We start from the raw sequence: 113,358 nt of genomic DNA, 5'->3' as shown, positions 1-113,358 counted from the left end.
CCCACTCCTCCACATGAGTGGTGGACACTAATCTGGTGAACAGGATTTGTTTCCCCACTCCACCTGAAGCCAGCTGGGTGACCTTGGGCTAGTCACACTCTCTCAGCTCCACTTACTTCACAGGGTGTCTGTTGTAGGGAGGGGGAGGGAAGGTGATTATAAGCCGGTTTGATTCTTCCTTAAGTGGTAGAGATAGGCTGTTACCACACTAGGTATTCCCAGCAATGTATTAAGAGTTTGAAACTGTTATAAAAAAATACTGTTTGCACTTTTTGGCCCCTTTAGCTGTGAAGACGTCTTCCAACCATTTTTTAGCTGTAGTATCCAAAAACCCTTTTAAAGCGATGTTTTTTATAACATTTCCAAACTCTTGATACATCGCTGGGAATACCTAGTGCAGTAACAGCCATAGTCAGCATATAAAAAACAACTCTTCTTCATCTTCTCTTCTTTATGCTGAGTCGGACCATTGTTCCATCTAGCTCAGCATTGTCTACTGTGACTGGCAGCACCTCGCCACGATCTCAGGCAGAGAAAGGTCTTTTCTAATGCTTGCTTCTTGAGATCTTCTTTAACCAGGAATTGAATCTGGGACTTTCTATAGGCAACTGCTCTTCCACTCAGCCCAGGCCCTTTCTCTAGAACATATGCCTTCAGTCATGAGTCATGAGAGCAAGAGTGAAGTAGTGGTTAAGAGTGGCAGACTCTAAGCTGGTGAACCGGTTTCCCCCCCCCCCCCCACTCCTCCACATGAAGCCTGCTGGGTGATCTTGGGCCAGTCACAGTTCTCTCTGAACTCTCTCAGCCCCACCTACCTCACAGGGTGTCTGTTGTGGTGGGGAGAGGGGAAAGGAAGCTGATTGTAAGCCGCTTAAAGGTAGAGAAAAGCAGGGTATAAAAACCAACTATTCTTCTTCCTTCAAACCCAATTTTTCTCCTTCCTTCTGGGATCTTTTAAGCTCTGAGGAGGCTTTTCTCTTCACTGTTCAAAGACTCATAGGATAGATTTCTCTGCCTCTAAAGGAGTCCTCAGACATGCGAGAAGCATTCCTTCTGACAGTTTAAAGGACTACAACGCATTTCAGTTGCGTATCCAAATGCAAATATGGTCTGTCTAGTGCATACATTTCAGCGGGATTCACACTTTGTTACATATCCAAATTAGCATCTCCATCGACATCAGCATATTTTGATACACTGGGCTACAGGATTTTTTTTAATGAACACGGTTCTAGCACATGGTAACACATTCCGGTGCAGTAGCCATGTGAGTCTGCGGCTGCAGAACTAAAAAGGGAATCATGTGGCTCCTTCAAGATGAACGGGTTTATTGAAACATTGCTGAAGCGGCACCTCATGCAGTAAATTCTGCCCAAAAGCAAAAAAAAATGTTATAAACGGTGGTTTAAACGGACATGAATTGGTAGCATTTATGTGCAAAACCCAAAAGTATTCAAGACTAAAAGTAACTAATTACTTTAGCTGTAAATGATGATAACACATAGAACATAAGAAGAGCCATGCTGGATCAGACCAAGGTCCATCAAGTCCAGCAGTCTGTTCACACAGTGGCCAACCAGGTGCCTCTAGGAAGCCCCCAAACAAGACAACTGCAGCAGCATTACCCTGCCTGTGTTCCAAAGCACCTAATAGAATAGGCCTGCTCCTCTGATCCTGGAGAGAATAGGTATGCATCATGACTGGTATCCATTTTTACTAATAGCCATGAATACCTCTCTCCTCCACAAACATGTCCATTCCCCTCTTAAAGCCTTCTAAGTTGGCAGCCATTACCACATCCTGGGGCAGGGAGTTCCACAATGTAACTATGCATTGTGTGGAAAAAAACAACTTCCTTTTTTATTCTGTTTTGAATCTCTCACCTTCCAGCTTCAGCAGATGACCCCATGTTCTAGTATTATGAGAGAGGGAGAAAAGCTTCTCCCTGTCCACTCTTTCCATACCATGCATAATTTTATAGACCTCTGTCATGTCTCCCCTTAACCATCTTCTTTCCAAGCTAAAGAACCCTAAGCATTTCAACAGCTCCTCATAGGGCAGTTGATCCAGTCCCCTGATCATTTTGGTTGCACTCACAAACTACTTATCTGCAATTAATAACATATACAGAGGATATTAAAGGTGTCAGATCTGTTAATACAATTAACACTACTCAACAAGTCTAATTCAACCGTTTATCAGCAGAGTCTCCATTTGAATCTCTCTGTTGAAGAATGCAGACTTTCAGATCAATAGCAGAATAATCCTGGTAGATTAAAATGTTCTGCCACAGGTTTCTGAATCTTTCCACGTTTATGTCAAACTTGTATCCATATATGCTTTTTGTGTTGAGACTGTCCTGTTTGTCTTATACAGACAATGGAAGGGCATTGCTGACAGATTATTTCACATTGAAGAGTGAGTAGGTGAATGAGCATCTGATGCTATGGCTGACATTATTGGGTCCTGAATAGCCATGGGGGCAGAGTTGGCATCTGTGGTCCTCATGGTCTATGTTTAGCAGCCTTTTGTTGCAGGTGAGAAATTATTTTAGATTACAGGATTGTCTCCAAGTAAAGACCCCGGGAGTTATCCTCAGATGCAATAGGATTGCCAGCCCTCAGGTGGGGCTTGAAGTCTTCCCAGAATCACAACTTGTCTCCAGACTAGAGGGATCAGTTCCCCTGGAGAAAATGGCTGCTTTGGAGAGTAGACTTTATGACATTATACCCCCACTGAGGTCCCTCCCCAAACTCTGCTGTCCCCAGGCTCCAGCCCCAAATCTCCATGAATTTCCCAACCTGGTGTTGGCAGCCTTAGCAGTCATATCCTGTTCTTGCCAACTTCATCAATACTTCTAATATGAACATCAAAGTCATGGTCTGTAAGTTGCCTTCTTCATGCCATTATCTCCACTCAGCTCAGGTAAGGCAATAACCATTAAAGCAAACATGACTATTTTGGACATTCATACATTTTGTCATATCCATTACCTTTAAGGGAAAACAGATCTAAATAGTTCTGGGGTAGGAGAATGTATTAGTCTCTTGCAGCAGACAAGACTCCCTGCTGTCCATTTTGAAATACTGAGCTAGATGCATAGATAGTATAGGATAAGTTCACTGGAAATGGAAAACCAAACATGGAAGAATTGTATGGCAGTGGTACCCTTGGTCTCACCATCTGGGTTTCAGTATATGCTGTACTCTCAGATTGGGGCAGGTATGTTTCAGAGAGGGCTCGCTGGCAGCTGTGCAGCAGAATCAGCTTTATTTGCATGAAGCTTCCACATTACGTGAAAGTAAGGCTTGTTGAAATTAATGGATGGCCTGGATAGTGGTAGAGCATTCCAAGAAAACAAAGCTGCATGCACATAGAGGTAGGGTTGCCAGCTCCAGGCTGGGAAATACCTGGAGATTTTGGGGGGAGGAGCCTGAGAAGGGTGGGGTTTGGAGGGGGGAGGGACTTCAATGCCATAGAGTTCAATAGCCAAAGTGGTCATTTTCTCCAGGGAAACTGATCTTTGTCGCCTGGAGATCAGTTGTAATAGCAGGAAATCTCCAGCCACCACCTGGAGGTTGTAGTAGTGAAAATATAGTACTAGGCTCAAACCAATTAATTTAAATAATACACAAGCAAACTATGCAAACATATATTGTGAACAATGTGTAACATCTACAGACAAGTGAAAACAGCAGTGATAATATGTACAAGCAAATCTAAGATGGAAAGTCTTTTTCAAGGTAAGTAAGAGTCTTATCTCTAGGTTGTTTTCTTCAAAAAGCAACACGAGGAAGGCTGAAAAAGTCCACAGTAACGCGGTCCGGATGCACACTAGCGTTTTCACTGCAAAATTGCAGCTTCATCAGCTGGAATCTTCATAGATATTAATTGGTTTGTCTTTGTAGATGCAATAATAGAAATGTAATACAGAGAGAATAATTCAGTCTTGTTGCACCAAGTAGTACTTGTGCATATTTTTCTCAGACCACCTGGAGGTTGGCAACCTTAATAAGAGGTAAGGTGCAGGTAGGAATGAGGCTCTGGTTTCTAGTGGTCATTGGGAAAGAGATGTCAGCTAGAGGGAGAAAGGTCAGCCATAGGCTTCAAAAGCCCATTATTGGATATATTCAAGATTAAATGTAATACAACAGCAACATTGTATTTTAAAAGCATTTCTTATTATGGTAGTTCCCTTTTTAAACAATTCATAAGTAAATTATTGTAATACTATCAATACATTCAGTTTTTCAGTTTGTAACTAGCAAGTCGGCCAGAGATAAAGATGCTTTCAAGCCCAGTCTACATTCTACCCACTAGGCAACTCTAAATAAATAAAATTAATAAAATACATATACAGTTTAGGGTACTTCAACATTCTATTAAAATGTCATGTTTACAAATGGTACATCTATTTAGTCTTTTTTGTGGCAATGTGATATCACAGTTTTTACCCCATATTGGTACTGGGATTTTTAATAGTTTAATAGAACGTTAGGCACGGGGGCTGTTTAAGACCCACTAAATCATTTGGTCTGGCCCTTCGTGGGTCCTGGCAGATCTCTAGCTCAGAAGGATCTAAGACTGGCAATCTGCCCCCTCACGCGGACAGGAATAGCCTCTATTCAAGGCGGATGTGAGTTTGTTTTGCCGAGAAAAGGAACCTTCTTTCCCCCTTGCAGAAGTCGTTAGCTATGGAGCTGCTAGGACCGCCCAAGAAACTGTGCTAACCCTTTCCCACCTGGGCCATGGAGAAACATATTCCCTCTGTATTACAAGAGAGCTGGGGGCAGAAGTGGTGACAATGGAGGGGTTAAAGGGGGCAGGGCCAGAATGTGTGTGTGGAGGGAGTTCTTAGCCAGTGTGTCCTCATTTCATCCCTGCAGGCAGAGGTAGCAGGAGCCAGCTGTAGAATCTGGCCCCGACCATGCAGAGCAGGAGCAACTCTGGCGTGCGGCTGGAGGGCTACGCCTGGCTGGTGCAACAGACCATCCTGTGCCACCAGGTGGGCAAGTGCGCCACCAGTTGGATGCCTGCCTGCTTGCCCACGCAGGCGGGTCATCTGGGGCAGCTGCCTGCTTGGGGCTTGGTCAGCTAATTTTTAAGTTGATAATTTTATATGGCCGGCAAATGATGTTATAAATATCCAAATGGCCCTTGGCGGAAAAAAGGTTCTCCACCCCTGGTCTATAACATCATTCTAACAATAAATGCAACAGGAGTTAAAAAATCTCAAATGGTTTAGATTTATGTAAACCATATTGTCACATTTTTTTGCCATAGGTATTTCCAAAGGGAAAAAAGTTGTTTATTGTCTCTCCTACATTTTTACAAGAATTTCTTCCTTAATTTATCAAGAAATGTTGTGTAAGTAAGTGAAGAGATCTAACAGAATGACCAAAAGGTACAAAGCACTGCATATTTTCCCATCTCAACAGCTAAAACATCTCAGATAATCAACATAACATTTCAGAGAATTCTTAGATTCATCTCAATATAGTTGTAAAATTACTTTCACTCTGTACTTAGGAAAGCAGTAATAGACAATGTCTTTTATTGCTTGGAATAGACTGGTTCCTTCTTCAGTTATTCCATACACAGTTTCTAACCATGCAAAAGCCTGTGTATTAAGGCCAAATTACATGTTACATGCAACCGCATGTATCCCCTCCAATACTTTTAGAGGGAACGCTGAAACTCTCATTTCTGGCCATTTCCCTTATTCACCCACCCAGCAGCTTTTCATTCCACAAGAGGAAAGTACTTTTATCTTTTCATTGTGGTAGTGGCGGTGGTAGTGTGTGTGTGTGTGTGTCTGTTTGTGTGGACCACAGATGGGGAAGCAATTTTGAACAGAAAAATGGTTGAATGGGAATGGGTTAATCTTCCTCTCTATTCCTCTGCTAAAGCTCCCAGCTGATAAAGGATGTTCATGTGTGTGTGTGTGTGAGAGAGAGAAATGCAACATCTGAGTAAATATACACATGGCTATATTTAACAAGCCCTTGCATTCATCCGAAGACATCACATGATTATAATTAAAGATGTGTAACACACAAAAGTACAATTCAATCGCAGTCTCTTAAATCTACAATGGACACAATGATATTAATTTAATCACACAAACAGTCTCTCATAGGTGTTGTTACAGTGATGCATGGAACCATGTACACTGCAGGCATCCAGCTGGAAGCAAATGGAGTTAGTCTGTCCTCTGATAGATACTTCCTGTGCAACACCATTAAAAAGGCTTAACTCTGGATACTAGGCATGCAAAACCAGCTTAGGAGACACCAAAGCATATATAAAAACAATGGCATTGAAGTGAGAGGTCCCCACATCTGCCACCACCCCCACCTACATGCCCCTTTCTTTGCCCTGTTTTCTTTGGCTCTAATGACTCATGCATGCACACTGCAACATGTCTAGTGAAGACAGGCAGTAGTAGCATGATAAGTAATGCTGATGCCTTGTGTTACATTTCCAATTATTTCATAATGGCCAGTGTCATAAATTAAAGCACTGCATGGATGCAGATGTTGTAGTTCATTTTCTGGTTGGTGCAGTAGGTCAAACAGACTGCAAGAGCAATTTCACTTGAACCAACTACACTGAAGAGCAACTTGAGCCTCTCTAGAACCCAACACCTATGGTCTCAGTTTTAAAACTCTTGCTACTTACTGCAATGAGTTGTAAGAGGATGGCCAACCTATGTCTGTCTTGTATCAACAGGGCTGAATTTTATTGTAGTTTGACATGGAAGAGGCTTCTATTGACTCTTGCCAGAGAAGCTGGGGAGTTAATGAAGAACTTGCCATGTGTTATCTGTGTTGGGTTGTAGACTGCGTTGGGTTGTCTTAGTTTGAAAGAAAGCACTCTCCCCCAATACCTGAACAGGGGGTATATACTTTTAAAGAATGATCTCCACCATCCAAGACAATCAGAGAATTATCTGCAGTGTAACCTAATGCCAGGGGGTAGGAAAGACCCTGGGTAATGATGGGTTTACATACAGGGAATTCTTCAGGTTTGCCAAGGCCAAATACTGTTTGGTTATAGGCATCAGTTGCTATTACGTGTCCTTCCTTGTTGAAGGTGACAGCGCTGGGATAGAGTTTGGAAGGAAACACAAGATTCAGGCCAAAACTATCCACCTGACTAATGAGCTTCATATCTGCATTGAAAACTTTCACTCTTGTGCAGCCAAAGCTTGGACCTTTCGCCATTAGATGCTCTATTACCATAATAGCACCAGAAGTCTGAGAAACTGCCACTTTTCTTGGGTTACATAGATTACAATATATTTTTCTCACTTCCCTTAATTCCCCCTTTTTAAAGTCAGCAGTCAAGCGATACAAAATGCCTGCCTCTGAATCGGTCATGACAATATCATTTTGAGGCGTAGTATCAAGGCCCCACGGTAAAGAAAAGGACTCTGAGATTGCTAGCTTGCCTCTGCCGTTAAAATCAAACACTTTGACGGAACGATCTCCACTATCTGTGACGACGAGGTGACCATCCAATGTGACTGTGACATCAGTTGGGTACATGATGTCATTTTCTGCGTCTCCTCTTTCTCCAAACTGTTGTATGCAGCTCCCGTTGAAAGTAAACAGCTTAATCCTCTTCTTGCCATCGTGGGCCACCGCTATGCAGCCAGACTTCTGACAGACGGCCATACCAGTCGGATTGATGAGCGTTCCCCATCCTCCAAATGAAAGGCTGAATGTTAAGACATGAGATGCTGGTTCAGCCATAGCCTCACCTGTCCCAACCGTCCTTCCTGAAACTGGAGAATGAATAGCCGAAGGGCTCAAGATTTCCATCAAATGCAACAGCGGCAAACAGTCACTGGTCTCAGAAGATTTGCAGGCTCTTCTGCAGAAAGGGCACTCCAACTTTAAATTCCGTGGGTGGGCTAGAGAAGAGACACATTCCAGGCACATAACGTGTCCACACGGCAAGTTCCTTGGACGGCGTTTTTTCTGCTGGCTATATCTTTCAAAGCACACTTTGCATTCAAGCAGACTGGTCTCCGTCTGATCAACCAGCTTTGTCATTGTCTGGACCTTCTCAGAGGCCACGACAGACATTTCTACAACTCTAGGATTTCTGCTTACGCTCCGCCGGCGGTGCTGTATGCCATCTGGTCACATTGGATGATCACAAGATCCTCTTACATCAGAGGTCAATTGAATTCGAAGACTGGAGTCCATATTCAAGCTTTGGTTGTAGTTTGCTGCCCTCTTCAGGAAACCTGGTATAATACAACAGATTCAGAAGGCCACCTGCCAAGAAAGCTCTGGCAAACTATTTAATCTCCAACTTTTCCTTTTGTGTTTTATTTTTAACTTGAGTTAAACTGGATGTAAATATGAACCTGCCAACTGTCATGTATCCATATAATTGTATCCATGGCAATTCAGTCCAGCAAGATGGATATATAAATGCTACTGATAGGGGCCCTTTTACTTATAAAGGATCAATGCAAGGTTAAAGTCCAATAAACAAATAAAGGAAATGGGGAGAGAGATGATTTTCAAAAGTGACTACCTCTCTTAACACTAGCAATGTCTGCAATCTCACTAAAGGCCTTGCTCTCCAAAATTAACACTATTATCAGACTATATAAAGTTGTTTAGGAAGGTTAGACAACTATTGCATTTTGCAGATTTCACATGACTGCCTTTTATACTTTTTCTTACTACTTTATTCACCCGTGTCTTGGCTTTGTCCTTTGCTAACCATACTAAGTTTTTCTCCCCTTGTTTTGCCTGCGGTACTTCCTGCCACCCTACCCCCCCCCCCCATGCACAACTGCTCTTTTGTTTTTACTTAATTCTTCCCCCTTCCACATAGGAGGGCCAGAGTTCCTGTGCCTTTAATAAAGGCACAGTAGAGAGAATTAAGGCTGGGGAAAGGAGGAGCCCTGTGGTGCAGAGTGGTAAGCTGCAGTACTGCAGTCAAAAGCTCTGCTAACGACTGGAGTTCGATCCCAATGGAAGTCTGTTTCAGGTAGCTGGCTCAAGGTTGACTCAGCCTTCCAAGGTTGGTAAAATGAGTACCCAGCTTTCTGGGAGTAAAGGGAAGATGACTGGGAGAGGCAATGGCAAACCACCCCATAAACACAGTCTGCCTAGTATACGTCAGGATGTGGCGTCACCTCATGGGTCACCCAATGACCCGGTCCTTGAACAGGGGACTGACTACCTTTACCTTTTTAAAAGAGGGTGTCGCTTGTAAAGCAGGGGCAAGAAAAGCTTCCAAATTCCCTTTTCTAGAATACTATTAAAGATTCAGAAATCTATGCCTGTTTTTGGCCTCTGGCCACCCTATCTCATCTCTGCTAACTCCTTCTGCCCCCTCCCTTAACTTTCCTAACCTTTACCAACTACACTTTATAAAAAATAAATTGAATAGCCCTGATTTTACCTTGTCTAAATAAAATATTTAAAATGTACAATTAGCTCTCCTCCAACCCTTTAACCATTGGTTTTCTAATACAGTAAATTTGGCCGTCTGACTTCCAAAGCCAAACATATCAGCACTGAGTGTCCTAAATCTGATCACAAATGCTTTGCACATTCTTGCACTGCCCCCAGGAACTGTAGTTCAATCCAGTAATTTCTAAGCATGTGCCATGGCAATGAATGCTGTTGACTGATCTTACTGGTGCATGCCCTTCATGTGCAGGCATGAAAAGAGTACATAAATGCAAAATGGAGCTGATTTTTAATAGTGTAGGAATTGCCCATAATGACCCCAGGGAATATGATAAGCCCAGCAAACCAGTCAAATGTGAGCAGGTGCTATGCTGGATGCTGCCACTCCACAGGCAGAATGCTACTTGAAATACTGCTTGTTTTAAATTGCAAATAAGTCACCTGTGCAATATGAAGTGCTTGACTTGGGAGAAAATGAGCATAGCAAATAAGGAAATTTGATAAGGAAATTGCTGCCTCTTGCTGCCTCCAGAAATGATTATGTTTCAAAGCAACTTGCTTGAATGAGGCCCCCTTGAAAGCTGCCAGACAAAAAGCCTAATTCACCAAACAGCTCATGAAAGAAGAAGTAGAGTTGGTTTCTATATGCCGGCTTTCTCTGCCACTTAAGGGAGAATCAAACTGGCTTACAATCACCTTCCTTTCCCCTCCCCACAACAGATACCCTGTGAAGAAGGTGGGGCTGAGAAAGCTCTAAGGGAGCTATGACTAGCCCAAGGTCACCCAGCTGGCTTTGTGTGTAGGAGTGGGGAAACCAACCCAGTTCACCAGATTAGCGTCTACTGCTCATGTGGAGGAGTGGGGAATCAAACCGGGTTCTCCAGATTAGAGTCTACTGCTTCAAACCACCAGTACACCATGCACCTAAGGATCCTTCGTCATGTGGCCAAGCGACAGGTAGGAAAGCCACTTGACTCCAGCAGCGAGACTTAGTTTATATTGTCAAAGGCTTTCATGGTCAGAGTTCATTGGTTCTTGTAGGTTATCCGGGCTGCGTAACCGTGGTCTTAGTATTTTCTTTCCTGACGTTTCGTCAGCAGCTGTGGCAGGCATCTTCACTGAAGGACAGTGTCTCTGTGTCAAGTGTGTAGGAAGAGTAATATATAGTCAGAAGGGGGTTGGGTTTGAGCTGAGTCATTGTCCTGCAAGTATTAAAGGTAATGTGCAAATCATTGTCCTGTAAGAATCAAGATAATGTGATAAATAAGAAAACTAGGTAGCGGTTCAGAAGACCCTGCTAAATGCAGTACAACTCTTTTTGTTAAGGCAGGGAACACCTGCAAATTAGCGGAAAGGGGGGCACCCTTATTTCAGCCTAGACGTTTTCATCATGGATGTTTTTTACTGGTTGATTCAGGATTGCTCCTTATTGGTGGAACTGTGGCTGACATAAGCAGGTAGAACTATTTTGTTCTTTTGAGAGCCAGTGTGGTGTAGTGGTTAAGAGTGGCGGTCTCTAATCTGGAGAATCAGGTTTGATTCCCCACGCCTCCACATGAAGCCTACTGGGTAATCTTGGGCCAGTCACAGTTCTCTCAGCACTCTCTCAGCCCACCTAGAGGCAGGCAATGGCAAACCACCTCTGAACGTCCCTTGCCTTGAGAACCCTACGGGGCCGCTGTAAGTCAGCTATGACTTGACAGCACTTTACACACACACAACAGAAGGTGCTTCAAATCAGCTTTGCAACAGCCACACTACAGGAATCCTGGTGGGAACGCTGCCCTCATTTTTTCCAGGAGAAAAACTTCTGTAACAGCTGAATGCAAGTAGAAATTGAACAGGTGCAACCTTCTCAGCAGTGTGTGAGTGTTACTAACAGGAAAAGCTCTGCCTAGTCATGCCTGCCTGCCACTTAACTTCTAAATGCATAGACATCCTGCCAGGAAAAAAAACAATCATAGTGACTGCAGATCTTGTAACAGGGGAGTGGGGAAAATAAATAAACACTGTCTGCCTGTCTTCTTCCTCCTTTGTCACAGATAGGTACAAAATACAGCCTGAAAAATCCTACATTTTTTATTCAGTTGTCTTTATGTGACTTTATGATTCATACCTCATTCCACAAACTGAATCTAAATCTTCTCTACTTCGGTTTAAAAGATCTTGTTTTGTTACAGATACAGATTGCTTGACACAATCTAATCCCACTATTCATGACTAGCCAGAAACCAAGCTATTTTTTTTAAAGATCTACCCACTTCAGTTCCTCACAGCAAAATCTCAGATGGGTTTTTCGCTCCAGGCAGCTGCCGATCTCAAACCTGGTTGTCATTAATTTCAAGAAACAAGTGAAGACGGACCTTTGCATATGACAATTAAGAAATTATTCCTTCATAATCTTATCCCACTTTTTGCCAAAGCTTTAAACTTTGCTTTCCCAGAGTGGGGAAAAAAGAGGAAATGTTCTTTTTGCTGGAGGCAACACCAGCTGCTTCTCCTTGTTTCCTCTACATTTTCCCCAAATTTAAAAGAGCTTCTCTTCACACCAGCTGCTTTCTCAGCTGGAGGCCCTTCATCAAAAGTGCAACCAGTGCTCTTGCAGCAAGGACATAGATCAACAGCAGAGGGGACAGCCAGCGTCAGCAAAAGAAAGGCTTTCATTATCAAGACAACGGCTCAGGTAATGAATGCCACTAATGGTTTTGACAGAACAAGAAGAGGAGTCAGTTTTTATATGCTGACTTTCTCTACCACTTAAGGAAGAATCAAACCGGCTTACAATCTCCTTCCCTTCCCCTCCCCACAACAGACACCCTGTGAGGTAGGTGGGGCTGAGAGAGTGTGACTAGCCCAAGGTCACCCGGCTGGCTTCATGTGTTGGAGTGGGGAAACCAATCCACTTCACCAGATTAGCCTCCTCCGCTCATGTGGAGGGGTGGGGAATCAAACCCGGTTCTCCAGATCAGAGTCTACAACTCCAGACCACCGCTCTTAACCACTACACCACGCTGACAACTGATCCAAATGGCACACACGGGAATGGCTCTATACATCATACCTCATAGCTCGATCCACTAGTTATGGTTTCTGAGGTAAACTGCAATCCTAAAAAGAGTTACAACCTTCTGAGCCCATTTACTTCAGTGGACTTACAATGGTGTAACTCGGCTTAGGAGTGCAGTTACAGTGCAAATCAGAGTTGCTGCACACTTTTACATAGTAATCTTCTATGCTGTGGAAACATTCTTCTATTAATGATTGTTGCAACAGCAGTACAAAGATGATGGGTTGATGTTCATCCCTAAAAAACTGGATTCTAGAATGCACAAGGCTTTCAAGTGGTTTCCATGTGCTTTATTGTCATGTGATTCTTCTGTTCTAGCTTCATGGTCCACTGTAGTTGTTCACTGAAAACAGGAGCGGCTGCTGTAGTACAGAAACCCTACGTTTCACCCCTGTCCTTCATAATACTCAAATTCATTCTTCAACCATGTTTATAAAATAATTCAGGAGACAAAAGACAGAAATAAAATAATTTTTATGGAAATTCACAGGATTTAGACACAGTTATCATGAATCAAATCAAATATCTGGAAAATGGTTCATTTTGAATGTGCAAAAAACGGTGTTATGAAATCAAGGAATCCTCTGAGTGTAGTTAAAGAGTTTTGACTGTAGTCCTAAGAACACTTTTCTGGCCTAAGGCCATTTTGGGGACCTGAGTAGGATTCTGCGTAGACCCGCTTATGATTGCTCTCTTAGTGTTGTCTTGCTATTTTAACAAGAGAATGTACATTACCTCCCACAAATAATCTAGACCCCAAGTTCTGTGACGCTCTGTGAAGCCATCTATTTTTTCAAGCTGCTTAATATCACAGCGCTGGCCTGAAATGAAAGTGAGAATATCACATTATATTTCTAGAGAGAGGTAAAGATTGCTTTTTAGTCTGCTAGGGATTTTTGGCCTTTTACTGCATATGGATTACTTGAAGAAATCAAATAAGTAGATTTTAGCTGTAACACACAACTACCATTATTAATAAATCTGCTTAATACCTTGCAGATATGGAAGCAAACATTTTTCTAATACGAAAAATAAGTATAACAAATGGAGAAAAATAAGTATAACTAACGGAGAACTTGTGCGGAAATCTGTGTGGAAGCAGCCTAAGTTTGGGTCTCATATCCATTCTTCCAAGCCTTCTCTCTGCTATGTTTGGAACTTCCTGTTCTTGTGCTTATTTTACCTTCTGTGTATGCAGATAATAAAATGGCTAAGGAATGCAAATAAATATGGTGGTCCTGCTGACAGGCACTGCTGTATTTGCATATGTGATCATTTTAGAAGAAGACGAAGAGTTGGTTTTTTATATGCCGACTTTCTCTACCAGTTGAGGAAGAATCAAACCGGCTTACAATCACCTTCCCTTCCCCTCCCCACAACTGACACCCTGTGAGGTAGGTGAGGCTGAGAGAGTGTGACTATTCCAAGGTCACCCAGCTGTCTTTGTGTGTAGGAGTGGGGAAACAAATCCAGTTCACCAGATTAGTGTCCGCCGCTCATGTGGAGGAGTGGGGAATCAAACTCAGTTCTCCAGATCAGACTCCACCACTCTTAAGCCACTACACCACGCTGCCTCTCACCACGCTTTACCCTGTGTATGTAGTGGCATGAGAAAAGATGGAAATAAGTGGGCAAACACGTGAGTGCTGATATATGGGGTTACTAGTATTTTTCTTTTTTGTGACATGACGCTCCTGACTATGCTGATATAGTACATAAAGTGGACTGTGGTGACAATAAGTGAATGGGACTGTGCAGATTATACAGGCATTAGAAGGTTCTTGAAATAGCTTCAGCGTACGCAAGTCCCCAGACCAGAGATTGCCTGCAGTAACTGGGATGAGGTGAGGTGAAGGAGGCTGGACTTCTCTGAAAGTAGGAATTTTGAAACATTATGAGATAGTAAGAACTGATCCAAGAATCTAGGTTAAATTACTGGTGGCTCAGCACTGAAAATAACCTTGGGCTACATGGAGACTGTATCAGTTAGACCAGAGGTATAGGTTCAAGTTTCTTTCTTCCTAATACAACGCAATCAGCAGCTATACTCTTTAGGAAAAGCAGTGCTTTTTTTAGTGCACTGATACCCTCCTGGTGTCTGTTTTCAGACCATGCGTCCTCTAGATCCCACTTAGGAAGCAAATATTGGTATGAACTACCCCTGCCCATTGATAGCAGATAAAGTGACCACTTTGGGTTTGTCAAATTCTTTTTGGTAGAAATTAAAAACTTCATTTGAACTGACTCACCAAATAACCTTTTCACTTCTGAATCAGGAACATAGAATGGCGGACCTGTAAAAGAAACGGGCACATTTAATAAGAAGAAACAACCAAACTGGATATGCAGATTACTCTCTATTACTGAGCCAAAAAGTTGATCCACACAACTGCTTTTCCAATTGCATGGAAGAAATCACGTTTCATGCAGAATCATGAACAGCTGGATTATTTGATATTATTGTTAATTAGTGATATGACCTGTTTTTACACTGGTAGAGTATCCCTTATCCAAAAATCCAATATCTATAATGCTCCAAAATCTGTAACTTTTTGACCCGACAGAGCCGTGCATTACTTAATATGTTTTTGGCGGTAGCCGTGAGTCTTCCCACCCCTTAAAGGCACGGGCTAGAAGCTCCTTAAAGCAGGGGTGGGGAACGTCAGGCCCGGGGGCCGTATAAGGCCCGCGAAATCATTTGGTCTGGCCCTTCATGGGTCCTGGCTTATCTCCAGCTCAGAAGGATGCTGCCCTGCCTGAATCTCTTGGGCCCAGCTGGGGACGGCAGAGCTGAAAAGCAAGTCGCTCTACGTGGCAGACACTTCAAGCCATCTCTGGTGGTGCCTCTTGGCTAAATGTTTGACCAAATATAGCAGGCTAATTTTTAAGTTTATAATTTTGTATGGCCCGCAAATGATGTCATAAATATCCAAATGGCCCTTGGCAGAAAAAAGGTTCCCCACCCCTGCCTTAAAGGCATAGCACTTCGCTCTCTGCATCAAACTCTGCTCCTTCCAGGCCACAGCAGTCCTCTAAAAGACTTGCTTGTGAGGAAGCCCATTCAGGCTCACAGCCTCGGCAGGCCTGGCCTCCTCCCCTGCCCAATTTTGGAAGACCTTGTGCGTTGGAAGAGCCAGCTTTCCCCATGGTGCTCGTGGTCTGCCCACTGCCATGGCCCACTGAGGATTGCTGTGGCCCGCCTGGCGGGTGACCTGAGCAGGAACCAGATGATTAGGCTTGGGGGCTCACTGAGGTAGGGCATGCTGCCAATGGGGTGCCGGTGGGGCAAGAGGCATGGCATGCCACGAACTCTGCTGCTGCTCCCCCAGAGCGAGCGCCTTGAACATGCTGTACATCTAAAATCTGGAGGGAAAACCCCTTATCTGAAACACTTCTGGTCCCAAGCATTTCGGGTAAGGGATACTCAACCTGTATTATATTAACTGAACTTTTTAATGAGAACTGTTATAAACTGTCTTCTGGGCTCAGTTTAAGGGCCAAGAAATAATTAAATACAATACAGTAATGAGACATGGGACACACCACATGTCTGTTGGCATATATTTGGCAAACCTGATTTTGAGGGCTTCCTGAACCCATAATCCCATATTAAACTAATTTCTTGACTCAGTTTCATGTTAATCCCCACTTACAAACCACTTAGTCACAAACAGACACCTCATGATGGGAGATCGGGTTGTTTGAAGCGATTATTAAATCTAATGATTTTTAGCTGTAGATTGGACTATTGTATGTTACCTTTATATTTGTTTGGATCATATGACACAGTTACTAGAAGACAGCAACACCTCCAGTTCATTAGCGATAACATCAAATTGGCATAGCTAAAAAGAAAAGAGATCAAATCACCAATCATATTTGCATATATAAATCAAGCAGTGAATATGCACAACTAAACAAGACCCTTGCTTTAAAAGTTCCATAAAAATATGATATATAATAACTCTAGAGGGGACTTTATCAAGAGGCAAGATGAAGAGGCCATCTTAGGCTGTGGATTTTATGTACAATGAATCAATGAGCCCAACCCACCAGGAAATTCTTCTCTAGCAAGCCCCTCTGAAATGAACAATTGTGCTCTTGAGCAGTTAGTTACTGTTCAATTCAATGATGCTTTTGCAGGTGAGCTTTGGTGTGTGGGGGGAACTGTGTGCCACTCAGGGCTGCTTTACCCAATGGGCAAAAGGGGGCAGTTGATCCAAGCTGACTGCCAGGTCCTTAATAGCGCCCTCTCCCTCCCTCATCACTCTGCAACAGCAGCACAGTTTCCCATTATGGCTTACTTCCTTGCCAGCCCATTTACCTGTTAAACGCTGTGCAGTGTTGTCCAGTTAACAGGGTGGGCGGGGGGGGGGGAGAGAATACTGTCTGGATTTTCCAGCTCAGGCTGTGAGCCCCAAAATGCTTAAGGGGTCATGCAATCCAGGTTTCTAAGGCCCAGTTTCGATCTCGATAGAAATGCAGAGCCTCGCTTCATACCCATGTAATGCTAATCTTTTAAGTCATGAGCTCAGTTACTTCACTGCAATGCCAAACCAAATTACAGGCTTCCAGAAGTATTTTGTCTGTTCTAGGAGATCACCCTATTCAGTGGTTAAAAGTTAGGGTTGCCAGTCATTGGCTGCCAACTGGCTTGAGCTGGGGTGGGGTAGAACCATGAGGGGTGCTGCCAGGCACTGGCTTTATGTCACTTCTGGGAAACCCAGAAGAAGAAAACCGTGAAGTGACATCAGTCAGCTCTAGGAATCTCTGGAATCCTCATGGTTTTATCACAGTTTCCAGCAGTTCCTAGAGTAGACTGATGTAACTTCTGGGTTCCCCCCAAAAGTGATGTAATACTGTCAGCTGATGGTAAAAAAAATTTTTTAATTTTTTTTTTTGCTCCTCCTGGTTATCAGAAAGGTTATGAGAGCTGGGGCGAGGGATTCCCTGCCTTGGGGGTGGGGGGAGAGGAGCTTGACAGCCTTGAGAAACTGAGTGACTAGAGCATGTTGTTGAGCAACTAAAGCAAGAATGAAATGGCTCTTTCCTTAGATCCAGAGGCTCTAATAAACAGAGTAAAGATCAGTTAATGTAGAATAAAATGCAGTATAAATTACTGACCGTTCTCTGTCACAAGGGTTAATAGCTACGAGAGACCCCCTGTCCCAAATTGCATCAAATTTGCCAGCAACTGTGCTACAAGGAGATAAAAAAAGTTGTGTTTTACCAACTGTAAGTATCTTGTTTTTATTAGCTGAGGGACAGGAAAGCAGGTGTTCCACAAAAGAAGCATAGGGTTTTTAAGTTACCCCCGTGGTCCCATACTGCATGAAGAAAAACCACCCAAATTATGCAGTAGGAATATTTGTGAAGAACTGAAAGGACCTATGTATTACTCCTTTATGTAAAATATGGCCTTGGGTGGCCTTTCTTGTGTGCCACAAGTATACAGACCAGGTCGTTCAATGGAGGCTAGAGAAAGTCTAACAAACCCAGAGGCATCACATTGCCTTCTTGCTGATGGAAATGATGATATGGACAATCAAATTAATTACTCGTCCAAATTTTGAACTTTCTTACAGCCCAATTCTGTGCAACTTTGCTCAGAAGGAAGTTCCTCTGTGTTCATGGGGACTTGCTTCCAGATAAGTGTGGACTGACTTGCAGCCTGATTTAACCAACCCCCACTAAAATTCTAACTTCAATGTAGGTTTGAAATGTATAAGACAATGTATAGTGCAATCCTAAGCAGAGTTATTATACCTTTCTAAGTCAACAGAAGTCAATGGGCTTGGAGCCAAAATAGACGCTATGGCAGCCATGGGTTTAATCCGTAGCCATCCATGCCATTTTAAAGTAGAATTTGGCCAACTAAAAATGCCAAACTAAAAGAGCCTGATCAGAGTGTGGTGAGTGCAGATGCTCTGGGCATACACACACACTCACCCCCCCTTTTCAAGAGCCAAAAAGGTTTTGGCCCTTGAAAAGGTACTGGGAGACACAAAATCGCCTGGTCCTACCACAGTACAGGCCCAATCAGGATTGGGCCCTTGTGGCATTTTTAAGTGGCCAAATTATTCTTTAAAATGGCATCGGCAGCTGCAGGTTGGACCTGCGGCAGTCATAACAACTAGTTTGGCCCTCAGAAGGGTGTAATTCTGCTTAGGACTGCGCTGTTAGAATGAATGATACCAACTGAAGAAAAAGAGAATATAATAATTGTTAGTACAGACAAGATATGCCTTGGCCCAATTCAATTTTAGCCAGGCTATGGCTGTGATACTTATCTTTCATAATCTGACTTTGTTTCTGAGTTGACTTTCATTGGACAACACACTGAACTAGGGAACTGTTTTTAAAGGCTTCATTTTAAGTGGCCCTTAAACACTCTGAGTTCTTTATAAAAAATATGCCATCAGCTCAATGGTTGCAAAAGACAGGATTCAGCAGGGGATGAGTTAAGCAATTACACCTTTTAGAAATGACTCTGCTTGCTGTAATACCCGTTACTCAATAACTAATAAAAATTTCATTAACAGTCTCTTCTTTAAACAAAAGAAAATGACCTCATCTTATCCTATATGATCAAGACACACTCCGTTTAGGAACAAAAGTGATCACAGACCAGCTCAGCTAGAGCAAAATTGATGTCTCAGGGTAAGGGTACAGTTCTCATCCCATTTCCCCATTGATTTTACCTATTAAAAGTTGCATCCGGAGTTCCTAACCAAGCCTTGACATTAAGCCCCATTGCATGCACATAAACTACAAATGCAATGACACGTTTCAATGTCTACATGAGATCTTTAACCTTACGAACAGGAAGCATTTTTAGTGAATCATGAATCGCTGCACCCTACTTCTGGGAATGATACAGTATGTTAAGAAGATGAAACATGCCGTGATCAGCATCAGCTGTACTCTTTTGTTTATTTCTCAGACTCCTGGGAGTTCAGGCCAAAAAGATCATCACCAAACACATAAGATTCAAAAGCATCATTTTGTTCCTACCTGGTCAAGTCATAAATACTACAACAGTACAAAGAAATATTCCCAGATGTGTTCTAAAATGAAAAGTAGAGAATGAGTTTCCAATGAATATTTCAAAAAACGAAACAAGGCAGAAAGTACAATTAGTATCAAAATTTTTAAAACGTGAAGACCCTTGAAGCATTAACTGCTTTATTGTTGAAGGCTTTCACGGTCAGAGTTCATTGGTTCTTGTAGGTTATCCGGGCTGTGTAACCGTGGTCTTGGAATTTTCTTTCCTGACGTTTCGCCAGCAGCTGTGGCAGGCATCTTCAGAGTAGTAACACTGAAGGACAGTGTCTCTCAGTGTCAAGTGTGTAGGAAGAGTCAGAGAGGGGTTGGGTTTGAGCTGAGTACTGTCCTGCAGATATAATGTGCTAATCATTGTCCTGTAAGTATCAAGATAATGTACTAATGAGAGTGTGGTATGTTAATATGGAAGCATTGTATCCTGAAATGATCTGGTAATGTGTGAAATCTGCATGGCTATTGTTGACTGTAGAAAAGAAGAGAGTTTAAGAATGAATAAGGCTTGGCTTCCTGCCCTGAAAAACCTCCAGACTAACAAAGGCTACAGTCAACAATAGCCATGCAGATTTCACACATTACCAGATCATTTCGGGATACAATGCTTCCATATTAACATACCACACTCTCATTAGTACATTATCTTGATACTTACAGGACAATGATTAACACATTATGTCTGCAGGACAGTACTCAGCTCAAACCCAACCCCTCTCTGACTCTTCCTACACACTTGACACTGAGAGACACTGTCCTTCAGTGTTACTACTCTGAAGATGCCTGCCACAGCTGCTGGTGAAACGTCAGGAAAGAAAATTCCAAGACCACGGTTACACAGCCCGGATAACCTACAAGAACCAATTAACTGCTTTGTTGAACAGAGGTAAAAGATGCAAAAAATAAGGGAATTTAAATAAAGCCTCCTAACTTTGAACACATCAGATATCTAAGGGCTTCATGAAATGAATTTCCTACATAAATAGGATTTCGTTTTAGAAAATTCAATGCAAATGATATTAAAAGGACCGTTATTTCCCACTGTTTGTATAAGCAGCATAACAGATCCATGAGCTATAAAATCTATGCATGGTTTCCAAAGAAATTCCTTCATGGAGATATCATAATGCTCTATCTTCTAGTGGTTCCTCATAAGAACAGTAAGAAAGGCCCTGCTGGATCAGACCAAGGCCCATCAAGTCCAGACGTCTGTTTACACAGTGGCCAACCAGGTGCCTCCAGGAAGCCACAAACAAGACGACTGCAGCAGCACCATCCTGCCTGTGTTCCACCGCACCCAAAATAATAGGCATGCTCCTCTGATACTAGACAGAATAGGTATGCATCATGACTAGTATCCATTCTAACTAACAGCCATGAATACCCCTCTCCTCCATGAATATGCCCACTCCCCTCTTAAAGCCCTCCAAGCTGGCAGCCATCACCACATCCTGGGGCAGGGAGTTCCACAATTTAACTATACATTGTGTGAAAAAATACTTCCTTTTATCTGTTTTGAATCTCTTGCCCTCCAGCTTTAGCAGATGACCCCATGTTCTAGTATTATGGGAGAGGGATAAAAACTTCTCCCTGTCCACTCTCTCCAAACCATGCATAATTTTATAGACCTCTATCATTTCTCCCCTTAGCCGCCTTCTTTTCAAGCTAAACTGCCCTAAGCGTCCTAACCGCTCCCCATAGGACAGTTGCTCTAGTCCCCTAATCATTTTGGTTGCTCTTTTCTGCACCTTCTCAAGCTCTGTAAAATCCTTCCTTAGTTTAAGGAAGCCCAGTTAGTGGTGAATGGAGCCCATCTTCTTTCTATGGTAGTTCCCACCCTATGGAACAGATTCCCGCTGAGGAGATGAGAGGGGCGTCATCTTTAGATGTTTTTAGGAGGCACTGCAAGGCTATTTTAGGTGCTATAGCTTTCAGTTGTTACTTGGGGTGTTATTTACTTTGTATGCTTTTAAATTTGGAATTGTAAGCCCTGCTGAGTCACAAAGGAAAGGTGGGTCATAAATATCCAACTAAATAAATCAGAAATTGTGTTTGTTTTTGTTTGGTTATTGTCATCTTTTTCCTAACTTTGGAGTGGCTCATAGAATATAAAACTGTAAAATACAAAAAGACCAGTTGCAATTTCGGGAGATCTCCAGGCCCCACAAGGAGGTTGGTAACCCTACCCTTTATCTGGTATCTGCCAACCTAGCCATGCGGATCCTCACCACTTTCCATATGTTAACTGTGGTTTTGTATCACAGCTGATGCAAAACCAAGTTTCCTCATGACACAGTTTACAACCCTATTTCAAACCATGGTTTTAATTTCTGCGTTATGGGGGAAACATATGTACATTAACCATGGTTTTTATCAAGGTACACAAAACAAAACCATGCTTAACACTCAGAAAAGAAGGGAAATCCATCCAAACAGAAAGGAGAGGGAGAAAGACTCCAGGTAGGTAAAATATGGTTTGCATACAATTAAATATTACATCTGCTTCAGATCCTTGGCAATCTGCATTAATAAACACATTTTTAACAAAGATAGCTTGGTGGCGGTGGCATCAATACAAACCTTCAATAATTTAGCTCCAGGGATCTCTGGAACTGTTTCTTCAGAATAGGCTAAATTTTGTTCTGTGAAAAATTCCTTCAGAGCACTTTCGCTGATTTCTACGCCAACTATATGGTGCCCCAAGTCAGCTAACCTATGAGGAATGACAAAAGTAAGCACACTTTCTTATACTTTATTACTGTGATTTAAAATCATATATATATCTCTATCTCTATAGATCTATATCTATATCCACACGCACACCATTAACCCATGTCTGATGAAGTGAATGGTGAAGACCTGGAAATTTTTGTTGGTCTTTAAGGTTCTACTACAATTTCCTACAGACTAACTACTGCTACTACAGACTAACATAGCTACCCAACTGAAACTACAGTTAACCCTTGTGTGTGTAAAGTGCTGTCAAGTCGCAGCCGACTTATGGCAACCCCTTTTTTGAGGGGGTTTTCATGGCAAGAGGTGGTTTGCCATTGCCTTCCTCTGCACAGCAACACTGGTATTCCTTGGCGGTCTCCCATCCAAATACTAACCAGGGCTGACCCTGCTTAGCTTCTGAGATCTGACGAGATCAGGCTAGCCTGGGCCATCCAGGTCAGGGCACAGTTTACCCTTACTAGCCTGAAAATGTACTGCCAAAAATGAAGAGAAGATATGTAGAGACAAGATCTCACAGTTGCCTATCAGAAAGGAAAGCTCAATGTGCATAAGGATAAACATTCATGGTATGCAGGTACCGATCTGTTAAGCAGCAATATTAAATTCTGGCTTGATTGTTTTCTCTTAAATTTGAAAAACCATGTCCAGTTTTTCAATCATTCAGCTTTTGCTGGGTGTAAGACATGCATTGACTAAATCAGTGCTGCCACTGGATTCTTGATAAATATTGCTATTATTATAATCCTAATGAGACATCCAAGTATTCTCCTATGTCTTTCAAATATAAACATACAATGCCAGAACAACCAGTTTTTGTGCCTGTAACAAACAAAGCAGGTATGAAAGACCAAATAAATTCTGCATTACCGTAACAGCTGTGCCCAATACATTTATTAAGCTTAAACCTTGTTAGATATGGTGAACTGCATGGAGACCACCTTGTACGTAATTAGCTTTATACCCTTTTGTATCTGGATGGATTGGAAGCCATCTTCCAGCACCAGAGTGAGTGAAATTTGAGCACACTGTTCTCAGGCACGTTATCAAATGTTCCAGACATCAGGCCTCTCTATATAAGCTATACTACTGGAGCAGACTTTGAAGGAAGCTTGCAGGGCTGCTGTGGAGCGCTACCTCTCTTGCATACTCTAATCATTTCCATGTGGTGTCCAAAGGAGACCTTCCCTGTGAACTTAAGACTTAAATCAGACTATTGACCCACCTTTTAACACACATACAAACACTCAAAGCTGCTGTATACTGAATAAGACCACTTGTCCATCAAGGTCGGCATAGTCTGTTCTTACTGGCAGCTGTTCAGCATAGTCTCCACTAGAGGTTTTCACACTGCTTACATGATCCATTTAAAGTGAAGATGCCAGGGATTGAAACTTGGACCTTCTGCATGCCAAGCAGATGCTTTACCACTGAACCCTGCCTCCTTCCTCCACCACTTAGCTGAGAATAATCTATCTATTCTGACTAGCAGTGGCTTTTCAGAGTCTCAGACCTGAGATCCTTTAAAGGGAAATAGCAGGATTTGAGCTTGGGGACATTTGTGTGTAAAACATGTGCTCTACCCTGGGAGCAATATCTTCCCATGGATTGTGAAATAATATTTTAACTGAATATAGCATTTGAATAACATTAACTGAATCAGTCATTTGGGCTAAGAAGCAGCCCTTTAAAGACAAACTACTATGCTAAAATGTCTGCAAACTGAGAGGAAGGGAGTGTTGGGGGGGGGGGGAAATTGGAGGAGGATCCCATGAGAAATATTGTAACATAAAGGCCATCTAAGTGACTCAGCAATGTTGCACAATATAAACTCCTTGCATGTTTTGGCATTTGCTTGTGCTCACATCCACGGAGCTACGAAGCAGCATAAAAAGAAAAATAGAACTGAGGAGTCTGTGAAGGTTATCAAAACCTCTTGGATACCACCAGACTATTACAGTGGAATTGGTCAGTCCAAGCTTTAAAAATAATCCTGTCCTGTCGAATTTTCCTTAAAATCTTCACATGCCTATCTTGTGATAGCCACATCTCTCACTTGGCCTTCCTAGCCTCCACTCGATCTGCATCGACTTCACCCAGTTGTCAGGCCTGATTCCCCAGTCCCACCTCACTGATTTAACAGTTTTTGCTTAGAATCTGGGCAGCATGTACCACATGGTATAATCCATCTCCTTTCCTTATCTTTCCCCAAAAAACTGCTGTTGACCCAAATGTTGGTTTTCCAATCTTGCCTGTTCAACTTCGTGTTCATGAACCCAAGTCTGCCCTGAACCTGGTCTAATAAATGTTATTCACATCTTGGCCAACTTGATTACAGGGCCTGGCCTACATCTTCTCTAGCATGGTGTATTGGTTAAGAACCGTGGTTTGGAGCGATGGACTCTAATCTGGAGAACCAGGTTTGATTCCCCACTCCTCCACATGAGCGGTGGATGCTAATCTGGGAACTGGGTTGGCTTCCCCACTCCTTCACATGAAGCCAGCTGGGTGACCTTGGGCTAGTCACAGCTCTCTTAGAGCTCTTTCAGCCCTGCCTACCTCACTGGGTGTCTGTTGTGGGGGGGGGGGGTGAATGACTTTAAGCCGGTTTGATTCTTCCTTAAGTGATAGAGAAAGTCAGCATATAAAAACCAACTCTTCTTCATCATTATCTTCTAGCATTACACTACTGCGGTGTTGTGTGTAGAATGACAGATTAGGAGTTGGGAGGTCAAATCCTGACACTATCATTGAACTTGCCAAGTAACTCTGGGCCACTCTTCCTCAGCCCAACCTGTCTCATGAGGTTGTTGTGAGGCTAAAATATGAAGGGATAGCACTGTACTCCCACCTTGGAGGAAAAGTTGGATAAAACTGTAAAATACAAAAAGATTGGCTCAGCAGTGATTCTGACCACAGTTCTGCATAGTTTGTTTGTTGCAATCCATGTTGAGTCTCTGTGAAAAAGGCAGACCACAAATAAATAGTATAAAAGAAAATAAGAAGAATAAATTCTACTCTTGAGCAGTGCGTTTTACCATTTCATTTCAACAGCTTTGCCACAAAGTGGGAAAAATATCTTCAGTCCGTTTCTGCCATTGAGAAAAATATCCAGATACTTCTTTAGAAGTCTGCAGATGAAAAGGAAGGTTTTTAAACAACATAACTGAATTCCTACATGCAAAGGATCATAATAATTTAGATTTTAAAAGTGCTTGCTTATTTAACTATCAAGACTGCTTTGGTGTTTCATGTTCCACAGATGTGGAAGGGGGAACAATTCATGGCAAGCCCACTTTGACATTAAGACACAAAGACCTGACAACCAATGTCTGTAATTCTGAAAATCTCAAATGATATGATGGAAGCAGATGACTTGACTTCGAAACTGCCCAGAGAGCCCAGTGGCTGTTGCCTTTACCATTATACGTAACATTTCTCTACAACACAAACAGGAAATGAATTTAACAACTAACTTAGTACATATCGTGCAAACAAAGCAGACAAATACTAAATCAAAAACATTTGATCCAGCAACTTTTTATAACTAAAATTCAAAATACAAAACTACCAAGAGGTGTCAGAATTTAGCATGAATTTTCAAAGCTACTGAAACATACTTAGCAGCTTCCATGATCCTTTGTTTGACACCTGAATGAGTATTTAAAAGGTGATAACCTGCAGAATGAATAGGGAAGACAGCCAGGACAGGGGCCAGGATAGAGGTTGTTGGCTTGTTGTAAAACTTGCAAAAAAAAAAAAAAAAAAGGTACATAGATTCTAGTACCTGAGCTCCACACCGGCACCCTCTCTACTCCCAAAGAGTCCCCACAATTCTACCATGAAGTTCTGCTAAAGAGAATGCATTAAGTGTGCCAATGAGAATAACCCATGGTTGGAATTGTAATATGGAATGTATATTTGCTACATGTAAAGGGGGATGAAGGTAAAAAGCCCAAAAACACTGGGGAGCAGATTTGTTTGGCATCAGCTAATAAAAGCTGCCAATCACATTCTTCAAGTTTTCCAGTCACGAAAGAGAAAGCTTCGTTTAGATCCAGGAGTCTGCTAGGTCAGTCAGGGAGAAATCCATTTCAGTAATTTTTCTGTCTATACTTTGGCTTCAAACACTACTAAAAAGCATCTGAAAGAAGCCACAGCAGCAAAATTGGGAGTGAGTCTGCAAGGAAAAGATTTAACCTAAACTTAATTGCTGCTGACCATGCTAATGCAGAAAGCTGTTCATCCCAGCCTTCAGCCAAAGAGCTTGTAAAGTGTAAGAAAAGTTACACTGTTTCTGTAAGTTCGACTTAACTACATGTATGTAACAAAATAAGTACAATTGAGGTTTGTTTTTTTTTTGTTTTTTTAAAAACAATTCTCTGAGGAACAGAGTTATTTCGTCACAAACCTGCTAATCTTAACTGATACAGCAACCTCGGTCTCAAAAACAAAACTTCCTTGCTTTTTCTGCCTGGGATCCTGTGGAGTCAGAAAGACTATCACACAGGTTTCATCATATAGTCAAGTGGATATTGGTTTTTAATCACAGACCCAGATCAGAGAAATAAATTTTCTCTTCATCAATGGCCAGGTAGCCTGCCACACTGAGTCAAACCATTGGTCTGTCAAGGTCAGTATTATCTACGCAGGCTGGCAGCAGCTGTTTGGGGTCTCACGAAAAGATCTTTCATGTCACCTATGACCTCGCCCTTTCAACTGAAGATACCAGAAACTGTGTTGGCCTCTCCCAGCCATAAACCTTCACAGACTAACCTATTTCAAAAGATTGTTGAGAGGATAAAACAGGGGAAAGGGGATAACATATGCTGCCCTAAATTACTTGAGGGGGCATGTGTAACTACATAAATAAAATAATAATGACTGAGGGTATCCACTTTGGTTATAAAGATATCATTTTTTACAAATGGTGTGAGAGTCAAACTCCTCTACAAAAATCAGTTTTATTATAAAACGGTATAGGTAAAACAGGGAATTACGTACGGATGCCCTTGTTCAATATGAAATCCTATGTTTCTCAACTGCCACTTCTTCAGCCATTCTTCTTCCGTCACCACTCTGCCATGTTGTGACACGGAGTCCTCACCTTCTTCCCTTCCAGAGGTATCTAAAGAATTCTCCATGGGCCAGGAAACCCCTGTATAGAGAAAGAAGTCCTATAACGATTTTTGATGATTGGTAAAAAAAATTTCCAGCTTGCCTAGGCCAAACCCTTGTAAATGTTCACTAAAGCATGTCCCCTCCCCTTTAAAAATTCAGTAAGGTTTTACCAACTGTTCTAAGAATTCAGCAAAGCAGAACCTGTGGGAAAGCCCCATTTGTTACATGAATCCTTGATTTCATAAAATGCAAAGTTAATTTCCCTTGGCTGGCATGGATTAGCCTACACTTCCTTCCCAATCTGCGTCTTGATTTAGCCAGGTTGCAAAAATTTGGCCACTCAACACCGCATTCATCATAGCTGACATCAGGGAAATGTACTGAGTTCCTCAATGTGTACAAGAATAACAGAATGTTTCTTTATCTGGTTCTTGTGGGTTATCCGGGCTGTGTAACCGTGGTCTTGGTATTTTCTTTCCTGATGTTTCGCCAGCAGCTGTGGCAGGCATCTTCAGAGGACTAACACTGAAGGACAGTGTCTCTCAGTGTCAAGTGTGTAGGAAGAGTAATATATAGTCAGAAAGGGGTTGGGTTGAGCTGAATCATTGTCCTGCAAAAAGTATCAAAGGTAATGTGCTAATCATTGTCCTGTAAGTATCAAGGTAATGTGCTAATGAGGGTGTGGTATGTTAATATGGAACCATTGTATCCTGAAGTGATCTGTTAATGTGTGAAACCCAAAGCTAATCTGCATGGCTACTGTTGACTGTAGTCTTTGTTAGTCTGGAGGTTTTCAGGACAGGAAGCCACGTTTTGGGGTGAACATAGGATTAAGGAGGTTCTTCAAAGAGGGAAGTAAAACTGCTAGTCCTTCCCTGAGGGAAACAGTTCCAAGGAAAACGGGGCAATCCCTATCAAGTGTTATGAAGGAAAATTGGAACCCGTGTGTATGTCTCTGCCTCCCCAGACTTTAGAAATTTTGTGTCAAATAAGCAAGCTTATGCCTGTTCATCTAAGGAGTGACAGCCAAGTGATCTCTCCCAACAGTTACAAACACCTGTTGGTAGTACAAAACAGCTACATTTTTGTGACAAACTAACTACTGTATATAGTTATAAGAAGTTTTCCTCATTCCTTTTGCCTTCCCCCCCCCCACCAAGTTTAAAGCTGAAACCTCCGTGGTGGTCTGAATGGACCATTTCCACATAAGAGTGAAATAAAACAGTTTATGTGTTGTTTATTAATATCAGCCTCTTGTGTACCATCTTCAGACATATACCAACGAAGGGTTTTTCAGTTCCTCAGTTTCCTAGGCTGGGCCAGAATACATCTATATACGTTTTAATGTCGGGGGGGGGGGGCACAAATAGAGAAAAACGAGCCACTCGTTTAAGTGAACGAAGAAGTGGGGAATCATTATAAGAGCATTTAAGAAATCGCCTGTATTTTCCAAGTAAGATTTGGCTAAAGGGACAAACATTTGCTGAAGTTCTGCCATTAAATTCAATAATTGGGGTTACTGCACTTTGTATTCCCAGCGATGTATTAAGAGTTTGAAAATGTTGCAAAAAACATCACTTTAAAAGGGTTTTTGGATACCATGGCTTATAAATGGTTGGAAGACGTCTTCACAGCTAAAGGGGCCGAACAAAGTGTGAACAGTATTTTTTATAACGTTTTCAAACTCTTAATACATTGGTGGGAATACACAGAAAGTGCGAACAGTATTTTTTATAACATTTTTAAACTCTTAATACATCGCTGGGAATACAAGTGCGGTAACCCCCAATATCTTGGGAGTAGGACTAATAGGAAGACCCTGAATGAGAAGCAAAAGTTCACAAGCACTAAAAATTGCCTCTAATAAATATACTACTAGAGGATTTTCAGAATCTTTTCTCATGGCCCATTTTGCCATTGTGGGGTCCATGACACCCCCCAATTTCTTCTCTCTGTCAGATCCTAGAGAGATCTTTCAAAACGTTTTCACCCACAGATGTGGATGGTTCAGACAAAGAATCTAATGTCTGAACCATCCCTGTTGCATGTCTACATAGCAAGGTGTTATCACCCGCTGACATTAATCCTGCCATGATCTTAGTGTCTGGGTCTAAGTTATCAACTAGAGGCTGCGTAAAGCGCGCTTGGTTATAGTGGGGCACCCCACACTGGTCGTGGTCCACAATGTCGGCTACACGCGCCAGAAGTTTCTTGCGCGATACATACACTTCTGTGTCCTCCCCAGGTGTTTGATATTCCGCCCAAAAAAGGGCTGGAGCAGCTTCTCCTATTCTAACAAATTCCAGCATTTCCTTCACCCAATTCAACACGGTTGTGGCGCACAAATCACGGGAGGAAATGAATGACCCACATGCATATGTGAACCACCACCTAGAACAGTGGTCCTGCCAAGGCTGAAAGGGACACAGGATTCTTACCTCACTTACGGATGCTAATTTTCTGCCTCCAAGCATTTCCCCTCTGCTCTGTTCAGGTAAAGGTAGTCCCCTGTGCAAGCACAGGATCATTCCTGACCCATGGGGTGACATCACATCCCGACGTTTCCTAGGCAGACTTTGTTTACGGGATGATTTGCCAGTGCCTTCCCTAGTCATCTTCCCTTTACCCCCAGCAAGCTGGGTACTCATTTTACCGACCTTGGAAAGCTGAGTCAACCTTGAGCCGGCTACCTGAAACCAACTTCCCTCGGGATCGAACTCAGGTCGTGAGCAGAGCTTGGACTGCAGTACCGCAGCTGACCCCTCTGTGCCTCGGGGCTCCTTGGCTCTAATCAAGCTGGTTACAAGGTGCCTTGTAAGGTACCTTTTGCAGCTTTTACAACAAGCATTCTTTTTATCCCTCCCACCTTCTGGTTGGGATAAAAAGGCAGTGTCTGTGTCTGCATGTGCCTTGGTCCTGGGGGCACCTCACTTGGGAGCCGCTAGCACAAGAAACGGACTTTGGACCAGAACCCAGCATACGCCATCTCGATGGGCACAGTCCCCTGAACGTGGGGGTGTATGATATGTGGTGGTCCAATCCATATCTTGGGGTGCAGAGCTTTTGAAATGTCCTCAAAATCATTCAGGAACTAGGAAATGTGAATAAGGAAGTGGGAATAGGGAACGAACTGGGAATAAGGAACCAACTTCAGCCTCCTATTTTTTATAACGTTTTCAAACTCTTAATACATCGCTGGGAATACATAGAAAGTGTGGACAGTATTTTTTTATAACATTTTCAAACTCTTAATACATTGCTGGGAATACAAGTGCGGTAAATTTATTTGTTTGGCCCCTTTAGCTGTGAAGACGTAGCCGTGGTATTCAAAAGCCCTTTTAAAGCGATGTTTTTTTACAACATTTTCAAACTCTTAATACATCGCTGGGAAGACAAAGTGCGGTAACCCCAAGAGCGGTGCTTTGGAGCGGTGGCCTCTGACCTGGAGAGCCGGGTTCGACTCCCCGCTCCTCCACATGAGCGGCGAACTCTAACCTGGAGATAATTCCCAGTGGGTCGCCGTGTTCGTCTGTCTGCAGTAGTAGAAAAGGGCAAGAGTCCAGTGGCGCCTTCAAGACTAACAAGAATATTTCCTGGTAGGGGATGAGCTTTCGTGAGCCACAGCTCACTTCTTTCTCAAGAAGAAGAGAGCTGTGGCTCACAAAAGCTCATCCCCTACCAGAAAATATTCTTGTTAGTCTGGAAGGTGCCACTGGACTCTTGCCCTTTTCTACTATCTGAAGAAGATATCTGAAGAAGGGAGCTGTGGCTCACGAAAGCTCATACCCTGCCAGAAAATATTCTTCAAAAAGGGCAAGAGTCCAGTAGCACCTTAAAGACTAACAAAAATATTTTCTGGTAGGGTATGAGCTTTCGTGAGCCACAGCTCACTTCTTCAGATTCTTCAGTTCTGAAGAAGTGAGCTGTGGCTCACGAAAGCTCATACCCTACCAGGAAATATTTTGTTAGTCTTTTACTGGACTCTTGCCCTTTTTAACTACTGCAAACAGACTAACACGGCTACCCACTGAGAAAATATTCTTGTTAGTCTTGAAGGTGCTACTGGACTCTTGCCCTTTTCTACTATCTAAAGAAGATATCTGAAGAAGGGAGCTGTGGCTCACGAAAGCTCCTACCCTGCCAGAAAACATTCTTGTTAGTCTTGAAGGTGCTACTGGACTCTGGCCCTTTTCTACTCTAACCTGGAGAACCGGGTTGGGTTCCCCAGTCCACACGAAGCCTGCTGGGTGACCCTGGGCCAGCCCCCGTTCTCTTCGAGCTCCCTCAGCCCCACCTACCTCACAGGGCGTCTGCCGAGGGGAAGGGCAGGCGCTTGGAAGCCGCTTGGGTTCTCCCCGAAGCGGCGGAGGAAGGCGGCGCCTCCAAGCCAGCTCTGCCCCTCCCTCTCTCCTTCGCTTGACCGGCGCCGCCGGAGTGGTGGCAGCCCCTCCTGCAGCCTGAGAGCCCCCACCCCAGCCAGGCGCTGCAGTCTCCTCCTCTTCCTCCTCCTCCCTCGGGCAAGGGGAGGGAGCCAGGCGCTGGCGACATTGCCTCCTCCCCTCGCTCCACGCGTTACGCGCTGAGGACAGCGGAAGCCCCTTTCGGGGGTGGGAAGGGGTGGGAAGGGAAAGGGAGGCGAGGCGGACGGGCCAAGCTGGACGGCCAAGCTGGACGGGCGGCGCGAGCGGCGGCGCGTGAGTGGAGCGGCGCGCGGGTCCCTGGGGTGGGCTGGAGGAGTGGGGGAGGGCGCGCGCGCGCGGGGGACCCTCGCCCAGGCGAGAGCGCTGCCTGCCTGCCTGCTTGCTTGCATGCTTGCTTGCTTGCAACCCGAGGCTGGGGGGGATGACAGCACGGGGCGCAAAGCGACAGAGCCGGAGCGCCGCGTCCCTTCCCCCCCCCCCGGGTCTCGCTGGGGGTGGGGCTGGTCCCCCCCCCTCTGCGGAGTTTGCGTCTCGGAGCGAGCCTCGCCTCGCGGGAGGAACGTGCCGGGTGGGGGGCTTGACAGACCCGAGGCGTGGCTTCCTCGGAGTCCGGAACCCGCGTGCTGCTGAGCCCTGGCCAAAACAAAGCCACTCTCCTCTGCCCGCAGTGGGTCGCCGTGCTGGTCTGTCTGCGGGGGTAGGAAAGGGCCAGAGTCCAGGAGCGCCTTCAAGACTGACCAGAATATTTTCTGGCAGGGGGTGAGCTTTCGTGAGCCACAGCTCCCTTCTTCAGATATTTTCTTCAGATAGTAGAAAAGGGCAAGAGTCCAGTAGCGCCTTCAAGACTCACCAAAATATTTTCTGGTAGGGTAGGAGCTTTCGTGAGCCACAGCTAACTTCTTCAGATATCTGATATTCAGATATCTGATATTCAGATATCTGATATTCTTCAGATATCTGAAGAAGTGAGCTGTGGCTCACGAAAGCTCCTACCCTACCAGAAAATATTTTTCACGTGGGTAGCCGTGTTAGTCTGTCTGCGGTAGTAGAAAAGGGCAAGAGTCCAGTAGCACCTGAAAGACTAACACAAATATTTTCTGGTAGAATACTGGACTCTTGCCCTTTTCTACTACTGCAGACAGACTAACACGGCGACCCACTGTGGGCAGAGGAAAGTGGCTTTGTTTTGAGCAGGGCTCAGAAGCAGGGCTCAGAAGGGCAAGAGTCCAGTAGCACCTTAAAGACTTAACAAAAATATTTTCTGGTAGGGTATGAGCTTTTGTGAGCCACAGCTCACTTCTTCAGATACTTCACTGAAGAAGTGACTGTGGCTCACGAAAGCTCATACCCTACCAGAAAATATTTTTGTTAGTCTTTAAGGTGCTACTGGACTCTTGTCCTTTTTTACACACACACACACACACACACACAACTCCAAATGATTCATTTCATTCCCTGCTGATGCTGTGCGATCCCACAGAGGGATTGTGGGTGGTGCGTTCAGCTCATGTACTAGCCCCCATTGAGTTATGGCACAGGGATGTGGTTATAGTCTTGTGTGTGTGTGTTAAGTGCCGTCAAGTCACTTCCAACTCATGGCGACCCTATGAATCAATGTCCTCCAAAATGCCCTGTCTTTGACAGCCTTGCTCAGATCTTGCAAATTGAGGGCCTTGGCTTCCTTTATTGAGCCAATCCATCTCTTGTTAGGTCTTCTTCTTTTCCTAGCATGACTGTCTTTTCTAGTGACTCTTGCCTTCTCATAATGTGACCAAAATACGGCAGCCTCAGTTTAGTCATTTTAGCTTCTAGGGTCAGTTCAGGCTTGATTTGATCTATAACCCACTGATTTGTTTTTTTGGCAGTCCATGGTATCCATAACACTCCCATCCAACACCACATTTCAAAGGAGTCTACTTTCTTCCTGTCAGCTTTCTTCATTGTCCAGCTTTCACACCCATACATAGTAATAGGGAATACGATGGCATGGATTAACCTAATCTTGGTGGCCAGTGACACATCCTTACACTTCAGAATCTTTTCTAGTAGTCTCTTACCATAGCCTTAAATCCAGTATTGTAGTCTACTGCATTTTAGACAACCCAGAAAGTGGGTGGCTTAATCCCATGATTTAATGTATGTTGTTGGGCTTTGGTGTTGCATTAGAAATCGGAGAAGTCATACTTTCTAAAAAAGGTGGGGGTGTCATTTTATTTGGGGGATTTTACCTGCTTGTTTACCTTATGAGTGGACCCCCATGCTAAACTCTTCAGTCCTCTTGTTGGACTAGTAGGTGTCCACATGGTTGTTGTGTAGCTTGTTGGATACACTGATTGGAACTTGTCCCTGACAAAAGATCCATATCCCCATGAGGGCATGCTCTCACTTGAAATGGTTTCCCTTCAGCCTGCCTACTATTCGTTTGAGCAAATGCTGCTTCAGAAGGGCCATGTCACCTTCCTACAGGCAAAGTTCAGGGGCCGTGGGTGTACTGCTCCCTGTAAGCCTTTTTAGGGTGCTCTTTTGTGGAGAGCATCTGAGCTGGCTTCCTGGAGCAGCGGATAAAAATTCAGTGTCCTCCTTTTCATTGTGCTTCTCTTTGTTTATATCCCTACAGCTCTCTTTCAAAGTGCTTTGGAAAGGCACTCATTCGCCAGCTGAAAACTGGGTGGTTTGACTCCAAGGTGAGGAAAAACCTGCCCTTCCTGCTGTGTAAGTTACCCACCCTGAAAATAATTAATCTTCCTTCCAGCACAACTGCAGCCCAGCCTCCTGGCATTTGTAGTCTGGGGGAGATAGGATGGAATTGGAAGTCTGTAGCCACGTGGGATAAAATATATTCTGTATGAATTAATTCCTCAATGCAGTAAACAAATCTACACTGGGAATGAAGGTACACTGAATTATTTCATTTTTAATTCCAAGAGAGTCACGTAGTGGCTTGATAATAGAGAAAGAAGCAAACTTGTATTCATACATAATGTATAAATGTGCTCTACAGGGGTTCACGTCCTTCATAAGTGTTGTGACATCTATTTAGTATCAATAAAGTATCTAGGCCTGCTGTCTGTGGAATGGGAGTTCTTGTCCAAGGCTCTCCTTCTATAATAAATGCCTGGGTGTGGCCATCAAATCTAAAACAAGCTGGTATATGCATCTTGTGCAGACTTCAGCTTTCAGTACCTGTTGGGGCACTCTGAAAATGTTTAGCAATATGTATGCTGGGTTTTGAACTCGGCACTGGGAGAAAGATGGGTTGGCTTGCCGTGGACCAGAAGACAAACTATGCAGGCTTTTTAGGTTGTTGCTGTGTACCCCAACGTTCGAATTCTATTTTATTTTACCAGAAATATGAATCCATTACAAACTGACCATCAATCTCCATGAAAATCAACATGAATAAATGGGGAACATGGGGAGAAGTGTAATAAAAAGAGCAGAAAGGTTGAGAGGAGTGAATGGGCTCTTAATATAGCTGTGGAGATGCATCTAAATTACTGCTAGCTTGTATCTTTTTGAAAGAAAAGTTGCCAGGGCGTCTTTATCTTGGTATCCTGTTGTGAAACTTGATAATTCTTTTGGTGTCTAATGAAGTCTGCATTGTACCTCCTTTGTCTTATTTTGAGACTTAAACTATACAGATTTAGATTTGTGTTCATGTCCAGCATATTTTTTTCTCCCCCCTCCCTTTTGATTTTAGTTTGACCAAACGTTTCCAGGGAACCTGAAAGTTCTGACCACTGCTGTGTGAAAAGCAGCAATAGAAGAATACTTAAAAAGGAATTCAGTTGTTTCAGCTAAGGATATTACTCTACTGCTGCTTTTCAAATAGTACACTTACCGGTATACCTATGTCCAATTTTTCTCTCTATTATATTTGTACATGTGTCTGAGCTTCACTTTCAGTTGGCATAGATGTTTTTCCTTTCAAAGGTTTCTTGGATTCCAGCCTGGCCTTTCCCTATAAAAGGTTGTCACCTCACTTGTCACCCCTCAGTAATTCACTATTATGTGAAAGACATCATTAATACAATTTTAAATTAGCACATTCTCTTTTCCTGCAAGATAAATACTGCAGGGTTTCCTACTCCAGGTTGGGAAATTCTTAGAGGTTTGGGGTTGGAGCCTGAAGGGTTTGGGAAGGGGAGAGAGACCTCAGTGGTGTGTAATGCCATAGAGTCCACTCTTCAAAGCAGCTATTTTCTCCTGGGGAAACAGTATCTGTATCCCGGATATCAGTTGCAATTCTGCTTTAACTTTTGCTTTTATATCCTGCCTTTCCTTGTGGTTCAAGGTGGCTTTAAAGCCCTATATGGCTTGTACCTATTATGTCTACCCTTTTTATCATGTATATCTTTTTAATGTATCAAATAAATATTTTCTTAAAGCCATATATGGCTTGGAGCCAGCATATGGGCTAGTTATCCACTCCGGTTATCTTCAGAGGCCCTGTTTTGGGTGCCCCAGCCATCTGAGGCTAGATTGGTAGCAACCCAAGAAAGGTTTTCTGGCAGAAAACATTGATAGATGGAGACAGACAAATCTCCCTGGGAAGGGAGTTTCAGCACCACAATTGCACAGGCCCATTGCAAGCATTCATGGGAAAATGAGTTTTCCCATGATTCTTTGAAGAGGAAGCAGCCATCACAGACTATGAAAAGTAAGTACTTTCAAAATTATCCTGGGGGGGCATTTTTCAAGGTAGAGTCATCAAATTTACAACATAGCTGTGAGGGATTCTCCTTGCATGAACCCCGAAATTTGGTGAAGTTTGGGATGGGGTCCAATTTTATGGGGTCCCAAAGAGGTTGACCCCCTCTTCCATAGAGAAGCATTGTGAAGGAGGGGGGCAATGCCTTCTGGACCACATAAAATTGGACCCCCTGACCCAATCTGCACCAAACGTCCGGGTTCATGCAAGGAGAATCCATCGCAGCTATGCTGCGAATTTGGTGACTGTACCTTGAAAAATGCCTCCCCCAGGGCTCATTGAAAAATTCCCATAAGGAAAAGCCTGGGGAAAGCCAACAAAACCCAAATACCTATTTGGCTATCCAGATTTGGCTTTATTCCCTGTTTTAATATTCAGCTTTAATTAAACCCGAAAGAAGCCAAAAAGGCCTTTTCCAGGTTTATTTTTCGTTTGGGTTTATCGATATGCACAGCCCTAGTCATTCCTTATTTTCATAGAGCTTTTGCTATCATTTATGTCTTGTTCCTGTGTACAGCAACCCAAGTTTTCTTTTGTTTTTTGTCTCCTGCCCAGCTCAGCACTGGCAGCTATGCTACTGATCTGCACAATTCAAGAATGTTAACCGTGGGTTTTTCCCCCCTCCTTCTGCTGTAGGAAGGCTCTTTAGGGCAAAGTTTGAACTTGGGCAGTACTCTAAACTAAACGTCCCCTTGATTTTTATGCTGCAGCACAATGTCTTCTGGGAGGGTCCGAGCAAAGAAAAAAAATATGACATTGGATCAGTCTCCTGACAACCTTCCTTTGAGGAGTTCAGGGAGGCAGGTAATTGAAATAGATTTAGATAATGAAATTGTGTGTATATATGTGTGCGTACATAAATAAAAAGATGGCCATTTGGGTTGCGTCCAAATAACATGTAGAGCAGGGCTTGTCGAATTCACTTGTTATGAGGGCCGGATATGATATAAATGTCACTTGGTCAGGCTGGGCCATGCCTCGCCAGCCCAGATCGGGAGCGGGGGTGTGTGGCTGCCTCAGCTAGCTTGTGGGCCAGATAAGAGCTCTCAAGGGGCCAAATCCAGCCCCCAGGCTGTATGTTTGACACTCTTGAATTGTAGAGTGTCATCCCAGGCAGAGTTACATCCTTCTGAGTCAATTGAATTAATGGGTTTGGAAGGGTGCAATGACATATATACTGATAGTATGTTAGAATGTTTAAAAGTTCAATCTAGCAGCTAATGTGATAGTTGGCAGTTCCTTTGCATGTTTACTTGTAAGCAAATCCCACTGAATTACATTGAGTTTTTGGCTTGTACTCTTAGTGCCATTGCAGTGAGTAGAACTAATTTGGTTTAAACCGTAGTAATTTAGTTGAACTGGATTGTGGCCCAGGCTGTATAATGTCCTTGGAGGAAACTGAGTGCATGTTTGTTGTTTCCAGACTGGCAGCCCTAGCCCTTAATGTGTCCTGGGCTGATCTGAAGGCTTGCTCAGATCACGTTCATTTCGGTATCCTGGCGTAAAATGCAGCTATTGTGAAATGTTTGATTTTCTGTTAGAAAGCTAGTTATGGGCCACCCTTTACCCCGTTACTTTTGCACATTTCAATATGAACCATACATGCACACAGCACTTGAAACTATTTTAGTTTATTTAAAAGATGTGTTCTCCATCCCAAGCAACCTAAAGGATAAGTTTTGTGTTAGAGTGCTCTCTCACCATGAGGTGAAAACTTAATCCAGCTGTTTTCCTTCACTACTGTTTTCCTTCACTAGAACCTCACAGATAAAGATTGTAGATGCCTAGAGCTGCTATGACTTCTTTAGTTACATTGTTGTTTCCTGTTAGGTACGGAAGAAGGCTGCAGATACCGTGGATGATGATGAAGATTCGTCAGAGAAAAAGTATCGGAAGTGTGAAAAGGCAGGGTGTACAGCAACGTGTCCTGTTTGCTTTGCAAGTGCAGCTGAAAGGTTTGGGTTTCTCTTGACACCTGTTTCCATCCTTCAGCAAAGCGTTCTTCAGCTTTTTTCCCTTTTCCAGTTTGTCTCTGGAGAAATTCGCATGGTGTTTTTTTTTTTTTTAAAGTATCTTATGAGCCTGGGCAAAAGGGAATGCTCTCCTGGTTGGGGCACAAGTTGTTTTTAGTTTTGTTTTTAATGTGGTGTTTTTAGTTTTGTTTTTAATGTGGTATTTTTAGTTTTGTTTTTAATGTGGTGTTTTTAGTTTTGTTTTTAATGTGGTGTTTTTAGTTTTGTTTTATATTGTTATTACCCACTTTGGGTCATGAGATACCCAGAAGAAAGGGAGGTATATAAATATTTTAATTAAATAAATATATGTTGGAAGAATCAAGAGACTGGCTCACAGTCTCCTGATAGCTCCATCTAGTCCTGCATCCTGCTTCCTACAGCCAACTAGATGCCCCACAAGACCCCTAAGTAGGGGTCAGCCCTTCCCTATTGTTGTTCCCCGTCAACTGGCTTTCAGAGGTGTCCTGTCTCTGAATATGGAAGTCCGATTTAGTCATCATGGATTTGTCCTCCATGAATTTGTCTAATTTCTTTTTAATGCCACATGTCCTGTGATGGTTAACTGTGCATTGTGTGTGAAGAAGTACTTTCTACTGCTCATCAACTTCATTGAGTAACCTAAGCTATAGTATTTTAGGAGAAGGAGAACATTTTCTCTGTTCAATTTCATATATAAATTTGATAGTTGATAAAGTTTATTGTTTGTACCCGAAGGCCATCACAATCTATCATACAATATATAAATTTACAAACCTCTATCAAATCCCTGCTTAGTTGTCTTTTTTTCTAAACTGAAAATCATCAGACACTTCAGCCTTTCTACATAAGGTAATTGCTTCAGCTTTCTGAAAAATTCTGAAAAATTTGCTTGCCCTTTTCTACTCCTTTCCAGGTGTTTTTAGTAACCAATACTCAGCGCGTACTCCATGCTAAAAAAGAGAAAATCTCAATTCTGTAACCAGTATATATTATGCAAATTAGTCCTGTTTGTAAATTGACATTCGCTTGGCATAATATCTTCCATTTTAGGAAGAGGGAAGTAGAATTCAGGGCACTGAAACCTAGTCCCTAAACACTAGAAATGCTGGGTTCTTGGATTTCATTCAGTACTGCTTGTGCGCTTTCAAGTATGTTTTTATCATCATAAGGACTAGAAACTCTCTCCCTTTTAAAATGGAAGCTGAGTTCTGCACCCTTTATCACATGTTTTAAAAGTTTTCTGTGCTTACAGCATACTTTCAGCGTATTTCTATCTCTTTGAGCTTACAGATCGTGATGCATACAGGCTTTAGAACAAAAAAATAGTGCTCTTGAATGCATTACTGCGGAGTCCCTCTTCACAGGGTTTGTAGGCAGGAGTTGGAGTTGTGGGAAGAAACAGATGAAAGCGGATACCAGAAAGTCAGGCTGCTTGTTATAAGCTGTTGGCAACTGCGCTCTGACTAATTCTCTCATTAAAGAATGCCTTTGTTTGAGCAACTATGGAACCCTTCCATTATTGGACAGCACATAATTGCATGAAACAGCCACAACATTGGACTGACATAGTTACCCAATGAGCTAAGTGTGTGTATTCTCACAGAGCACAATAGTGTATCCTCAAACAGTATGGGTAGGAAACAGAGCACACGGCTTCAGAACAAGGCAACTTAAAAACCGAACAAGGAGATTCAAGCTGAGAAAGGCCTCTTTTGCTTAATGTGTGGGCATTACCACAAAGAAAGCAGTTCTCTACCTATAGTTTCTCCTCCATGGTTCTGTATTTACTAGCGCCTGAAGGAGGGAAGTCCAGAAATGTAATTTGCCTGTTATCAAAGTAATAATAGAACACAGGTCAAGGGTCCTCAACGTGGTGCCAGCACTTTCTAGGTTAAGGATCTTCAACGTGATGCCGGCACTTTTCTTGATGTCTGCCAAGTGCTGTTAGAAAGTGGGAGGGGTTAGGTGGGGCTTTTGCCCAGTAGGGCATCTGACTGGCTGTGCAGATTTAAAGGCCTCCTGTTCAGCAGAGCTTCTGCCTGAAAAGTTGAAGAGTTACATATAAGAGTTACATATAAGCATGCACCTTGACATTTTGTGGTTGGCTCCGCCTCCCGCGGCAGATGTTTTGTGATCGTTCCCACCGCCCTGTGTCAGAATTCCAAAGGTGTCCACAGGATCAAAAAGGTTGGAGACCCCCTGTTCTAAGTGTTCAGCCAGAGGAAGTGTTATGTAATATGTAGAAGTAGAGCTGTTATTAGGCAGCATTGAAAGAAGGCATTGGGTTTGGACTGTGGATCTGTTCATGGTGCAAGGAGTTCTTCCACCAAGAAACTCCGTGATCAGGGAAAGGCTCCTCGCGTCAGGGGAAATGCCACTATTAATGGAACAGATCTGTAGGATCCATTCCATCCTTTCTAGGTACCCGTTGCTCCTCTGTTTAATTTGGGGTTCAGTATATACAAGTGGAGAGAGCCCCGTGGCGCAGAGTGGCAAGCTGCAGTACTGCAGTCCAAGCTCTGCTCACGACCTGAGTTCGATCCCAATGGAAGTTGGTTTCAGGTAGCCGGCTCAAGGTTGACTCAGCCTTCCATCCTTCCGAGGTTGGTAAAATGAGTACCCAGCTTGTTGGGGGTAAAGGGAAGATGACTGGGGAAGGCACTGGCAAACCACCCCATAAACAAAGTCTGCCTAGAAAATGTCGGGATGTGACGTCACCCCATGGATCAGGAATGATCTGATTCTTGCACAGGGGACCTTTTACCTATATACAAGTGGAGGTGCTTCATAGACAGCTTACATAGGCAGCTTTTTTTTTAAAAAAGCACGTAAATCTGTAACATTTAGTTCTCGTGTGTTTCAGATGTGCTAAAAATGGCTATACATCAAGATGGTATCATCTCTCCTGTGGGGAACATTTCTGCAATGAATGTTTCGATCATTATTATAGAAGGTAACTTCAAGCCTTCCAAGGTGACGACTTGTGTTTGCCGTTTAATCCTAATCAGTTTAAAGCAAGAAGATACCTAAGACTCGGCTGGGCTGTTTCTGTTCAACACAAATACTGTAATACTTTGCTGTTCCTTCTTGACTGCATTTTGAAATGTGGCTTAAAATAATGGTGCTGCATTAACACTGAATCTACTGAGACTTGCCAGTAGTGGGTTGGATCCCACAGAGAGAAGAGCTTCTATCAGGAGAGCATGGCTTCCTCTGCAGGGATGTACCGGGGGGGGGGGGGGTTCTTTTGTCAGCAGGAACACTCCTGGGTTTCAAGCCATTGGCTGGAAATCGACACTGGTGCTTGTTTCTATAAGATGCCACAATTTAAAAAGGGAATAAGCTATTTCTAAAAGATGCCACAATTTTCACAATGTTTCACAATGATACAAAAGCTCCTCTTTTTGCAAGCAACAGTGGTAAAACACAATAAATAATTAACGTTAATAATATGTGTATTCTTTGCTAAGTATCTACTGAATGATTGTAAGAAGAAGACAGCAGGTGACTTTAATGGGCCTTTATACCATTTTGAACTATTGAACAATATTACAAAATGCTGTTGACTAAAAATCAAGTTCTTACCGTATTTTTCTGTGCATAAGACGACCCTTTTTTCTAAAAAGTTTACTTAGAAAAATAGGGGTCGTCTTATGCACGGAAGGCAGGGGGGAGGGTCACCCTGGCCTGCCTCTGCTCTTTCTCCCGACTGTCAGCTGACAGTTGGGGGAAAGAGCAGAAGCTGGCCAGGGCGACCGGGCTCTTCCCCCACCCTCTTTCCCCCGATTGCCAGCTGGCCCTTCTGTTAGCTTTATTTACCACTGATTCTGTCATTTCTCCTAGTCACAAAGATGGCTACGAAAAATACACTGCCTGGAAACGGATTTGGACCAGTAATGGGAAAAGCGAACCAAGTCCTAAAGCGTTTATGGCTGATCAACAGCTCCCTTATTGGGTAAGGGCTTTATTCATAAAAATACATCACTGTGAAATAGTGCACATACTGTTTTGAATTTTTTCTTCATCCCTTAACCTGAAGGAAGTAGATTTTGGTTTCTTAAGGAGAATATCTCTGAGGATTAGGTCAGAGAGGAGGGTCTGCTTCAAATCTCCTTAGCGGTAGTTATTTTTATTGTAGTGCCTGGATTTGCCTCTTGCTGTTCGTGTAAAGACCACTGCGGGGGCTTGAAATGACATATTTCCATGCTACTTCTTTAATAAAGTTACCTCAGAAAAGGCAAGGTAGCAGATTGCCAGGAGCAGCATCCATCGCTGTGCTTCCTCTCTGTTAACTGAAAAAAGGAGCGCTGTAGTGTTTAATATATTTTTTTCAAGGATTTGAGGCAGTACTTAAAGGACAGGGGCAGTTCTTGCAGGGACTGCGTAGACCTCAAAAACGTTGCATGAAAGTTAGAGCCTCTTTAAATAAGGCACTTAATTGTGAAATAATGAGAAAGTGAAACCTTTATAGGTAGGACAGAAGATGAGGTACAGACTGCACTAGTTTTTGGAATTTGTTGTGGGATAATTTAGTCATGTCAGCTAGGTTTGATGGAAAGCTTTAAGAAGAATTTGCTCTTCTAGCTGCTGTTCATACCTCTTAAAGGAGGTGTGGCTCAAATATTGAACCCCCCCTCTCTCTGAATACTTCATTCTTGGTTTGCCTTTGCTTCTTGATAATGATTTTAAACAAAACTCAAAGTGCAGGTTACCACTTTTTATTGTATTTCCAGGTACAGTGCATGAAACCAGAGTGTGGGAAGTGGCGTCAACTGACAAAGGAAATCCAGCTTACCTCACAAATAGCCAGAACATATCGTTGTGGCATGAAACTGAACAATTCCATCAAGGTAACTTGTATTTTCAGACTTATTAAAAATGCCAGTGACTTTGCTGTTGCTAGGAAATGGGACATTTCCCTCAGCCCTAAACATTTGTGCTCGTGCTTATCTCTAAAACTTACTGCATTATGACACTGTTAATAGCTGTGCACACATCCCAGCATTATAAGATACGTTAGCTTTGGCGGTTTTTGAGGACCGTCTAGTGCTGGTTCCTGAAAAACTCTGTGTGTCACTGTTTAGTGCTCGTGTTGCCCTTCAAAGAGCAGCTTGACTACGGCATGAAACAGCTGTTATTCTGACTGGAAGGGCTGTAGTCTTTCGTCTGAAGTAGAGCCCTCCTTGGCATGCAGATCTTCTTGTGGTCCTTGTGAATCAGTTTTAAGTGTCTGGTTTTTCTTCTGACATATCTAAATGTCAGGGTGCTGCTGCTGCAGTCGTCTTGTTTGGGGGCTTCCTAGAGGCACCTGGTTGGCCGCTGTGTGAACAGACCGCTGGACTTGATGGGCCTGATCCAGCAGGGCTTTTCTTATCTTTTTATGTTCTAAATGTAAGCTTCCTGAGGGAAAAGTAATAAACAGATAGCATGCTTTGTGCGTCTGTGTGTGTGAGGAAGAGGGAGAGAAAGAAAGTGCTAATGGTGCTGCTAAGAATACAGCTTTGGGAGGGCATGAGTGGAAGTGGCAGGAGAGGTGCTTGAGCCATCCATTGCATCTTCATACCCAAACTGTTTCCCTTTCCCAATAAGGATTCCAGACGTGTTCATGAGGTTAAACCTGCATCTGAAAAAGCAGCTACAGGGCGGGAGTTGTGGTGAAAACTGGGAATCTCTTCCCACTGTTGCACTTCAAATTGCTCTCCCAAAGCTTCTTTTCCTTAGCAGAAGCAGCTATTAGAACATAAGAGAAACTGTGCTGTGTTGGACCAATGGTCCATGTAGTCCAGAGTCCTCTTTACAACAGTGGCTAGTCAGATGGCATAGATGCCCACAAGCGGGGCCCACTGGCAACAATCGTTACCAGCTGACTGCTCTTCAGCATTTGACATTTAGTGGCATTCTGCCCTTGGGGTTTGGCTGGAGTGATCTCATCAGATCTCAGAAGCTCAGCAGGTTCAGCCCAGTTAGTATTTGGATGGGGGACCACCAAGGAAGTCTGGGATCACTATGCAGAGAGGCAGGCAATGGCAAACCATCTTAGTTTGTCTCTTGCTTTGAAAATTCTCCTGGGTTATTACTGGGTTACCACAAGTCTGCTGTGACTTGACAGCACTTTACACACACACACGTGTGTAATGTTCTGTCAGGCCCAATTTTTTTAATGAACAGAATTTATGCCATTGCTTCAGACACTTGTCTTGTTTAATAATGCCTTGTGATTTTGTGTAGATGTGTTATTTGACATAGTTTCATTTATTCCAGGTGGAAGGCTCAGATCAGTGCTCCATGCCTGAGGATCTGGTAAGCGTTGTGTGTAAAACTTGTTAGTGGGGATGGAATGTAGTGTGAAAATGACACAGACTGAATGTTCCCTTGATTTAAATATACCATGAGAGAGCCAGCATGGCGTAGTGGTTAAGAACAGTGGACTCTAATCTGGAGAACTGGGTTCAATTCCCCATTCCTCCTCATGAAGCCTGCTGGGTGATTTTGGGCCAGTCACAGTTCTCTCAGAACTCTCTCAGCCCACGCGTCTCTTGCTTTGAAAACCTTACGGGGTCGCCATAAGTTGGCTGTGACTTGACAGCACACACACAAATATACTGTAGTAAACAAATAATTAGCATAAATGTTCAATGTCTTGGCGCCGTACTTGAAAGTGCCAAGGGAAAAGGTCAAATCCTGAAGCTAATCTGTGTATTATAGCTAACATGTTGACTGGAGTGGGCCATGGGGACCATATCAGTCCAGTCTTGGCCCATCTCCACTGGCTCCCAATCTGTTTCTGGGCACAATTCAACATGTTGGTGTTGACCTTTAAAGGTCTACATGACTTGGGACCAGCGTACCTGATGGACTGACTGTCTACTCTCTTATGAACTTACCCCATTGCTACGGTCATCTTTCTACTCAAACGAGTCAGGTGCCAAAGCATGGTTGGAGCATTTCCACACACTCCTGCTGGCTCCCTTGTGATAGGCAAGTTCCTTTTCCTTGGAACACCTCTGTGCTGAAAGCGAGCTGCACAGATCCTGAAAGGGACCTTATTAATCTTGTCGGCATGGAATTATTATGGGAAAAAATTAGTCCTGCTCATAATCATGGTGCTAAGAAAGAAGTCTCCCGAATGAATCTGTCTCTTAAGCCGATGCTTTTATGATCTGAAGTTAATGGACTGAGAGAGAACATGTGAGAAGAATCTTAATGGTTTCCTCATATTCTCCATCTACTTCTGCTCCTTCCTAGAGAGTTGCTGAGGTTTCAGATGCCTGGTGGTACTCCATGCTCATTCTTCCGCCTTTGCTGAAGGACAGCGTAGCAGCCCCTTTGTTGTCTGCATACTACCCTGACTGTGTGGGTATGAGCCCCTCTTGCACCAGCACTCACCGGTTGCTTGGCGAATCCAACGCTGTGAAAATGGAGCACTTGAAGACCCCCCCTACTATAGCTGGTAAAGTTTCTCCTGTTTGCTTTTTTCTGTCCCCTCATGAATAGGCGCGAGTTAAAGGCTGCATGGACAGTACCCAATTTGGTACATGTTCCATGCAAGGCTGCTGTCTGATTTAGAAGTCATTTCCCTTTTGCGAAGCCATTAATGATACAGTGTGTCAACTGTATTCCGATCCTGCATATGAACGGCCAGGGCATGCAGGAAGCAACCTCTTAAATGTGCTGAACCATGAGTGAGATCTTCTTGTGCAGCTTTGGTTCCTCAAAGTTGGGCTTCTCTCAGTCTTACTATAATATTATGCAATAGTTACACTGCAGTTTTGGAGAGTCTTGAGTCTTACAGTAGGAAATTGCATCGCATGCTAAAATTCTGCCAGAGGTCCTCCCGTCACTTATTTTGCCAATTAAACAAATTGTCTGTTCAGTTTCATAAGGATAGTTTCAAGGATGAGTTCAGGGCATGCTGATTATCTGAGTCAGGCAAGTTTCCATTGCTTTTTGCCTCCATTTTGTGAGCTCCCTTCTCTTACGCTTATGTCAATCTCAGCTCTGTGTTTTGGTGGTACAGTCACTGAGAGCAGGAAGGGCTGGAGTGAAGCCAAATGATGGAAAACGGAGTGGGAACTGGGAAGCAACAAAAAGCACAAAGGATCCATTCGCTGTGGTGTATAGATTACTGCCATGTAGCGAAGGGGTTGCCCTGATCTGGATAGCCCAGGCTAGCCTGATCTTGTCAGATCTCAGAAGCTAATCAGAGTTGACCCTAGCAAGTATTTGGATGGGAAACCTCCAAGAAATGCTAGGGTCATGATATGAAGGCAGACAATGGCAAACCACCTCTGAACGTCTCTTGCCTTGAAAACCCTACCAGGGGTCACCGTAAGTCATAAGTGACTTAACGGGGAGGGGGGAGCCAGATGGTTGCACCTGAAGATGATGCTCAGCCAGTAAGACAGCACTTCTGTTGGTTGAGAAGTGGGGGTGATTTATTTTGCCTCTCCCTTTCCTACTGCAGAGCCTCTGTTATGTCCTCACATGCAGTTTGTGGGGATGCCTGGACCCCTTTTGGTCACACTTTTAATGAAAAGCAATAAGATCTTATGGTGGATGTACCAGGTGAAACTAATTCTGTGTTTCACTCTGTTACCTTTCAGGAATGAACAAGTACTTCCAGCCTTTCTATCAGCCCAATGAGTGTGGTAAAGCACTATGTGTGAGGCCGGATGTGATGGAACTAGATGAACTCTATGAGTTTCCGGAATATTCAAGAGACCCCACCATGTACCTGGCTCTGAGAAACCTCATTCTGGCTCTGTGGTACACAAACTGCAAAGTAAGCAAGCCTGAAAATTTGGAACGCTAGTACTAAATAAGTCATCGTAACTTGTAAAGTACATTTACTACAAACTATTCCTTGTTGTCTCTTGTATCTTGCATATCTCGAATATGTGTTGGTACACCGATACAAATAATTATTGGACACATGGATCAGATTTTCAAAGGAAGGGACAGCATGCTGGACGAATACGTGTACTTAGTTGTCTCTTTCACTGAAACAAATGGGGAAACTTGCAGGTCAGGACAGTGCAGGAGAGACTGATGTAAATCAAGATAATTTAAATCCTGATTTTAATTAAATTACCATGTAGGGAGGAAGTCTGATTTTCAATCAATGATTGAAATTTTAAAAAATCCATTTTATTCAGATACTTCCTAAGTAAAAGTGCATATAAACGTTCTGCTATAACCATAAACACATTTTTAAAAGTGAGCAGAGTTTTCATACATCCCAGAGGGCTATCCATTTCTTAAACATGTAATATTTTTACTGTCTGAGAAATACATTGCTTATTGAATGTTATGTGTTTAGTGTCCAGAACAGCTTTCCAATGTCCTTTGGTACAACATCCAGATGTAAACATGGATGGCCAAATTGATAAGGAAACACCAGTGCTGGGAAGAATGCCCTTGGCATACTTCCCTAACTCTTAGAAAAGAAGGGGAGGAGAAAAACAGTCAATAATCACAGGGAAAGAATATCCGAGGAATGGTGAGGGGGCTGTTCAGGAAGTGACAGCAGACTTTACCTCAGTCTATTTAGCAGGTGACAGCGGGAGGGTAATATGCCACTCCGGCCAGTGGGCTACCTAAGGGCTGTCCTGTCAGAGGGTTTTTAAAGGCCTTTTACTCATGGCTACTTCCGCTGAGGTCACCCCCCCGCCCCCCGGACTACTTCAGGGTTTTGTTTTAATTGTGTATGTATTTTGCAACTGTCAATGGTTGCCTCGCTCTCCTCGTGTGTTTTGCCTGTGTTTTCTGGATGCTGTTTAGCCACGTGGAGTAGTGGTTAAGAGCGGCGGTTTGGAGTGGTACACCCTGATCTGGAGAACCGGGTTTGATTCCCCACTCCTGCACATGAGGGAACCGGGTTGGTTTCCCCACTCCTCCACCTGAATCCAGCTGGGTGAGCTTGGGCTAGTCACACTCCCTCAGCCCCACCTACCTCACAGGGTGTCTGTTGTGGGGAGGGGAAGGGAAGGGAAGCCGGTTTGATTCTGCCTTAAGTGGTAGAGAAAGTCGGCATATAAAAACCAACTCTTCTTTAAATCAAAACAAAGGCCCAATGTGTGTTTGTGACCATGAGGGGAACAGGCATGCATGGAAGGCCAAAGCAAGGTCCTTTCAGCCTTGAGACAAACATATGTAAATATATTCTGCTTGGGAGGCTATCTCCTCTGAGGAGTGTGTGCTTTATTTTGCTCTAAGGAGTCTCTTCTAGATATTTAAGATATTTTAAAGAGACATTGTGCCATACTATGGCTAGCTTATAAGTTGTATGTGGTCTTGAATCACTGTGAAAGATTATTTATAGCAACATAGTGTACCCGTAGTTCATGAGTTTCCCTTTCCTTTCCCCCTTAAAAGCTCCTTGATCCATTGATCTTGAGCAGCATATATCTAGTGTTTGAGGGATATAAGGACTGAAACAAATCTTGCCACTGACAGTTCATGAGTTTTAGAGAAATGGTTAGCAGATAAGCCACATCATCTAAAGTACTGGCGTGTTTCTTGGTTTGAGTTGGGCCAAATTCTTGTCTCTTGAGAGGGTTTTGTCCTTTCTTTCCCCTCAATATACAGGAGCCTCTCGCCCCTCAGAAGTGTACTCATTTCATCATTGTTCGAGGTCTTGTGCGTATTCGCTGTGTACGGGAGACAGAGCGGATACTTCATTTTATGACCAGGAAAGGTCTGATTAATACAGGGATTTTGTCTGTTAATCCTGACCAGCCTCTTCTTCCCAAAGACTATCACAATGTGAGTACTTTAAGATTCAGCATACAAGTAAGGTAGATCCAGACAAATTCTGATGGGTTGAGGAGAAAGGGAAGTAAAGTGAAACACCTTCCTTGTGGCTAAGGAGTGAAATGGGGACGGTCATCTTGAAGACTGTCACCACTTTACAAATGCCTTGAAAGGGGGACAAGCTCTTAAAATTGGAAGCTCATTGCTGGGGGGGGGGGAAAGTGACTGGTGCATCACACTGTACTCACTAAAATCTGGTCAGATAATAAATTATTGCCATCTCTTCCTCTCCATGAGGTTTAGGATAGGAGACAACTTAAAAAGCATAAAATCCAGTTATTCCCTTAGGGGCAATGGCAAATGGCAGCTTCGCCCTTCTTTCTAGCACAAGTTGGGGAGGGACTGTGGCCCAGCGGTAGAGCATCTTTGCATACAGAAAGTCGCAGGTTCAGTCCTCAGTTAAAAGGATCTTGTAGGTGATGTGAGCCCTGACCTGGATGGCCCAGGCTAGCCTGATCTGGTCAGATCTCAGAAGCTAAGCAGGGTCAGCCCTGGTTAGTATTTGGATGGGAGACCACCAAGGAATACCAGGGTTGCTGTGCAGAGGAAGGCACTGGCAAACCACCTCTGTTAGTCTCTTGCCTTGAAAACCCCCCAAAGGGCTTACCATAAGTCGGCTGTGACTTGACGGCACTTTGCACACACAGGTGATGTGAAAAACTTCTCCCTGGGGCTCTGGAGAGCTGCTGCCAATCAGAACAGACCTGACTGACTTTGGTAGACTCGGTGTAAGGCTGTTTCCGGTGTCCTACTCTGAAACAAATCTTTTTTATATGCTGCTTTAAAAAGCCATTAAAGAATAACATTATTACATTTGTGTTTACCTATATGATGATGATAATCCCCTTCTAAACTGGATTATTAAACCTAGTTTACCATTGTGAAACCTGTCCAGGCCTACAGTCTTCCACAGAAAGTTACCTGTGCATTACTTTAACATTTGTTCAGGTGTGCTTGGGATATTGGCAGTGGAACACTTAAGAGCAGAATTTTGTACAGTGTATCCACCTTGTGAATAGCCTTTGCAGATATTCTTACTAGTGCCTTTTCTTCTTCTTAAAGAAATCTGTAATTGTGGTTGGGGCTGGTCCAGCAGGATTAGCAGCTGCAAGGCAACTTCACAATTTTGGAATCAAGGTAAGGCTTGTTAAGATAAAAAGAAAAATAAGAGTTTTTCTGTACATTTCTTCTGTACATTTCTCCAATCTGTTTAGGCTGAGCATCTGCCACCTGAGCGTGGAGTGTCATGTTTCAGCACCAGGAGGTACAATGCGCTGTGGCACGGATGAGACACTAACAGCAGCGACTGAAGAACCAGTCGCTGGTATCTCCAGTTAAAAGGGTCAGGTAGTAGATGACATGAAAGACCTCTGCCTAAGACCCGGGAGAGCCAGTCAGAATAAACAATACTGACCTTACTAGGCCAGTGGTCTGATACAGTTTAAGGCTGCTTCATGTGTTCATGGAACATGGAAGTTCTTATGGGAAATGGGGTTTGTTGCATGGCATGCTGCAGCCTATCAACTGTTTAGGTAGATCCTGTACATCTGGTTTTATCTATTTTTTTAGAAGAACTCTGTGATAATATGTGGGCTCTGAATTTCTTCCAGGTTCAGGACTCACTGTGGAATTGAGTTATCACATTTCTCTGCGAAGTTGGATAAACTCGTAGCAAGATTATTATATTAACCAACTAATGACAAGACAATTTAAGGATATGTTGCTTCTGATGGAGCAACCTTTTCATAGCAGCATTTTCTTACTTCTTCTATTTCTGTATTGCAGGTGCTTGTACTTGAAGCGAAGGAAAGAATTGGAGGGAGAGTGTGGGATGACAAGACGTTCAAAGGAATCACTGTTGGGAAAGGGGCACAGATTGTGAATGGCAGCGTCAACAATCCAGTAGCACTTATGTGTGAGCAAGTGGGTTTGCATTTTTACCGATGAAAACATTGTGGTTAGAAAGCATATGGTTAAGTATATACTGACCTATGTATATGTAGTTTGGAGGCATGCTTTTCAGTCTGCCAGCGTAGTGTAGTGGTTAGGAGCAATGGACTGTAATCTGGAGAATTGGGTTGGTTTCCCCACTCCTCCACATGAGCAGCGGACTCTAATCTGGTGAACCAGGTTTGATTCCCTACTCCTCCACATGAAGCCATCTGGGTGACCTTGGGCTAGTCACAGTTCTCTTCGAACTCTCTCAGCTTCACCTGCCTCACAAGGTGTCACGGGGAGAGGAAGGGAAGGAGATTGTAAGCCGCTTTGAGACTCCTTAAAAGGTAGAGAAAATCAGCCTATAAAAACCAACCCTTCTTCTTCTTCCCCCTAGAAGGCCTATTGGGCTTGGGTCTGAGAGATCTGGTTTAAGGTGCAAATTAGGTTGTGAAAACATCAGGCAGCTTTGGGGAAAGTAGTTCCTCCGCCTTATTTTCCCATATGTGAGAGTAACGTTAAGGATCTATCTTACATGGTCAGGAAAGTTGGTTACCGATTATTCTACAAATTTGTTTTAAAACATTCTGTTTTGACAGTTTCTTCTCATGCCGTGGCTCTGATTATATGTGACTAATTCCCTGCCACATGACATTGCCTTCATGGAAATTTGTGATATCTTGCTGTACAGAATAGAGTTCTTAGATCATTAGTTCTTACTACTCATAACTTTTTATTATAACTGAAATAGTTCCCATCCCCTAAATGCAAAGATCTGAATTTTGATCCACCCTGTTTTGTTTTGTTTTTAAATTCAGAGTTCCGTAAAAGTATTTTTGGAAAAGTTGGTTGCAACAGTATTCTACTGCTGGGTGGTGTTGTTAATCAACATTCCTTTAAAAGACAGTCTGATTCTCCCTCTTCTCTTTTTCAATCTTTTTTTTCAAGCTGGGGGCTAAGATGCATAAACTTGGAGAGAAGTGCGACTTGATTCAGGAAGGTGGGAGGATCACTGACCCTACTATAGATAAGCGCATGGACTTCCATTTTAATGCCATCCTTGATGTTGTAGCTGATTGGAGAAAAGATAAAAATCAGCATCAAGATATTCCTCTTGGAGGTAAGAAACAATTTAAGACTCAAAAAGGTAGTAGGAATTAAGGGGGTACTGCAGCTGTAGGAATCGTACCAGAAATCTGTACCAACTTGCTTTGCAATTCATTGATTTTTTTTTAAAACTGACCTTCAGTGCCTATATTGTGCTTGCCTGGAAGTAGGAAAAACTGCTACTAAATCAGGAACATGGTGGAGCAGCATTCCCTTAGGTACTATAAATTACCACTGGAAGCAAATCACTTATTGGTCTTCAGAGATTGTGATTACAGTTTGATTACATTTATATCCTAACCAATGTGTTGAAATCCTGCATAAAATCCACCAGGCGCTCCTCTTATGCATTTTTAATGGAATGTGTAGGAAGCGGGTAAGACGATAGGTGTGTTCTGCAACATCCATTCATTGCAATTAGGATGAGTCTACTAAAATGTAGGGCGAGGATGAGTCTACTAAAACCCCCAGCTTTAGATTTGGCTCTTTATGTCCTTTGCAGTATTTTAATGAAATTTCTCATGACAATCAGAACCAATTAGAACTGCAGCATTTAATTGATTAAAATGAACTGGTGGGGATGCGACTCAGTGGCAGAGCACCTGCATTGCATGCAGAAGGTCTCCGGTTCCGTTCTCGGCATCTCCAGTTAAAGGGATCAGATCGCAGATGACGGGGGCAGATAAAAGATAAGTTGGTTTGTGTGTGGGAAGAAGGGGAAGGCAAAGCTGTGAGGAAGAGGAAAAAAGGAAATACTGTGGGAAGTGAGGTGCCCGTTGCAAATCCTTGCAGGTTCCACAAAACGCATCTGGGCCCAGTGGCCAGCATTGCACAACTCAACCATAGTATTCCTGGACAGAAGCTGCTGGGAGAGTGAAGGAAGGAAAGCTGAACTCAAGTGGACGGATAAAGGCAGGTAGGCTAGTGGGTGGGAAGGAAGCAGGAAAAGGGGAGGTGCAGTGGGGGTTTCAGGGAAAAGAAAGAGGAAATAGTGAGGGAGAGGAAATGAGATGCCCCTCTGCAGATCCTTGCAGGTCCTGCTCTTGTGGTATTTATAACAATCTGCTTGTAAAAAGGTGCTCTGTTCTGATAAGACATTTTAATGCTGAAGCATTACATACAAAATTAGGTTAGGTACATACTAAATTAGGGTACTATGGATGAGGTTCAAAGAAAAATTATTGGTAACTGTGGAATATTTTCATACCTTGCAGATAAAATCCAAGAGATCTATAAAGTTTTCATTCAGGAATCTGGTATCCAGTTCAGTGAACTGGAGGAAAAGGTCCTGCAGTTTCACCTCAGTAACCTTGAATATGCCTGTGGCAGCAATCTCCATGAGGTGAGTGTGGGACGTCTGTACAGACCAGATTGTTTTGCCATATATTTAAAAAGTCCAAATCATCTATACCAGTATTAAACAAAGACCTGCTTTCGGTGTTGGTGTCCTTTAATAGTTTACTCTGCATGGCATGACTTTGTAAGAACAGTTGGGCTAGTTTTTAGGAATACCACCTCCACATGGCTTGCTTGCCTGTTTGACAATTCCTCTTCTCTCTCGAGCCTTCTTTCTAGCTAGATTAAACGCTAACCCTTCTATCGTTTTGCAAGATAGATTTTTGAACCTACCATATTCGGAAAGGACTTGTCCATGCTCTTCCGGTTCCATCGATTCACTAGCTCATGTGCTCTTGGAATGTCGTTTCTATGAGGATCTTAGATTATGATATAGATCTCCTCTTTTAATAGATAAATCTAATGCCTCTGTGTCTGATACAATGCCTTTTTTATTAAGTGATAGAGATCCTAAGGCTACACTGGCAGTGGCAAAATTTATCTCAGTCCTTATATCCCCCAAACAATACATTTAAAACTATGCTGCTCAAGATCAGTGGATCAAAGCGCTTCTAAGGGATAAAGGAAAGGAAAGAATGGTTGGGCTAGCTCCACACAGTCAGTTAATGATGGTCTCTGGTCAATCTAATGCTAACATCTTTATTTTATTTAGATATTTATACCTTCTTTCTTCCCAATGGGGACCCAAAGTGGTTTTCAACGTTGTTCTCCCCTCCTCCATTTTAGCCTCACAGCAACAACCCTGTAGTGTAGGCTAGACTGAGAGAAAGAGAGACTGACTCAAGGTCACCCTGCTGAAGCTGCAGTGGCAGAGAGGGGGGCTCAAACCTGGGTCTACCATATCCTAGTCCGACACTGTAGCTGCTATACTTTGCTGACTTTTTGTTCTGAAATGCTGCAAGTCGGCTGTGAGAAATTAACATATTGAGCGTTCCAAGACAGCAAAGTCCTGGGCCATGAAAGATTCTGCCTTATGATTCTCATGAACACATGAAGCTGCCTTATACTGAATCAGACCCTTGGTCCATCAAAGTCAGTATTGTCTACTCAGACTGGCAGCGGCTCTCCAGGGTCTCGGGCAGAGGTCTTTCACATCACCTACTTGCCTAGTCCCTTTAACTGGAGATGCCGGTGATTGAACCTGGGACCTTCTGCATGCCAAGCAGATGTTCTACCACTGAGCCACAACTAAGAACTCTTCACCTGCATTCCCTCAAAAAGCAGGCTGAAACATGGCCTGCATACTTAAGAGTGGAGAGGAAATATATATCAGTCTAGTTCTGTTTCTAGAAGGCCTACTTTCCCATGCTCAAGTATTGTTATGTGACTGATTATGGAAACAATTATGCTCTACCTACAGGTTTCTGCGCGCTCCTGGGATCACAATGAATTTTTTGCGCAGTTCGCTGGTGATCACACTCTTTTAAGCTCAGGGTACTCTGCCGTAATGGACAAAATGGCTGAAGGCTTGGACATTCGGTTAAAGGTCCCTGTAAGTATGAAGAAGGCCATCTTTTATTTGCTTTGCAGGAGAGTACAGCAGTATTTCATCTCAACGGTGTCTGGTTTGGCTGGCTTTGCTTTAGACATAATGCAGGTGGAACTTAACTGCCTGAATTGTCTAAAGTTCTTTCCAGTGATGGCTAGTTAGAATACATATATTAAAATATATTAATATTTTTTTCCTATTGAAAACAGCAGAATTTTTATACATTCCTACCCTCTATGCTCCAGCTGTTCCAATGTATGTTAAGTGGATTTTATTCTCTCAGGGCTCCTGTGAGATTGGGCTGGTGAGAGAGGCTTTGTCTAGGACCGCAGAGCAATGCTGAATGTGATTCAGCACACGGGGACAAATGTTCAGGGTCCACGAATCACAAAAACAGTGGGATTGGTCTATTCCACACCCCTCCCTTCCTGTAAAGAATAATAAACAGCAAAACATTGTCTGCATCCTCCTCTGGGTCATTCATAAAGTTAGCTGATCCATGAACAGAGGACAGAAACCCTAGCAGTGTTGGGAGAAGGCAAGTACAGGAGGCGGCTTTGGCTTCCTTTCTTTGTTTCTAGGCCTTTCTTTGCTTGTAGGGGCCTATGTGGCCACTGTGTGAAACAGGATGCTGGGCTAGATGAACCATTAATATGATACAGCGCAGTTGCTCTTTTGTTAGTTATTATTCTTCACACAATGCATAGTTAAATTGTTGAACTCCCTGCCCCAGGATGTGATGATGGCTGCCAACTTGGAAGGCTTTAAGAGGGGAATGGACATATTCATGGAGGAGAGGGGATATTCATGGCTACTAGTAAAAATGGATACTAGTCATGATGCATACCTATTCTCTCCAGGATCAGAGGAGCAGGCCTATTATGTTAGGTGCTGTGGAACACAGGCAGGATGGTGCTGTTGCAGTTGTCCTGTTTGTGGGCTTCCTAGAGTTACCTGGTTGGCCACTGTGCGAACAGATTGGTGGCTTGATCCATCATGACCTTTCTTATGTTCTTAAGACTCCTTATCCATGGTATGTAGGTTCATTTTTCTGCTTTTAGCATCATTGTTTAAAATGAATATCCTTCCATTTATAAAAAGAAAACTGGAATGGAGGAAAGCAATTACAACAACAACAAAACCCTCACAAAACCTCACACTTGAATCAATGTGTCAGTATTGCACAAAAACTCATTTCACAATTGTGGTTTCCTGCTCCTCTTTTTAAACAGGTCCGAGGCATTGACTATTCAGGAGAAGAGGTCCAAGTGACTGCAGCAGACGGAACTCAGTGGACCGCCCAAAAGGTTGCATTTTTCATTCTTTCCCCAGTTCTGACGTTAATTGCTTTGTTAAGAAACAAAGTTAAACAAAGATACTGTTTTCTTGTTGAACCTCATTTGATCTTTGTCTACTTGACACAGTCTTTGCCTACGTACAGTACATCTGTACCTGTACTTCTTTACAAGAGGAGTCCCTTAGAAAAACTGAAGGAAACAGGAACTATCTTTGGACCTACTCATTTTGAACAGCCCTCACCTTGTGTCAGATTGGCCTTTTGGGGAGGGGCAATGTGCTCAAGCAAGTAGTGATAGCTCAGATCTGTGGGTTTCTGGATGATGTATGATTATATGGATCTTTTCCAGTCTTGGTTTCAACCTCATTGTGGGACCCACACATGCCTGCTGGATGACCTCAGGGCATGTGGGGACTGTAGACTTCCTTGTAAAGGCAGTCTTAAAGTCACTCAGTGGTTACCTTCCAAATTTAATGTCTTGGAACAGCAGCTCACAGGCCAAAGATTTCAAAGAATGGAATGATCTGACAGCAGAAATCTAAAAAAAGAGCCATTACATTGAGCTCCTTTAACTGCACTGTAATTAGATTTCTCTCTTTCTTCCCAGGTTTTAGTTGCCATACCTCTAGCTATACTTCAGAAAGGTGCCATTCAATTTAACCCAGCTTTGCCGGAGAGAAAAATGAAAGCCATCAATAGTTTAGGAGTGGGGGTCATTGAGAAGGTGAGAGTTTTGATTTGGCTACAGCGATATGATGTGCTTCTGGCTATCCTATTTTACAGGGTTCAGAGGAACTATCTTACAGTTTAGTGTCTGAAAGCAGTGTATGCTTCCGCTCGTATAGATTTACAAAGAAACATCACAACTTCTAAGCTCAAAGAAAGAATAACAGTGTTGCTTATTTAGGGATATAGGTGCCTCATCTTGAAGGCTCGCGGTGAATAACCAAATAGCCACCAAGGGAACTTATATGGAAGATTTGGTATAGATGAATTAAATAACCACCCCCCAGGTTTCCCTTTTCTTTGTCAACTTGAATCGTGGTTTCCCACATCCCAGCCTAACTCTATCCACAACCTGCTTTCAGGCTCTGCAATAAAACAGTTGTGACATAGTAGGGCAGGTCTGTTGCATTAAAGATGACTGTAGATATACCTGTGTTCACTTGTGAGTGTGCGCATAGTAGAAGCAATGCAAATTTGTTTCCCAACCCCATTTCCCTTGTTTTTTTTTTTTTTTAAACAAAGCTCTTTCTTTAGGGCTGTTAGCTTTCTACAAGGCAGAACTAAGCTCAAGTTACTGTATTTACACTGCAAACATCTGCAAGTACTAAAGGTGTCTCTGGAATTTGCAGTTGTGCTTCAAAATGGATAACTTCATTTTGGTTCTTAAATATGTGATGGTTTGGGGAAAGGGGCTCCTTTGTATGTTTACTTAGAGGTAAATCCACTAAGTTTGATTGTGCTTACTCAGAAGTAAGTGTACAACCTGGATCAAGAAAGTTTTTTTTTTAACTTATTACAAATATGAGAATTTTCAAAGAGGTTTGTAAAATTCAACAAGTTTGTGACGGTTCTGATTTCTGCTCTCTTGGTCTAGATTGCACTGCAGTTTCCTTACAGATTCTGGGACAGTAAAATTCAAGGAGCTGATTTTTTTGGTCACATCCCGCCTAGTTCCAACAAACGCGGCCTGTTCAGTGTTTTCTATGACATGGACCCACAGGTATTCTGTACACTGTATTACATATACTGGATGCTGAATTGTCTGCCATTCCTGTTCTTCAAATTGCATATAAAATACTGGAAACAGGACATGCTTTAAAATTTGTTCTTCTTCCCATCTTCGTTTCAGTGTAAGTTGGTGCTTAAAGAATTTTCTGTGGGACTCTCAGTAGATGTTCAGCTGGTTTATAATGGAATTGATGTTAAGAATGCCTGATGGCTTTGATTTTTTAACTTTTAAAATTAGTTTCTTAGCTAGCATGGTGTAGTGATTAGAGTGTCAGATGGGAATGAGGGAGATCTAGGTTCAAATTGCCACTTTGCCATGGAGAGCTAATGTGGTATAGTGGTTAAAAGTGGCGGACTCTAATCTGGTGAACCGAGTTTGATTCCCCACTCCTCCACCTGAGCAGTGGACTGTAATCTGGTGAACCGGGTTTGTTTCCCCACTCTGCCACATGATGCCAGCTGGGTGAACTTGGGCCAGTCACAGTTCTCTTAGAACTCTCTCAGCCCCACCTACCTCGCAAGGTGTCTGTTGTGGGGAGGGGAAGGGAAGGTGATTGTAAGCCACTTTGAGACTTTTTAAAGGTAGAGAAAAATGGGGTATAAAAACCAACACTACTTCTTCTTTTCACTGGGTACCCTTGGGCCCATCTCTCTCCTGCCTTACCTATCTCACAGGATAGGATAAAATGGAGGAAGGTAGAACTATGTTATAAGCTTCTTTGATTTCCAAAGCTGCTTTGGGAGGAAAAGCAGGGGAATAAATAAATAAAATGATAACATGGACACTTTGTCAAAATTGTCCCATTATATGCACACAGGATATGAGCATTTTCCTATAAATATACAATTTACGTAGGTGCCTGTAGTCTTTCCCGTTGTATAGGGAAGCAGCATTAGTTTAGAAGATGGTTATTGAGGAGTGAGGCTTTTGGCTATAGAACTACAATATATCATCATTGCTGTTATCCTTGTATCTGTTTTGCTTCTAGCGTAAATGCTGCATTCTGATGTCTGTCATTACTGGCAATGCCGTGGCAAGTATCAAGAACTTGGAAGATAAGCAGATTCTTCAACAGTGCATGGTTGTCCTCCGTGAACTGTTTAAGGAACAGGTAGGTCTGTTTTCTCAAATAGCAAGCATGGATGCTCTTTTAAAGAATGCAAAGGAAACACGTGGCTGTTGGTATTTTGATTTAAAATATTCACGGCACTATTTAAAACATAATACATTGGATCCTTCTTTGTGGTCCCACATTTGAATTGCTCACTGTGATAGATGTGGAAAGGAAGGAACCACACATTCCATTTTTGTGACACTTTGGGTTACATTGTCCTGCTTATTTTTTTTCCTGACCAGCTTGCTACTACATGAAGGAATCATGGTGAGAGGGTTTCCCCTTGTCTCTCTGTGCTCGTCACTCTGTGGTACTAGAGCTGTCTGTGGGGAAGGAAGAAAATGTTGGAAGTGGGATTTGGCTGCTTTGTAGCTTGGAGGGAGAGCATGCATTCAAAAGTTAAAGAGTTTAATGGGCCACAGGCAGTCTGTTCTCTGCCGCTTTCCCTGGTCCCTGAAATAGCTACTGCAGTTCTTATCCCTCAACATATGTATGATTGTACTTCTGTGAATGAGACAGGACTGTAAAAAAAAAGATTTGTCAAACTCAGCACCATACAAGTGTATAAACTCCATATGTCTGGCAGCATTTGAATGCACATGTCTGAACCAAGCCAACTTGGAAGGCTTTAAAAGGGGAGTGGACATATTCATGGAGGAAAGGGGTATTCATGGCTATTAGTTAAAACGGATACTACTCATGCTGCATACCTATTCTCTCCAGTATCAGAGGAGCATGCCTATTATATTAGGTGCTGTGGAACACAGGTAGGGTGGTGCTGCTGCAGTCGTCTTGTTTGGGGGCTTCCTAGAGGCACCTGGTTGGGCACTGTGTGAACAGACTGCTGGATTTGATGGGCTTTGGTCTGATCCAGCAGGGCTGTTCTTATGTTCTTAACCAATAATGCTAGAGCACGTGGGCAGGATATTATGTGTTGACCTTTTCTTTACATCTTTCTGCATTGGTTTAGCTGCCCGAAGGAGTTATGGTCAAATGTAGTTAAATTGTGGAACTCCCTGCCCCAGGATGTGGTGATGGTTGCCAAACTGGAAGGCTTTAAGAAGGATGTGGACAAATTCATGGAGGATAAGGCTATCCATGGCCACTAGTCAAAATAAATTCTAGTCATGATGCATACCTATTCTCTCCAGTGTCAGAGGAGCATGCCTATTATCTTAGGTGCTGTGGAACACAGGCAGGATAATGCTGCCGCAGTCGTCTTGTTTGTGGGCTTCCTAGAGGTACCTGGTTGGCCACTGTGTGAACAGACTGCTGGATTTGATGAACCTTGGTCTGATCCAACATGGCCTTTCTTATGTAAATATCTAAAATAAAATACATAAATAAAATACCCAACTGGTTCAAAAAGTAATACATCCTGTGTTTCAGCAACAGCATTATTCTATGTACTCCAGGCGTTAATAAACATTTAAAACATGCTGTACCATGCACATTTTATTTGTTAAATCTTCATGAGATTGTGTGACTCATTTGTTTTTATAATGCAGGAAGTGCCAGACCCAGTCAAGTATTTTGTGACACGATGGAACAAAGAGCCTTGGATCCAAATGGCCTATAGTTTTGTAAAGACAGGTGGCAGTGGTGAAGCATATGATATCCTAGCGGAAGACATACAAGGAACAATCTTCTTTGCTGGCGAGGTAAATATCTTGATTGTGTACCTTTAAAAAATGTATTTATTTCAGAAAAAAGAACAAGGGGGAAACTTAAAATCCAGCAACTTTTAAATCCAGATTTAAAAGAAAAAGGTGGGGGGGAAAGAAAAATATATACATAAAGACAAAAATGTAATGATGGTAGTGGTGGAGCTACATGTTTCTATAAACATCTGCAGGTGATGTTTCTCCCCTCCCTGCCATAGCCCAGAATGGCCCCCAGGGGACAGGGAATTCCCAGAAACAGCATTTTTTTGGGGGGGCATTTGAGGCTGTGGCAGGAAGGAAGAGGCAAAGCCAAGCTCTTTGGGTGGGAATCCTTCCATCCACAGAAGTGCTTTATTGGATTGACGCCACTGGTTAGCATGAAGGACTTGGGAAATGCTGATGATGTCTGTCACAGACCTTGCTCCTCTTGGCCACCCCCAGCTTCCAACTTTCCCCCACTGTGCCAAGATCTTATTTCAGTACACTGACTTGACCATGTGCCAAAGGCTTTTTTTTTTTTTTTAAAGAAACACTCTCCCTTTTCCTAGGGATACTCTTACTGTCACCGGGGGGGGGGGGGGGGGCTCTCAGGGGCCAGATTCCCCTTTCCCTTCTGGCTGGCTAAAATGTACATGCAAATTTGGGAGCATAAAGGATTTTAGCCTCGCCTTGTCCTCCCTTTTTTTTCCTGTCAAAATTCTCTTTTAGTCACCAACTCTGCCTGGTAAACGTGTCAAAGCAGCCTAGCACTTGTGAGATCTTTCCAAGAGTCCATTCCCAATAAACCCAGAGATTAAGGGTTTAATAATGTAACTAATTACACCTGCTGTTCACTCACAAGGTAATCCTAAAGAGTTACCCCAGTCTAAGCCCATTCATTTCAATGGGCCTAGAGTAACTCGGTATAGGATTGCGCTGATAAATTCTGGAAACCACAGATATTTGGGAACAATCTATAAGCAGGTAGAATTGAGGCAGAGTATTGGTAAAACAGAATATGTAGTTTCTTGCTAATCTTTACTTATGAAAGCTTATACTTCCCTCTACCTAGGGATGGGTCCAAGACTGGGATGATAGGAGATGCCAGATGTCTGATTTTGCTCTGTCTTGACATGGGGTTATATGCTTCTGCGATCCGCCACTGAAATCTTGACACAGAACTGTACCTCCGGCTGGGCTGCCCCATTTATGGGCTTTTCCCCTAGTTTGGGAATCCCCTGCCTGGGCCAATCAGAATTTGGGGTGCAAGTACAAAATTTCCTTCATTTTTGACCACAGATTTAAAACCTGTAGATTAAAGGAGTATTGCACACTGCACCAAAATATCCGTGTTCAACTGGGACCTAGAGAAATTACATGGGGTGTGTGTCTGCAGTAGGAAGGGGGAATAGGTGGCAATTGCCAATTTAGTCTGGATCCAACCAATCACACCTTTTCCTAAAGGCCACCAGTGAGTGTCCTGGCACAAGCGAGAGTGCTGTTCATGATCTTTGAAGCCCTTAACAGTCAGTCTTGGTCATGGGTATCTGAAGGGAATGCCTTTTCTGTCTTCCTTGCTAGAGGGAGCCTGCGGCAGGTATCCCTGCCATCTGAGATGTGATAGCTCTTCTCTGTGGTGGCACCCTTGCTGCAGAACACCTTACCAGGCCAGACCTGGCTGTCTCCCTATTTGTTCTTAGGACGGTGAAGTATGCCAGGATGACATATGTCTTAAAGATACCATATGGGTAGCCCACTGACTTTAATGTTTTGTTTGTTTTCTTTTGCTGGTCTTTGGTTTAAGAGATTTATTACTTTGAAGTAGGTCTTAGAATTTGTAATTTGTTTTAATGATTGAACTGCTTCAGGAGGCTTTATTTGGCTGGAAGTAGGGTAGGAAAATGAATATTCAAAACAACCTCTGTCATGAAACTGGTTCTTTGTAGGAATCCTGTTTAGCAGTCCAGTGACGGACTGGAGTAGACTCTGCCCTCATCCCACCTCTCCACTGAGCAAAGCTTGAAGCTCTCATCCAACATAAGAAACCTTCCTCCAATGGAAGAGCCATTTAACATAGAGGAAGGCTCCTTGGAAGGTGGTTGGAGCTACCCCCCCCCACTCTCTTGTACCAAGAGAAACTTGTTTTTTTTAAAAAACCTCAGATTCCACAAACTAGGTAGCTCATGATCCCAAATCAAAGTCCCATATAAATTATAATCTCTCAATTGTGAGAATGCCTAATAATCCTACTGTAGATTTTGACTATTTCATGTCCATCCCTGACCAAATCAAAATGAAAAATTTTCTGTGATGGCATTGTGTGAGAGCATTGTGTATTACTAATGCATTTTTTCCCATAGAACAATTCCTCAGATTTCTTTTTCTTTATTTTTTTTTTAATAGGCCACCAATAGGCACTTTCCACAGACCGTTACAGGAGCATATTTGAGCGGTGTCCGAGAAGCAAGCAAAATAGCAGCATTTTGAAAGCGAAGCTACTGTTTACAGATTAAAAAAAACAAAACACTTCCACTGGGTTACACATCATTCCATCCCGAAGTCATACTTACAAAGAGACAGCCACCATCATCCTTTGTTCTACATTACTCTTCTTCACCCGAAGATGCACGTTTCTCAGCATGGGGTGCTAAGTGACTTATGAGCAATGCCAGTAGACATTTGAGTGCCCGGACGGCTATACTTTCCTTTTTGGTCCCTGTGAGGTTAAGTCGTGCGGAATGTGGAATACTTGATTACGATAAGGGTTTTTAAAAAGGCAGTGGGTGGACTGTTAAGTAGTTAAATAGCAAATGGTGGATTTGAAAGAAAGGTGTCAGGTGCCTCCAATCATGCTTTGAACAGTGTAGATAATTCCTTTTAAATCAAACTACTGGAACTGCTCACAAACATAATAGTAGAGTTCGCTGGCAATTAAAAGAAAGGCATGGAACAGTCCCTCAGAAACCTTATTTTATTCTCATAGGAAATATCAGGCACCTTGTGTATGTATATAATAGGGAGGGGCTTGAGATTTGCTGATCATGTAGACAGACCAGCCAAAACCATTGACTGTGTGACTATTTCCTTTAGTGCAGTGATATTTCTGAATCATCTGAGCTATGTGTAGGTAGAGTCAGTTATATGTGTAGTTGTTATGGCATAGGGAGGGTTGGGCATGTAAGATTTTTGTGAGTTGTGCTGTTTTATGAAGAGGTAAGTAAGATGAAATCTAGCTGCTTAACACTCATTTAAACTCCACCAGTTTCCATGATGGAATTAAGCAGATGATTTCATCTTCTCCACTGAAATCAGCAAGGCTGGCACATAAGTACTGAAATATATAAAGCCTGGCAGACTACTTTGCTTATGGGATCACAGCAGAGAGAGGATTTTTTTTTGGGGGGGGGGATCCGTTAAATGATGATCTTTATAGTTGAACTACTGTCATTTTATTAATGCAACGGAAAATATTTAGTAAGGAATGGAAAATATCAAAAGTCGTGTGCTAATTTCCCTGCATTTCCTGCTCTTTAAAAATTTAAATAGGCAAAATGGTGATAATGTGAATTTCTGGCTAGAACAGGCTATCTGGCCCATCTCTGCAACGAGCCTCTTTGGTATGTAGTAGTCCTGCTGTTAGCCAAAGAGCTAATTTGTTTTATCAAAATCAGACAGACTTGCACTCAGGGACAATCTGAAGTGCAGTACAAGCCTCTTTGAAGCAAAGCTCTTGTGCACTTGAAATTAGGCATTACTTGTAAGGATATTGTGGTAATTGGTATAACAAAATGAAAGTTCATTCTGTAAATATGAAACCATTTGGTTTATAAATACTTGTAAATAATAGCCTTGTAGAAGTGCTTAAACAGCAGAAATACTAATCCATAAAAAATTGTGTTGAGATAATGGCGGCTACTTTTTTTAAGCATTTATTTAAATTTTCAGGAAAAGTCAGAGGGTTTACTTAACAATTGATCCCAAAGAATTAAAAAAACAAAATTTGAAGTTTATTTTCTAAGCATGCTCGTTTTTCTATTGTGTACATACAATTTATGCCTTGTAAATAATCTGGGATAACATTAAAAAAAAACAATCTTCTGGCTGTGGAGCATGATGTATGCAGTGTGCAGCTATTATGACTTAATGGTGACACAATAAAACTGGAAAGTGTTCACTTTGTTGTGCTGATATTAATCCCTCTTGAAATAAGGGGGGAATTCTACAACCCTTCTCAATATGAAGCTTCATATGGTTTAATAATTTTGTTTCCTATAGAATTTGATAGATGACAATAAGGTGTGTAGAACTACGTGAACCTTAGTTGCTCAAAGAAAAGCTACTACACAGCAAGTTGTGGGAAGCAATCCTGCTTCTGAAAGCCTGGAACAGAATGCTGTAGAGCGAGGAAACCTGATAATTATGTCTCTTCAATATGGCTGCTTTTCAGCTGCTGAACAGAAAACTGTCATGCTCAGTCAGGTTATGGCACAACTTTGGAAAATGGAGGGGTAAGTAAGTGGTAAGGCTGGAGAGGCGCTGCCAGTTAAGGAGAAAATGCTGACTTTAGTAGACCAATGGTCTGATTTAGTACAAGGCAGCTTCATGTTCACATTTGATAGCCTACATATGAATGATTTCCTTGCCTCCACTGACCTAGCAGAGGCCTGTCTTCACATACTTGTTGCAAACGATACCTTGGGTTCTCATAACCAGCTGTACTTCCCATTAGGCCTGTCCTGAGTCCTGTGAGTTATCACAGAGATCTTGGCTGCCCTGTGTTCTTCCCTTCAGCCAGCTGGGGAACCGAGCTGCCCCAATAGCCTAGCTCAAGCCAAGTAGTCCATGGGCAAGAGAGACCTCAGTATACACTAACTGAAAAGCTGGATGATCAGACTAACTCTCCATGTCTTCAAAGAGAAGGTGGTGAGAAGCCCTGACCTCACACTAACACACAATAGCAAGAGTGCACATAAGCCACCAGCATGGAATGAGGTCCTTGACTTTCCACCAAGAGGCTGCAGTTCTGCACTGCAGGAACATTACACCAGTTATCTTAGCCTAACAGCTCAGAGGGGAAGTCAACATCAACACTGACTTGCTCAGTCTTTGGTATCTGAATTTGGTGTACTGAGTCCAAACCACAGCTTCAGTAGCAATTAAGACTAGCCTTGCAATGGCTGAAATCTTTTTAGAGGCTTTTTTGGGGTCACTCTTGTCCTTTTCAAACACCTGAGCATTTAAAGGTGGCAGATGAAGAGCAAAGCTCTGCGACATATTTAAGGAACAGGCAGGGCAGGTGCTGTAGATCTACCTACCACCAGAAACAGGTGTCTGTAAGATCCTAACATAGTGCTGGCTGTAGAGGGGGTGGAGACCTCACCCTCCCACAAATACCCTGCCCCACCATAAGAAAACAGGATTTTTATCTGCCACTCAGTTAATGCATTCTGCTACACCTTTCTTTGCACTACCAGTCATATCTATATTTTTACTACAGCTCTGCAAATCCTACTTCTGAAACTTGATTCTTGCAGAACCTAGGACAGAAAACAAAAATACAAAATTTTGTGCATAATCTTGAAAATTATGGACTAATTTACATGCATAATCCAGCATCAACCCCATATAGGCTTATATGGAAAAAATCTGTATGAAGCAGACTATAGATATAGCTAGCAATCAAGTGTCAGGAGGGGGAAATGGCCCTTATGCTCTTGAACTGCACACCGACTAATATTATGGTTTTATCCCTCGAAAGCAGCATGAGTTCAAACCGAACCCAAGATGTAGTTTGCTACAATACTGTTGTTGGTACATAGTATTTGGGTGGGGGTGGGGGCTTATAAACTGCTTTAGGTGTCTTCTGGATACCTAAAGCAGGATACAAATACTTAAATTCAGACACTGGCTGACCCAGCTTATTTCACAAAGGTGCCAAAACCCCATTGCTTTTAACAAGCCACATACCTGTACATGGTAGATGACAGTTTGTGTTATAACAAAAGATAATCTTATGTAGAAATTTTGCCTCCTCACCTGGATTTGGAGTTTTTTATGCCTTATTTCAGGGAAAGTGCCGAGTATTTTCATCTAGATGAGACACAACAGGCACCTTCGGTTCTTTATCAAATTTTACTGTACATGTATTAAAATGTCAAAATATACATTTTCCTTAAAGACATTTATTGAATACAAAACTTAGCTACATTTGCCTTAATGTAAGAATTACATGCACAGCAAGTGGTAAAAATGGTAAAGATCAATCAGCTTGCTAACTGGCTTAATATTTCCAGAATGCAGATTTATGCTTTGATCAACTACACATTACTACAATATTTTAAAATCTGCAGTACTTGTAATCAATACAATCATGGAGAGGTTACGTTTTACATTATGACACATACTTGTTTGGCATTTTTTCGACTGTAATTCATGATCATGTTATATACTTTTCATAGTAACAAAAAGTTGTGAGCAGATATTTGTAGGTCCAGACTTCAACGCATATTTATTTGCGGAACTGAGGATATAATTTTTAAAAAAGAGTATTTAATAAAAACAGACTTAGGTAACACTACAGGCAACAGTTAAGTATTTATCCTGTTTGTAGTACATCATATCCTGTTTATAGTACATTCTGGACAAGAATACTGAAATGTCCAGCTGACGCTACCAAGACAATAGGGGTCCATACTGACGTTATTCCTACAGAACAGGGCTTGATTTTCCAGGGATTGTTTACTAGTTGTACTGCATTTATTCAAGAACTGTGGATCACATACCCACTCAATATGATCCATTTCTCAAATTGTGACCAAAGAAGCTTATTATTTATCTTAGAAGTCAATGCCATATGTTTTTCTTACTATACATTAAAGTTCTGCATACAGGGTATTATGTCAAACCTCTGGAACAAGGTCAACTATAATCCCCACTACCAATTTCAACACTGAAAAATATGAGTGCAATTAGAATTTCTTTCAAGGTGAGCAAACTTTTATATGGTAGTTAGTTATGATTGCTTCCTGATTAATCTCAGCCTATTCCTGAACACTGACATTGGTCATAAATTCTCTAACACATTTATTTTTAAAAAAATTGTCAAGAAATCTGAATCAAGCTTATATACAACGGAAAGGTCTGAAAGGTACAAAAATAACATCTATGTGCCAATTACTTTGCTTTGACAGTTTTCAGATGTATACACATGCAAGATAATTTAGAGCATTTGTAGTCAGGAAATATGACTTATTCCTAATCAAGAGAATGGATATGCATCGAAAACAAATGTAACGCCCAATACTGCAATATTTGACAATCTCCGCATGCATATGTGCTGATAAAGTTTTCGTATTACTTGATTTTAAAAAATAATTATCTACATTATAATGCACTAAAAATTACAACAGCTATAGCAGATCTACATGTAGAAAGAAATCTCATGATGTACAAAGTAAAAGCAGGGAACACTTATCACCATGCAGAAACCTAAGAACTGCATTAAACACATTTTTTAAAAGGTGAAGCAATTTCCGTCAACACTCAGAACATTAAGTCTGCAGAATCTTCCCTGACTAAACACTATGTTATAAAAAAGGGCAAAAAATTAACATTTTTGCTGGTGTTTACAAAATATTTAAATCCATGGGAACCAATATCAAGTCTTCGCTTTCTTCCCATCAGATCACGAAATGAGCTAGAAGAGAAGATGTTTTTACACTTTTAATCTTCTGCATACTATATAGACCCACCCTTATTCAGAACATATTACTAGGACTGTCATTTTAACCACTTGTTTGGAACTAAGTTTTAAGGAAATCAACAGGACTCACACTCAACCTAAACAGTATGCCAGCGCAGTACCAGCAATGACGTGCACACCAATGCTTTGCACAGGTTACAGTGCAGTATAAAATGAATCCTTGCGCCTTTGCAAAATCTTATGTGGAAGCTCTTCTTGCCTCATCATCTTTACACTTAAATCAGACCTTGCTTCCAAGTAAACATGGCAAGGACTGGGTAGCAGATACTGAAGACCCCTATACTACCATGTACCTCTACATTCCTTTCTGCTGCCACCACTGATCTGATCTGCTGCCACCACTACACCTCTGAGTATGCAGTATTCACTTTGACCTATTGTGAAGCCACAGTTTAGGGACAAATCCTTTCTGCAAAATTGCTGATATAAATAGGCATGGAAGATACTCTCAAGCAGTTAAAGAAAAATACAAACTGTTAAAATGTATATTACTATGAAAACTTGTTTAGCAACCTGAACAAGCAGATTGATTCAGAAGTTAACACAGATGCTTCTTCATGCACACTTCTCAGCTATTTAAATTACTGTATCCTACCCTGATATGCTAACATTTCCTAAACTGTTATTGTCTGGTACTATCTTTGAAAAGTAATTTTTCTCCACCGGTCACCCCTGCTTCTACTATCCCAAGATTCAAAATGAAGTTCCCCTACTCATTGAACTGCATCTCCTGCCATTCTTCTACCTGCCAGCTACATTCCTCAGCCAGCCAGCCAGCCTCCTTGTGGCATCCTCTTAGGTTTGTACAGCAGCAGCTAGGTCATGGCCCCCCTTCTGCTGTAGGTGTAGTCCTGTGGAATGGCCTAACAGACTGGGTATGGAAGATGCTTTCATTTGCTACATTTTAACTGTGCAAGACAGTTATATTTCAGAGGGCATTTGGGGAGGGGGGCGAAGATCAACAGTACATTTGGCGGTATGTTTTTAATTTGCACATTTTTATTTTGTTAATGAACACTAATGTTTTGTGTCCTTGAAAATTTGTTGCACTGTTACCCTGACTCTTTAAATAAATAAATAAATAAATAACACATATCTGGGTGCAGGGTTACCCATTTAACCACTTCTATATGTTCTTTCCTAAAGTAATAGCTTTCTGAATAACCATTTCAAGTAAAAAAATTAATATTCACTCTAAACACTTGTTAAAAGTCCACAAGATATCCAAACAGCTGAAACATGAAGTCCTTCCGTCACACACCACATTTCCCTGATCCAGTATTTACCTCTTTCACTGTCTTTTTGATGAAGTCTTTCCTGTCAGACAAGTCATAACTGGGATAGCTTTCATATACCTAGAGGAACCAATGTAACATGCTGGTTAGTGAAGTAGTACAGTTAGAATACATTCCTGACAAACTAAAAGGTACCTGAACAAAACTAATGAAACTGCCTGTGGTATCTGAGTGTTATTCCACTTCGCCAACATACAGTAAGACGAGTAGCAGCCTCTCAGATCCTTCATGACCCCTACTGTACCCCTCACTGCACGTGCAGAAGTGAGTGTTCAAGTGAAGAGATGCCTGGTTTGTTTAAATGAAGGATCTCCTTTTATCCTGGATACTGGATAGAAGCTCCTAACCTCACTGTACATGGAAATGGAGGGTAAAGACTCTGACATCTAAAACAGCCTCTATTCTTTGGCTGAACAATATTTTGTTTTCTGCACCTTTGCCACACCAAATAGAAAGCAAATATTTTATTTAGTTTGCCAATTAGTATGAGTCTTATTACTGAAGATTTATGGCCAACTCTAGGTAGGATACAGAACAAGTATATCTTGAGCATATCTTTCCTCATTTTCTTTATCTCAATTACTCATATTCCACAAAGATGAAATGTGTACAATAAAAAAATATCTGGTTTGTTACTAAAAAAAACATGACACCTATAATGTTTGTGACCATAAAAATTCTGCGGTTTTGTTAGCCACCTTGAGTTTGAGGAGGTAAGTCAGAATATAAATAACTGAAATCTATAAACACTATCAACAGAACAAGTTCACACCAGATCATGACTGACTGTTCAAGTTAAACTTATTTAGAATTGTAAAGTGGGATTTACAAAATATACATAAGATTTCACAGAATTTGCAAGCTTCTATGTACTATTAGTCTACTTCTAACCATGAGCAAATATCTAACATTTAGGCTACAATCCTAAACACACTCACTGATGAAAATCAATAGCATATATTTCTAAGAAAATAGGATTAGGACTGAAATCTAATTAAGTATATTTTAGGCAACAAAAAACAAAAAAGCAAGAAAGAACAAACACAAGACAGTGAGAAAGCTCATGTTATTGCTTCACGAATAATCGCCTCAGATATAAATGGGATGAAAAATGCAACAAGCTGCTGTTTAATAAACAGGGTGGAAAGAACACAGCCTGTAAATGCTGAAGAACAATGCACTAGTAGTATGCCTAAAGTGAACATAAACATACCATGGTAGCTCAGCCTTACCATAAGGAACTAGCCTATACAGAGACAGATACTGGTTCAACTAGAAGAGTACTATATACTGACTAGCAACAGCCCTGCAAAGTAGCAGACAGATGACTGTCCTAGGCCTGATGCCTGAGACTTGGAGAGTATACACGCAAAATAGGTTCTTTATCAGTTTTAGCTCTGTTTAAGGTCTCAATTAAATACATTCTGGTATGGTAAATAATATTGGAAGTAGCAGATTTAGATACTGTCAAAGAAAACAAAAGACATCAATTTAATTTCTTTTTTCTGCACCAAAAGAACACAAGTGTTTATGAAAAAAAATATATATATACACACACTCAGTAAAATACTAGTATACAAAACTAATGTTAAACACTTACCTCTTTACAAATCTGCTTCATGGTGACTTCCTCTAAGTTAGCATTAGCTAACAGCTTCTTCACAGTTTCCTTCAGTTCTTCATCTGTAGGTGGCTTTTTCAACTTTTTAATTAAAGGCTCATCATCTGAACTATCCTCAGATTCACTTTCTAAACAGGAAAGAAATTTTGTTTATTACAACACACAGGCTGGATGTTTCTTTTCTTTTCTCAAAGATTCAAGATTCCCAGCAATTTACCACACCGTTCTAGCTTCATCCATGGAGAATACACCAGGAGACACAGAGATATCACCTCAGGTGAGCTCAACTCAAGAGTTTCCAATGTTGGTTTCAATGGCCAATGGTGAACATGAAAACAAGGGACTATATGGCAGTGATAAGAATTAGGAAAATTAAAACCACCCTAATTCACTGGAATTTGTAGATCACTGAAAAGAATTTTGGTCTACATAACAAAGCTCTGGTAAGTTTTTGAAATAGGGGTTTACCTTTTTTGGAACTATTCTGATTCTTTTTGGTTGTACTGCTATCTGCTTTTTTGACATTAGCATTCTTTGTGCCCTTTTTGGTTTTTGGAGTTGTCTTCTGCTTAGGTTTTTCTTTTTTGGTCGGTTTTTTAGGTCGCTGTGGGAGAGAAAAAGAACATTACAGTACTTTATTTTTTATTTAACATTACAGTGTTCTCCTAATACTATAGAAATAATCTATTGCAAAAGGTATAGTTAGAAAGTTCTCCTTGCAGCAAAGACTAAACACAGCAGCACCTCAATTAAAGCCCTTTGTACTTGGCATTAGATGTCTGCAATTTCAGTGTAATGGGTGGGCTCCAAACTCCTGTTAATGGCAGTTTGCGTGTCTTCCATTTTCCTTTCATCCCGTGTTCCCCCTCAAAAACAATGCTGAAGATCAAGGGACCCTTTAAAACAGTATGTCACACACAACTTGGGGGAAGAGTTGAAGTCATCCCCTAACCCTGCTTGAACTTCTGCTCCACAGAGCTTGCTCTGCTAGTGCAGTTTTCAGCCAATCACTACTTTCAGCTATCCCCCTTTCCCCCAGGGCAACATGGCCTAAGTTCCAGTCACCTCTGAATGACAGCAATGGTGGCTGGAATGGAAGAATAGGGGATTTCTGAGCAGGAAGGAAAGAGGAAGGTGGGAAAGATCAGTTTCCACAAACTCACTGTGTTGTAGGAGCCTGGCCACAACCCATAGTTGAAGCCGTGCTAGAGAATGGGCCCCTCTCATTTTACAAGGCCCCATGGCGCAGAGTGGTAAGGTGCAGTACTGCAGTCAAAAGCTCTGCTCATGACCTGAGTCAGTTTCAGGTAGCCAGCTCAAGGTTGACTCATCCTTCCATCCTTTTGAGGTCAGTAAAATGAGTACCCAGCTTGCTGGGGGTAAAGTGTACATGACTGTGGAAGGCAGTGGCAAACTACTCCGTAAGCACAGTCTGCCTAGTAAATGTCAGAATGTGATGTCATCCCATGGGTTAATAATGATCTGGTGCTTGCACAGGGGACTACCTTTACCTAAAAAAAGTTATGATACATGGGAAAAAAACCCACAAGTCTGAGGTTAGTCAGCGTTCTCTTCTATAGTGCATATATAGCACTTACCTCCTCTTCACTTTCTTTATCTTCTTCGGATGATTCATCCTTTTCCTTTTTTTCATCTTCCTCACTACTAGATTCATCTGACAGGATCTCAGGACATTTGGTGTGTTTAGCTTTTCTTGCTGTTCCAGAGCTACTGCGTTCTTTTTTACCACCTTTGCTGGGTGTTTTCTTGGATTTTGGTAATGGCTATAAAATATTGAAACATTTAGAAGTACAATTACCTAGAAATATTAAGGGGGAAATTGCCCAGACTGCAGTGTAATCCTGTGCTCATAAATCATTTTTAAAACAAAATGGGATCCCAGAATACTATTTAAATACAAATCTATTGAACCCACATAAAATTATTATTTGAGAATAATGAACTTTACTATCAAACCAGATGGCCTATGGGTGGGCGATTAAGTTAACCATAGATGTGGTTATTACCTTCAAAGCCCTAAATGGTCTTGGGCTTGAGGGGCAGCCCAGCGACTAGTCATTGTTATTTTCTCCTGAAGACAGGTAAGGTGGCTACAGCAAACAGTATTAAAGTAGCACCCTGCCTGTTAAACAAAAGGAAGCTTGCCAGGGAGTTTGCTTGGTACACTCTTAATATCTTTCAGGCGTCAGGAAAAATCACTGGCGTTTGTGGGGATTTTTTTCTGCTAAGCTAGTTATTGTTGCCCTGTGGGACTGATTTACGTGCTCTATTTCTGCCAGCTAGTTGATCACACTGATTTTATTTCAATGCTTTTTCTTTTCTGCAAACTGTTTTGGATATACAAAGAAGAAAAGCAGTATGAAGTATTTTAAATAAAGCTTGGCAGCTGCAATATTGCCTTGTTTTCAGCAGTAATATCAGTATTATTGTATTTGAGTCATTTGTCACATTTCTTCTTTGGGCAGTGATGGCTCCCAGACATTTAGTTTCACAGGACTTGCTGAAAAATTCTAGAAAGCAGACACAAAATCAAGGAGGGGACCTATTCCCTGTTTTGAGTTTTATGACCATTATCTACTGCATTACATAAACATGTTTTTCTCAATTTGTTTTAAACGAGTACCAGATTTCTAAATAAATAAATAAATCCTGTTATGCCATAATCTTAATAGGTCAGGCATGATCCCTGTATAAAATATCCTCAGAGGCAATCCTAATGTGCAATTCAGCTTTTGTGCTATTATTATTGAATAGTGTTCAATTTTATTAGGTCTATGACCGCAGTCTTGGACCAAGAAAGGAGGGAGGGACTATTGTTATTATATAAATAATGCTAGTTTTGCGCATTTCTGCCTTTTATTTAGTGTTTTTCTCCATTCCCGTGTTTTCCACAAGCAAAAACATAAAACAGTTATGAGATGCTTGCTAGTAGCTCAAAATTGTTCACATATATTCTTGAAACATTACATATTAACATTACATATTAACATTACATATTAAAACATGTTTCAGAGGGGAGCTGTGTTGGTCAGGGTATCTGACAAAGGCAGCTTTGACTCTCAAAAGCTCATATCCCGAAAATCTTGTTGATCTCCAAGGTGCTACTGGATTCGAATATAGATATTAAAAGCATGAGCATTTTTACAGATTTCCCCTCCCAGTTTCTTATGCCAATTCATTATTACAAGAACGATTTAAAAACAGATATATCTCATTTCACCTTGCCTGAAGGTTTTGGATGCATCAAGAAGTTTAGGATTCTGGATACCAGTTCACTATTAACTCCTGATCTTTCCAAATCAAGAACTTCACAAATACTTTTCAGCATTGCATTTCTGTATCTATAGAGGAAAAAAATTATGAAACATACCGTAATTTTAATTCAGTACAGAGAAAATAATGTTTGAAATTTCTTTTTAATCACAAGGACTATCAAATGGATTACAACTACTTGACCTAAGAATTACCAAGTACCTGGAATCAAACACCAATGCATGGGAACCTGCAAGGACATATGGGGGTGGGGTGGGGAAGGAATCTCATTTCCCCCTCCCCACACTATTTGTTCTTTCCCTTCTCTGAAAGCCCCAATATCCTCTCTGCTTTTCCTGCCTCCTTCCCCGTCTTCACTTTTCCCTCCTGCACTATCTCTGGCAGCCTCTACCCACAAAAAGTATGGCTGTTGCATGGCGCTGGTCACAAGTACTTAAGGAGGAACTGAATTTTCCCGTTTCACCTCCCTGCACGATTTCCTCTTTCCTTCCTCCTGGTATCCTCTATATATTTATCCTCCTTTGCTTCCCATCCACACACCAACCTAACTTTTATCTGCCCCTCCATCTTCAGCTATATATATTGTTATTTACTTAATTTATGCACCACCTTTCTCCATAATAGGGACCTAAAGCAACTGACATCATTCCCCTCTCATCTGTTGATGTGAGGACCTAGAGAACTGCATAATTTTAGACTTACTATAATTAATAGACAGACCCTCTTGTACATTAAAAGAAATAGTGCATGTGATACCAGAAATAATTTAGGTCCAGTAAACTAATTCATCTCAGATACAAGTATTCAGTACACCCCAAGTACTGTAGCTTACAACCAAATATTTACACAGTGAAAATGTTAACAAAATGACAGTATGGGATAGAAATGGGCTTTATGAAGTTGCTTTATCCAAGGTTTGGAATGTATGCATTAATACAGTTTAGTCATATCAAGAAATATTAAAAGGTTACTTTTTTAACATTTCTTCCTTTTTCTTGTATTGACCACTTCCTTTTTCAAATGGATACCCGCTGAACTGTCCCACGTTCTTCTTTAGTGAAGCAACCTATGACAGAACACAAAAGATAATGTAAAAAATTTAAATAGTTGAAATTAATTGAGAGATCGTGTATCACAACCTATTTCTTTAAAGTTCAAATACAGGGTTGTTAGGGCAAAACCTTTGGCCCCCACACACATTTTAAGTAAAAATTACTGTTTCACGAAGCTTAAGAACAAGACAAAAAGATTGAACAACATCACTGCTTGGAACTGCTGTAGCAGTTCCTGATAAAGAAACCTGTCCATGGATTCAAAGAACTCCCTTAATTTGGTGTGGGGCAGAGAAATGCTGAAAGCTGCAAATACTTGTTGGCAACAAAAGGTATGCTAAAACTGGTTGTCTAATGACTATATCCACTCACAAAAAAGAAGACATGAATAGAATGTTCCTGTGTTTGTATGGAAACTGTTTTCAGATTTCTATAAATGCATCTTCAATGGTCCAGGCATGCCTATGGATCTTTTCTGCTAGACAGAGTCCTCTTGGTGAAAGAAGACTTTGCTGACACAAGAGCCACTTCTGCAGCAGAAGAGCCCCTTGCATTGGTGAAAGACCACTTGTGCTGGAAGAAGGAACCAGTAGCATCCATATGATCTAACGCATTGTTAAGACAAGTACCTAAGAAACACATCACAAAGCTCAGCAGGAGAGCATCTACTTTACACGCAGAAGGTCCCAGGTTCAATCCACGGCATCTACAATTTAAAAGATCTGGTAGTAGATGACATGAAAGACATCTGCCAGAGACAGGGACAGCCACTGCCAGTTGTGAAGACAGAAGAACCATCTTGTTCTTGACTTTAGCTTGACATCACTTTGTTCTCCATTTTGTATGCTTAAAAGTTGATTTGTAGTTCAGAGGCCTAGCAAAGCTCATAGCTAACAAGCAACACCTGCAGCTTGTTACCCCAGCAGATAGTGTGTGTTCAAGGACAGTAAGCACACTAGTTTAATTGGATGATTTTACTCATCTGTGGGAAGATAGGAGGGGGAATGATAACACTCCTTGTTCCTGAGAACCTTATTCTGGCCTAAACCAGTATGATCCATCGAGAGACTTCTCCCTGATACCAACTTTGATTGGGAGTCATGGGTCATCTGACCTGAGTCCATTTTCCCATAAGTTTAGCTATGCCTCATGATAGATATCTCATCTTTTTTCTTCTAACCTTACTCGATTCTGTACTTTACCTGCAATACCTATGTAACTTTCCTCGTGATGCCTCATTACAAGCAAGAATGGCCTGAACCAGCATTAAGTATCTAAAGCAATATCAGCAGCTATGTAACAGTGTATTAAGTATATTTAGTTAGTATTTGCTTTTGTTATTTTTATTTAAGATTCTGTAAACTTGTATTTTATCAATTCAAACCTTTTTATTCTTCAATAAAGCCTTTAGCTTTTAAAGGTGGTTTGAGTTTACTGACCTGGCTCAGTTTCTCTACAAACAAGACTAGAGCTTGGCAAGGGCTCAGTCTTGACACCAGCCAAAGTAGTCAAATCTTGAAAGACTAAGTCTGATATGCTATGAGGCAGCTTCATGTATTCGCTGTCCTAGTACACCTCTTTTATTTCAGAAAATATTTCAAACTAACCAAGATAAACAGAAATGGATCTGCATTTTTTTAAAAATGAACAATATAGATGCTTCTACCTATCACTTCTCTAACAAAGACAACTGGCCACAATCCAAAGTACTGGGCAGCTAGTTTCAGAAGCAGAGAGGTGTTGGACTTTCCCCTCAAATATTACCTTTCAATGCTTCATGAGGAACTGGCTTTTGAAACTTAGTAGATTCAAATAGTTTGTGAGAGCATTTAATAAAGTCAAAAGTTAAACAGAACACAGGCTATTTATCTGCATGTCCATTCCATCAAATTCAAAGAAACACATTTCCAATTTAAAAATCATCAAGGTTCAACTTAGGAATCTCTAGCCACCTCAGTCATCTATACAAAGAGGTGGAATGCCCTAAATAAAATACCTGTAAGCTGCAAATACTTGTTGGCAAATAAAATTCCGATAAGCTGAAGCCATTCTATACTTCACACTAATCTCAAATTAATGTGAAAGACAATATTTGAAGAATACTTACTGTGCCTGGTCTATTATAAAGAAGTTTGTGCAGATTTCGAAGTTCATCTGTTTTCTTCTTACTTAAGAAGTACTGTATCCTTTCAATTTCACAGAGTTTTTGTCCCTTTCCTGAAAGGAAAAGATGCATAACATTGGATATCTCGACACAAAACTAGAACATTGTCTGAATATCTGTTTTACAAGGGTCTGCGCCGTGGCGCAGAGTGATAAGCTGCAGTACAGCAGTCCAAGCTCTGCTCACAACCTGAGTTCGAGCATGATAGAAGTCCGTTTCAGGTAGCCAGCTCAAGGTTGATTCAGCCTTCCATCCTTTTGAGGTTGGCAAAATGAGTAGCCAGCTTGCTGGAGCTAAAATGTAGATGACTGGAGAAGGCAATGGCAAACTAAGTCTGCCTAGTAAACATTGTGATGTGACATCACCCCATGGATCAGTAATGACAGTGCAGGTACCTTTACCTCTTTTACAGTGTGAGAACTGACATGTGTAATGGCCTGCTTGAGCAAAAGTCAAGTGCTCAACAATGAGCTTCACTCAGGAATTTAAACAGTGTGAAGGGACGGCAATCATGTGCAGCCACATTTGCCAGGCATATACCCAGGAGGAACAGAGATGAGAGGGATTTCCTGGGAAGTACAACAGTAGCAATTAATTCAGCGCACTTAAAGAGCACACAGCTAGGTTACAAATGTTGCCACATAGGACACTGCATGCATCACTACAGCTTAAAGCTATTCAAATCACCAGGCAGCCAAGCATCAGTTGTGAAACATGTGATTCTTGCCATTCAACACAGACCAATTGGATTTGAATGGTTAACGGAATGCTGGGGTGAGGAACAAAACACCCTGAGCAGTTTTACAGTCAACCAATGGACAAATTGTGGTTTGGAGGGAGAAAGGATGTGAGGTATCCTGACTAGGCAGGGAGTCCAGTAGGGACTTATAGTATATGATTTTAGACAGGCAAAGTTTAGTTAACGTTCATCAATAAAAACAGTGAATTGTTACAGCCATCTAATTATTGTCTTTAAGTCCGAAATGCTGCAAGAACATTGTAACAATTAAGAATAATGCACCACCCAGTTTTGGTAACTGTGTCAACTATCAGACTAGAGTGGGAAGGCATTACAGGTCACACTTACCAACTAAATAAACTTATGTGTTTTGTTACACGCGACTCCTGTGTTGTGCTCAACCCACATAACCCACTACATACACAGTAAAGGGGGGTGGCTGTTGTAACTGATGTGCTCTCTGGTACAGGACTATGAAATCCTGGTACGTAAAAGAAAACACAATAAAGAGAAATCCACTTTGCCTCACACAGCTGAAGTTGACAGTGGATATGGTATAGTAAAATCTGACAGTGGTAAGGTGGTTCACAATTCTCCAGCCTGAAGGACTTGTTATTGGAAACATGATAGAAAATAAATAAGAGAAAAGCTTAAATCAGGGGTTCGGACAATTTATTGCTTTTACAATAAATTTCTAAGAGAAAACGTGTCTTAATTTAGCAAGTTTAGAGACTCTAAAACAAAGGAAGATAACTTGTTCTTATTACAGAAATAAGCTTTAAAAACTTGCCTGGTGTAATTGTAAAAGGCTCCTTTTGTAACGAGGACACTTGCATGGTCAATCTTTCTACTTTCTTCTTCTCTCTTTTTCCTTCAACAATGAGGCTCTTTTCTGAAAGTGACAATTAAGAGTGCTTTTCTTCTGTGCACAGGTATTCTTTACCCCTGTATTCTCGAGCCTTCTCCCACCCGCAAATTAGCAGCTGCCAAAAGCTTTGCACTTGTGCTGTTCATTATGTATTTTGCCCTGCCAGGAATTTAGGACAGCATATAGGTTCCCCTCTCGTTTTATTTTCATCACAACTCTGTCAAAAGGCCCAGTCATTATCTCACAGTTTAAGCTAAGATCACCAGTAAACTTTGGGGCCATGTGCAAATTTGAATCCAGGTCGCTCCTGCCTCAAATTCGATACCCTAGCCACCACAATACATTGGCATTCTGCTGAGACCAGCCATTACAGATATCACAAGACCTTCCCATGCATCCTTTCATCCAGTGTTTTGCTCTTCTCTAAGATGTAGAATATGCATGCTTTCTGAGGTAGCAAGTCACTGATGAGCAATCAACAGGGCCAGACTCACACACAGCACATTATGGTAGTCCAGCCTCAAGGTTACAAAAGTATGGATATGGCTATGTTTAAAATTGACAAAGACAGCAGCCTTAACAGCTTATGGAGATAGTAAAAATCACACCTTAAGACTACCTCAACTTCAGCTTCCAGGAAGAGACAAGTCCCTGAAGCAGTCCAAGGTTACAAACCAGCATGATAAGATGTGGCTGCACCCTCTTAATAATCAAAATACCTTACTTTTCTAGTCACAGGCCTGTTTATTATTTCAGTCTTTCTAGATGTGGTTTTACTATTACACAACTTTAAGGTTGACAAGATTTTGTATTCCTTGGCACAGTTATCAACCAAAAGGGAGCCTGCAACCAAGAATCAGGAGATTGAGACTGGGAAGGGCAGCCATGAAGGAGTTAGAAAACATCGTTAAGTGTAAGGGTGTGTCGCTGGTGACCAAGATTAAGGTAATTCACACTGCGGTATTCCCTCAATGCTATGTACTGGTGTGAAAGCTGGACAAAGAGAGCTGACAGGAAGAAAGTTGATTCCTTTGAAATGTGACGTTAGAGTTTTACAGCAATGTGGACCACCAAAAAGACAAAAAAGTGAGTTTTAGTTCAAATCAAGCCTGAATAATCCCTAGAAACTAAATTGACCAAACTAAGGCTATCATACTTTGGTCGCATTATGAGAAGACAAAACTCACTGGAAAAGACACTAATGCTAGGAAAAGCTGATGGTTGCAGGAAAAGAGGAAGACCCAACATGACATGGATTCACTCAATCAAGGAAGTCATGGCCCTCAGTTTGCAAGAACTGAGCAAGGCTGTTAACAAAAGGACATTTTTCAGGTCATTAATTCACAGGGTCACTGCAACTCAGAAATGACTTGGCGGAGCTTAACACATCAAGCTTACCTATAATCATCCCTCCTCAGTGGCCAGATACTGACTAAGCACCAAGACTGCAGGGGTAGGAGTATATTAAGAAGAAAGGCTCGTCATCATCCTGATGGCACTAAGGTACTTCTTCATGACTGTTGTCTGATTAGTAGCAACACTACTAATTGAACACTACAGATTGAATTACTTTTTCTCCACTGGTGTATTCACATAGCTCATAACAGCTTTTACTAGGACCAACCATATGACACACAGCACAACTTTATGTGTAATTTGGTTGGCCCTAACAAAATCATGCAGATTGTGGGTGGTTTCCCCCCCCTATTTACTTTGGAACTCACACAGATGCTGTTTACTAGAAAGAAGTTAAAACATTCTTACTAAAAACTGATTATAATTACTGCATTTCTTACATTGTTGGCTGCAACTTGATGACACTTTACATACACACACTTACCATATTTAATATACACATCTTTTTATGTAAGCAGTCAATTTTGAGTATAAAAGTATGAAAGATGTCTTTATAAATATGCAGTGTGTGCAAGAAAAAAGAAGGAAGCACTATCTGATACCCACACCCCTCCTTTGAGGAACATTTTGTGGTACATAAGGATAAGCGATTGTTACTTTTAACAAACTATCTACAAGCAACAGGATACAACTAAAAAAGGTGAATAAGAAAGGGTAGGGCGAGACCCAAGGCTTAGCTGCTCAAGTGAGCTTTGTAAACTATCAGACAGCCACTGCTTCACCATCCCCTTTGTTCTTTCCTACTGCCCACACTGCTGTTTCTGTTAGACAATGAAGTTCAGGGAAGTGACGGCAATTGATCCCATGCTCATCCTCTTACATTGGGAACCAGGGCACAGGAACAGATTGAACTACAGCCCTTGAACCTACAAGCAGAGATAGTAATCCATCCACAGCAGGAATCTGAACTCAAGGGCAAAATACCCTGGAATTATCCTTGGGATGCAGATACTACTCACAGCAAACTGGAGTTTGATTTAAGGCTTCTGAAGACTTTATGTGAGCACATTAACAATCAGATTTTTGTACCTGTCATAAACAGAGGTTTGCCCCAGTGTCTGAATGCAGCCACAGAATGAACATGCCTCTTTGTAGCATAGACAGAATGTATTTTAAATTATATTTCTTATAGCTGTGTTTGTGAAAACACTTTATCTAAATGTGCGATCAGACACTGCCTGCATCCACAGCCTCAAAATGTGTAAGCAAATAATTCAACGAAATACAAAGCTAGCATGGAATTAGTAGCTGGCATCCAAAGATGTGTACATAGAAAGTCTTTTCCTTAACATTACATTGACTCCTGCTCTGCATGGTCCCATAACATGGTTGCCTTTCCTGAGGATGTCACCTACCTTTCTCCTCTTCCTCCTCCTCCTCCTCTTCATCACTATTTTCAGTTTTAGGTTCTCTCTCTTCTATTTGCTCAGCAGGTTGCACACCACCTTTTTCGGAAACAGAAGTCATGGCTGGTTCTTCTGCACAGAAATAGAAGGAGGGAAAACATCAACATTATTCTCAAAGTGTGACTTTCAGTTTTGTTTATAACACAGGAAGGAGTTGGAGCAGACAAGGAGCGCCCAGTTACTTTACGAACAGTCACCTTACAACTTAACTATTCAGAGCTATATTTTTAGCACCATATCTTATACAATAATTCATGAGACAAAGAAAAACAAATGAAAAATCAAGTTTCTTTGCTAGGGACAGATTTTCTTACTCTTTGGCCCTATGTAAAACTTTCACACACACACCCAAACAACTCAGGAGACCACTAATGCAACCGACAAAGCAGTGTCTGGCCCACAAAAGCTTATTCCACAGCAAGAGTTATTACTAATTAAGGCACTACTCAAATGTTGTTTTATACAACATTTGTTTTATACAAACGAATCAGACGGAGTCCTCTCTAAAACAAATGTTGTTTTATACAAACGAATCAGACGGAGTCCTCCCTAAAACAAGGTAGGATAAGCTGCAGTCCCGTTACACAGATCTCTTCTTCAGGAGAAAAGTTTACTATAGGCCTTGTTTCTTTCCCAAATATTGAAAAGCCATACAATATAGGCTCTGCATTTCTTAAAAAAATAACACAACCCACAACGTACCGTGTCCCATCTTTCCTTTCATTCATAATGATTATGGCCCTGCATCTTCCGTGAACGGCAAAGCAAAGCGAGTTTGTTGGGGTTCGCTTCCCTCACTTAAAACTCCAGAAGAGGGAAGCTGTATCAGGGCGTCGCAACAAAGAGGCCCAGTCGATCTGTGGCATCTTGGGGGGGAAACAACAACACGTTTTTGCCACCCCAGCCGAGCTTCCGTAGGGCCTGCGCCCACTTAAAAAACACGGGGAAGCGGCTTAGCGACTGCAATAAAAGACTGGCCTACCAGAGGAGGAGAGAAACGAGAGAAGGCCTCGCATTCGCAAGGGTGTGTGTAGCCACGACAGGGCATGGGGCAGGGAGAGAAAAGCCGACCCTTTTAAAGCTCCTTCTGCAGAGCGTGGCATGAGGACTCAGCTCATAAAGACATAAGAAAGGCCCTGCTGGACCAAACCAAGCCTCGTCAAGTCCAGCAGTCTGTTCACACAGTGGCCAACCAGGTGACTCCGGGAAGCCCACAAACAAGACAACTGCAGCAGCACCATCCTGCCTGTGTTCCACAGCACCTAATATGATAGGCCTGCTCCTCTGATCCTGGAGAGAATAGCTATGCATCATGAGTAGTATTCATTTGGACTAGCAGCCATGGGTAGCCCCATCCTCCATAAGAACATAAGAAAGGTCCTGCTGGATCAGACCAAGGCCCATCAAGTTCAGCAGTCTGTTCACACACTGGCCGACCAGGTGCCTCTAGGAAGCCCACAGACAAGACTGCAGCAGCACCATCCTGCCTGTGTTCCACAGCACCTAATATAATAATATATAATATAATTATAATAAGAACATAAGAACAGCCCTGCTGGATCAGTCCAAGTCCCTTTTTGTACCTCGCACTTAGTTTAAGTGTCTAATTTATGATTTATGGAAACAAGCAAATTTGTCAGCGTCATTTTTTCCCCTTGACTAGTAGATTATACCTATGTGGCCTGTCTTCTTGGAAACATGACCTATACCTGCTGCAGTCTCTTTACGTTTGTTGCTCACCATAATTTAAGCACATGTGAATTACTTGGTTCATGAAGCATCATAAGAATATAAGAAAAGCCATGCTGGATCAGATCAAGGCCCATCAAGTCCAGCAGTCTGTTCACACAGTGGCTAGCCAGGTGCCTCCAGGAAGCCCACAAACAAGACCACTACAGCAGCATCCTACCTATGTTCCACAGCACCTAATATAATGGGCATGCTCCTCTGAAGCTGTAGAGAATAGGTACGCATCATGACTAGTATCCATTTTGACTAGTAGCCATGAATAGCCCGCTCCTCCATGAACATGTCCACTCCCCTAGTAAAGCCTCCCAAGTCTGCAGCCATCCCCACATCCTGGGGCAGGGAGTTCCACAACTTAACTATGCGTTGTGTGAAGAAATACTTCCTTTTATCTGTTCTGAACCTCTCACCCTCCAGCTTCAGCAGAGGACCCCGAGTCCTGGTATCATGGGAGAGGGAGAAAAGCTTCTCCCTGCCCACTCTCTCCACACCATAGACCTCTATCATCAAGTCTCCCCTTAAACACCCCCCCCCCTTAAAGCCTTCCAAGCTCGGCTTCGGGACCGTTGGGATGACGCGAACAGCCTCTCTCTCCCCTCCCCCCCTTCTCCCCCGTCTGCCGGGCTTCTCTTCGGCCGTTGCCGAGGGAGTAACGGGACAACCCACCTGCTTGTCGGAGAGACCCTTCGGCGTCAGGAGGGCAACCACGGCGACAGCACGCACAAGCCTTCCACGGGGGGGGGAGAGGAAAGGGGGCCGGCCGCTGACGAGGAGGGCAAAGGCGGCGGGCGGAGCAGGACTAGGCGCGAGTTCGGCGTTACTTCAGTGGGGGGGGGGGCGGGAATCAACAACGTTTTCAAAATGGCGGGTTGTCAAAAGGCAAGAAGGAAGCGGGAAGGCGCCAGCCAATCAGCTCGCGGGACGCGCGCGCGGAGCCCGGCGGGGTGGGAAAGGGAAGGACCGGAAGGAAGCGGGCAAAGCGGAGAGCGGCTTTCGAGGAGGGCGCAAGGAGCATGCGCGGAGGTCGCGAGGCTGGGAAGGGAGGGGGGCGGGGCGGAGCAGAGCCCTGGAACTGCTTGTTGCTTTGGTTGGGGAGGGGCGCCCGCGTGTGTTTGCTTCGAGCTGCTGCCGCTTCGTGCGGAGGCGCTTTCCGAATCTGAATCGGGAAGGAGAGGAATCAATACGCTTCTGGCCGTTCTTGCTTTCCTGGGCCATTTATGCATGGGGAGTTTTGCCTTGGAGGTGCCGCTCTCTAGATGCACGTTTTCCCCATCCGCATTCTTAAAACTCAAAAACCATGTAGTATCTGAAGAAGAGAGCTGTGGCTCATGAAAGCTCCTACCCTACCAGGAAATATTTTTGTTAGTTTTTAAGGTGCTACTGAACTGTTGCTCTTTTCTACTAATGTCGTTTTGAGAATTCGGATGGGGAAAATGTGCATCTATAGAGCGGCAAATCCAAGGCAAAAGCTTCCTGTGCATAAATACATGGCTCTGGAAACTCAAGCAAGGGCGGAGTGACCCTGCAATCCTAAACAGTATTATCCTTCTACGCCCGTTTACTCCAATGGATTTGGAAGGATGTAATTCAGTGGTTCTGGTGGGTTATCCGGGCTGTGTGACCGGGGTCTTGGTATTTTCTTTCCTGACGTTTCGCCAGCAGCTGTGGCAGGCATCTTCAGAGGAGTAACACTGAAGGACAGTGTCTCTCAGTGTCAAGGGTGTAGGAAGAGTAATATATAGTCAGAAAGGGGTTGGGTTTGAGCTGAATCATTGCCCTGCAAAAAGTATCAAAGGTAATGTGCTAATCATTGTCCTGTAAGGATCAAGATAATGTGCTCATGAGGGTGTGGTATGTTAATATGGAACCATTGTATCCTGAAGTGATCCGTTAATGTGTGAAATCCAAAGCGAATAAATGTAATTCAGTTTCGGGCCCTGACCTGGGTGGCCCGGGCTAGCCTGATCTCGTCAGATCTCAGAAGCTAAGCAGGGTCAGCCCTGGTTAGTATTTGGATGGGAGACCACCAAGGAAGTCCAGGGTTGCTGTGCAGAGGAAGGCACTGGCAAACCACCTCTGTTAGTCTCTTGCCATGAAAACCCCCAAAAGGGGTCGCCATAAGTGGGCTGCGATTTGACGGCACGTTACACACACACAATTCAGTTTCGGACTGCACTGAATGTGTCCATATACATTCCAGTTTTTTGCAGTCAAGTCACAGCTGAGTTATTAGGGTTGCCCTGTCCCTCTTCGCCACTGGTGGGAGGTTTTTGGGGCAGAGCCTGAGGAGGGCAGGGTTTGGGGAGGGGAGGGACTTCAATACCATAGAGACCAATTTCTCCAGGTGAACTGATCAGCTGGAAATCAGTTATAATAGCAGATCTCCAGCTAGTACCTGGAGGCTGGCCACCCTATGAGTTATGGAGACCTACCATAGTGTTTTCAAGGCAAGAGACATTCTTAGGTGGTTTGCCTTAGCATCACGCCGCTGGTATTCCTTGGAGGTCTCCCATCCAAATACTTGCCAAGGCCATCCCTGCTTAGCTTCTGAGATCACACCAAGCTAGCCTGGGGCTACCCAGGTCAGGCTATAAATTCCATTTATTTCCCATTAATTATGAACAGGACCAGTATGTTACAGATCATCTTTATTTACAGAGTAATCAGATTGAAAACTAGCATTTGGTTATACTTCGAATGTTTTTTTTTTCTTAGAGCTTGCAGAGTAACTCATAACAATCATAATGTACACATTCAATGAATATCTTACAATTTTAAAAACAAACCCACAGCATAAATGGATCCAACAGCAATTGAATGAGAAGAATGGTTCAAAAATAAATACTGGGCTGAACCCAAAAAAGGCAAACAAACAAAGCATTTAAAACGTGTGTCTAGAAAGAAGAGAAGAAGAAATTTTGGTGGGTGTATATGTAGCCAAAATACATTTTTGTATGTTATATACTGCAAACCTTCAGCTGGAGCCAAGAGTTCTCCCAGAAATACCACTGATGTCCAGACTGCTAGAGGAAATGGCAGCTTTGGAGGATGGCCTCTATATGCATCGCTGCTGAGTTTCCTTCTTCAAACCCTGGGCACCACCCTCAAATCGGAGACAAAAAGCAACAATTGGTGAAAGGGAATAAAATGTAATAAATAAAGTACCCCTACACGGTTTGTAAGAGCCCCGTGGCGCAGAGTGATAAGCTGCAGTACTGCAGTCCAAGCTCTGCTCACGACCTGAGTTCGATCCCGACAGAAGTTGATTTCAGGTAGCCGGCTCAAGGCTGGCTCAGCCTTCCATCCTTCTGAGGTCGGTAAAATGAGTACCCAGCTTGTTGGGGGTAAAGGGAAGATGACTGGGGAAGGCACTGGCAAACCACCCCGTAAACAAAGTCTGCCTAGTAAACGTTGGGATGTGACGTCACCCCATGGGTCAGGAATGACCCGGTGCTTGCACAGGGGACTTTTACCTTTACCTTTTTTACACGTTTTGCACAAGCTTCCTCAGGGGGATCTATTCTCTGCTCAAGCGTCTTTTTACCACCCTCAAATCTCCATTTCTCAGGCCAAAATTTGGAACCCTAACAGCAAACAATGGCTATGATGTTGAATACGTGCAATTTGGAGAGGAGGTGCAGTTGTTTACAAGAATAATCCATAGCTGTATGCATTCTTGATTTCCCCCCCCTGAGAGCAACTGTGTATACATTATGGACCTGTAGTTGGTGTATGAAAGAAGACAGGAATGTGAAGTACATAGGAACAATGGCCATAGTACCAATCATGTGTCTGAACATTTTTATGTAAAAGGTAAAGGCTCCTTGACTGTACTGCTATATTTGATGCTGTTTCATAACCACAAACAATACATGTTACTTTTACAGCTCATGACTAAGACTGGGGATGCTGGTACATCATCATCACTGAACACAGTGCCAGTGTAGCTAACCAGTGCCCTCTGCTCCCTCAGCAGAGAAGAGAAATGACAAAAAAGCCCAGTTCCAAGGCCTTAGAGCGTAGCAACTGCATCTGAGTCCATAGTGATGCCACCCACACCCATCAATCACTGAGTGGCATGCTTGGAGATGCCCCTTTTGCCAGCTATAGATAGAAGCAGCCAACTAACACGTGGTGATGCCAGCACAACTCCCTGAAGCCACCATGTCTCTGTCCACCCACAAAACAGAATAAGAGTAGGAACATTCAGCACCCTTCGCTGTATGGAAGACTGCGATATATGCAGTAGGAGCTCTATAACTCCTATGTTCCTGGGAGCTCCATGGGTCAAAATCCCCTTCTGCAACAATGTCAGTTTTGACAGGTAAAAAAAACAACACAGGGAAGGAAGCATGGACAATCCAACCACGTCTTTCAGACATTACAGCTCACGTGATAGAGAGACAAGGATTTTGCTTTGCATTTTCCCATCTGACCATCCCTCCACTGGATTCACGAGGATCACTATTACTTCCTATTTGCTGCTGCTCATCCCAGAAGCCATTATTCTCCATCCCTATTCCTATCATGCAAACCTGCATGGTTTATTCCATGCCAGCAGTGGACTGGGAGATAGGGAACCTGTCCCTTCTCCTTGCCAGAGAACAACTCTGCAGGATTTGGTGAACCCTCCCAATGTGTGTATTGTGTTGAAGACAACTGAGGTTAGTAATGAGGGGTTGAACATAGATCCCTGTCTACAAAACCCCATTAAAACTGACATGTGTCTGTGAAACAATCCAAACATTTATTGAACAGCATCAGGTAATGGAACTATAGGGTTGCCAGGTCCCTCTTCACCACCGGTGGGAGGTTTTTGGGGCGGAGCCTGAGGAGGGCAGGGTTTGGGGAGGGACTTCAATGCTATAGAGTCCAATTGCCAAAGTGGCCATTTTCTACAGGCAAACTGATCTCTATCGGCTGGAGATCGGTCGTAATAGCAGGAGATCTCCAGCTAGTATCAGGAAGTTAATCAACCCTATGCAGTCACTATGGCTAAATGTAGCACCAAACAATAACACCAATTTGAAAATAAATTCAATCAATATATAAAATATAACACTTCACAAATGCATACAGCTCATTTTCTTTTTTAGTTGCAGCAAAAGAAACACAATGTTTGTTACCTAACAAAATCATACAATTCATCCTTTTTGGTAATGAACCTCACAAAATCATACAATCCATCCTTTTTGGTAATGGAAAAAACAAAAGCAAGACAGGGATCCGGTAAAGTGTCCTGTTTCAAAATTAATTTTCTTCCGTTGGTGTATATATAAAAGTTCCAAATAATAGGAAATAATTCTTCTGCTCATCTGAATATCTTTATTTTCTTTTGCAGATTTTCGTTATCCACGTTGCAGTATTATGGAAGATCAGCACTCTGTGCACTCTTCAATGTAAATAGTCTAATATTCTGTTATTAAAAAGATTTTTAAAGGCGTTATTGCAAATTAATTTTAAGCTGCAACTTCAATATATTAGCCGCAAATAACTTTAAAGCAATATATGTTACTCACCGACTTCTTAATCGTGTCTTACATAGAACAGCATCAGGTAATGGAACTATAGGGTTGCCAGGTCCCTCTTCACCACCGGCGGGATGTTTTTGGCAGGGGGAGGGCAGGGTTTGGGGAGGGACTTCAATGCTATAGAGTCCAATTGCCAAAGCGGCCATTTTCTACAGGCAAACTAATCTCTATCGGCTGGAGATCGGTCGTAATAGCAGGAGATCTCCAGCTAGTATCAGGAAGTTGGCAACCCTATGGAGCTACGAAGGCAAGTCAAATGAATGGTCTAGCCAGCAAATGTCCTGTGCCTTTGAAATCTATACTGATAGATAGCAGAATCACAGTTAAGATCTGTCGCTATCATTGTATGCCCATGATAGGTACAACTTTTGTAGTCAACTGTTTTGTTAAGCAGCTTACGAAGGTGTAGGAATTCACAATCCCCAAGCAGAGCAACTAAATGCACACTGGCTACTGCAGATGTTGGTCAGTCAGTCTCAGCAGATGGTAGACATTGGACTGTGGATGAGGTTCATCCTTGCCTCTATCCATCTCAGATGGATGCCTGCAAACAGCCACCAAATGAGTAATGTTCAGCAGTAGAAAGAAGCAGCATGAGGGCTCAACTACTCTGCATTTGGTGGCGGACTATGGATTGGAAAGAGTGGCACCACCTTGGTGTTCTTCTAATTCCTATACTTCCCCCTACCCCCTGTTTCCCGCACATTGGGATTCACCTGTTGAAGGTGAGTGTGCTAGTTGGGCCAATACTTATTAATCTCTTAGAAGGATTTGCACTGGAACTCTCTCTGCAGTTTCTGTTGGGGTTGCTTTGTGGGGCTCAGACCCTGCAGTGCCAGACATGTCATGATCGTCTGGTCGGCAGAAACAACAGTTGGAATCCAAAAATGTGGTCATGTGCTCTGTTTCCCCTGCTTGTTGGTGCAATGTAATAGTGATATTCTTCCGGCATATTTAGATGAGAGAGGGTTCTGCACCATGCATGCTTGTCCTCAGTGGCGGATCTACTATGAAACTAATGAAGTTTAAGCTTCAGGGCCCCTAATCCCGGAGGGGCCCTGAAGCAACTTTTTTTTTTAATGGGTGAATTTTTCAACAAAATCAATTGAGTTTTTTTAAGCATTTGTTATTAAAATAAGGCTATTTTAGTGATAGAATCATAAGCCAATGGGGTTGAAGTACTTAATATTGGCCTTAGAATATGCGCTAATACCCATTACATATGGCCTCAAAATGTCCCTGTAATTGGTCAAATTTCAAAATTTTCTCAGGGGCTTGCAGCGCCCAAACCCCCAGCTGTATGGGTTTGCTGAGCTCACTGGAATCTCTTCATAGCCTACATTTTGGCAGCTGGATCCTTGAATCCTTTGTCGGTGCATGGCTTAATAGTTCTATAGCTCAGCCCTTAGGCTAGAGCCAATCAGAACCATAAAAAGACATCTGAATTCTCAATTCAGGCTGCACTCATCTTGCTTGTGCATTTTAGCACCAAAAATCAGATTTTCACCTCTTTATCCTAATGAGCCCCCCCTGATGACTTTTTACTTCTCTTTTTGAAAATGAACCAATACATCTGCCATAAAACAACCCCACTGAAGAAGATAACAGCAGTTCCTCAGACCTTGTTGCTGGTGGGAAGGGGCTCATTGCATGGCCCATTTTAAAGGACTCTACCCCACCACCCTGTTCGCCACCATTTGGGCCTCAAGGTCCTTGCAAAGGCAGCAAGGCCCTTTGGACTTTATTGGATGTTGCTGGTTGTGAAGGGGCCACCATAACAGTTCAAGCTTTAGGGTCCCAAAAATGTAGGTCCGCCACTGCATGTCCTGTGTGTTGGAAACTTTGCTAGCAACTACTGTGGATGGAAGAGATGTTATTGAGTCATTATACAGTAGATACATATTGTGAGATGGGGGGAACATTTGTGTCAGAGGTTGAGGCAGGGAATTTACCCTCCTTTACATACCTGGAGATTTGGGGTGTGTTGCTTGAGGAGGGTGGGGTTTGGGGAATGGAAGGACTTCAATGCAATACAGTCCACCTTCCAAAGTGGCCATTTTCTCCAGGAGAACTGATGTCTGTCACCTGGAGATCAGTTGTAATCTCAGGAGATCTCGAGCTACCACCTGGATCTCAAGCTATCACCCAGATACTAATGGCAGCATTTCACTGGTATAACGTTGTGTCGATACAGGACGGGTGGGTTGGATTCAGAGGTAGGATACCAGTTAAGCTGCTTGCTCACCCTTTGTTAAGGGGAATAATTATTAGGACACCATCTTTTAAGTATTTTAGATAAATTGTTAATCCAGGTTTTATTGTTTTATATCAGCTGAGCCTGACTAGGGGTGTGCACCAATTTTTTTTTTGAATTTTTCAGGTTTGGGTTTATTAGACCCGAAAATTTCAGGAAAACCTGAAAACAGCCAAATACTTAATTTGGCTTTTCCTGAATGTTTTGGAAAATTTGGGTTAATAAACCTGAACCCGAAAAATACGGCGCAGAGGTGAAGGCTTGGCTGGGAGCGAGCCCAGCCTTCAGTTCTGCATCCTGCCATAGTCGAACTCTGTGTAGGAACTCCCAGCCAGCCCCTTCTTCAGTTTGCTTCGGTGCGACAGCATGGCTCGAGCTATGCCATGCCAAAGCAAACTGGAGATAAGTAAGAGAGGGAGAGGGTAAAAAAATGGCGGGGGGCCATAGTGGCCCCAAATAATGCCGAATGAATTTGGCATTATTCGGGGCCTGCTTTTCAGCCCCTATTTATTGCCACTTTTTTTTTTTTGCTGGTTAACGAGCAAAATACCGAAAATGTATTTTTTTTTCATTTGACATATCGATACTCTTAAGCCCGACGTTTGTTGGGAAAGAGCGGGATAAAAGCCCCCCAACCTGAAAACCCACCCCAGTGCTCTCTATTTCTGGGCCGTTTCCTGATGCTTTAATCTGACAGGGCCTGGTAGGGTCCTTCACCAGCACATGTCCAAATACATCAGCTTATCTCTATATTTTTAACATGGGCCTTAGTTGCTATCCTAAGCAATTTACAGACTGGCTTTAGGATTGTGCTGTTAGTCTGAAAACAATTTTTTTCTTGACATCTCTGATGAAATTTCTCCACCTAGTAAGTCACACTGCTAGCCATTGTGTAATATGATGATGTTTACAAGTTCTGCGCTATATTTAAAAAGTAATAGAAAAATGAATAAGGAATCATTATACTTATCGAGTTATGATGAATCTACAAATTGTGCCTAATATCAAAAGAATTATTCATAGAGTAATGCAATGTTGCTCTGGCTTATTTCTAAGGTCAAAGGATTAAATTTGTTATGTATGTTGTGAGACTCACTAAATGTAAAGAACTATAATCAGAAATAGGTCTGACTGGCTAATAAAGAATGCATTGGATTTTCTTTGACGTGCAGCTACCTCTCCAGTCCAAAGGGCAAAAATGCACCTCGGCATCACACTCTGAGATAAGCAAGTGAAATCTAAAGCTCTGAAACAACTGCAGATATAGGCAGCTGGTTGTGTTGAATAACAACACTCAGCTCAGTAAACTGAGCCCCTGTCTAGAGTCTAGACAGGGATAGTAGATAGCACTCTCATGTATACTTGGCTCCTGTGGGATAAAAAAGCTAAATTAATAATTAGGACATCAAATTCTTCAAAGACTGGTAAGTACTGTGGAGAAAAAGTTAAAAATAAAGACCGCGATACAGAGGCCTCTGTATGCACAGGGTTCTCATTGCCAGGTACAGAACAGGAAAACCTTGTGCGTACAGGGGCAACTGTACCTGTTCATGGCCAGCAGAGGGGAAGTTTCTTGACTCATGGCCAAATTGCATTGAATAAGAGTGGCCATTCAGTAGTCTGGAAATCATCTAAACTGCATGATCGAGAGAGTGACAGAGAGTGGTGAATTATCTGTTCATAACAACGATATTGTTCAGGATATTGTCAGTATAGTAGTCCTATGTAATAAGTAACAAAGAGTAGGTTAGCATATTTTGGTTTGATAGACTTAGATAGTAATGCCCCCTCCCCCGGGGTTCAGGCTCATTCAGCTCCTTCATGTTCTGTAATGTTCTGCAGTTAATGTACATATGTACCTGGGTAAGCATGCTGTAAACTGTACTATACATTTTCACATATGTCATGCTAAATTTCTTCAAAGACGTGCGCACTGAATTGTGGAAAGGTGATCCATAAGTAAATACATGAAATGTTTGATTCTGCCAAAATTGACTTTCATCCAGTAAATCCTCAGCTTATATCTATAGCTGCAATTAAGAAAAAATAAGGTTGATATGTGTCTATATGTTACAGACCAAATGTACACCAGATTTATATTTGCCCAGTATATTAAATTCTACATAGACATCTTTCCTACATTTCAAAACAGCTACAACACTATAATTTTTCCGTACTGTTATTAGAAATATAATAAATAAATTAATAATCAGCAGCTACAATTTCACAAGTGAGTACACAGCAGTCCTTTCTTTGCAGGGTGAACTTTCTTATTCGTCACCCCAACAGGCAGTAACTGTGAGAATCCTTAGAGGCATACTCTTTCTAGCACTCTGCTCCTGAAATATTGCATGAATTTACCCTTTGTAGGAAGAGGAGGAGAAGGAGGAGGTGCCTTCAGACACAAACTGCCTGTATCAATTGCCCTGAGCAGACTTTTGTAGTTGTAAAAGCCCTCTTTGGTCTAGGCCAGTTGCTGGAGGCTCAATTGCCCTATTCTCATGTAAAGCAGATGTATGTATGGCAAAAAAAAAAAAAAAACCCTCCCATAATAGGTTGCCTAACACTGCTGAGGCATGGAGACTCTGCACTTTGGTAGTTCCTATCTCTGTGGAAACTATGGAAGGACAATAAGTTAGGACTGGGGCGAAACGAGAGGACTAGCCAAGGAAAGGAGTTTAAATTACCTGAACCCGAAGCTGTCATTAATTTCTTTAGGTCTGGTGCTGAAGAAACGGCTGTCGTGACCAGAGAACGAGCAAACTGAATCCAGCAGAAACGGCTCCGGGACCGTTGGTGACTTTCTATGAATTACCCAGGCAGAGGAGAAAGGTGAGAGCCTTCTATCTATACCACTGTAAATACTGGTGAATTTCCCCCAGACCTTGACATGGCTCACAGGAGAGTGAATCTTTTCTCTCTTGATTCTTTGCCTTTAACTGTACTTCAGACTTCACAGTTACAGGACAGCATTGCATTCATACTTGTGGTGAAGTTGTGTGTGCGTGTGTGCATGTGTGTTGGGCACAATGCCTTCTAAAGGATCAGTTGCTCTCTCACCACAGTTTTCTTGAAGCAGCTAGCATAGCACTGCACAGTCTGCTCTCACAGAGGAAACGTGTGGTCCAGTTGAAGTTAGTGGAAATTTGGCCATTGAGCCAAAAAAGTTGCCCACACACGCTTATTTAGGACATTAAAGATATTCGTAGGTTCTAAAAAAACATACTTGATAATTTTCAAACCCTGCTATCTGACAGAGTAAAATATATACATTTGTGCTAAATGACATGGGTTCCCTCTATGAAAGTCAATGATCTAAAGAATCTGTGAATTATTACAATCAAAAAGATATATTGCTCCGCATCCCAACAGCATATGTAGTTGTTTATTTCTGTGGTCATGAAGTATCCGGGATTCAAACTGGTTACACTTGACAGAATTTTTGAGACCTGAGATGTTGCTTCTTAAAAGGCAGACAGTATTCATAAGCAAGCAAAATCTGTGTAATACCTTTTATTAGGACCAACCAAATCTACACAAAGCATTGTGCAGAGGTTTTCACGTTACATAATTTTAAAAGGTGGGTTAGAACACAGATTTCTCAGGCTATGATCTGAAGGTCTGATCATGCTAGCAAAATCTCCACAGCTGGCACATAATCTTCTAAACTGGCTACAATTTCAGTCCAGATTAGCAAGTAGGAAAAAGTTTATTTGTTTACCGCATTTATCATCCACCTTTCTTGTTAGGACTCCACAGGGTGGCCTACCTCCTGTACTCATAAATGCATTCTGAATGCATGCATGCAGTACAAAATGAAATAAAATGGGCTGGTATACCAGCCAGGAGCAGAAAAAATGCCATTACATTTTCTTCACTGGTAATAGGCATGACAATTGGTAGAGCTGGTAGAATTCTGGGCAGCTGGCAGCTCCATGCAGCTACCACAAAGGCAAAATCAAACTAATCTAATAATACCCATTAGGTAGGGTTGCCAACCTCCAGGTACTAGCTGGAGACCTCCTGCTATTACAACTGATCTCCAGCCAATAGAGAGCAGTTCCCCTGGAGAAAATAGCCGCTTTGGCCATTGGACACTAGGGCATTGAAGTCCCTCCCCTTCCAAACCCCGCCCCCCCAAACCTCCCTCCGATGGCGAAGAGGGACCTGGTAGGGACCTACCATTAGGTCGTATGAACATATCAAACTGTCTTCTACTTAGATCATTGGCGAATCTAGCCCAGTATAACTGACAATTGGTTTGAAAGGTCTCAGACAAACAGGCCACTTCCCCAGCTCTGCTACTTGAGAAGTTTTAGCCAGAAATGCCTGGGTACGAACTCAAGACTTTATGCACAGAAACCTTGTTTACCTTTACTGCACTGTGGGTTTTACCTCAATCCGTGCAGCATCATGAACTGAAACCAATTTCTTATTAATAATTTTTTTAAATTGTTGTTTCTCATCATTTTGGGTTAGCTTATGAGTGTTTTGTAAACCGTATCTAAAAAAGCTTCTTAGCAAATGTGCAAATAAGCCACACTGATATATTCTCCTTGTACCAGCAAATATAGTTAGGGTTGCCAGCTCTGGGTTGGGAAATACCTGGAGATTTTTGGGGTGGAGCCTGAGGAGGGCGGGGTTTGGGGAGGAAATGTTGTCTGTGCCTTATTTTTCTTGCATTTAAGCTGTTTCCCTCAGTTTGGAAGCTAATTTGCACGGAAATCATGCTATGCGCCCCAGATACAAACGGATCCCCCAGACTTTGGCGCCAGCCTGCCAGTCGGATCTTTCCGCCAGTCCTCAGCAATGCTGACCTTCTGATCCTGAAAACCTATTGACAGCTCGGCTCTAGCCTCTCAAAAATGCCTGGAGGATGGGGGGGGGTGACCCCTTTGCGGGCCCATAAAATTGGACCTCCTGTCCCAAACCTCACCAAACTTCACTGTCCATGTAAGGAGAGTCCCTTGCAGCCACAATGCAAATTTGGTGACTCTGCCTCAAAAAAACGCGCCTCCCCCCAGAGGCTTGCAAATAAATTCTATAAACTATAATGGACCCGAAATCTTTCAGGAAACCCGGACATAAAGCCAAATACCCATTTACCGGTATGGGTATTCGGCTTATTCTGGGTTTACCCCCCAAAACCGGGCCCAATAAACCTGAAGCCAAAATTTACAGAAGTTTTTTTTTTCCCTGCACGCCCCTGGACACTTCCTTCCTAGTTTCCTCCTTGATATACTTGACAGTTAGTGCAACAATACAGTCCACAACTACCTCATCAGTTGTTTGGCAAATTTCTCGCCCCCTGACTTGGAAAAGTCAACATGCCTCCAGCTTCTGCCCCTTCTGACTATTCCTGCTTTGGCTGGTGTATTTCAGATTTAATATTCCTCTTACTCATAACATCTTGGAACAGGCTCTGATGCCCATCACTCTCCCCTCTCACCTTCTCCTGGCTCAATACTGGGTTTGTGAAATGTTTCAAGGGACTTGTGTTCATATCTGGGGGCGGGGGAGAATAAGCAGTTTCTGTATCTGGAGCTTATCCATCACATCATATGGGAGATCTGTAATTTCCCCCTTCGGATATTAACTAGAAGCTCAAAAAACCAAGCTGTGAGTCATCTGTATATTCTCTTACAATCATGTTTGAAGTACGTACACATAACTTTAAAAAGGCACGCTTCCACTTCCATTATCACATTAATTGGAAACTGAAAAGTGTTTTTAATGTCAGTCATGAACACACCCTATATTGTTCTAGTTTTAAGAAATTAAACATTAATATTTGGGTTGTCTTCTACAAATATTTCAGTGTCAATTTAGAAATGGATGAGTATCTTTACATTACTCCATTCTTAAACAATGTTTTGGCTTTTCTGGGGCTACAGTATCTATAGATTATCCTAGCAGTAGAAAAGAGCAAGAGTCCAGTAGCACCTTAAAGATTAACAAAATTTCTGGCAGGGTATGAGCTTTCATGAGCCATAGATCACCCCATGTGGTTTTAGAAGGCCAAGTTAGATGTAGATGTTTCCTTTAACAGTGAGCCCTGTCCTAAAGAAATGGCCTGCCATGTTTGCAATGGGTACAGAGCTGCCTACACAAAGAAACTACTGTAAAACAGACTACCTTTCAGACCACTTATTGCAGTTTTCATTGCAAGGCACAGAAAAGTAAACAGAAAAGGAAAGAAAATCTCTATCCAGAATACCATCAATAAGCAACATTTTGTTACAAATCCAAAACTGTTGGCTTGGCACGCTGCCGCTTAATATATTATTATTGTACAACAGACAGTTTTCTTTGCTGGTCCTTGTATAGTCAACCCAAAGCACTAGAGGAAAAGAAATACCACTGGAGATTTTTAAAAAAATAAAAAAATAAATACTGGTGGTATTTTAACAGAGATTTTGGTCTGCTAAACAATCTTAAGAGTGCAAAAAGGGGGGGAACACAATGGGGAATTTTTGTGAGTTGTGGGTTTTCCATTACACTTCTGGGTTGGCTCCCCTTGATTCCAAGGTCAATGGAAGAATAGAATCCCATAATTTAGGAGGATAATGCTACTCTTTGTTCATGAACCTGCACTAGGTGGCCTGCTAACCTCCAGGTAGAGCCTAGAGTTCTCTTGGAATTACAGCTGATCTCCAGAGATCAGTCCCCTGTGAAAAAATGGCTCTTTCAGAAGTTTAACTCTATGGTATCAGATCCCTGCTGAGCTCCCTCCCATCCCCAACCTCTGCCCACCCCAGGCTCTGCCCCTAAATCTCCAAGAATTTCCCAACCCGGAACTGGCAACCGTAATCAGTACTAGGACTTAATGTGCAGAAATGCTTGGTAGTAGTTATGCAACACTGTTGGTATACTCATTAGCTGTTCATACTGCTGTAAGGGAAATTGGAAAGGTCGTAACTCACATCACTTCACAACAGTTACTGCATTTATATTAGGGTTGCCAACTGCCAGGTAGTAGCAGATCTCCTGCTAATTCAACTGATCTCCAGCCGATAGAGATCAGTTCACCTGGAGAAAAATGGCCGCTTTGGCAATTGAACTCAATGGCATTGAAGTCCCTCCCCTCCCCAAACCCCACCCTCTTCAGGCTCCACCCCCAAAAATCTCCCACCGGTTGCAAAGAGGGACCTGGGAACCCTAATTTATATCCCACCTTTCTTCTATAATGGAACATAGGAAAATTTATATAGTGTACCCAGGGCATCTCCCAGCCAGGCATTAACCGGCTCCAGATCTACTTAAGTTCAATAATACTGTTGAATCATATGCCTTCCAGCCATATTATAGGACTCTAACTACTGTGATGCATGGGAGAAAATATCTATGACCACCTACTTTTCCTTCTCTAGGTTGTGGCCCTTTCCCTCAAATTAAGATAATCTGCTTATTTATTTTTCTTTATTACATAAAAAGTACATCAGACTATTTTTCATGCATAGTTCCTGTTAAAGCCTAGTGTGTATTATGGTTTGTTATAATTAAATAAACTGTCTATTTTAATAATCATCTTTTTATGGGATATTGGTTAAATTTGTGCTATGAAATTTGTGCTGTCTAGAATGGATCCCTAGTTTGTCGTTTACATTTGATGGTGAAAGTATCCATGTGATCGCTAGGGGGCTCTTCTTACTGTAACACAGCAGCAGCAATGCTTTAATGGGTAGAGAAATTGTTAGGGCTGCAATTGTCTGCACATTTATTAACTGGGGCAAGCCCCATTGAATTCTGTGGGCCTTACATCACATTAAGCATGCATAGGATCAGAATTAGCTGGGCCCAAATATCTAATGGATAACTTGCACAAGATATAGTCCACTTAGGGTTGCCAACCTCCAGCTGGAGATCTCCTGCTATTACAACTGATCTCCGGCCGATAGAGATCAATTCACCTGGAGAAAATAGCTGCTTTGGCAATTGGACTCTAAGGCATTGAAGTCCCTCCCCTCCCCAAACCCCACAGGCTCCCCTCAAAAATCCTCTCAAAGAGGAACCTGGCAACCCTAAGTCCACCGCTTATGCTTGTGAGGTATGCAGGTGTGTATCGTTTTAAGTGAACTTTCAAGAAATGGTTTCTGTTCCATCCTTACAGCTTCACTTCGGCCTTGTGTTGAGATTGTGGTCTCTAAATGTGATTTGCAGTGCCGTCCTAAGCAGGCCTACTCCGAATCTTACTTAGGTCTATTTAATGGGGCTTACTCCCAGGAAAGTGTTTTTAGGATTATACTGGTCGGGTTCTCCATCGGTAAGTGTCCTCTCCCAGCTGGAAGCAGTAAAGAGGTCTTTTGCTGAAGCTACCAGAGTCTCCTGTGTGTTGGCTACGAAGGAGGACCGAAGCAGGATAGGTAAGCTCGCCTTTACCCACCATGCCTCAGAGGATACTACAATATTGAGATATAATGTACATTTTCTCGCTGTAACAACGAGCCCTCTCAAAAACAAAACAAGAGCAGTGTTGTTGTTATAGTTGTTTAAGCAAATACGTTGTGAGAGAAAAAAACAACTATCAGATGCTATCAGATGTGACTGATCGTCTACTCAACACCTCAAGTTCAGATGTTGATTGAAATGTTAATTTTTAAAAACCTAACTTATTGCCTGACAAAATTCAGAGGAGAGGAAATGTAGTGAAATGTGAAGAGATACTAGGCCCAAGGAAGAGGGGAGGAATTCGTAACAGGAAATGTGAAAGGAAGCAGAAACACCCTGGAAACACACTTGGCTTATCACATGATCTAATAGTAACCAGCAGAAGGCAGGAAGGTGTGAAATGTCAGGCATGCACCCAGGGTTGCCAACTGCCTAGGGTTGCCAACTGCCCGGTTGTGGCGGGCAATTGCCCACCAATCAACCGGGCTGCCTGCTGACCACCTGATGGTTGGCGGGAGGAAGCAGAAAGGGGGGAGCGATCCCCTGCACGCTTCCGAGAACGCTCCAGCCTCCCGTTCCACACTGCAAGCCCGATGGGTCCCGATCGGGCTTTCATCGTGGAAAGGGAAGCCGGAGCCTTCCTCCTAGCCCCATTGTGTGCATGCTCTGATCTCTCAGAGCGTGCACACGGCGGGGCTTTGAAGGCTTCAGCTTCCCTTTCCACGCTGTAAGCCCGATCAGTCTCGATCAGGCTGGAAGCTTGCAAAGAGAGGCTGCAGCCTTCCTTCTGCCCCTGCTGTGTGCGCTCTCTGAGAGCTCAGAGCGTGCACACAGCAGGGATTTGAAAGCTCCTGGCTCCCTTTCCAAGCGGCAAGTGAGATCGGTCCTGATCTCGCTTGCAACTTGGTGGCAGAAGCAAGAGCATCCCTCCTAGCCTTGCTGTGAGCATGCTCAGAGCACGCACACAGCAGGGTTAAACCTGAAGGGGCATTGAGAGTGCGTGCCACCCAGCCTCGCCCATAAGCTCCCACCCAAGGTAAGTGGGGACCTGGCAACCCTAGTAATGCCCCAGAGTAATGGCCAGGGCAGAATGCAGAGTTTTGGTGCTGATGGGGTGGCGGTATAGGAGGATCTCAGAACCCCTCCTGTTTTCTTTCCCGAAATAGATGAGGAAAGTAACAAAGGATGGTGTACTGCTAAGCACCTCAAGGACAGTGATGCACTTCAAATCCTTCTAGCTTTTATTGAACACAGTGATGTGAAGCAAGATCCTACTTAACAAACAACATAGGATTGCCATTTCTTTTGTCCATGCAGGGCTCATCTCTGAGTGAATAGAGAATTCTGACTGAACCCTGATCCTTCCTCACATTGACTCCGTTTTTTGAGCCTTACATTGTTGGAGTACTAGTGACAGAGGTTATTCTGGCATAATGTACCACTGGTACAATGGTGGTGTTATGGTGGAATAAATCCACTAAACTTACATTTTCCAGATGCCATTCTATAGTAAAGGTCATTTATGCATGGTTGCTTTGACCTCCTTTATTCCCTGTTTCAGCCAGGATCAATTTTTCAGTATGCATGCTATCTCATTCCTTCGAAGCTCAACACTGTTTTGATGCAAAACCAACCTGGGTCTTCCCATTCCTCTTCTGGCCCGAATTAAACTGTTGATCCTGGCTCATTCCGGAGTCACAGAGCATGCATACTCCATTAGGGGGAAACACAGAAGATTGGCTTCTCTCACAGCCAATCACAAAGCAGTGTGTAAAGAGGTGGGGATTCAAGTGCTTCCTGCTTCCTGCTACCTCGGAGCTCTTTCTGAGCAAAAGAAAGGCTTTTTAAGAACGAGGCTTGGATTTCTCCCCCCCCCTTCTTTCACATTGCTCTGTTTTTTCTTTTTTGTTCTTAAAATGCTTTTTTATGTGGCAGCTGGGTTTGGGGAAGGAAATCTTCTCTCACGGTAAGCACTGTGAAGTAAGCCAATTACAGAGCAGCATTCAAAGGGGTGGGACTTGATTTCAGCTTGGGAGACTGCTTTTCTGTATTCATGGCTCAATTAGCACACAGTTTTGTCCCTGATCATTCAAGTCAATGCATACAGTTTTCCCCAAATTGGGTTACATTAATGTGCAATGAACCCAGGTCTAACCAGGGAGATCCAACCCATGCATAAAAGGCCATAGTGGGGGAAAGATCTAAGCAATAATATATGAAATTTAGTGCATCTGGTTTCACTAAACCAGAGGCTGTGATCAGGTTGTGGTAATATAGGCACATAGCTCAATGAGTGAATTTACTAGTATACCAGTGATGATTTTTTAATTTATTGTTGATAATGATAATGGCTATACACTTAGTCAAAGAAATAGCCTCTACTAAAATTAATGCTTCATGTTGTCCATACCTTCTTTTAACTATTTTTCCTTGCCTCCATATATGGCATTATACAATTACTGTTTGCACTGTGCTCCTGCACACCCACTATTCAAGTTCAGACATGAGTGACAGGAGAGCTAACTTCTAACTGCTTGTGAAAGTAATGGATCATGCCGCTGGAATAGGTTCTGCTCATTTCTGTTTACCCTCTTGTGGGGTCCTAGAGAGGGGATGAGTGGCAGTAAGGTCTCTTTTTCCTCCCCTCTGTGTAGGAAGTCAGCTCATTAACTAATGCATGATAAATAATTTGTGCACAGTGGGTTCATTAATTTAACATGGAACAATCAGCAGAATGTAATTACAGGGTCCCAGTATCCTGGACATGTACTAACAATTGTAGCAGCCCACTTATTTGACAAACCAGGTTGCTATCTGCTGCCGAAACTCAGCACAGAAGACAAATCTACGACAACTGTAAGAACTCTTATCGGAGTGCTAGCAACAGTTTTTCAGCATTCCAGTTGAAAAAGAATGATTAAAAGTACAGAGGAACTCTACACAGATAATATGTATTGCAATCATTTGCACTCTCACCTGGAAATCAACAACACTAAATACAGTGAGACTGACGTCCACATAACATATGTAGGAAAATGCTGTGAGGAAACCACCTGAATGAATTTATATATTTACAGTGTGATCCTAACAATCTCTATTAAGTAGGCTGCAGTTCTAAGAATACTCTCCTAGGAGTAAGCCTTATTGAATAAAATGGGACTTACTTCTGAGTGGACCTGCTTAGGATTGCATTCATGCACTATTGTCCCATTCATGTGTACTCAGAAATAAGTCTCATTGAGTTCAACAGGGCAACTCCCCAAAAACACAGTGTGAACTTTGGTGTTGGATAACTTGGTCATTGGGTACTCAGAAACAGAATACTTTTACAAACAGACCGCCAGGTTAACAATAAAACAAGAAGAACAAGTGATCCTATACAGGTACTTTGCCTCATGAATCTAGACACAAACAACCATCAGGAATCCCAGCTCCACTCCTACTACTGGAAATGGAAGGACAAGACTTCCACATGTATAAATGAAGGAGAGGAAGCCACCAGGAAGGGATATCATGTGCTTCACAACTGAATACATTGCCAACCCTGCCCACAGGCACCCAAAGAATTATAAGCACTCAAATACCCATGGCTACAGAGTGCTTCTTCCTTTCTACTGCACTGTGAATAAACTATAACAGTTAAATAACCCTTCCTCCCTAAACAAGTATCACCATCTTCCATAAACAAGCCACAGAACAGATAAGCACTGAGGAAATGGAGGACCTGTTGCCAAATCTTCATAAGAGCAACTCTGACAGATCAGACCAGTGGTTCATCTATCCCTGCAACCTGTTTTACACATCAGCTAACCAGCTGCCCTGCAGGGCCCAACAAACAGGCCAATGAGACATAAGAACATAAGAAAAGCCATACTGGATCAGACCAAAGCCCATCAAGTCCAGCAGTCTGTTCACACAGTGGCCAACCAGGTGCTTCTAGGGAGCCCACAAACAAGACGACCGCAGCAGCATCCTTCCTGTGTTCCACAGCACCAAGGCTTTCCTGTGGTGTTGCCTCCTAGCCAGGGCCATCTTAACGCATGGGCCCGATGGGCACTTGCCCGGGGGCCCCACGAGCATAGGGGCCCTATTCTACTCTTCTAAATGTTAAGTGACTTGCCATAAATAAATACTACTACACAGTAGTCTAGACCACGGGTCGTCAAAGCGCGGCTCCTGAGCTGCATGCTTCTCTTTGAGCCCTTGAGTGCGGCTCTTTCCAGTCCCACCCAGCTGGCCGGCGGGGGTTTGAAGCGCTTCCTGCTCCTTCCACCTTCCCCGAACTTCCAAGGGCCCTCCCGGTTTCCAGCACCGCCCCTTTCCTCTCCGGCGGGTGGTCTGGTCGGGGGGCCGTCTGGTGCCCGTCCGGGCCCATCTTCCCGCCGGCCGGCTGGCCCGAGAGCTACCTCCCCCCGGGGCCTCCTCTAGGTCGCCCGGCTTTGGCTCCCCTCTCCTTTGTTGTAAGGGCCGCCTGGTGCTGGAGCCATCAGCGTCTGCGCGCTGGCCCGCTGGGGTGTTGCCCTGCCCCGGGCCGCTCCTGGCCTCACCTCTCAGCCCCGGTATGCTGGCCGGGAGAATGCCTTTCCGGCCCGCCCTCCGGACGGGGATGGCTGTCTGGGCCCCCGTCACTCGTCCCTCCCTGCTCGGCCCGGCACCATGGCTTGGCTTCATCCACACCGCGCTCCCGCTGCACTGCGCCGCCTGTTCCCCGAGCTCGGAGGTAAGTGGGGTGCGGGGCCTGTCATTGTCCGCCCGGGGCAGTCCTGGGTCAGGTCTTGAGGGAAGGTAGGAAGGAGCCCAGGTGGCGGCGAGGAGGAGGAGGTCTTGGATTTGCCACTCAGATGCACATTTTCCCCATCCAGATTCTCAAAACTCTGCATGGGGGTTATTGGCCATTTATGAATGGGAGGTTTTGCATTGGATTTGCCACTCAGATGCACATTTTCCCCATCCAGATTCTCAAAACTCTGCATGGGGGGTTATTGGCCATTTGTGAATGGGAGGTTCTGCCTTGGATTTGCCACTCAGATGCACATTTTCCCCATCCAGATTCTCAAAACTCTGCATGGGGGTTATTGGCCATTTATGAATGGGAGGTTTTGTCTTGGATTTGCCATTCAACTCAACAATAAGCCCCCCTGCAGAGTTTTGAGAATGCAGATGGGGAAAATGTACAGTGTTTGTCAGTCATTGTCATCATTTAATTTTATGGATGCCTTACTTACTTTTTTCCCTGCTCAGAGGCCATGTCTACCCACTGGCTTTCTTGGCGGTAGACCTGGACTCCGAGGAGGAAAAAAAAAAAAAAGTCCCCCTTCAGAGGCCAGGTCTACCCATTGGCTTCTATGGGCCTCCGGAGGCCAGAACTACTGCCAAGAAAGCCAATGGGTAGACCTGGCCTCCCAATGGATATCAAGTTTTATTCAGTGTACCTACCTATAGTTTAAGTTTAAGAAATTTGGCTCTCAAAAGAAATCTCAATCATTGTACTGTTGATATTTGGCTCTGTTGACTAATGAGTTTGCCGACCACTGGTCTAGACTATACTAAACTATAGAATAATATTTGCTGCGATGTTATTGTGTTACAAATGGACATTGTGATTTGTCTCTGATTTAGTATCCCTAGGTTAGTATTGTAGTCACCTCTGTCACAGTGCCACCTCACTTGCATGTAGGCCTATACTAATAACGATACATCTTTTGAGCAGCATTATGAGACATGGAAACCATTAACAACGAGAAAGTGAAAGATGAGATTTCCGTTGGATGTATTATAATGTAATTCTAATTTCATTTACAGATAATAATTAGACTTGCTTACACATTAACTAGACATAGATAGTGATTATTCTTTCTATATGTTACTTATATAATCTGCCCAAGCAATGGAAATTAATGACAACGATATTTGCCTGTTCCGTGTTAGAATTTTCTTCTTCAGTCTTTCTGTTACCATATTCTTGATGCTCATTTTTCCCCCTTCCCCATTTTCCTTTTGTACCCGTTATATCTTATATAATAACAATTTAAATTAAAAAAAATATTCAGGAGGAGTCTTTGGTGAGGTACCGTCACAAAATCCTTAAGGAAGTCCAAGTATATAATGTCTACTGGATCACCCTCATCCACATGTTTGTTAACCTGCTCAAAGAATTCCTAAAGGTTAGCGAAGCAGGAATTCCCATTGCAGAAGCCATGCTGATTTTCCCTCAGCATGCTTTGTTCCTCTTTGAGTGTAATAATCCTATCTCTCATAACAGTTTCTACTGATTTACCAGGAACAGATGTTAGGCTAACTGCCTGTAATTTCCTGGATCCCTTCTGGACCAATTTTTAAAGATTTGCAACTCTCCAGTCCACTGGCGTGGAGGCAGATTTTATTAACAAGTTACTTATACTGTTTAGTGGATAAACAATTTGTCATTTGAGTTCCTTAAAAATCCTTGGGTATAATACACTCGGATCTCGAGACTTACTTGTTTTCAATTTGCCTAACAGTTCTTAGAACCTCAACTTTTGTCACCTCAATTTGACTCAGTCCTAGGGTTGCCAACCTCCAGGTACTAACAATAACAAAAACACCTATGCTGAAATTGTAGATACTACCAAAGACAACAGCACGAAGGCTCCTAAATTTACAATACTATGAAAAATATGTAAAAAATACAAATATTCAAATAGTCCAGAAATGTTGATATTTATAATTGAACATGAACAAAGGCAGAAAACAAAGGCTTATGAACATAAGAAAAGAGGTTGCATCACCTATAACTCAAAATATACAGGTTGCATCACCAATAAGATACATCAGATAAAGAACGATATAGAACATAGTACTTAGCAAATGCTTTTCAGAGACTGAGAACCGAGGTTCTTCATAATACACAACATAACTTTCATAGTGCACAACACAGACGACACCTCTAGATTGGTGGCCGTTTCGCTTGAAAGCTTCTCAGTTGAAGTTACTGGAACATTATTGTCTCGCAAAAATGATTCAAATTGTTACAATGTACTTCAAATATGAAGATTATAATCCAGGGCTGAAAGCCTCCTCATTCAAAAGGAACCGACCCTCAGGGTTCTCCTATCTTCAGAGAGATTGTGCTAACTGATCTTCAGCCGATAGAGATCAGTTCACCTGGAGAAAATGGCCGCTTTGGCAATTGGACACTATGGCATTGAAGTCCCTCCCCTCCCCTAACCCCACCCTCCTCAGGCTCCGTCTCAAAAACCTCCCGCCGGTGGTGAAGAGGGACCTGGCAACCCTACTCAGTCCTTCAGACACCCTTTTTAATTGTTCTGCCAGGATGCCCCCCCAGCCCTCCTGCCAGTTGTCAGGCACTGCCTGGCAACCCTAATCCTACTACATAAGTGAGTGTGTTGGAACAGTGACACCATTGGCTAGATGTGTAGTGATTAGGTTGCCAGGTACCCCCAGCAACTGTTTCTGTGACTGTGTGGTTAATGTGTTCAAAGAAGTTCAGCTTTAGCCTTAGCAGTGGTTCCCAACCTTTTTTGGACCAGGGACCACTAGGACTTTTTTGTTCGGTGCAGGGACCCCAAGGTTCCAAATAAAAATTCAGAGAATTTGAAAATAAACTTTAATCATAACTGTCAGTTAAACATTAAACTTAGAATAATATTTGAATATATATTTTTATAATAGAGAACTTTTAATTGAAAATATTAATTTATTATGGGTTTATAACTTTGTTTCGCAGACCTTAATTTAGTTCTCGCGGAACCCTGGGGGTCCACGGACCCCTGGTTGGGAACCAGTGCCTTAGCGTATCTTCCCCTTCTGTCTCAAGTCATTGCTTCCAAAAAGATAGCTTTGCTTCATGAAACCCATATTTCTATCTTGCAAAGGTGGGACTTGAATAGAATTGAAAGAATGTGTCCTTTTTCATTTGTTTTCGTCTGTTTTTGTAGCCTTTGTATTTCTCCAGTTTTTGTTGCTGACATTCCCGATTAGTTCTTTTACGCAATTTTTTGGCACGTACATATTATATGCCTCTTTAATGCCATTTATATGTAACTGGTGCAACCAACAGGTGTCAGTTTTGATGGTAATAATTCTGACAAGTTTTATTATTGGACGCAGGAAAAAAGAAAACTGTAAGCAGAATCCTTTCAGAAACTGGGGGTTTCAAAATCACAACAGCCTGTGTTCATCAACTGGGTAACATCTATAGTTTCAGATCAGCATTTTTATTTCTCTTTGTATTGCTCTTTGCCACAAAGCTATCAGCCAGCTGGAAGTGCAGCCCTGTGTATTCTTGTCCATGTAGATTTTTGACTGACAAAAAGCTTGTTCCCTTCACAGAGACATTAATACAAGCGTGTTCTTTGCACTGTTATAAACTTTGTGTGGAGTCCTGGATGTTATGGCGACATTTCACCTGAGGTGTTCGTTCTAACCATTAGTTTATTGAATTAACAGAGTGCTTTGACTGGAATAGCACTCCTATCCAACCCTATGTTTTTCTCTGGCAAAAGGGTTGCTTGGAGACTGCTGCTGGTTGCTTTTGGGTTGTGTTCAGGTATAGACCCCGACCGAGTGATTTTTATAACTTGTGGTTGCGGGTATCAGTTGCTGCTTTCCTACCCTCTGGAATATGGTGGACTGTCATAAGACGATGTTGTGAGTGTCTTCTGCCAACTTGTTTGTGCACAGAAAGTGTAGGATGGGTTGTGTGATGACATCATGCAGTTATTGCCAATTCCCCAGGTATCCACAGCAAACATCATTATGATTGGTTGCTAGGGTTGCCAGGTCCCTCTTCACCACCGGCGAGAGGTTTTGGGGCAGAGCCTAAGGAGGGCAGGGTTTGGGGATTCAATGCCATAGAGTCCAATTGCCAAAGCGGCCATTTTCTCCTGGTGAACTGATCTCTATCGGCTGGAGATCAGGTGCAATAGCTGGAGATTTCCAGCTAGTACCTGGAGGTTGGCAACCCTATTGGTTGTTGGTAAGTGGTAATGAAATTGTCAGGGACTCTGGGCATGTGGCTGGCAATGTTGTGATGCTAGTTCATATTTGGCTTGAAATTAGTGTGGTTTTAATGTCTTCTGCCATCTTGTTTGTGCACAGAAAGTGTAGGATGGGTTGTGTGATGACATCATGCAGTTATTGCCAATTCCCCAGGCATTACACTCATGCAGTACTGGCCTAGCAGCTGTTCAGCGTGGCAGGACTATAGGATTAGCCTGATCAGTGCTTAAAGTGGAAGCAGTTTAATATTGGTGTATATAATGTGCCCTCCATCAGTTTTCTTCAGGCTTCCCCAATGTTAAGACAGCCCCTGACAAGGCTGTGGGGCAAAAGCTTATTAAAATTCACATGTTATATTCTATTGCTTATGCTTCATTTGATCAATTACCTCACTGGATCAATGGCAGTTCGTAGATGGCTAATAAGATGTCTGTGAATAGAGCTAACAGCTTATTTCAAAGGTTCAGGAATGTTTTCGTCTCCCTTTCTTTCCTTCTTCTTTTCCATTGTATAATGTTGTACATTTAAAGAGAAGTGCTCTGTCTATGCTTTCAATAAAATTAACATTCTTTTTTGTAGGAACTGACTTTCTTTTCAGAAGGTGATTGAAAGCAGCCCACAGAAGTGGTACCTAGGAGGCATTGTTTCCCGTGCAGGACAAAGCAACATGTTTAAATGGAGTCCTGACAGGTTTCCGATAACACTGGAAGTACCTGTCAAAAAAGATTTCTGCTTACTTTTATAGTTGCCAGCAAGAGAAGAAAGGTTAAAGGAGCGGCACAATTTTCATCTTGTTCATCCAGCTAGGTCACAAGAACATCGATGATTAACACTAATCCCTTTTGTTCTCAGTCTGACATTATGGCTGCAGTCCTGAAGGGGGAGAAGCTTCTTAGGAGCTGGCGTGACCATGCGTCGGCGTAAGTGCCCCTTTAACCCGTACCGGGGGCAAACACGCCAGCGTTGGGGAGCTGTAGAACTGCGCCAGACCCCACCACCAGCACAGCCACACCGGCAGGGAATTCCAGAAGGGAAAGCCCGTATTGGTGTGGGGGGCGTTCCCAGGGTGTTCCTGGGGGTGGAGCTGTCTTTAGGCAGCTTCCTAACCCATTTCACCCCGGGAACACCCCCTCGTGCCTCAGCATTGCTGCGCCACCTTTTGGGGGGCATTTTATTTTACTGTAAAATGTTTTAAATTTATTTTCAGCGGCCGGGAAGCCTCTGATAGTCTAAAGCAGAGATGGTCAACATCTATACCGGGTGTGTGCGTGTCTATTTTCCGGAAAGTTGTTTGAGGACAGAGGGTTGTTTTGCCACATACCACTCGTTGACTAGTGAGTGATGATCAGGTGATGATGTTAAAAATATGTCTGCATATAAAATAAATATTGGAGTGCCTGCTCAATAACTTTTGGAAAACGATTGTTGTTCTTTCTCCTGAAGTGTGATGCTGTGATTAAACCTTTGATTACATCTTACTTAAAATTCCATAGAATTTCATGGAATGAGATGAAAATGCTTTGGGAACCACATCTGACTAATGGAATATTTGTTGGCTACTGCTGGACTAAATAAATAAATAAAGGTGGAATCCATTGACTTCTCACCATGGTAATGATCTTCAACAATCTGGTGTATCTCTGAGAAATAACATACAGGTGAGGTGAAAAATACCTCAGTAACCTCTGAAGAGGGCTGTACTTTCTCCTCAAAGGCTGAGAGTAATATCTTGGTTAGTTTTTCCAGGTTGTTCCCACGCATAACTGTCTAAGGATAAAAAAAAAGTTCTGAAATAGCTTTCTGGTGATCTCTCGCCTGGGAACAAGAATCCATGTAATTTGTTTGCTGCTTTTATTTATAAGCTCAACAACCACAGCCAATGCAATGGAGTAGATGGTATGTTGAGCGTGGATCAATCAGCCTCCTCGCCAGGCTGTGCTGAATCAGGCCCCACTTCAGGCTGCAAGGTCAGAGGCAGCTCCATTGGGGCTGAATTCTCCTGGTAGAGTTCCTCCTCTGAGGAGGACCCATTCTCCAGGGACTGCCCCATGGCACACAAGATGTTTTATTTGCTATTCGTATAAAAGTTGTCTTAAGCCATTCTTCAGTCTGGTTGTCTGTAGACCTGGAACCATTACAATTCCTTGTACTTTGAAAGACATGAAGATATGGTTGTGTAAGGTGGTGGAATTTTTAAAAACAGGCTAACTACTGAACATAATTAACTGTGATTAATTAACTATTTATCTCTATATTTAGCAGCATAGCCCAAAACCTTCTTTCTATCCCCCTTGCCACACAGACTACTTAGGACAGGGATCCCCAACATGGTGCCCATGAGTGCCATGGTACCTGTCAACACCTTTTTGGGATGCCCACCAAGTGTTTTTAGGAAGTGGGTGGGGCCATGTAGGGCTTTTGCCCAGCAAGGCTTCTGATTGACTATTGGAGATTTGGCTGTGCATTTTTAAAAAAAGATTGCTTTGCTAGCAGCTCCCACCACAGCACAAGGATCTACATAAAGGGTGTCAAACTCAATGTTACGAGGGCTAGATATGACATAAATGTAACTTGGTTGAGCTGGGCCATGCCTCGCCAGCCCAGACTGGGACTGGGTGTGTGAGTGGCTGCCTTGGCTGGCTCATGGGTCGGATAAGAGCTCCCAAGGGGCTGGATCCGGCCCTCGGGCCTTATGTATGACACCCCTGATCTACACTGTGTTACTGAAGTTAAGCTGTGGCGATCATTTTGTGGCCGGCTCTGCCTCCTGTGGTAGCCATTTGTGACATCCATTTTGTTGCTGCCCTCACCATGCCATGTCAGAATTATAAATGTGCCCGCAGGCTTAAAAGGTTTAAGGACCCCAGCTTAGAAGTTGTGCACTAACCTTTGAAACCTATTCTTCCTACAGCCAAGCCTAAAGGCTAGGCAGGAGGGTCTGATCTCCTCAATGCCTGTGAATAGGAGGTGATCTTTCTTGCGTAACCTGATCAGGCACAGGTTGGACCATGGCATAATGGTAGCAGATGCTGTGCTTGTGCTACACAGGAGGGACCGCAAACATAGGCTGCTCCATATATGGATGAATTACCTGGATTCTTTGCCTCTGGCATCAAAATATCTTGGGTCATCTCTGGCTTATACAGTTTAATACCATCCTATTTGATGTGTTTATACAAACTCATTTTGCCTGGTATAATGGATAAATGTTTTAAGCAGTATCATTAGCCGTTGAAACCCTAGGTGAAATGATTACTGGCATTGCCCATTATAGCAGGCAGGTACATCATTTACAGAGCATGGTGTCCTTCCTAAAACATTCACTCTGTATACAAGGTATAGTAGAATCTGGATAAAAATGCATCTTTGGCATGTCAGCTTAATGAAAAGATCCAAATTATATTCCAGTAAAGTGAAAATGTTCTTGCTCCACCCAGCTTGTTTTGATCTACTGTGCTAATCACAGGCATGCAGCACTTAGGTAGTGGGTGTGAGGTACAACATTCCAAAGAGATTATTTTTATTACCTTCCATCCCTTGCTCTGACATAGGGAGAAGAGTGCTTTTGGCACGAACTGTTGAACAAGGCACTGAGAAATACCGTCTCATTCAGTGATTTTCCATACCTTGCATAAGTTGTACGTTTTCTAAAGGGTAAAGGCCAAATTTTTATGTTATGTGAAAGATCGATGACTGGAATACCCAATGTTTTTATGTTTGTTTTAAATCAGCTGTAGTAGGCTTTGAATTTGATCAGAGCTGGGAGTGTGCATTCGGATATGCCGAGC

General features: G+C 42.6%; 4 protein-coding genes across 4 annotated transcripts; 1 reads left to right on the top strand and 3 right to left on the bottom strand.

Annotated features, from left to right (window-relative positions):
• Positions 1 to 6,857: 6,857 nt before the first annotated feature.
• On the bottom strand, positions 6,858 to 8,093 carry NHLRC1 (NHL repeat containing E3 ubiquitin protein ligase 1). The gene has a single exon (XM_056854641.1). It carries the CDS (start codon positions 8,091 to 8,093, stop codon positions 6,858 to 6,860), a length of 1,236 nt encoding a protein of 411 aa, XP_056710619.1.
• Positions 8,094 to 13,207: 5,114 nt separating this feature from the next.
• Positions 13,208 to 27,443, bottom strand: TPMT (thiopurine S-methyltransferase). Its single transcript, XM_056854573.1, has 8 exons — positions 27,304 to 27,443; positions 25,338 to 25,430; positions 22,147 to 22,279; positions 19,525 to 19,577; positions 17,635 to 17,709; positions 16,270 to 16,355; positions 14,760 to 14,804; positions 13,208 to 13,331 (listed from the first exon to the last, which is right to left on the bottom strand). Exons 1-8 carry the CDS (start codon positions 27,441 to 27,443, stop codon positions 13,219 to 13,221), a joined length of 738 nt encoding a protein of 245 aa, XP_056710551.1. The 3' UTR covers positions 13,208 to 13,218.
• Positions 27,444 to 34,506: 7,063 nt separating this feature from the next.
• KDM1B (lysine demethylase 1B) lies at positions 34,507 to 63,545 on the top strand. The gene is made up of 21 exons (XM_056854203.1): positions 34,507 to 34,525; positions 37,263 to 37,356; positions 38,383 to 38,507; positions 41,410 to 41,499; positions 42,390 to 42,501; positions 43,280 to 43,396; positions 44,808 to 44,846; positions 45,792 to 45,996; positions 47,150 to 47,328; positions 49,134 to 49,310; positions 50,421 to 50,495; positions 51,144 to 51,281; positions 52,242 to 52,413; positions 53,615 to 53,742; positions 55,117 to 55,248; positions 56,478 to 56,552; positions 57,150 to 57,266; positions 58,143 to 58,268; positions 59,266 to 59,388; positions 60,900 to 61,052; positions 63,438 to 63,545. Exons 2-21 carry the CDS (start codon positions 37,267 to 37,269, stop codon positions 63,519 to 63,521), a joined length of 2,457 nt encoding a protein of 818 aa, XP_056710181.1. The 5' UTR covers positions 34,507 to 34,525; positions 37,263 to 37,266; the 3' UTR covers positions 63,522 to 63,545.
• A 6,464-nt stretch (positions 63,546 to 70,009) lies between these two features.
• DEK (DEK proto-oncogene) lies at positions 70,010 to 82,715 on the bottom strand. The gene is made up of 9 exons (XM_056854346.1): positions 82,601 to 82,715; positions 79,752 to 79,853; positions 78,166 to 78,275; positions 75,978 to 76,072; positions 74,954 to 75,074; positions 73,311 to 73,496; positions 72,181 to 72,316; positions 71,692 to 71,840; positions 70,010 to 70,151 (listed from the first exon to the last, which is right to left on the bottom strand). The coding sequence occupies exons 1-9, from the start codon at positions 82,710 to 82,712 to the stop codon at positions 70,050 to 70,052; spliced, it is 1,113 nt and encodes a 370-aa protein (XP_056710324.1). The 5' UTR covers positions 82,713 to 82,715; the 3' UTR covers positions 70,010 to 70,049.
• Between the last annotated feature and the right edge of the window lie 30,643 nt (positions 82,716 to 113,358).

Source organism: Euleptes europaea, chromosome 8 (genome assembly GCF_029931775.1).
Source record: "Euleptes europaea isolate rEulEur1 chromosome 8, rEulEur1.hap1, whole genome shotgun sequence".
Lineage (NCBI taxonomy): Eukaryota > Metazoa > Chordata > Lepidosauria > Squamata > Sphaerodactylidae > Euleptes > Euleptes europaea.
Note: the sequence above shows the minus strand (reverse complement) of the source record. Positions and strands in the feature narration are given on the sequence as shown.

Coding starts and splice junctions, on each gene's coding strand:
- KDM1B (XM_056854203.1), top strand. CDS start 37,267: ATGTCTTCTGGGAGGGTCCGAGCAAAGAAAAAAAATATGACATTGGAT. Junction 43,397..44,807: donor AACTGAACAATTCCATCAAG/GTAACTTGTATT, acceptor CATTTATTCCAG/GTGGAAGGCTCAGATCAGTG. Junction 51,282..52,241: donor TAGCACTTATGTGTGAGCAA/GTGGGTTTGCAT, acceptor TTTTTTTTCAAG/CTGGGGGCTAAGATGCATAA.
- TPMT (XM_056854573.1), bottom strand. CDS start 27,443: ATGGAGAATTCTTTAGATACCTCTGGAAGGGAAGAAGGTGAGGACTCC. Junction 25,431..27,303: donor CATATTGAACAAGGGCATCC/GTACGTAATTCC, acceptor TTTCATCTGCAG/ACTTCTAAAGAAGTATCTGG. Junction 13,332..14,759: donor AGAAGTGAAAAGGTTATTTG/GTGAGTCAGTTC, acceptor CTTTCATTTCAG/GCCAGCGCTGTGATATTAAG.
- NHLRC1 (XM_056854641.1), bottom strand. CDS start 8,093: ATGTCTGTCGTGGCCTCTGAGAAGGTCCAGACAATGACAAAGCTGGTT.
- DEK (XM_056854346.1), bottom strand. CDS start 82,712: ATGACTTCTGTTTCCGAAAAAGGTGGTGTGCAACCTGCTGAGCAAATA. Junction 76,073..78,165: donor TTTATAATAGACCAGGCACA/GTAAGTATTCTT, acceptor GTTCTGTCATAG/GTTGCTTCACTAAAGAAGAA. Junction 71,841..72,180: donor TCAGAATAGTTCCAAAAAAG/GTAAACCCCTAT, acceptor TTTCCTGTTTAG/AAAGTGAATCTGAGGATAGT.